This window comes from Indicator indicator, chromosome 34 (genome assembly GCF_027791375.1).
Source record: "Indicator indicator isolate 239-I01 chromosome 34, UM_Iind_1.1, whole genome shotgun sequence".
Classification (NCBI taxonomy): Eukaryota; Metazoa; Chordata; class Aves; order Piciformes; family Indicatoridae; genus Indicator; species Indicator indicator.
Window position 1 is genome coordinate 8011560 of NC_072043.1, and position 137979 is coordinate 8149538.

General features: G+C 56.5%; 7 protein-coding genes across 8 annotated transcripts in view; 3 read left to right on the forward strand and 4 right to left on the reverse strand.

Annotated features, from left to right (window-relative positions):
- The first annotated feature begins 5082 nt into the window (after positions 1-5082).
- On the forward strand, positions 5083-14356 carry NRGN (neurogranin). Its single transcript, XM_054395701.1, has 3 exons — positions 5083-5097; positions 9939-10145; positions 14319-14356. Exons 1-2 carry the CDS (start codon positions 5083-5085, stop codon positions 10143-10145), a joined length of 222 nt encoding a protein of 73 aa, XP_054251676.1. The 3' UTR covers positions 14319-14356.
- Positions 14357-15445: 1089 nt separating this feature from the next.
- LOC128977952 (endothelial cell-selective adhesion molecule-like) lies at positions 15446-28899 on the reverse strand. The gene is made up of 7 exons (XM_054395669.1): positions 28854-28899; positions 19550-19707; positions 18006-18219; positions 17771-17926; positions 16764-16886; positions 16507-16645; positions 15446-15911 (listed from the first exon to the last, which is right to left on the reverse strand). Exons 1-7 carry the CDS (start codon positions 28897-28899, stop codon positions 15563-15565), a joined length of 1185 nt encoding a protein of 394 aa, XP_054251644.1. The 3' UTR covers positions 15446-15562.
- Positions 28900-32718: 3819 nt separating this feature from the next.
- On the reverse strand, positions 32719-71704 carry MSANTD2 (Myb/SANT DNA binding domain containing 2). 2 transcript variants are annotated; one of them, XM_054395703.1, is made up of 4 exons: positions 71198-71704; positions 53789-53891; positions 42654-42714; positions 32719-33571 (listed from the first exon to the last, which is right to left on the reverse strand). In XM_054395703.1, the coding sequence occupies exons 1-4, from the start codon at positions 71702-71704 to the stop codon at positions 32719-32721; spliced, it is 1524 nt and encodes a 507-aa protein (XP_054251678.1). The 2 variants fall into 2 exon arrangements, with proteins under 2 accessions (XP_054251678.1, XP_054251677.1); XM_054395702.1 differs by having other exon boundaries at positions 53789-54047.
- A 7848-nt stretch (positions 71705-79552) lies between these two features.
- ROBO3 (roundabout guidance receptor 3) lies at positions 79553-95647 on the forward strand. Its single transcript, XM_054395718.1, is given in 26 exon segments — positions 79553-79691; positions 83323-83649; positions 84685-84842; positions 84927-85047; positions 85125-85263; positions 86545-86672; positions 86756-86880; positions 87451-87622; positions 87701-87912; positions 88254-88335; positions 88421-88589; positions 88671-88837; positions 89286-89410; positions 89494-89713; positions 90527-90639; positions 91089-91337; positions 91340-91565; positions 91652-91778; positions 91860-91999; positions 92075-92284; positions 93016-93166; positions 93238-93405; positions 94907-95013; positions 95096-95170; positions 95248-95352; positions 95433-95647. Coding segments are annotated over 26 exon segments (4170 nt in total).
- A 1495-nt stretch (positions 95648-97142) lies between these two features.
- ROBO4 (roundabout guidance receptor 4) lies at positions 97143-104881 on the reverse strand. The gene is given in 20 exon segments (XM_054395667.1): positions 97143-97341; positions 97438-97566; positions 97682-98001; positions 98082-98351; positions 98412-98474; positions 98705-98884; positions 98945-99499; positions 99579-99876; positions 99960-100118; positions 100466-100650; positions 100740-100890; positions 100966-101137; positions 101822-101943; positions 102032-102251; positions 102376-102491; positions 103307-103434; positions 103510-103648; positions 103724-104002; positions 104638-104682; positions 104815-104881. Coding segments are annotated over 20 exon segments (3741 nt in total). The 5' UTR covers positions 104879-104881; the 3' UTR covers positions 97143-97195.
- Positions 104882-107078: 2197 nt separating this feature from the next.
- HEPACAM (hepatic and glial cell adhesion molecule) lies at positions 107079-112480 on the reverse strand. The gene is made up of 7 exons (XM_054395691.1): positions 112396-112480; positions 109089-109430; positions 108589-108870; positions 108387-108480; positions 107640-107713; positions 107472-107542; positions 107079-107366 (listed from the first exon to the last, which is right to left on the reverse strand). Exons 1-7 carry the CDS (start codon positions 112478-112480, stop codon positions 107079-107081), a joined length of 1236 nt encoding a protein of 411 aa, XP_054251666.1.
- Positions 112481-136065: 23585 nt separating this feature from the next.
- The window catches only part of SLC37A2 (solute carrier family 37 member 2), a 9984-nt gene continuing 8070 nt past the window's right edge, over positions 136066-137979 (forward strand). Inside the window, exon 1 of the mRNA XM_054395629.1 lies at positions 136066-136124. Within this exon, the coding sequence (XP_054251604.1) occupies positions 136066-136124 (59 nt within the window). The remainder of the gene's footprint in view (positions 136125-137979) is intronic.

The following is a 137979-nucleotide window of genomic DNA, read 5'->3' on the forward strand; positions in this document are numbered from 1 at the left end:
CTATATATTCTCTTTGTATCTCTCTCTATATATTCTCTCTGTATCTCTATATATTAATATATAAATATGCATTAATTATATTAATATAGAAATATTACACATAAATACACATTCATAAATAGATTAACACATAAAAAACTATATATATGCTGTATTTCTAGGCAAATACCCTTTAATTATCTATATTTCCTCCTGTACATTCTCTTTATCGTTGATCAGGTCCTCTTTATTTCCCCCTATAAACAGATATATTCTATATGTTAATATACATTCACACAGAAAAATAGTCTAATAATGTATATTAATAGCTAAAAATGGATATATTCTATATTTCCAGGAAAATACCCTTTAAATATATCCATTTTACCCTATAAATTCTCTTTATTATTGATTGTACCCTATAAATTTATATGTATTACCCTGTAAAAAGTCTTTATTATTGATTATTCCCTATAAATATGTACATATTACCCTGTAAATGATCTTTATTATTAATTATACCCTATCAATATGTATTTATTACCTTATAAATGATTTTTATTGTTGATTATTCCCAATATTAGTCCCTGTTTTACCCTATCCAATGTTTTCTCTCCCTCTATGGAAGTAAAAGGGACACCCCCCAAGGGGCCTGACCCCACATCCCCCATTCCCAACCATCCCAACGCGAAACGAGCTGCCACGCCTCAAACACCCCCCCAAAACCTCATTTCCGCCCCCCCAGGGGGCACATTTGTTAATGAGAGTCATTACTAACGAGGCCTCGCTATTATTAGCACCAATCCCTGGGGATTTTTCCCTCCAGAAGCAGACTTCAGGGGCTAGGCTATGCAGACTCCAGCGTGCCGGGGCGGGATGGCAGAGCGTTGAGAACATCCCCACGATGTGACATGGCCCTCTCCTACCCCCCCCCCCCCGACTCCAGGTGCATTTTAAGCCCCCTGGCCCCATCCCATTCCAATCCTAATTGGGATTTTCCCATCGGAGCGGCTTTGGAATCCCAACTGTTGCTAAACCCCAAGGGTTCCGGGACCTGCACCCCAGCCGCTGCTCTTCATTCATGGGGGATGGACCCCCTCACCCATCCTCACCCCAATTCTCACCTCGCCCCAATTCCTGTTTTTTCCTGGCCATATGCTCAGCTCGCCCACGGGACACGGACCACGGCGGCGTCTCTCCCGGGAAAAAAAAAAAAAAAAAAAACAAAACAGGAAGGATGGAATTGGGGGAACAAAACCAAGCTGGCGGGGACCCCGCGACGGGGCTGATGCCAAGTGACCCCCCCCAGCCCGGGCAGCGCCTCGCCGCCTGCCGCCTCCTGCTTTGCTGCCAACACCACCCAGGGCACTTTTCCAGCATCCAAACTCCCTGTTTTTTCAAGGCTTTAAGGATTTTTTGCCACCACCTCAAACCATAGCAGGACGATGCCAACAGGTCCCAGCACTCCTTGTACCTGTTGCCACCTTCCCAAATCCAGGTTGTTTGATGAGGATTTGGGGGTTGGAGTCACTTGGAAAAGCCTCACCCCGATATCGCTGTGCCCGGATTGGGTTGTTTTCCTGGGAATAACGTGGAGCCTGGAACGGGCTCAAACCCTGCCGTTAATGATCAGAAATGTTCTGGCATTTCACATCCCTCCTCCGCAGCCGCAGCCGCAGCCGGAGGGAGCCGCCGGAGCTCGCTGGCTCCGCCAGTACCGGGGAGACGCGGCCGGAGCGGGAGTTAGGGATAGAGGGGACTGAGTGACACTGGGAAAAATGGGGTGTCGTCCACCCCTGCAATCCCAAACTCCCTGTTTTTGTGCATTTCAGGGATTCACGGCAGCAGGATTATCCTCCCAGTACATTTTCCCCAGATCCTTAGTGCAGGAGTCAGCCCTAAAAGCTTTTCTGCTCCTCTCCCCTCAACACGTCCTCTCTTCTCTCTCTAGAGCAGGAAGAGATGGATTCAGAGGAGCCAAAAAATGAGGGAAAGGGATCCTTTTCCCGCCTAAAAAATCCCAGCCCAGCAGCCAGGGCTTCTGCTAGAAGCTGGAGACAGGTTTGCTGGAGCAGAGTTTTCTTCCACCTCCCCTCACGCCGCACTGGTGGGAAGAGCTGGTGGTGGAAAAGCAGCTCTGGTGGGATGAGCTGGGTGCCAACAGGGAGCAAAGGCTGCTCGGGGAGCACTCATCTTGCTGGGTGCTGCTGCCAGGGTGGTTGGCCCCCATCAGATGGTGAATTGTGGGTGAAGTGGTTGAGGTGGGTGCCTAGGATGGGATGGGGTGGAGTGGGATAAGGAGCAGGGTGCCCTGGGGAGCTGGGGGTGCAACTGCCTGCACCCCAATTGGAGTGGCCTCAGGGGGATGGAGATGGGAACACAGAGAGTGACACGGATGAGTGTGATGATGAGGATGGTGAAAGGGACAGGAATGGGAACAGAGATGGTGGGGCTGAAGGTGAGCACGAGGATAAGGATGGGAATGGGAACAAGGATAAGAATGGGAATGAGGATAGTGACCATGAGGAGGATGGGGATAGGGACAGGGAAGGGGATAATGGTGGGCATGGGGACAAGAATGATGATGGGGACAGGGGTGGCAGTGGACATGATGGGGGTGAGAACAAGGACCAGGGAAAGGAATGATGATGAAGATGGGGACAGGGGTGGGGACAAAGATGAGGATGAGGTTGAGGTTGGGGATAGCAGGGGCATGGGAACAGGGATGAGGACAGAGATGATGGGGTTGAAGATTGGGTTGGGGATGTGATGGGGAAAATGATGGAAACCAGGATAGGGACAGGAATGGGTATGAGAATTATGATGGGAATGGGGGCAGGAACAATGATGGAGATGGTGGTGAAGGTGATGGGAATGAGGGCAGGGATGGGGCCAGGGCAATAGTGGAGATAAGGACAGTGATGGTGGTGGTGGTGACAGGGATGAGAACAGGGATGGGGATGGGGTAAGGGACAGTGGTGGAGGTGGAGATGGGAATGGTGGTGGAGGTTACAGAGATGAAGCCAGGGATGATGGTGGAGGTGGCAGCAGGAATGGTGCTGGAGGTGGTGGGGCTGGGACCGGAAGACGGTGCCAGGAGCAGGGACAGTGATGCCAATGGGACGGGGTTGCTCATGGTGACAATGATGATGCCACTGCTGGCAAAGGCAGAGGTTAGTGCCATCAGGCCCCCAGACCTGGGTGAGGAGACACAGCAAGGCCTGGCTGTGCTGGTGAGCCAGGGGGTGCCGGTGGCCCATCCTAGGGGGGCCATGACACGTTTTGGGGGCCAGCCAGAGCCAGCATCAGCAAGCGGAGCCCACGGGCGACTTCTGCAGTTGCTTAGCAACCCCCAAACCAGGATTAGAGGCGAGCAAGGCAGGCGAGGCGGGGGGCTGGGGGCTGCATCCCCCCCATTGCTGGGGGGGGTCCCCGCCTCTTTCCTGGGGGTCCCCCCAACTCACCACAGTGTGGGCTGAGGGCAGGTGAAAGCAGGGTCAGTGGGCACTGCCAAGGGCTGGCTCTGCAGGTCTGGCTGGTAACCCCCCAAATTTGGGGAGGTCAGGAAGGGAAGGGATCCCCAGACCCCTCAAGTGGAGCCCCCTCCTCTGCGTGGAGCCCACATCACTCCTGGGTTTCAGCAGGCACTTGGTGGGACTCAGTGTCCTGCCTGCTACCTTTCTTCCCCATCCTCATCCTTGTCCTCATCCTCACTATCCTCATCTTCACCATCCTCATCCTCATCATCTTCGTCCTTAACCATCCTCATCCCTGACATCTTCACCCTCACCATCCTCATTCTCGCCACCCTCATCTTCACCACCCTCATCTTTGCCATCCTTACGCTCCTCACTTCACTGTCCTTACCATCTTCATCCTCACTCTCCTTACTTCATCACTCTTACCATCTTCAGCCTCAGCCTCACCATCCTCATACTTACTGTCCTCATCCTCACCAGTTTCTCCCTCACCCTTGTCCTTGCTGTTCTCATCCTCACCACTCATCCCCACCATCCTCACCACTCTCACCCTGTCATCCTTGCCCTCCTTACCTTCCTCATCTTCACCCTCACCACCCTCATCCTCGTCCTTACCATGCCCACCTTGTTCATCCTCATCCTGACTGCTCTCATCCTCACCCTCCTCATCCTTTACCATGCCCACCTTCTTCATCCTCATCCTGACCACTCTCATCCTCACCCTCTTCATCCTTACCATTGCCATTCTCACCCTCACCACCCTCATTCTCACCACTCGCCCCTTCCTCACTTCACCACCTTCATGCCCCATCTTCATCCTCACCACCCTCATGATTGCCACCCCCATCCTCATTACTCTCACCCTGCCATCCTCATCCTCACCCTCCTCACTCTTGCCACTCTCCCTCTGCTCACCCTCCTTCAGGACCAACCCCTAAGTAGGTCACAAAGCTTTTCCTTCCCCATGCCAACAAACCCAAGGAGGGGCAACCCCCCCTTCTCTGCATGCCAACCACCCCCCTACCCCCAATGAATACCCTTTGCTCTCCAAAACACCTCTTTGCCCCCCAGACTACCTCTTTGGCCCCCAGATCACTCTGTTGCTCCACAGATTACCCCTTTGCCACCCAAAATGCCTCTTTGCCACCCAAAGTGCTCCTCTGCCACACCAAATACCCCTTTTGCCCCTCAAAATAGACCCTTTCGCTCCCCCAAGAAGAGAAGGCATCAGCCTTGGTCCCCACAAAGCCCATCTGGTGTCCCTCAGCTCTCCCAAACTCCGGTGCCAGCTACCAGCTCCTATTGAGCTCGGGAAAAGCAGTGGAAAGAAAATAGGGAGGAGGGGGAAAGAAAGGAAAGAAATAAGATTGCCGCCCCCCCAATTAAAAAAGAGGAGGAAGGGGAAAAAATTAAAAAAAAAAAATCAGCAACACCCCCCCAGAGCCCACCCCCCCCGGCAGGCTGGCAGCGGCGGCTGCGGGCCGCGATAGGCTGCCCGGCGGAGCAGCCCTTACGTAGGCAAACGGCTCCGCTCAACTTGCCACCCGCGCCGGAGAGCTGCCGGGGAGAGCCGAGCCCACTGCAGCCCCTCGCCCATCGCTGCCCACACGCCCACCCACCCACCATGGACTGCTGCAACGTAGGTGCCCCTCACCCTTCTTTTGCCCTACACCCCCTTCCCACTCCCCCCCTCCCCCCTTTAAATGTCGCTTTGTTGCCTTTTCAGTTTCTCCTTTCCCCGCTGCTGTGCTTGGGTACGGGGGCGGCGGAGGGGATTCGGGGTGGGGATGGAGGGGGTGGGGGTGCTGCACCCAAAAGGCTCAACCCGCCCCCACCCTAGCGCTGCTGTGGACATCCCCCCCCCGCCGCCGGCAGACCCACATCCCACCTCCCACCCCCCCAAAGCCCCTTTCCCTCCCTCACACCAGTTCGCAGCCAGCATCCCACCAGCAAAGTGCCCGCTCAGCCCCAAGCCCAGCGGCCAGATGCGGGGCTCTGCTTCTCTCACCCACCCCCTGTCTCCCAAATTACTTTCCAGATGGGACTGGGGGATCCTTATGGATAAAGGGATGAACTGGGGGGCACTGGGGCTGCATCCATCCCTCCCCTCCCCGGGGCAAGTCTCCCTCGCTGCCCGGCCGCCAGTGGACTCTGGGTGCTGATCCAACACCAAACCGCAACCTTTCCCCCCTTCCCCCGTTTTCCCTCCCTTTTTTTTTCCTCCTTGCACCCCCTTTCCTTTCCCTCCCTTTTTTCCTCTATTCCCCCTTTTTCTCCTCCGTTTTCCCCCCTTTTTTCCTCTTTTTCCCCTCCTGCTCAGCTGGCAGCACGGGGAGAAGCACCTATCTGCCCTCCTAGGCACCTCCAGAGAGGCAAAACCCACCCTGGATATAGAATTTTTCCCACTCGGATATAGGATTCCCCCCCCACTCCCTTTTAGGATTTCTCCCTCTGGGCATAGGATTTGTCCCTCCGGATGTAGCTTTCTTCTCCTGGCTATAGGATTTTCTCCCTGGATACAGCTTTTCGCTCCCTGCTTATAGGATTTCTCCCCCTGGATGTAGGATTTCTCTCCTAGATGTAAGTTTTCATCCCTTGGGTGAAGGGTTTCTCCCTCTGGATATAGGATTTCTCCCCTGGATATAGGGTTTTGCTCCCCTGGATATAGGATTTCTCTCCTGGTTACAGGTTTTTATGCTCTGCTTATAGGATTTCTTCCCCTGGATGGAGGATTTCTGCCCTTGGATTTAGATTTCTCCCACATTGATGTAGGTTGCCCCCCTGAATATAGGATTTCTGCCCTGGATGAAAGTTTCCCCCCACTCTGGATATAGGATTTCTCCCCTGAATATAGGATATGCCCCTCTGGATATAGGTTTCCCCCACCTGGATGCATGATTTCTCCCCTGGATATAGGTCTCACCCATATATGTATAGGATTTCTCCCCCTGAATACAGGATTTCTCCCTTGGATATAGGATTTTCCCCCTGGATATAGGATCTGTCCCCTTGGATACATATTTCCTCCACCTGGTTGTAAGTTTTTACCCCCTGGATATAGGATTTCTCCCCTGAATATTTGATTTCTCTCCTAGATATAGGATTTCATCCCCTTGGATATAGGATTTCTCCCCTGGATATAGGTTCAATATCTCTTTATGTGAGATTTCTCCCTGGAATATAGGATTTCTTTCCTTGATATAGGATTTTTCCCCTGGATATAGGATATACCTCCCCAGTATACAGGATACACCTCCCCAATATATAGGTTTTCTCCCTTGTATATAGGTTTCCCTCACCCATATATAGGATTTCTAGCCCTGGATATAGGTTTTCACCTTCAGGATATAGAATTTCTCTCTTGGATATAGGATTTCTCCTCTGGATATAGGATTTCTCCTCTGGATATAAGATTTCTCCTCTGGATATAAGATATGCCTCCTTCTCTATAGGTTTTTCCCCCTGAATATAGGATTTCCTTCCCCTGGATATAGGATTTCTCTCCTGGATATAGGATTTCTGCTTTGCATATAGGGCTATCTGCCCCCTCTGGAGGATTTCCAGCCCTGGATGTAGGATTTCTCCCCTGGATGTAGGATTTCTTCCCCAGCTAAAGGATTTACAGCCTTGGCTATAGGATATCTTTCCTGGCTATAGGCTTTCCAGCCCTGGCTGTAGAGTTTCCAGCCCTGGCTGTAACATCTCCATGACGGATGTATCATTTCCACCTCGGAGCTGTCACTCCACTGTCCCTGCAGCCGCTGCTGCTGCTGCTCCTTCTCTCCCTTCACCTTTCCCGCCAGGAAAACAACCCAAGCAACTTTCCGGAGCCACAGCATGCTCCCATGGGAAAAGCATCACATCCACCCCTCCCCCCCCAGACCTGCACCTCCCAAATACGCCCCCCCCCCCAAACCCACCCCTCCTCCTGCACCACTGCTGACAGCAGAGCATCCAACACCAGCTCATTCCCATATCCCCATGGAGTTTTCCCCCCTTGACCTCAGCATCACCTCAGGTCCACCTGCTCCGGTGGGATGCTGCAGGAGGGCAGTGGGCTGCAGTGATTGAACCTTTTATTTGGTGGGGTTGGGGTGGGGAAATCCTTTTCCTCCCCTCTGGCATTTCCCTCTTCCCAAATTTCCTGCTGTTTCTGTCTGAAGCCCCAACGAAGGGATTCAAGAGGATGCAGCAGGATGCCAGGGAAGGGGAAACTGAGGCACAGCCAGCTTAGCATGACCCACCCCCCCCAAACCCTGCTCCCAAAATCCCACCTCCTGCTGCTAGGGGTGCTCCTCTCCCTCTATCCCAACCTTCAAGAGAGTAGGATTTGTGTTCCTGGGATCTGGATTCTTGCAGCCAAGGGGTCAGGGTAGGGGATTTAGGGATGAGCAGGGGGCGAAGCATCTTCCACAATGCACTTTCAGCTGCAAAGGCCCCAAGAGACCCCCAAAGGATTTCTAGCAAACCCCCTTTGGTTTTAGCCAAGAACCTTGATTCTGGGGGAAGAACTCTCATTTTTAACAAAAGAAGAACCCTAATTTGTAGCAAGGGACCCTAATTTTGATCAAAGGACCCCAGTCTTTAGCAAAGAACTCTCACTTTTAGCAAAGAAAGAACACTCATTTGGAACTAGGGACCGTCATTTTCAGCAAAGAACTCAGTTTTTGCACTGCACCCCAGGTTTTAAGCCAAGAACTATGATTTTTAGTAAAGAACCTTCATTTTTTTTTTGCAAGGAACCCTCATTTTTGGCAGAGAAAGACCTCTCATATTTACCAACTAACCCAAACTTTTAGCAAAAGTACTCTGATATTTAGCAATAAATCCTCATTTTTAGCAAATAATCCTCGTTTTTAGGAAAGAATCCTCACTTTTTAGGAAACAATCCTCACTTTTTAGGAAAGAATCCTCACTTTTTAGGAAAGAACCTTTTCTTTTTAGCAAAGGACCCTCATTTGGGCAAATAACCCTCATTTTTAGCTAAAAGCAAAAAGACTCTGAGTATGTATCAAATATCCTTCATTTTTAACAAAGAACCTTGAGTTTTGGTAAAGAATCTTCATTTTTATCAAAGAATCCTCATTTTTAGCACAGAACCCTCAGTTTTGGTGAAGAAAGCCCCCAGATATTTAGCAACTCACCTTAATTTTTGGCAAAGAGCTCTCTTTTTTTTTTTTTTTTTTTTCCCAAAGAATCCTCATTTTTAGCAACTAAAAACCCCTGGTATTTATCAGCTAACCCCAGTTTTGGGTGAAGACCTCTCAATATTCCTAAATTAACCCCAATTTTTGGTGAAGACTCCTCACATCCATCAATGAACCCCAGTTTGGGGCAAAGACCTCTCGTATTTATCAATGAATCCAAATTTTAGGTGAAGACCTCTCAAATTCATCAGTCAACCCCAATTTTAGGGGGAAGACCTCTCATATTCATTATAAATTAACCCCAAATTTTGGTTGGAGACATCTCATATTCATTAATCAGCCTGAATTTTGGGCAAAGACCTCTCACATTCATCAATCAACCTCAATTTTGGGCAAAGAACTCTCATATTCATCAATTAACCCCAATTTTGGGTGCAGATGTCTCACATCATTGACCAACCAACCCCAAATTTTGGGCAAAGATCTCTCATATTCATTAATGAATCCAAATTTTGCTGGAAGCCCTCTCAGATTCATCACCCAACCCCAACTTTGGGTGAAGACTGCTCATATTCATCAATTAGGACTCCTCATATTCATCAAGCAACCCCAGATTTTGGGGAAAGACCTCTCATATTCATAAATTAACTCCAAATTTTGGGTGAAGACCTCTCATATTCATCAATGTACCCCAAATTCAGGCAAAGACCTCTCATATTCATCAATCAACCCATTTTTGGGGCAAAAACCTCTGATATTCATCAGTTAAGACTCTTCATATTCATCAATCAACCCCAAAATTGGGTGAAGACTTCTCATATTCATCAATTCACCCCAAGTTTGGTCAAAGACCTCTCATATTCATCAATGAACCCAAATTTTGGGTGAAGACCACTCATATTCATCAATTTACCCCAAATTTGGGCAAAGACCTCTCATACTCATCAATGAACCCCAAATTTGGTCAAGGATCTCTCATGCTCATCAATGAACCCCAAATTTGGGCAAAGACCTTTCATAATCATCAATCAACCTCAATTTTGGGTGAAGACCTCTCATATTCATCAATCAACCCAATTTTGGGGGTAAAGACCTCTCATATTCATCAATTAAGACTCCTCATATTCATCAATCAACCCAATTTTGGGGCGAAGACCTCTCATACTCATCATCCAACCCCAATTTGGGGTGAAGCCCTCTTTAGCAAGGGGAGAGCTAATCGAATGCCCTCATTGAATGCTTTAACCGGGGTCGGGGGACAGCCTTTTGAGCTGCCACCATCACCACCACTAACCCCGGCATGGGGCGGGGGTTTGTTGTCCTTTTCCAGCAGGAGGGCGCCTGCACGAAACTGGACGAGGACATCCTGGACATCCCTTTGGACGACCCCGACGCCAACGCGGCGGCGGCCAAGATCCAGGCGAGTTTCCGCGGCCACATGACTCGCAAGAAGATCAAAGGGGGAGAGATCGATCGGAAAACCAAGGACGCCGAGTGCGCCAACAGCACCCGCGGCGGTGACCTCCGCAACGGCGATTAGGTAGGTCCCCAAATCTCCCATCCCCCGGCACGGGGTCGTTCCTCACGCCGGGCACCCTCCCCGCGCCGGAGAAAGGGGTTTGGATCCCCAAGAGGTCGAAGCCCGCGGGCTGCCTGCCCTAATTTTGGGAGCGCTCCGTAGTAGTGAGCGGGGGGGGGAAGGAGGCGAAGTCCTAGATTTGGATTTGGTTTCTCCCTTAGCAACACCACCCCGAGCGCCTCGCCTCAGCGCAGGCTATTTTTAAAAGCCTGTGTCACAGTCTCCTGGCAGGAAAAGGTAAATTTAAAGGAGCGCCCACGGGGCCCGAGGCCGCCCGGCAGCGTTGGCACCGCGGGGGGTGGGGAGGGGTTGTGCCCTGTGGTCCTCCTGGTGCTGGCCGGGGTGAAAGGGGAATGGCCCCGGGGACTGGGATGGGGGTGGGGAGGGTTGTGGTCGGTGTGGCTGCTGGGAGTGGTGGGGATGGGATGGGACTAGGGTGCTGTGGGAAGGAAAGGAGGGGACAGGGGGATGCAGTGGGGATGAGCTGAGGTTGCAGGGGGGAAGCAGCAAGGGTGCAGTGGGGATGCAACAAGGATGGATTGAGGAAGGAAGGGGGATGCAGTGGGGATGCAGTGAGGATGCAGTGGGGATGAGCTGAGGATGCAGTGGGGATGCAACAAGGATGAATTGAGGAAGGAAGGGGGATGCAGTGGGGATGCAGTGGGGATGCAGTGAGGATGCAGTGGGGATGCAACAACAGATGCAACAAGGATGAATTGAGGAAGGAAGGGGGATGCAGTGGGGAAGGAGTGAGGGTGCAGTGGGGAAGCAGCGAGGGTGCAGTGGAAAGGAACTAAGGATGCAGCGAGGATGAATTGAGGAAGGAAGGGGGATGCAGTGGGGATGCAGCGAGGATGCAGCAAGGATGAATTGAGGAAGGAAGGGGGAGGCAGTGGGGAAAGAGTGAGGATGCAGTGGGGATGAGCTGAGGGTGCAGTGGGGAAGCAGCAAGGGTGCAGTGGGGATGAGGATGCAGTGGAGATGCAACAAGGATGAATTGAGGAAGTAGTGGGGAACGAGTAAGGGTGCACTGGAAAAGGAGTGAGGGTGCAGTGGGGAAGGAGTGAGGGTGCAGTGGAAAGGAACTAAAGATGCAGTGAGGATGTGACAAGGATGAATTGAGGAAGGAACTGAGGATGCAGTGGAGATGAAGTTGGGATGCAACATGGAAGAACTGAATACAATGGGGATTCAGTGGGAAGGAACTGAGGATTCAGGGAGGATTCAGTGGGGCTGCAGTGGGGATCTAGTAAAGATACAGTGGGGATGCAGTGTGGATTCAATGGGGATGAAGTGGGAAAGTACTGAGAATGCAGTGGGGATGCACTTGGGCTGCAGTGGGGCTGCAGTGGGGCTGCAGTGGGGCAGCAGCTGCAAAGTGCAGGGCCTGTGCCACTCATTAGGGCCACCAGGTTCGTTAGAACTGCCTCATTAGATTGCTGAGCTGGTTGGAACCCTGAGGGGGGCTGTCCCCCCCCAGGTGCAGGCAGGGTACAGGCAGCAGTGGGAGGCAAGACTAGGGTGCAGGAGCAGGGCAGGGAGAGGGTGCAGGCAGGGTGTGGGTGGGCTGCAAGTAGGGCAGGAGCAGGGTGCAGGCAGGGTGTGGGCAGGGGGAGGGCACAGAGAGGGTGCAAGCTGCAGGAGCAGGTGTGGGTAGGGTGCAAAGAGGGCAAGGGCAGAGTGCAGGCAGAGTGCAGAAAGAGGGTGCAGGAGCAGGGTGCAGGAAGAGCATAGGATGTTGGTGCAGGATGCAGGCAGGGTGCAGATAGGAGCACCAGGATGTGGGCAGGGCACAGTGTGCAGGCCGGGTGCAGGAGCAGGGTGCAGGAGCAGGGTGCAGGAGCAGGGTGCGGAAGCAGGGTGCAGGAGCAGGGTGCAGGAGCAGGTTGCAGGAGCAGGGTGCGGAAGCAGGGTGCAGGAGCAGGGTGCGGAAGCAGGGTGCAGGAGCAGGGTGCGGAAGCAGGGTGCAGGAGCAGGGTGCAGGAGCAGGGTGCAGGAGCAGGGTGCGGAAGCAGGGTGCAGGAGCAGGGTGCGGAAGCAGGGTGCAGGAGCAGGGTGCGGAAGCAGGGTGCAGGAGCAGGGTGCAGGAGCAGGTTGCAGGAGCAGGGTGCGGAAGCAGGGTGCAGGAGCAGGGTGCAGGAGCAGGTTGCAGGAGCAGAGTGCGGAAGCAGGGTGCAGGAGCAGGGTGCGGAAGCAGGGTGCAGGAGCAGGGTGCAGGAGCAGGTTGCAGGAGCAGGGTGCAGGAGCAGGGTGCAGGAGCAGGATGCGGAAGCAGGGTGCAGGAGCGGGGTGCAGGAGCAGGGTGTGGGAGCAGGATGCGGAAGCAGGGTGCAGGAGCAGGGTGCAGGCAAGATGCAGGAGCAGGGTGCAGGATGCAAGAACCATGTGCAGGAACAAGATGCAGGCAGAACACAGGATGCTGGAGCAGGGTACAGGTGAGTCACAGGCAAGATGCAGGAGCAGGTTGCAGGCAGGGTTCAGTCAGGGTGCAGGACACAGATGAGGTTCAGGCAGGGCACAGGAAGGCTGCAGACAGTGTGCAGGATGCAGGCAGGGTGCAGCTGGGTCAAAGGGTGCAGACAGCAAGAGTGGGGTGCAGGCAGGGTGCAGGAGTAGGGTGCAGGCAGGGGGTAGTGTGCAAGCAGGATGCAGGGTGAAGTCAGGTCATAGAATCAGAATTGTTGGGTTTGGAAAAGATCCCTAAGAGCATCCAGTCCAACATCAACCCAACCCCACCATGGCCACCAAACCACAGCCCCCAGTTGCCATGGCCACAGGTTTCTGGAACCCCTCCAGGGACTGGGACTCCACCACCTCCCTGGGCAGCCTGTGGGCTCCTGACCACTCTGGCAGCAAAGAAATTGTTTCTAATCTCCAGCCCAACCATCCCCTGCAGCAACTTCCTGCAGCCCAGAGCTGGGTGCTGGAGCTGCTCCTCTTGCAGCTCTCAGGAGAGGCACAGGAGTGCCAGGATCTGCAGGGTGGCTTTGCAGAAAGATTCCTCTCTGCCTCAGGAGAGCTCCTGAGCTGCAGGCATGGCCAGGGAGCTCCCAGCACCAAGAGGCTCAGCAGAGCCAGGAGCTGCCAGCAGAGCCAGGAGCTGCCAGCAGAGCCAGCCTGGGCTTCAGCTCCTGTGGGAAAAGGGCAGCAGGGCGGTGGAAACATCAAGGAGCCATTTGGTTGGCAGAGACCTTCAAGCTCATCCAGTCCAACCCTTCTCTGACTCTGCCAAGGCTGGGGCTAAGCCATGGCTCTCAGCACCACAGCTCTGTGGCTTTGAAACACCTCCAGGGATGGAGACTTCACCACCTCCCTGGGCAGCCTGGGCCAGTGCCTGAGAACCATTTCAGTCAAAAAGTTTCTTCTCATGTCCAACCTCAACCTCCCCTGGGGCAGCCTGGGGATATTTCCTCTTGTCCTGTTCCTTGGGAGCAGAGCCCAACCCCCACCTGGCTCCAGCCTCCTTGCAGGGAGCTGCAGAGAGCAATGAGGTCTCCCTCAGCCTCCTCTTCTCCAGGCTCAACACCCTCAGCTCCCTCAGCTGCTTCTCCCCAGCCCTCTTCTCCAGACTCTTCCCCAGCTTCCTTGCCCTTCTCTGCTCCTGCTCCAGCCTCTCAATGTCCTTCTGGCAGTCAGGAGCCCCAAACTGAAGCCAGCACTCAAGGGGTGGCCTCAGCAGTGCCCAGTCCAGGGGCACAATCCCTGCCCTGCTCCTGCTGCCCACACCATTGCTGCTCCAGCCCAGGCTGCTGGTGCCCTTCTTGCCCACCTGAGGCCACCCCCTGCCTCATCTCCAGCTGCTGTCCCCCAGCACCCCCAGGGCCTTTCCTGCTGGGCACTTTCCAGCTCCTCTGCCCCAGCCTGGAGCCTTCCTGGGGTTGTTGTGCCCCAAGGGCAGGACCCAGCCCTTGGCCTTGTTGAACCTCCTCCTATTGGCCTTGGCTCATCCCTGCAGCCTGGCCAGGTGCCTCTGCAGAGCCTCCAACCCTCCAGCAGATCAACACAGCCACCCAGCTTAGTGCCAGCTGCAGACTGACTAAGATCACTGGGTATAGGCAAGGCATGGGCAGGGCACAGGCAGGGTGCAGGTTGCAGGCAGGGTCCACGGTGCTGACTCTCTCTCCTTGCTTGCAGGGCTGCCCAGGTGCTCCCCGGACCCCCGCCAGTGCCTGCCAAGGCCCAGGACCCCCTGCTTCTCCCCACTGCTGCCCCTCGCATGCTGCCCCCGGGGCCCCTCCCCGGCCGGGGTCTCCCAACCCCCAACCCCAGCCCCTGCCCACCCCAATAAAGGTCCCTGCCAGAGGCCCTGCTGTCCTTGGCACCTTTCAATGGCACCCCCAGGGGTGGTGAGGTGGTGGTGGTGCAGAGCTGGGGGGGTGCTGGCCAGCAGGGATGTCACAGAGAGAGCTCACCCGTGGGCAGGCAGCAGCAGGGACATCCTGCAGGGCTGTGACAGCAGAGAGGAGTGTGTGACAGCAGAGTGTATGACATTGTCCAGGGGCTGTGACAGCAGCACAGGAGCCACAGCTGGCAGGACATCACAGCTGGGGGGGTGGCTTGGGGGGGTGGCACTCAGGCTGGGAGATGGCACACATGGGGCTCTGGGGGGGTGATGTCACTGCTAGATGTGTGACATCATGCAAGGGGTGTGACATCACTGCTGCTCATGCTCAGGGGTGTGACATCACTCTGGTCTACATGACATCATCAGTGGCCATGTGGCAGACACACGCTTGTCATGACGTCACACTGAGACAGGCTGTGACAGCCAGGGCCCGAGGTGTGACACATGCACACCATGGCACCATTCCAAGGACCTGGCTGGCATAGTGTGACATCACCCAGCTGTGATGACATCACCCTGGCATGGTGACATCACAGAGCTGTGGTGACATCCCCCAGAGTCCTACCAAGTCCCTTGGTCCCCCCAAACAGAGCCGAAGCACTGGTGCCAGGCACTGTGGCCACCTTTTAATCAGAAAAAAAACAACTAAAAAAGCCTCCCCCCACACTTTGTGCATCCCCCCCTGTCCTTCGTGTGTCCCCCAGACCCCTGTTCCCCCACTTTTGTGTCCCCCCCACCGCTTTTAATGCTCTGTTACCAAAACTTCTGACTCAAACATCCACATAAAAACACCAAATGAGATCCCCCCCAGCTCTGGGTGGGGCTGGGGCTATTCTGGGGGGGGTTCTGTTCTGGGAGATGTGGCCCCCCCTAGCCCCTTCCCCCATTAAACACCCCCCGCTGAGTCCAGCTGCTCCAGGTGTCTTTGAGAAAGAAACGAAAAAACCCCACAGGGACCAAATCCCCCCCAAATCACCCCAAAAGTGCCCCCCCAAAATGGGGGGAGTGGGTTGCGCCCCTTGTTTGGAGGGGGTCACACCAAGGAGCCAGCTCGGCTCTGTGCTGGCACCATGACAGGGACGGCTCCGGACCGTGCCAAGCTGGAGGGGGGCAGCGAGGCCGGGCCGGGGGGTGGGTCCCGGCGGGGGGCGGTCCCGTTAGAGGCCGGAGGGGAGAGGTTTGGGGCTCGGCCCCCGGGCCGGGGCGGGGGTCCCCGGTAGCTGGTGGCGGCGGTGAGGACGGAGGCGGTGTCGGAGGGGGGGCTGGGGCCGTAGGGCCGCTCGCGGGCGCCGCCGAGGGAGGACAAGGTGCTGGTTTTGGAGATGGTGTCTGAGGCTGCTCTCCGCGCCCACGACGGCGTTTTGGGGGCCACAGCGTCTTCCCTGCCGAGAGGGGGGGAGGTGTCGGAGAGGTGGCACCGGTGAACCCCCCTTGCTCCCCTCCCTGGCGCCTCCCCACCAAAGGAAAGGGATCCCTCAGCTTGCACAGAGCTGCTGGGCCCCAAAACTCGGGGAGACAGAGGGGAAAGTGCCATTGTTAACTCTGAAACCTAGCGACGGCTGGGCAGGGAGGAGACCTCCTCCCCATCTCCTTAACTCTGAAACCTAACGATGATTGCCCAGAGTGCAAGCCTTCCCCCTGTTCACTCTGAAACCTAACGATGGCTGGGCAGAGATTAAAGCTTCCTCTCTGATCCTGTTAACTCTGAAACCCAGCAATGACCGGACAGAGATGGAAACGCCCTCCCTCTTCTTGTTAACCCTGAAACCTAAGGATGGCTGGGCACAGTGGAAACCTCCTCCTGCTCTGCTCACCTGAAACCCAACGATGCCCAGGCAGAGATGGAAACCTCCCCCCGGCTCCTTCTTAACTCTGAAACCTGGCAATGGCTGCCCAGAGATGGAAACCTCTTGCCCTGTTAACCCTGAAACCTAGTGATGACGATTTGAACCTCCTGCAGGGGAGGGTTGGCCTCACTTGATCTCGTTGGCTGCCTCCTCCTGGCCGTCGCGTTTCCTCCTGCGGTAGCCGATGAGCCGCTGGGTGAAGAAGGCAACGATGGCAAGAGCCCCCAGGGAGCCCATCACGGCGCCGGCGATCACCGCCTTGGTGCTAGCTGTTGGGGAGAGACCGAGAGGTGGCGGTGGGGGTGGGTCACTTCCCCCCATTCCCACAGGGACCCCACGGGGAGCTCGCAGGGCCCGTGTCCCCCTGGCACTGAGGACAGTACGCACTTGAGTGCACCTCCAGGGCGATGCTGCAGTTGGCCGAACCTGCTCGGTTCTCAGCCACGCACAGGTAGACTCCTGACATCTCCAGGGACAGGTTGGTCAGCTTGAGGGTGCCCCTGGCATGGTCTGCAGGTCAGAAATTCAGGTGTTTCCTCATGACCACCCCCCATGTGCCCTCCCCACAGTGGGCAGAGTTAATCCCAGACTGCTTTGGGCGGGAAGGGACTCCCCCCCCCAAAACCTCATCCAGTGCAGCCCCCAGGGACATCCCCAACCACAGCAGGTTGCTCACATCCCCAACCAACCTGAGCTGCACTGCTGCCAGCCATGAGGCAGCTCCCACCTCTCTGGGCAGCCTGGGCCAGGCTCTCCCCACCCTCAGCCTCAAACATTTCTCCCTTCTCTCCACTCTCAATCTCCCTCTTTGCCTTCCAAACCATCCCCCCCTTGGCCTGGCCCAACAGGTCCTGCTCCAAACTCTATCTCCAGCTTTCTTCAAGGCATGCAATGCCACCAGAAGGTGTCCCTGGAGCCTTCTCCTCTCCAGCCTGGACAAGCTCAACTCTCTCAGCCTGGCTCCCAGCAGAGGGCTTCCAGCCCTGCCAGCATTGCACTGATGAAGATATTAGCCAGCACTGATCCCAGTCCACCCCCTGGATGAGTGCACTCATCACCACGTCTCCAGCTGGATGTTGAGATGCTGCCCACTCCCCTGTGCACATCAGCAGCCAGCCAAATCCATGCCCACCCATCCCCTCCACCTTTCTCCATTTCAGAGAGAAGAAGGTTTTGGAGGGACCATGACAAAAGCCTGTGGAGCACCATGTCAAAGGCCTTACAGAAGCCCAGGTAGATGACATCAGGAGCTCTTCCTAGGGCCACCAATTTCCCTTGTCTGCAGGATCCAGGAGCCATTGGGCAGGGAATGGGTAGAGTTACGGAATGAAGCCAAATCATCCCCCAGCCGAAGCTCCCCAGGATTTCCCAGTACCCCCCACGTCCCACCTTACCCTGTGCCGGTGGGAAGTAGAATTGCAGGTTGGGAGCTGTGCGCTGCCACTGGTAGGTGGGGGAGGGCTTCCCCTTCCTGGAGGTGCAGCTCAGGGTGACGTTGGCCCCCATGGCAGGGTCACCGTGCAGCTGGCAGCGGGGGGCGGCCGGTGGCACTGCGGGCACCAATGTTAGGCCCCAGAGCCGTGGCGGGAGGGGGCTGAGGGGGGCCGTGGGGCGTGGCGGAGGCCTTACCCAGCACGGTGAGGTTGATGACGCCCACGTTCCGTCGCGCGCTGGCCACCTCGTCCACCACGTTGACGGTGACCATGTACTGGCCGGAGTCCCGCTCCCGGGTGGTGTTGATGAAGACCGAGATGTTGTGGGTGACGATTGGGTACAGGAACCCCACGCGGGGCTTCAGCTCCGTCTCCTCCACCTTCACCACCCCATCCAGGAAGGTCAGGATCTGCATGGGGTTCAAGCCCCTCTTGGTCACCTCTGGGTGAGGTTGTGGGAGAGGAACCCTCCTTAGATCCCAGATTTTGTGAAGGAGCAATCGTTGTGTGAGTCTCCTCCACTCTCACCTGCCCACAGCATCCACAGCACAGGAACCATGGGCACCTCCCCATCATAGGCACCATGAATATCCTCTGCCTCATGGGCATCTCTCCATGGTGGGCATCTCCCCGTGGTGGGCACCATGAGCTTCACCTCATCATTGCACCTCCCCATTGTGGGCAGTATTAGCATCTCCCACTGTGGGTACCACAAACACCTCCTCATTGCAAGGTACTGCAGACATGTTCCCATCATGGGCATCTCCTCACCATGGGCACCACAAGTACCCTCCTGTCATGGACACTTTGAGCACTGCCTTATCATGAGCCTCTCCCCACTGTGGACAGGAAGTATCCCCACTGTGAGCACTGCCTCATCAGGGGCACCATGAGCATCTCACCATCATGGACACCTCCCCATCATGGGCACCACAAGCAGCTCTCCATCACAAGCATCTGCCCATCATGGGCACTTCCCATTCCCATTGTGGGCACCACGAAGCTCTCCCCCTCATGGGTAACTCCCCACCATGGCCACCACAAGCACCTCCTCATTGCAGGCACTGCAGGCCTGTCTCCATCACGGACACCTCCCCGTGGTGGACATCAACCCATCATAGGGCTTCCCTTTTGTGGGCACCATGAAGCTCTCCCTATCATGGGCACCACCCCACAATATGGTAGATGCCAAGAACTTTACCGCACCATGGGCACTGCTTCCTCATAGGCACCATGAGCATCCCACCATCATGGGCACACCCCACCATGGGCAACAAAAGCATCTCCCCACTGAAGGTACCATAGTCGTGCCCCCATTATGGGCACCACCTCATGGTGAACATCTCCCCATGGACACATGAGCATCTCCATCAGGAGCATCTCTCCATCAGGAGCCCTTCCCACTGTGGGCACCACTAAGTTCTCCCCATCATGAGCTGTGATGGTCACATCCTTGTGGTGAGCACCACGAGCTTCACCCCATCATGGGCACCACAAGCACCCCCCACACACAGTGGCACCACAAGCACCTCCCCTTTGTGGCCAACATGAATTTCTCCCCATCATGAGCACCACCCCATGGTAGTCACCTCCCCACCAGGAGCATCACTCCCTCGTGGGCACCACCTCATCATGGCCACCATAGACTTCCCCCCTCATTATGGTGGACACCGGGAGCACCCTCTCAGCTCTGGCCACCTGCTGGCCTGTCCCACTTGGTCCTTGCCCACCCTCTGTCACCTGGAAGGGGTCAGCATCGTCCTTGTCCAGCAGCCAGGTGATGTAGGGCTTCTTCTGGGAGCTGCTGGTGTACCAGGCTGGCAGCACCACCTGCTGCCCTTCCACTGAGAACACCGAGCCCGTGCCCACATGGACCTCCAGCACCGCCGAGGAGACCCCTGCAGAGGGCAGGGAACAGGATGGGACCCAGCCTCAGCTGCCCTTTCCCCATGGCAGATGAGGAACCTCCCCGTTCCCAAGGGAACCCCCAACAATCCCAGGAAGCTGGGCCAGGAGGACTTTCTGCTCCTTCTCCACCACAGGAAGGGCTTCCTGGCTGCTCCGCAGGATGCAGGACAATGACCCTCCCCCCAGCCCTGTTCCCCCTGGAATTTCAGCCCCTTCCCGGGCTTCCAGCCTGTGGGATTTATTGTGGTGGGAGGGAGCACCCCAAAGCCCTCCCCAGCATCTCAGCACTGCCCTCATGATGGTACCAGTGGGTGGCTTCTCCTCTCTCTCCTGTCTCTTTCCATCCTCATTCCATCCCTTCCCAACTCCATCCCATCCAATCTCAGCCCATCCCATCCAAAACACCCTCCTCCCACATCACCATCATCCCACCATCCCCACCACAATGCTGCCAGCAGGAAACTGGGATTATTCCTTGGTGGCTTCTCCTGACCATCCCACCCATCCCATCCCAAATATCCCATCCTTTCCCACGTCACCCCATCCTGACACCCCATTCCCAAGTCCCCAGCATCTCCATTTTTTCCTGCCAGTGCCAAACTGGGATTACTCATGGGTGACTTCTCCTGACCTTCCATCCCATCCCAAACATCTCAGTCCATCCCAACCATCTCAGCCCATCCCAACCTACCCACCCCATTTCATTCCAAATACTCCACCCCATCCAAACCCTCCCATCCAGACCCTCCTACCCAAACCCTGCCACCCAGACCCTGCCGCCCAGACCCTGCCACCCAGACCCTCCCACCCAGACCCTGCCGCCCAGACCCTGCCACCCAGACCCTCCCACCCAGACCCTGCCACCCAGACCCTCCCATCCAGACCCTCCCACCCAAACCCTTCCACTCAGACCCTCCCACCCAAACCCTACCATCCAAACCATCCCATCACTGTGTCCTTTACTTCCCAGTATCCCTCCAATGATGCTGCCAGCATTAAACTGGGATTATTCATGGCTGGTTTCTCCTCATCTCCCATCCTAAATATTCCATCATATCCCAAGTAGCTCCTCCCACCTCATCCTATTCCACCCCATCCCATCCACCCCATTCCCATGTCCACTGCATCCCAGCATCCCTCCTTCTTGCTACTTGTGCTAAACTGGGATTATTCATGAGTGGCCTCTCCAGACTCCCCATCCCTAATCCTTTGCATCCCAGCATCCCTCCTTTTTGCTACCAGTGCTATACTGGGAGTATTCATGGGTGGTTTCTCCTGACCTCCTATCCCAAAGTCCCAGCCCATCTCATCCCACATCACCCCAAATACTCCATCCCAACACCCCATCTCTCTCTCCCCTGCATCCCAACATTCCCTCTTTTGGCTGCTGCCACAAAACTGGGATAACTCACGGATGGTTTCTGCTGACCCCATGTCCCATCCCAAACACCTAATCCTCCTTTTCCCTGCATCTTGAGCCCCGCTGGGAGGAGCCAGTGGGATAGGAGTGTGTTCTGTGGCCCGAAGGATGCAGGGAAGATTATTCCCTGGTTTTGCCCATCAGGCTCAGGCAGGAAATGAATCGGCTCAGGCGAGGCAGGGCTGAGCCTGGAGGGTTTTCCCCAAGGGAATGCCACCGAGGAGCCGCATCCCAGCAGCTCCATCCCTGCATCCCAGTGGCTCCGTCCCTACATCCCAGAGTCTCTATCCCCATGTCTCTATCCATGTCCCAGCAGCTCCATCCCTGCATCCCAGCGGCTCCATTCCTGCATCCCACCCATCGATCCGTGTCCCCAGCTGGCCCCGCTCCTGCCAGCGCCCCAGGGATGCTCTGGTTGTGGGGATTGAGTGGTGTTACCAAATCACCCTGGACCCCTGCTGCCAGCTGGGATTTATCCCAGGATTGAGAGGTTTTAGGGAGCGCTATGACAGCCTCAGCCTTTTCCCTATGGATTAGGAGGCCCGAAGCAGATTTTCCAGGGCGGGAAGAAGGAAGCAAGGCGCTGGAGGAGGTATATTTAGCCTCCTCCTCGCATCCGTTCCTGATCCTGGTGCGGCTTCCGGACGGAGCCTTCCAGCTCCCAGCAGGAAACTCTGCTCGGGGCTGATAAAGTCTTCCCAGGGTCGGAACAATTAATTAATTAATTAATTAAATTCCCCTTCCTTAGGCATAACACACAAAAAAAACCCCAAACCCAACGTAGAAACCAGCCCTGCTCCGAGGAGGATGCGCAAAAAATAGCTCAGCCAGGCTAAGAACTTTAAACCCTAAATCCCGGCCTGGGGAGGGAAAAGGGCTGGAGGCAGCAGCAGGAACCCCCCAGGGGAGGTGGGATCGGGGGGATAATAAATGTCATTAGTGGTATTAATTGGTGTTATTGGAGTTGTTAGTTGATATTATCAGTGTTATTAATTGGAGTTATTAGTGCTATTGATGAGCTGGATGTGAGAGTGTGGAGAAGGGATGGGGATTACAGTGGGATTGTGCTGGAATTCTGCAGAGAACTGGCTGGAATTTAGGGAATAGTGAAGGAATGTAAGTGTCGGATAATTAAATGGTGATTGAGATAAAATAGCTAATAGCTAATAACTGTGATGTCATAGGGATGGATTCAGGGGGGATTAATAAGAAGAGTGATAGCAGTGGGGATGTGATTGGGATTTTAGAGCCCATGATCGGGATAATCAGGATAATAATGATTATGATGATTAATAGTAATGATATTAATAATGCTATCGATAATAATGATGATAATGATGACAATCATCATCATTATCATAATAGTGACCTTAATGAGGGTCATAATAATGCTACTACGACTACTACTAATAATAATTAGTATTATAGTGACCTTAATAATAATAATAATAATAATAATAATAATAATAATAATAATAATGCTACTAACAATAATAATCAGCATAATAATGAGATTTTTAATATTAATGAGGACAGTGATGACAATAATGCTAATTAATGACAATGCTAAAAGTGATAGCAGTAATAATAATGGTAATAATTGTGATAATGCTGATATTTAGGCTATTGCTAATAATAGTGATAATCACAGTGATATTAAGGCTACTGCTAATAATCATGGTAGAAGTACTTAGAATAATTCTAATAATCAGGATAATTGCTCATGGTGATAATGGTGATAGCAGTGATGATAACAATGGCAATAATCATCACTAATAATTATATTAATGATGACAGTGATGATATTAGTTATTATTAGAATGATAAGAATGATGACAATGAATCAAGGTAATAATGACAATGATGATAATGGCAATAATAATGATAATTAATAATGAAAGCAATAATAATAATGGGCATAATTATTATAATTATTAGTGCTAATGATAAGGTTTCTAATAATGCTAATAATAATAATATAGTTCATTAATGATACAAAATACCTCATTCAATGACCCCCACAGCTCCTAATCCTCCCAATATCCTCAAAATCCTGGGAAATCCCAGATGGGTCAGCCTGGCTCCTCCATCACTACAAATCTAACTCCATTCCTTTGGGATAATCTGGATGGCAGTTAGGGAACAGCACACAAGTGGTGTGGTTTCTGCAGGAAAAGGTCCAACAAGGCAGAGAGGTCACCTAATAATTATTAGGAGGATGACAATTTCTCTCAGAATAGTGCTAACAGTGCTAATGATAATGATAACAGTGAGGGTAATGCTACATATGGTGCTAATAATAACATCAATAACTGTAGTAGTGACACTAATAATACTAATAATAACACTAATAACCCTAGTAATGCTAATAATAATGCTAGTAACTCTAAAAATAACATTGATAATGCTAATAATAACACTAATAACTCTTAGAATGCTAATAATAATGTTAATAACTTGAATAGTAACACTAATAATGCTAATAATAATGCTAATAACTTGAATAGTAACACAAATAACGCTAATAATAATGTTAATAGCTCGAATAGTAACACTAATAATGCTAATAATAACACTAATAACTAATAGTAACACTAATAATGCTAATAATAACATTAATAACTCAAATAATGCTAATACCTCCAATAATATCACTACTAATGCTAATAGTAACACTAACAACCCAAATAATGGCATGAATAATGCTAATGACAATGCTGATAATGCTGCTAATAGTACTAACACAGCTCAGCAATGGTGCAGATGGCATCCTCGATGCCCCCTCAGCTCCCAAGCCTCCTGGCATCCCCAGATCCCAGCAGATCCCATTTGACATCAGCCCCAGTGTGGGGACACACAGAGGGGCTGTGCCAGGATGGGGGAATGCTGCTCCAGCACCGGCTGGAGGCTTCCTGCTGCGTCCCAAGGCCTGCGAAGAGCCCCAGAGGTGCCAGCGCCTGCCACAGGCCCCCTGGATGTGTTAACTCTGAAACCTAACGACGGCAGAGTCCCCAGCGCGCTGCGGCTGCAGCTTGGCTCTGTCAGCCCTGCCCCATGGCGAGAGGACGTCGTGACCGCCCCCTCCGGGAGAGGCAGATGGGTCTGGATTCGGATCCAGGTGATGCTCACTTCCTAAAATCCAAACCCTTTCCTCTCTGGGTTTCATCCCCATATTCCTCATCTGGGATGGATTGGGCCCTGGGGCAGGGCTGGGAGAGCTGCTGGTGGAGCAACAGTCCTGGGATGGGACCTGTTGGCATCAGCCCTGGCTTCACCACCTCGTCGCTCCAAATCCCCTAATGCCTTAACCAGATCGGAAAAATTAAGCCGCTCCCAGCGCTCCTACGCGGATCGAGGCGGGGGGGACACAGCACACACGGGACCTGGGCACCTCCCTGCTGCTCTTTGGGCTGAAAAACCTTGGATTTGGAGCCAGCTGCCTCCAGCTGAGCACCTGCCCTGGGGTTTTCCCTCCGCTCCAGCCCATCTGCCAGGGGGGTTTCCCTAGGGAAAAATCTACCTTTAAAGTCAAAAGGCCTTTTTTAATGCTCCTAAAGTTTTCCCTATGGGAAAAGAAAAAGCATCTGTAAAAATACCTTTAGATTTATTCCCTATGGAAAAAAAATCCCTTTAAATTATTTACCTTTCAAAATCCCTTTATTATTTTTCCATGGGGAAACAAACAAACAAAAAAAGAACTTTCCAAATATCCTTAAATTTCTCCCCTATGGGAAAAATAAACACCAAACCAAAACAACTTTTTACACCCTCAAATTTATTCTCTATGGAAGAAAAAAATCCCTTTAAAGATAGCTTAAAATTTTCCACGTGGAAATAAAAATCCCTTAAAATTTAGTTTAAAATTTTCCCTGTTGAAATAAAATCCCTTAAATTTCAGCTTAAAATTTTCCATATGGAAATAAAATCCTTTTGAATTTATCTTAAAAGTTTCCATGTGGAAATAAAATCCCTTTAAATTTACCTGAAAATTTTCCCTATGGAAAGAAACACCTTTAAAAATACTCCTAATTTTTTTCCCTATGGAAAAAAAATTCCATTTCATTTACCTTTTAAAATCTCCTTTTCCCCCCTTCTGGGAATAAATAACTTCACATTTGCCTTTCAAGATATCCTTAATTTTTTTTATGGGGAAAAAAAGGAACCTTTACAAATACCCTTTAGTTTTCTTCCCTAAGGAATATTTTTTCCCTAATATTTTCTTTATTTTTCTTTTCCCTAAAGGCAAAAATCCCTTAAATTTACCTTATAAAATACCTGGAAATTTGCTCCCTATGGAAAACAAAATCACTTTAAAATTCCTGTTAAAAATATCCTTCAATTAATTTCCTATGGGGGAAAAATATCCTTAAAATCTGCTATTTAAATTATCCTTAAATTTTTTCCCTGTGGGGAAAAATCCTTTTAAATTTATTTTCAAAGTTAAATCTTTTTCCTTTAAATATATCCTTGAATTTTTCCCCATAGGAAAAAAAAATTAAAAGCTTTTTAAAAGATCCTTAACTTTATTCCCTATAGGAAGGAAAAAATCCTTTTAAATTTACCTTTCAATATAATCCTTAATTTTTATCCTCATGGAACAAAACCTTTTAAAAATATCTTAGCATTATTCCCTATGGAAAATATAATTCCTTTAAATTTACCTTTTAGTATATCCTCAATTTTTTTTCCCTATGGGAAAAAAGAAAATAATTTTAATTCTACTCTTCCAACTAACCTTCAATTCTTTCCCATGGAAAAACCCCAACCTTTTAAAATATCCTTAACTTTGTTCCCTAAGGAAAATTCTCCTTTCCATTTAACTTTCAAAAGCCCTCTATTATTTTTTTTCCATTATGGGAAAATAATTTCCCTTTAAATTTCCCTGAAATTATTTTCCCTACAGAAAAACAAAACTCACCTTTAAATCTATCTTCCTATTTTTTCCCTATGGAAAAAAATCTCTTTAAATCCCCCCCCAGCTACACCAACCTCCTGATTAATCCCTGTGCCTGCACTAAACCCCTTGCTCCCACCTCAAATCCAATCATTTCATCCCCCCCAAAGCCAATTCCCTGCTCACGGCGCAGCTGGAATACCCCAAATCCGTCATTTTTCCCCCCAAAATCCATCCCCCCACCCCCTCCAGATCCGACTCTATTAACCAGGAGGGAATTAAGGGGGGGGAGGTTTGATGACCCAGCTTGATGGGATTAAGGCGCCAGAGCCATGTGAAACCCAGCCCCAAATTAAATCCCAACGGATCCAACTTGAATCCTGCCGGTAAAATGATCCCTGCAGAGCACTGGGGACAGGGCGAGGGAGCATCCCGGACTTTCTTTGCCATTTTTCAGGGATTTTTGTTTGTTCCTTCCCTTAGCTCTGACTATTTATATCAGGGCAGATAGGAGATTCCAGGCTGCAGAGCAGTATCCCTTGGGAAAATCCACGGAGCCTTTTCTCATGACCCCGGGGTGGCAGCAGCAGGGGGGGGGGGGTCAGAAGGAGCTGAATCCTCCGGAGAGGCCAAATTTGGGAAAAAAGCAATAAAATAAAATAATAATAAGGAGGAGACGTGACCCAGCTCCGGGAAAAGCGCTTCGACCGCCGGGATGGGAGGAGGAGGAGATGGGGTGGGAATAAGGATGGGATTGGGGGTTGGATGGGGGTGAGATGGGACTGGGGACTGCATGGGACGAGGGTGAGGATGAAGATGGGAATGGGTTGGGGAAGGGGATGGGATTGGAGGTGGGGATTGGATGGGATGGAGATGAAGATGGGCTTGGGAATGGAGATGGGAATGAAAATAAGGATAGGAAAGGGATGGGATTGGATTGTGAATGGAATGGAGATGGGAATCGGGTGGGGATGGGAATGGATTGGGGATGAGGATGAGGAGGGGAATGGGATGAGAATGGGGATGGGATTGGGGATTGGATGGGAAGGGAGCGGAATGGTAATGAGGACTGAGATGGGAATGAGGATGGGATTGAGATGAGAATGGGGATGGGATGGAATTGAATTCAGTATGGGATGAGGATGGGGATGGGATTGGACATGATGGTAAATCTGTGATGGGATTGGATTGGATACAGGATTGGGACGAGGATGAGATGGGGATGGGGACAGGGATGCAGAGCATCATCCTTCCTTTTCCCTATCACAATCCCGAATCGACCCTGCAGGCTGGGAAGCAGCTATTTGGGAGGATCCCCATCCATTGGGGGCCCAAAAGCAGAAGAGCATCCTGGTGGGAGTTGAGGCCGGAGCAACCCCCACGCCTCATCCCAACATCCTTGAATGACTTCTGTCCTGGAAAATAAACCTTCAAGGAGCAAAACACCGCGGCTGCAGGACCCCCACCCAGCGTCCCGCCGGAGCGGAAACGGTGCTGCCATTGTTTCTGGGGCCATTTCCTTTCCCCAAAGGCCTCTCCTTCTGGCTGGGAATGCCAAGGGATATTTCCCTTTGGAGCAGCCATGCTTTTTCCAAACAAAATCCAAATCAGGCTAGCATTTAGAAGGGGGAAAAAAAGCCACAAGCAGAAAAGGATGAGACCTGGAACCCCAAAATCAGATGGAGTGGACTTAAAATTGGGAAACAAGGGAGATGGAAGGATTTTGTCCAGGAAAAAAGGGAAAAAAATTGATTTTTTTCTTCCTGGCACCATATAGGGAGGTGAGTTCTCAGCTCTGGCACATCAGGATCCCCAGGCTGACCCCCGCTGCAGGCTGGCTTTTAGTTTAGGGCTGCTGGAGGGTGCTGCCCTCCAGCTGCAAGGAACCAAGAGGCTTTCCCCGGAGGATCCAGAGGCTCCTCTCTCAGAGCACACCAAAGAGGGATGGGTGGGGATTGAGCCCCTCCTCAGCACCCACCTGCCTGCTGGAGGGCATAGAGAGGGGTACCCTGGGTCCTACCCAGCGCCCCCCCCCCCGCCCCCCGCGAAAGCTCCTCCACCCTGCCTGGTGTGCCCCAGTTCTGCTTCTTGACGAGTGCCCTCCCCAGTTCCCCGGGTCCTGCCCAGTTTCCCCCGGCTGGTACTGCTGGATCCTGCTTGGTGTCCCCAGTGCTGCCCAACATCCTGACCTGTGGCCCCCCCCTCACCCCCATCCATACCCTGTTGTCTGTACCTGACACCTGCCCAGTGCTCCCCAGCCCAGTCCTGCCTAGGGCACCGTGTCTCCTGCTGCCATCAGATCTGCTCCATGCCCCTCCCGCGGTACCCCAATGCCTTGCCCCTTGTCTCCCCGGTACCCCCGGTACCCTCCCGGTTCCCACGCATCCTGGTCGGTATCCCCTCCCGGTAGCCCTGTACCTCTGGATCCTGTACCCGTTAGCCCTGTATCCCCTCTCGGAGGGCCCTGACCTCTGGATTCTGTCCGGTGCACCCCCGTGTCCTGCCCAGCGTCCCCCAGTGTCCCCCGGTTCCTGCCCGGTGTCCCCCAAGTCCCTCCGCATCCGCCCCTGTGCCCCCCGAGTTTTGCTCGGTGCCCCCACCCCGGTAGCCGAGTGCCCTCCCTGTACCTCTGGATCCTGCCCGGTGGCCCCCGCGGTCCTACCTGTGCGCCCCCGGTAACGCCGTGTCCTGCCTGGTGCTCCCCCGGTACCCCAGTGCCCCTGCAGCACCCCGCACCCTACCCAATACCTGCCCCCCGGCACCCCGCACTCTCCCGATGCCACCCCGCGGTGCCGTGCTCCCGGTGCCCAGGCGGTGCTCACCCAGCAGCGCAGCGAGCGCCAGCGCCGCCCGGCTCAGCGCGCCCATGGCCGCAGCAGGTGCCGGTAGCAGGGGGGGGACGGACGGGGAACGGCCCCCCCCATCCCCTCCGACCCCCCCGCAGGTGGAGGCGTGGACTCCTTGGGTGGGCGTGGTTTAGGGCGTGGTATCTCGTGGGCGTGGTTTCGCCCCACCTCGGGGGGGTGTCCCAGCCCCAAGGCAGCCCCCCCCTCCCAAACACCAGCCAAGTTTGCGGTGATAATTAATTAATAGGGCTCTTATTAATTAACTGATATTAGGGATAAGGGGGGAATGCGGCACCTCAATGTCACCTCACCCTACAGCAGGGTAGCAAAGGGACCACCTGAGCCCCTTTCCCCCCTCCCCCGCCCCTCGCCTTCCTCCCACATGAAATCCTTACAAATAATTGGCAAAAATCCCCCCAAAAGGCCATTTGGGGCTCTCCGGGTCTCGGGGGGATCCTCCCCGGCTCGGCCGAGGTTATGCCGGTTCCTGCGGCCAGGGTCAGCCCCCGGAGCGCCAGCGGGAAGGGATTAGGCGAAGGAGGAGGAGGAGGAGGAAGGCGGGGGGGATTAATCCCTGCTCGCCCTCGGCTCCCCCTCGCAAATCCAGCGCGGCCGCCGGGACCGCGGGATCCGCCCTCGGAGGATTTAGGGGGATAGACCCCGATGGATCCCACCTTTTCCCGGCCGGCAATCCCTCCCACCTCCCGGGAGAGCCTCATTCGCACTATCTTGTGGGTAAATTCACCCAATCTGGAGATAAATTCGCTCTGTTGCAGCTATTTACCCTGTTTCGGGCGAAATTAACCCTGTTGCAGGGTGATTAACCCTGTCTCGGGCCAAATGCTCTCGATTTGGGGCCAATCTCACTCGATTTTGGGGTAAATTAATCCAATTTTGGAGCAAATTCACCCTATTTCAAGCCAAACTCACCCTCTTTTCAGGGTGAATCACCCTATTTCGGGCCAAATTCACTTGATTTGAGAGTAAATTCAGCCCATTTTGGAGCAAATTTACCCTAGTTCAGGCCAAATTCACCTCCTTTTTCAGGCAAATTTATTCTATTTCAGGGCAATTGACCACATTTGGAGGCAACTCACCCTATTTTGGGGTTAATTCACCCTATTTGGGGGTGAAATCACCCTATTTTAGGGCCAAGTCTCTTAATTTCAGGGTGATTCACCCTATTTTGGGTTGATTCGCCCTATTTTGGGGCAAATTCACCTTCTTTCAGGGCGATTCACCCTATTTTGGAGTGATTCACTGTCTTTTGGGGTAAATTCATCTTATTTGGGGCCAAAATTTCTCCCTTCTGAGGCAAATTCACCCTGCTTCAGGCTAAGTTTCCCATTTTGGGGACCAAATTCACCCTGTTTGGGGATGATTCACTTTATTTTGGGACAATTCATCCTATTTTGAAGTGATTCACCCTGTATTGTGAAGACTTCACCCTGTAAGTGAAGTCACCCTGTTTTGGGGTGAGTCCTTTTATTTCAGGGCAATGCACTCTACTTTGGGGTTAATTTACCCTATTTGGGAGCAAATATTCATTATTTTACGGCAAACACCCTACTCCATGCCAAATTCACACCAAATCCACCCTATTTGGGGCCAAAATCACCCTATTTTGGGGTGATTCCCTAATTTGGGGCAATTCACTCTATTTTGAAACGATTCACCCTATCTTGGGCCAAATTTTCCCTATTTTGAGGCAAGCAGCCTATTTCATGCCAGATTCACCCTGTTTGGAGCCAAATTTACCCTTTTGGGGGCAATTCACTCTATTTTGAAGTGACTCACCCTATTTTGGGGTAAATGTACCCTATTCTAAGCAAATTCTTCCCTATTTTGAGGCAAGCAGCCTATTTCATGCCAAATTCACCCTATTTGGGGCCCAATTCACCCTATTTGGGGCCAGATTCATCCCGTTTGAGGCAAATTCATCCTCTTTCAGTCCAACCTCCTATGGGGCAACGCCAGCCTCCTGCTTTTCCCCTGCGTTGGTCATCTCCATGAGGACAAACCCAGGTCCAGCAGCGCTCAGCCCCCCTACCATAAACCGATTAATGACACCTGGTACCAACGGAGCCTCAGGTGGAAATCTCCCCAGGACAGCAGCTCCCTGCCCCCTCCAAATTTCCCTGTGGGGAGGAGGAGAAAGAGATTTGGCAAAGCTGCTCTGCACTTGCTTGATTTTATTAGGACCGACACATTCATCGTATGCCACAACGCCACCGATCGATGAGCTCCAGGGATAAAAAACCCATGGGGAAGGGCTGGCTCCAGCCAGCAGGGAAATGGGGCTGATACAGAACATGTCTGAAAAAGGCAGTAAATGCGTCCTCCCCCCGCCCCCCACCCCCACCCCTCCCCTTTCCCCCCATTCTCACAGCTTTGATTGTATTCCGTAAGCATGGTGCAAACCAAACCGAGAGCTCCTGGCTGCCAGGAAGGGAGAGACCAACCAGAAACAGAACAAACCAAGTGAAAAACAAACAAACACAGAAAAAACAAAACAAACAAACAAAATAAATAACCCCCCCCCAAAACCGAAAACCACCCCAAGAAGACCCAACCAATCAACCAAAACCAACAACCACAGAAACAAACAAAACCAAAATCAAACTGAAAATAAAACCTAAAAGAAAAACTGAAAAAAAAAACCCCAACCCAAAGTGAAATAAAAAACAAGACCCTACAAAAAAAAGGGAAAAAAAATTAAATAAGGAAAATAAATACAACAAAAAATTTAAAATAAACAAATTAAAAAAACAACTAAAAACCAACCAAAAAACCCTAAAGAAATGAAATAAAAACAAACAAAAAATTTTAAAAACTGAAAACAAAGAAATGAAAATAAAAAGAAAAGAAAAAACAAACAAAACCTTAAAATAAACAATTTTTTAAAACAAAAAAATTAAAAAACAAAACCCAAAAAACTTGCAAATAAAGACCATGAAAAAAAAACCAAAGTAAAACAAATATTTAAAAAACTAAACTAAACAAAAACAAAATTAAAGACCCAAACCAAAGGGAAAAAAAGTCAAACTAAAAGAAACAAACCCCCAAAACCCTAAATATCCCAAACAAACAAAAAATTAAAAAAAAAAAAAGGGGGGAAGAAAACCCAAACTAAAACCCAACCAACCAACCAAACAAAAACCAAAAAAGAAACAAACTGGGGGGTGGAGGGAAACGGAAATAAAAGAAAAGGGAAAGGAAAAAAGGGTCAGGAATTCTTTTAATGGTAAATAAAAAACCCAAACAAAAAAACCCCAACAAAATCCAAGTGGATATGGCAACGCTGTCAGGAACAGGTGGGATAGAGCCTGGAAAGTCGAAGTCTTTTTGCAGGCAACACTGTTTGGAGCGAGGAGCAGCCTCGGCTGGGTGCAGGCAGAGCCAAGCTCAGTCTGTACAGGAAGTGTTTGTGTGAGGATGGCTCTGGAGGAGTCCCCACGGGCTGAGCCCAGGCCTGGCTCGCCGCCGGCTATTGCTTAGTGCTGCAGAGCCGCAGTAACACTGACCCAAGGGATGCATCCCACAGACATGGTGGAAGAAAGGAAAACCAAAAACCCCCAAACCCCAACTTTTTGTCTGAAAAACGTCCCCCCCCCTACACTCTTGTCCCATGTGGAATGTACCTAAAGTGAGGGCTTCTCCTCGCTGGGGCGCGGGGAGCAGGATGCGCGGCGCTGGCCGGGCGCTGGGGATGAGCTGGTGGGAAGGACCCTCTGCGGGGAGGCTTTCATCCCAGAAAAATTCCCATTCCCAGGCGGGAAGGGCCCGGCCGCGACGGAAACAAAGGGAGCAGGAAGCCCTTGATCCTTATGAAGGAGGAGCCTCAGTTGTTGAACTTTAAAGGGTATCCGATGGCTTTTTCCAGGCACTCTACCAGCGAGCCGGCCGACAGAAAATCCCTCTCCACTTCCACAAATTTGATGTAGATGGATTTGGGGGAGACGCCAGGCTCCACCACGCAGTTCTGGGATAAGAAGGCGTTGATGCCCAGCCAATCCTTGCTGAAGGTTTTGGTGTTGGCCTGGAAGTGTAGGAACAGGCACTGCTGCAGAGTCCGCACCTCGGCGATGCCGAGGTAGCAGTAGATGATGCGGGCGGCCTCCATCTCCACCCGCAGGGAGGCCTGGGGCGAGGGCACCTCCAGCTCGCTCTGAGTCTCAGTGAGGGGCTCCACCCCCCTGTGCTCAGCCAGGGGCGAGGGCGGCTTCTCGTGGCACTCCTCGTAGCCGATGGCGTACAGGCCGGGGCTCTTGGGGATGCCCCCTGGCAGCAGGTACTGCACCACGTTGCCGCCGGTGGGCTTGGAGTGGGCGATGGGGATCCAGTCGATCTCCATGTGCAGCTCCAGGCAGCGCGCCTCACTGATGGTGATCTCCAGGAATTTGTAGTAAACGTTCTTCCAGTTCATTTTCTGCACCCGGGTCATGATCACCCTGCCCTCCGGCTTCTCCGAGTTGAAGTACTCGCGCAGGCGCTTGCCCAGCGGCACCTGGGAGCTGATCTCGGCGTAGTGGTAGCGAATGTCCTCCTTCCAGCGCGTGTTGTAGCCGATGCCGAAGATCGCCAGCTTGTTGGACAGGTGCAGCCGCGAGAAGTCCGTCCAGCTCTGGAACAGCTCCCACTTCAGCTGCACCGACTCCAGGATCTGCATGATGTTCTGCATCACGTCGCGCTTCCTGCGGAGGGGACACCAGCCAGACAGGGATGAAGGCAGCAGGATGGCTGCAGACCACCCCCTGCCCAGCCTGCTCCCCGGCCCCTCGGCAGCACAGCTCTCACTGCAGCTCGGCTACTTCAAGCTGCACCAGGCAATGTTTCTGCCCTGGAAGGGTTCCCAAAGCTTGGAATGGGCTGCCCAGGGCAGTGCTGGAGTCACCCTCCCTGGGGGTGTTGCAGCCCTGTGTGGAGCTGGTGCTTAGGGACATGGTTTGGTGCTGAGCCTTCAGTGCTGGCTCGAGGCTTGGGCTGGGGGCGCTTGCAGGGCTCTGCCCACTGCATGGATTCTGGGATTCTAGGTGGGCTTATGGCTTATATAGAATCATAGAACAGTAGGGGTTGGAAAGGACCTCCAAAGATCACAGAATCATAGAACAGGGGTTGGAAGGGACCCCTGGAGATCATCCAGTCCAAGGCCCTGCCAGAGCAGGGTCACCCAGGCCAGAGCACACAGGAACACATCCAGGTGGGGTTGGAAGCTCTCCACACAAGGACACTCCACAACCTCTCTGGGCAGCCTGCTCCAGCCCTCCAGCACCCTCACAACAAACAACTTTCTCCTCAGCTTCACCTGGAACCTCCTGGGGTCCAGCTGGTACCTGTTATCCCTTGTCCTCTGGTGGACAAGGGATGCACAAGGTGCACAAGGTGGTCTTGTGCACCACCACAAAGAGCCTGGCAGCCACCCCTCAGATATTTACAGACACTGGTAAGATCTCCTCTCCTCTCAAGACTAATCAGCCTCAGATCATCAAAGTCCAACCCCCATGCAGGATCACCTAGGGTAGGTCACACAGGAATCACTGTGGCTGGATGAGGCCCTGAAGATCATGGAGTCATTTTGGTTGGAAGAGGCCTTTTAAGATCATTGAGTCCAACCCTTAACTCAGCACTGTCAGGTCACCACCAAACCAGGGCCCTCAGCACCACATCTCCATGGCTTTGAAACCCCTCCAGGGATGAGGCCTCCACCACTGCCTGGGATCAGACAGAGCTGGCTCTGGCCTGGCAGCACTTGGTGCCTGCTCATATTCAGCTTTTCCCTCCCCAGCATCCCCAAGTCCTTCTCCACAGGGCTGCTCCCCAGCCCTGCATTCCCAGTCTGGATTGATAGAGGAGGCTGCCCTGACCCAGGTGCAGGACCTTGCCTGTAGCCTTCTTGGCCCTCAGGAGGTTCACCCAGGAGCACACAGGGCTGCTGTTAGAGAGAGCACAAAGCAAGGACCCAGCTGCTCCAAGTCCCAGCACTGGATCAGGTCCATGGCTCATGGGACTGAGCCCACGGAGCAGATGTGCCATGGCCAGACACAAGCCACTGTGAGATGGGCAGCAGAAATCCCTCTGGATATCCAGGAACCAGACCCCTGCATGAGCAGAGAGTGCCTGAGGCAAACTGGAGCAGCTTCCTCCAGGCTGAATGGATGAGACACTGGGGGTGTAATTAGCTCATGAGGAGAACCACTAATTGCAGGAGTTATTGTCCTCTAATCATTGTGGTGGGAAGATAATTTGACTCGTTTGGCAACGGAGAAACCTCTGGAGGTCCAACAAAGGGGAACTCAAAGCTCTCTCCACCCAGCTCCCCTCCCTTTTATCTGCTGAAGAGCGATCAGGGAGGTCAGCACAGCCCCAGACAGGTTGTTCCCCCTCCCATGTCCCACCAGAACCTGCTGCATCTGCACTGCCCACTCCAGGTGGCAGCAGACTTCTCTGGGGCACAGAATTTCCTCCTCTTGAGGGCTCCTTTGCTGCCTTCCTAACAATGGCTTCAGCTCCCTAAAATCAGCTCCCTCCAACAGCCACCCATGGAGGGAAGCCTGACACTGGTGCGGGACATGATGGTCTTCAAGCAAGAGCAGACACAAACCACCCGAGGCTGAGCCCCTGGCAGCTGCAGTTCTGTCCTGTTTGGACCAGGGAGTCCCCATCAAAGGTTCAAAGGAAAAGGTGTGGGAGCTGCAGTCCTTCCCACAGTGCTGGAGGGCTCTAGCCTGGCAGCCTCTCCTCTCAGCCCTGCTCCTGCAGGTGTCAACACCAGGCACTGGTTGTGGGAAGACTTTCAGGTACCTGGTGCCTCCCAGAGGTACCAAGCTGCAGACCAGAGCTCTGCACTGAGCAGCTGGACACACAGCAGTTCAGAGCCATGGAACAGTTTGGGTTGGAAGAGACCTCAAAGATCCCGGAGTCCAACCCTTCCCCAGCACTGCCAGGGCACCACCAATCCATGGCCCTCAGCACCGCATCTCCACAGCTCTGAAAAGCCTCCGGGTATGGAGACTCCACCACTGCCCTGGGCAGCCTCTGACAACCCTTTTGGGGAAGAAATTGTTCCTCACCTCCAACCTAAACCTCCCCTGGCACAATTTCAGGCCTCTTGTCCTATCCCTTGTTCCTTGGGAGAAGAGCCCAAACCCCCACGAGGCTCCAACTGTTCAGGAAGCTGTGGAGAGCCAGAAGGTCTCCCTCAGCCTCCTCTTCTCCAGGCTCAACACCCCCAGCTCCCTCAGCTGCTCCTCCCCAGCCCTCTTCTCCAGACCCTTCCCCAGCTTCCTTGCCCTTCTCTGCTCCTGCTCCAGCCTCTCAATGTCCTTCTGGCAGTCAGAAGCCCCAAACTGAAGCCAGCACTCAAGGGGTGGCCTCAGCAGTGCCCAGTCCAGGGGCACAATCCCTGCCCTGCTCCTGCTGCCCACACCATTGCTGCTCCAGCCCAGGCTGCTGGTGCCCTTCTTGCCCACCTGGCCACCCCCTGCCTCATCTCCAGCTGCTGTCCCCCAGCACCCCCAGGGCCTTTCCTGCTGGGCACTTTCCAGCCCCTCTGCCCCAGCCTGGAGCCTTCCTGGGGTTGTTGTGCCCCAAGGGCAGGACTCAGCTCTGGGCCAAACAACCCAAATGGCTTGAGCAGCACATCAGGAAGATTCTTGGAGTGCTCTTACAAAGCATTTTTCAAGCCCATCTCCACAATTATTGGAATTGCAAAGTGGAAACCTTCTGGGGAGCAGGCAGGGGAGGGCAGCTAGCAGGGGAGGGCAGCAGGCAGGGGAGGGCAGCTGGCAGGGGAGGGCAGCTGGCAGGGGAGGGCAGCTAGCAGGGAGGGCAGCAGGCAGGGGAGGGCAGCAGGCAGGGGAGGGCAGCTGGCAGGGGAGGGCAGCTGGCAGGGGAGGGCAGCTAGCAGGGAGGGCAGCAGGCAGGGGAGGGCAGCTGGCAGGGGAGAGCAGCTGGCAGGGGAGAGCAGCTGGCAGGGAGGGCAGCAGGCAGGGGAGGGCAGCAGGCAGGGGAGGGCAGCAGGCAGGGAGGGCAGCTGGCAGGGAGGGCAGCAGGCAGGGGAGGGCAGCAGGCAGGGAGGGCAGCTGGCAGGGAGGGCAGCAGGCAGGGAGGGCAGCAGGCAAGCTGTGGCTCGCTGTGGGGCTGCCTGGCAGCACAGGGCTGGGGTTTCACTCTGCTGCCTGCAGACAGCAGCTGAGCTGCACTTCAGGCACATGAGGCCCCTTCAGAGGCAGAGGCTGGAGGCAGCAGTGTGGGCAGGTTTCATTCAGCAGAGGAGGAGCAGAGCTAAGCACCAAAGAGCAAAGCAGAGCCCACACCTTCATGAAGTGCTCCATAAATACTGTGCCAGGTTCAGCTTGGCACAAAACAGAGCTGAAGAGCTGCTGGAAAGAAATTTGTCACTCACCACATGGAGTTCCAGCAGGGCAAGGGCAGGGTCCTGCCCCTGGGGAGCAACAACCTCCTGCAGCAGCACAGGGCAGGGGGGAGCTGCTGGGAAGCAGCTGCAAGGAGAAGGAGCTGGGAGTGCTGGGGGATAGGAAGGTGCCCAGGAGCAGCAATGTGGCCTGGGGGCCAAGAAGGCCAAGGGTGCCCTGGGGGCATGGAGAAGAGCAGCCCCAGAGGGCATCTGAGCAATGCTCAGCAAGAGCTAAAGGGCCCCTGGGGGGGCAAGAGGCTGTGGCCAGACTCTGCTCAGTGGTGCCCAGGGACAGGCCAAGGGGCACTGGGCACAAAGTGGAGCCCAGGAGGTTCCAGCTAAGGAGGAGGAGAAGTTGTTTGTTGTGAGGGTGCTGGAGGGCTGGAGCAGGCTGCCCAGAGAGGTTGTGGAGTGTCCTTGTGTGGAGAGCTTCCAACCCCCCCTGGGCATTGTGCCCCTGGGCAAGTTGGTTGGACTGGATGAGCTCCAGAGGTCTCTTCCCACCCACACCTTGCTGGGATCCTCTCTAAGGGAGGGAAGGGCTTTTTCCAGAGGGAATCCATCACTTCCAGCAGGGAATCCATCACTTCCCAGGAAGCAACTGGGAAAAAGCCATTTCCAGAAGCTCTGTTGTTTGGTTTCCACATCTCCTCTTCCTCCAGCACACAGCAGCCATGCTGCTGAGCTCCACTTTCCCAGGCTCTGTCCAGCACCTCCATGGCTTGGCCAAGCAGCCATGGTCACACTGTCACTGCTGTTTAGTCTTCCTCAGGAAGGGCCCAGCCAGCAGAGTGTTTCCTGTCTCAGCACCCTGTGCCCCCAGGCAATCTCCTTTTCCATCTGCAGAAGGTGCCCAGAGCTGCACTTCAGCCATCACCCAGCTGCAGCCTGGCCCAACTGCACCTCCTCCTCCAGGGAAGCTTTTGAGTCCAGATCAGGAGAGAGGATTGGGTAGAAATTTGTTCTGTTTCCAAACAGAAGCTGACTTCAAAGAGGCCTAAGCAGCTGGTCTGAGTGGAGGACCTGGCTGCTCCTGCTTCTGGTACATCTTCACAAAGCCCACAGCCTACAAAAGTGCTCCTCAGACAGATTACCCAGCAGGAAGAAGTCTGAAGAGGCATTTTGCTCTCTGGGGGCAGAGAGTGCCAAGGGGATGCAGCAGCAGAGCCAGCACTCTGCTGGGGGAGTCCAGCTGATGGAGCCCAGGACCTGGACACAGCTCACTTCTTGCTCTTCACTTCCTTCCCTGCCTAGAACAAGGCAGTGCAGGAAGCACAGGAAGGTCTGAGGTGTGGAAGGTCAGGTCCTGACCCCTGCTGCTCAGAGAGGCAGTGCTGGCCATGCTGAGGAGACATGGGGATGAGGGACAGGGATCTGCAGGACAGAGTCCAAGGGAGGGCTCCAAGGATGCTGAAGGGACTGCAGCACTGCCAGGGGAGGAGAGGCTGAGAGCCCTGGGGGTGTTCAGTGTGGAGAGGAGAAGGCTGAGAGGGATCTGATCAATGTCTATCAATAGCTGAGGGCTGGGGGTCAGGAGGGAAGGGACAGGGACAGGCTCTGCTCACCCTGGGATAGGCCAAGGGGCAGTGGATGGAAACTGCAGCCCAGGAGGTTCCACCTCAATAGGAGGAGGAACTTCTGCACTGGGAGGGTGCCAGAGCCCTGGAGCAGGCTGCCCAGAGAGGTTGTGGAGTCTCCTGCTCTGGAGCCTTTGCAGCCCCATCTGGATGTGTTCCTGTGTGACCTGTGCTGGATTCCATGGTCCTGCTCTGGCAGCAGGGGTGCACTCAAAGATCTCCAGAGGTCCCTTCCAACCCCTCACATCCTCTGATCCTCTCAGCCTGAGATGGGACACATTAGGTTTGGGGGTGCACAATGAGGTCCCAGTGCTGGCAGGAGCAGCTGAACCCCTCACAGGCAGCAGCAGGGAAGTGGAGTCCCAGGTCCTGCAGTCTGTTACCAGCTGACAGCAGCAGCAGCCCCAACCTTGTGTGCTGCAGCAGGAGGAGGATCCATCCCAGCACCCAGAGCTCAGCTTCCCACAGCATGGACCTTGGCAGTACTCTCCAGCCCTAAGAAGATAGCATCAGGGTGCAGGTCTGCTCCCCACATTTATTGCAAGCTCCAAAACCCCTTCCAAAATCCCAGGGGAAGGACAGGAGGAAGCAAAGCCACAACATTTCCACTGCAGGAGTTTACAGCCAAGGGGCGGAAAGTGCTGCTGAAGCTCTTCTGATCCTATTGAGCTGATTTCTGCTGGACACCTGCACAGGCCCTGAGGAGCTGAAGCCTCAACCTGCTGTGAAATGAGCTACAGGTGTGTGAAGCAAGGCCAGCAGGGCAAGGGAGGTTCTCCTCCTCCTCCGCTCTGCCCTGCTGAGGCCACAGCTGCAGTCCTGGGGGCAGTTCTGTGCTCCCCAGTTGCAGAGGGACAGAGAAGTGCTGGAGAGAGTCCAGGGGAGGCTGGGAAGCTGCTGAGGGGCCTGGAGCAGCTGTGTGAGGAGCAAAGGCTGAGAGCCCTGGGGCTGAGAGCCTGCAGAAGAGCAGCCCCAGAGGGCATCTGAGCACTGCTCAGCAAGAGCTAAAGGGCCCCTGGGGGGCAAGAGGCTGTGGCCAGACTCTGCTGAGTGGTGCCCAGGGCCAGGCCAAGGGGCACTGGGCACAGACTGGACCCCAGGAGGCTCCAGCTGAATAGGAGGAGAAAGTTGTTTGTTGTGAGGGTGCTGGAGGGCTGGAGCAGGCTGGCCAGAGAGGTTGTGGAGTGTCCTTGTGTGGAGAGCTTCCAACCCCCCCTGGGCATTGTGCCCCTGGGCAAGCTGCTGTGGGTGCCCTGCTGGAGCAGGGCTTGGACTGGATGAGCTCCAGAGCTCCCTTCCCATCTCACCATGCTGAGGTTCTGTATCTTAATACCAACTTCCCTCTTTCTTCTGACTGCTTCTGATCTACTAAGTCAGAATTTTCAAGTTCTGTGCTCTCCTACTGGGGGAAACAAAGGAATTTTCAGCAGTTGGAAGATGTTTTGTGCTTCCACTGAGCACATACCAGGGGCTGATCACCTGCAGGCTTCAGAAAAAGCCTGAGACCCTGAGACTTCAGAGGGTTCTGTGCATTGTGGGGGGAAAAAACACAACCAGAGAATTCTGAAAGGTCTGAATCTAGCAGGCCTGCCCCATCCATCCCTCTGCTCAGCAAGGCCTGGAAGATCCAGGCAGTCCAAGTTTCTGTCTCAGAAAAATCAGGATTGTTTTCAATGCAGCTCCCCAAAACACACCTTGAAAGGTAAAATGGTCTGCAGCAAAAGAGAGGAGAGCAGCAGGATGAAGAGAGGAAATGTCCTCCTCTGCTCTGCTCAGACCCCACCTGCAGCACTGTCTCCAGCTCTGGTGCCCCAGCACAAGGACCTGGAGCTGATGGAGAGGGTCCAGAGGCCACCAAGATGATCAGAGGGCTGAGAACCTCCCCTGTGGGGCCAGGCTGGGAGAGTTGGGGCTGTTCAGCCTGGAGAAGAGAAGGCTCCAGGCAGACCTCAGAGCAGCCTTCCAGGACCTGAAGGGGCTCCAGGAGAGCTGGGGAGGGACTTGGGACAAGGGCTGGGAGTGCCAGGATGAGGGACAATGGCTTTGAGCTGGGAGAGGGGAGGTTGAGAGTGGAGACGAGGAAGAAATTGTTTGGAGTGAGGCTGGGGAGAGACTGGCACAGGTTGCCCAGGGAGGCTGTGGCTGTCCCCTGCCTGGAGGTGTTCCATGCCAGGCTGGATGAGGCCCTGAGCACCCTGGGCTGGTGGGAGGTGTCCCTGCCCAGGGCAGGGGGTTGGAGCTGGATGAGCTTTGAGCTCCCTTCCAACCCAACCCATTCTGTGAGTCTATGAAATTATGCCAGAAAGAGCTGCTCCAAGAGGCAACAGCAACACTGATACTGGAAAAGAAAAAAAGAAGAGAAGATATATTAATCCAGGGCTTTGAGAAGCTAAAGGGAATTAACTCCTCACTGTCACCTTTGGGCAATGTGAAGATGCACCTGGAGTCAGGAGGGTGATGAAGCTCAGCCTCAAAAGCTTCTTTTGTTAGCTTTAGGTTTTTGTGGTTTTAGAGGAGTTTTTTGTCACGTGGTTAGAGTGAACCCCTCCTTTGTGTCACCACCCAGGGACATGGTGGTGAGGACTTCACACCCTACAGAAGGTCATTTGCCACCAGGGAAACATCCTACAGACACAGCAGCCTAGGTGGAACTGACCCCAGATGGTCTGCAACTCACTTTGTGATGCCTCACTGCAACCCTGGACAGACCACAGCCACCCTGGGCAGAGTCCCTGAGTCTCAACTCCCTTCAGCCATTGGAATCTTGCCTCCAGCTCTGGTGTCCCCAGCAGGAGAAGGACACAGAGCTGCTGGAGAGAGGCTAGAGGAGGCCACAAAGATGCTCCAAGGGCTGGAGCAGCTCTGCTGTGAGCACAGGCTGAGGGAGCTGGGGGGGTTCAGTCTGGAGAGGAGAAGGCTCCAGGGGGACCTCAGAGCTGCCTGCCAGGACCTGAAGGGATCCTGCAGGAAGGCTGCAGAGAGATTTTTGCTGAGAGTGTCTGAGACAGGCCAAAGGGGAATGGTTTGGAGCTGAGGCAGAGCAGGGTTAGAGTGGAGCTGAGGAAGAAGTTCTTCAGCAGGAGGGAGGTGAGACTCTGGCACAGGCTGCCCAGGGAGGCTGTGGCTGCCTCCTGCCTGGGGGTGTTCAGTGCCAGGCTGGATGAGACCTTGAGCAGCTGAGTCCAGCTGAGAGGTGTCCCTGGGCATGGCAGGAGGCTGCAGTGGATGATCCCTGAGGTCCCTTCCACCCTGAGCCATTCTAGGATTGATTCCTCTGACTGCCTGGTGTTGGTGTCAGTGAGGGAAGGAGGTTTGTGTGCTCAAAGCATTCTAAATGGTATTTGCCACTGCTTTAACTGGTCCCCAAGGCTACAAGTCAGCTCTGCAAAGCCATCAAAATGACAAAAATCCCAACTTTTGTAGCCTGGTTTCTCAACCAGGAGGAGAAACGCACAACATTCCCTCATGTTTCCTCACCTCCAAACTTCAGACAAATGGAAAAATACAGCCCAAGAGGTCCAGGAGCTGAGCCTTGCAGCCTCCCCACACACATCCCAGGTGTGCTCTGTCCCTGTTTGATTCCTGGAGTGAGCCTTGGTGGGTTCACCAAAGCCCTGAAGAAGCAGAGCTGTGGAGCTCTGCAGCTGTTGTGAGGTACCTGAAGCAGACCCAGCTGCAGGAATCTTGCTCTAACCACACTTAGGAGTTCCAACCATCCTCCCCCTCCGGCACAGCACTCCTTGGGAGAGACAGGGCAGGGTCAAACATCCAGAAATGACTTACTGGGTGTCTTCTGAAGACTCCTGTTTGATCTTTAGTGTTCTTTTCGGGGTAGGCATCTCATCTGCAAGGGAAAAAAAGGCAGCAGACCATCAGAGAGGAACCAACCTTCCCAGGCCTTCAAGGATGGAAATAGAAACTAAAATAAACCCAAAGCTGCTTCCTCAGCCTAGAGGTCCAGAGAGTTCCTAAATCTTCCATAACTGAGTGGGATTTTCCACAGAGGAGATGTGCTCAGGTCAGCTCTGAACCAACTCTGCAAGGACAAAACCCTTCAGGCCATGAGGACAAGAGGTGGATGCTGGCTGTGAAGTCACAAATCAATTTAACTGCAAACTGCACTGTGAGAAACAAGGAGGAAAGGAGGAGAAAAGGCTTTGAAGGGGACATTTGGAGAGCAAGCAGCAGAACAAGGCCACCTGTGCTGCAGGAGCTGCTGCAGGCAGGGAGCTGCTCTCACCCACATGAAGGGCAGCAGCAGCCCAGGGCTCCCAATGGACTGAAGGGAACCAATCCTAGAATGGCTCAGGGTGGAAGGGACCTCAGGGATCATCCACTGCAGCCTCCTGCCATGCCCAGGGACACCTCTCAGCTGGACTCAGCTGCTCAAGGTCTCATCCAGCCTGGCCTTCAACACCCCAGGCAGGAGGCAGCCACAGCCTCCCTGGGCAGCCTGTGCCAGAGTCTCACCTCCCTCCTGCTGAACAACTTCTTCCTCAGCTCCACTCTAACCCTGCTCTGCCTCAGCTCCAAACCATTCCCCCTTGGCCTGTCTCAGACACCCTCAGCAAAAATCTCTCTGCAGCCTTCCTGCAGGATCCTTTCAGGCAGCTCTGAGGTCCCCCTGGAGCCTTCTCCTCTCCAGGCTGCACCCCCCCAGCTCCCTCAGCCTGTGCTCACAGCAGAGCTGCTCCAGCCCTTGGAGCATCTTTGTGGCCTCCTCTGGCCTCTCTCCACAGCTCTGTGTCCTTCTCCTGCTGGGGACAGCAGAGCTGGAGGCAGGACTGGAGGTGAGGTCTCAGCAGAGCAGAGCCCAGGAGCAGAATCCCCTCTGCCCACACTGCTCTGGCTGCAGCCCAGCACACAGCTGCCTGAGGGCTGCAGGAGGTCACTGCTGGCTCCTGGGGAGCTGCTCAGCACTCAGCACCCCCAAGGCTCTTTCTTCAGGGCTGCTCTCAACCCACTCTGCACCCAGCCTGGATTTGTGCCTGGGGCTGGCCCGTGCCAGCTACAGGACCTTGCACTGTGACTTGGTGAACCTCTTGCAGCTGGCACTGGGACACTTCTCCAGCCTGGCAAGACCCTTCTGGATGCCATCCCTGCCCTCCAGGGAGTCCAGCACCACCCAGCCTGGTGCCATCAGCAGCCTTGCTGAGAGTACACTCAGTGCCCAAAGATGTTAAAGAGCACTGGGCCCAGGACAGAGCCCTGAGGAGCTGCAGTGGGCACTGCTCTGCAGCTGGGCATGGAGCTGTTGGTCACAACTCTTGCAGCCATGCAGCCACAAAGGTGGTGACAAAGCAGGACAGCAGGGTTTGACTCACCAGAAGGAGTCAAGCTGGGCAGAATCAGCTCCATTCAGCTGATTGCTAACATCAGATCAGCTCCTCCTGGTCCTCACCCTCCTGTTCCTGACTTCTAAAGCCTCAGGGGAAGGACTGGGATGTGGCTACCACCCAAAGCACAAAGGTTAAACTGGGATCCAAGCTTCTCACCCTGGCTCACCACAGAGATGTGCACAGGTTGGGGACTGTATCTCCTTTTCCTTCTTCACTCCATAAACCAGGAGAGCAAAAACTCCTCCTTGCAGCAGGAGCCACTGCCCAGTTCACCACTTGGCTCTGAACTGGAGTTTCCACTGGGAAAACAACTCCCATGCAGGGAGCAAAGAGCAGCTGTGAGGTTGGTCCTCAGGAGCCAGAACTGTGCTCACTGGGGGAGGGACAGGCTCTGGATGTGTCCAGCTGGACCTCAGTAAAGCTTTGGACTTGTGTGCCTCAGCATCCTCCTGGAGAAGCTGCTGCTGAGGGCTGGGGCAGTTGGGTGCTTCCCTGGGGAACAACTGGGCCCAGGAGTGCTGGGGATGGAGCTAAAGCCAGCTGGGGGCTGCTCACAGGAGGTGTCCCCAGGGCTCAGTGCTGGGCCCAGCTCTCTTTAATGTCTTCATCAATGACCTGGGTGAGGGCATGGAGGCTCCCTCAGGCAGTCTGCAGCTGGCACCAAGCTGGGTGGCTGTGTTGATCTGCTGGAGGGTTGGAGGCTCTGCAGAGGCACCTGGCCAGGCTGCAGGGATGAGCCAAGACCAATGGGAGGAGGTTCAACAAGGCCAAGGGCTGGGTCCTGCCCTTGGGGCACAACAACCCCAGGAAGGCTCCAGGCTGGGGCAGAGGGGCTGGAAAGTGCCCATCAGGAAAGGCCCTGGGGGTGCTGGGGGACAGCAGCTGGAGATGAGGCAGGGGGTGGCCAGGTGGGCAAGAAGGGCACCAGCAGCCTGGGCTGGAGCAGCAATGGTGTGGGCAGCAGGAGCAGGGCATGGATTGTGCCCCTGGACTGGGCACTGCTGAGGCCACCCCTTGAGTGCTGGCTTCAGTTTGGGGCTCCTGACTGCCAGAAGGACATTGAGAGGCTGGAGCAGGAGCAGAGAAGGGCAAGGAAGCTGGGGAAGGGTCTGGAGAAGAGGGTTGGGGAGGAGCAGCTGAGGGAGCTGGGGGTGTTGAGCCTGGAGAAGAGGAGGCTGAGGGGAGACCTCATTGCTCTCTGCAGCTCCCTGCAAGGAGGCTGGAGCCAGGTGGTCAGTGGTCTCCCAAAAAAAAAAGGGATAGAACAAGAGGAGATGGCCTCAAGCTGCTCCAGGGGAGGTTTAGGTTGGACATGAGGAACAATTTCCTCCCTTGAGGGTTGTCAAGGCCTGGCCCAGGCTGCCCAGGGAGGTGGTGAAGTCCCCATCCCTGGAGGGGTGCTGAGGGCCATGGTTTGGTGGTGCCCTGGCAGTGCTGGGCTCATGTTTGGACTCTGTGATCCTGAAGCTCTCTTCCAACCAAACCAATTCTATGGTTGTAAGCTCAAGGAACCCTCCTGCTTCAGCAGCCTGCTCAGCTCATGAGTGTTCTCCACCCAGCATGTGGAGCTTTGCTGCCTCCCTCCCAGCTCAACGAGCCAGAAGCAGTGAGCAAAGCTCCAGCTGAGTTCATTCATCGATTCTGCTGCAGGCTTCACTCCCTCAGGCAGGCAGCAGGAGGAGCTCACTCCAGCCCTCAGCCTCCACCCTCCTCTTGCTCCTTTTGTCACTGGGAGCAGGCCACACACCTGGCCTGGGCACATTTCCAGAGGTCCAGCAGGGTCTGGGGGATGCAGGCAGGAGGAGTGTGATGGTTTGAAACTGTCTTTTTAATTTTTCCTTGCAAAGTTCAAAACAGAGAAAGTGAAAGAATGTAAATAAGTCACTATTGGGTGTAAGAAAGCAAAATAACGATTGTTCTAAACACTTCCATTGGATAGATAGAAATGTTTAAGAACTATTACCCAAAACAAAGTAGGCACTCTGCACATTCTGCGTTCGGCAGTGGGGGCAGTTGCTGGGCTGTCTGGCTGCTGTTTCTTCTTCTCTTCTGGCTGAAGATAACACACTGACCTTGGCAGCTAAGTTAACAACTTTCTGCTTAACTAACTCTGCTTCTCTGTCCAGGGGGGTCTGGGGGGGAAGCTCCTGGGAGAGGGAGGCCCCTTTGGGAGGGTCCCCTTGGGGGGAAGCAAAGGGAGATCGATTGTGCTTTTTCTGTTGATTGTATATATTTGTGAATGTTGTGAATTTTGTATATTTGTACATATTCATTGCATTTCATTGTAGATTTTAGACTCTGCTTGTAAATACAGCTTTTCATTTGCTTCCAGACTGGGCTAGCCTGGTTATTGTTGGTGGGGGGGGAATTTCAGCTCACACCAACACACTTTTTATTTTTGGCGCTCCAACTCGGGGCTCGATTGCTTGTTTGATTTATTTCTGCTCAGATTAGGAAGCAAAATGAAGCTGTTTTGGATTTTGAGTAATTTTATTTCCTCTGTTATCAGTGTGATTGTCTACAGATGGGCTGTTTCCTGCATGATAGATAAGATTGTGAGATATGTGGCATATAAGTCATTTCTTTGGGTTAAGAACAAGTTACTGAATGTTGGTGAATTCTGTTATGGTCTTATTGGGCTAAGAAGCTATGGTAACTCAACTATGGATCTGCTAGCAGACACATATGAGTTTGTTACTCCTCTTACAACTACAGAGGGTCTTTGTAACCAGTGGTACCCTAGATATCTTGTACTAGCCTTAATCTTAATTTTGTTGCTTCTTGGAATAATCATATGGCTACTGATAGCACTGTATCAAAAAAGACATAAGGCTACTTGCTCTTCCAACTCTGCTGTGAATGTGAAAACCAAGCCAGTAAATTTGGTGGCCACTGTAACCAGAAAGCGTAAAGGAGCTGCAGGAGGAGATGCAGATGCTGCAGGAGATGGTGCAGATGGAGATGAGGGTCCTTCTACTCAGGGTCCCTCTGTTAAGAAAGATCCTTCTGATGAGGAAGAGAGGGTTAGCCTTAAAACTCTGGTAGACCTCTTGAGACCCCACATGGATGATGGAAATGTAGGTCAGGATGTAGACCCTGGTAGATTAGCAACTGCTGGTAGTGCCTCTGAACTCAAAGAAATTCAACGGAGGATTAAAATAGGATTATGGGGACAGCGACCTCAGGATGATGATGATGATGATGATGATGAGGATGACATACAGTCAGCTAATGCACCCAGACAGGAAATTAGACATGTGAGGAAGGATTACATCACAGGAGATAATGAGCCAGTCCTGTCTTGGCTAGCCAGGTGTTTTGATATGGGAGCCCCAGCATTGGTGGTAGGTGACAAGTCCGCCTCTCAGTTGGGGATGCTCTCAAAGGATACAGGCATAGACAGGCACCTAGGCAAGTGCATTGGTAAAGTTTCTCTGTGGGCACGCCTCCTACTGGCAGTCTCCCTGAGGTACCCCAGCAGAGATGATTTACCATGGAACCCTAAGCCTTGGACCACAATAGCTGAGGGAATCAAGCGTCTGAGAGAGTTTGCTGTGAGAGAAGTAATGTATGGAGATCATAAGACTCTGAATCCTGATGAAATTCCTGTTGGAACAGGCCTTGCCAAAAAGCTCATTAAGCTTGCTCCTCCTAATTATGCTACTATTCTGGCAAGCAGGATTGTGGCAAGAAATTATGGTGGAGCACCTCCTACTGTTGGCCATTTCACTGACCAAATGAGGCAGTTGGAGGATAGTCTTGCACGTACTTCTTTGGTTTCAGCCATTGAAACTCTGTCTGGAAAGATGGAGAATTGCATGAAAGAGCTGAAGGAGGAACTTAAAACCTCCATATCCAACTTGATGAAGGGGGATGATTCTAATTCCTCTTCCTCCAGATGGATACAAGTTTCAGCTGTTAGGAACAGACGTGCTCCAAGAAGGCCATTCCAGAATAGGTCAAACCAAAACAGACAGCAGAGGCAATCACGTGGCAGTATCTGGATAACTCTGCGTGATCAGTTTGGTGAGAACATGAACAGATGGGATGGTCAACCAACTTCTGATCTTTTCAAGAGGTTACGGGAGCTGCAGAGAGGCAGATCCCGAGGTAGCAATACCAGGAGGGTAGCTGTCGCTTCCTCAGTTTCCCAGAACAACTCTGATAGCTCCAACAGTGATCCTAATTCTGGTGCTGGACATTGTGCCGGCTGTACATGTGGAGGTAATCCCCACAATTAGGAGTGCCCTGCCTTCCGCCAGGGGGAGGTAAGGGATAATGGAGATAACAGAATCTATTGGGATGTGTACATCCAGTGGCCTGGCACTTCAGAATTTCAGAAGTACAGGGCCTTGGTTGACACAGGAGCTCAGTGCACCATAATACCATCAAATTATCAAGGGGGAGAATCTATAACTATTCAGGGAGTCACTGGTGGATCTCAAGAGTTGTTTAAGATAGAGGTTGATATAAGTTTAACTGGGAAGCAGTGGAAGAAACACACTATTGTAACAGGTCCTAATGCACCTTGTATTTTGGGAATTGACTTTCTGAGAGAAGGGCGTTTTAAAGACCCTAAGGGTTACAAATGGGCTTTTGGAATAGCAACTGTAGAAATTGATGGAGGAAAATTGAAGTTGTCCATTAGACCTGAGCTTTCAGATGAATCTGCAGTTGTTGGACAACATGAGATAGAGGATGTAAAGCTGCCGGTTGCTTCTCAAACTGTACATCACAGACAATACAGAACCAACCGTGACTCTTTGGTGCCCATTCAAAACTTGATTCGTCAGTTGGAGAGTCAGAAGGTCATCAGCAAAACTCATTCACCTTTCAACAGTCCAATCTGGCCTGTGAGAAAGCAGAATGGAGAGTGGCGTCTGACAGTTGATTTCCGTGCCTTGAATGAAGTAACTCCACCCATGAGTGCAGCTGTACCAGACATGATGGAACTCCAATATGAGCTGGAATCCAAGCAGGCCAAATGGTATGCTACCATAGACATTGCTAATGCTTTCTTCTCTATTCCCATAGCAGAGGAATGCAGGACTCAGTTTGCTTTCACCTGGAGAGGCATTCAGTACACATTCAATCGTTTGCCCCAGGGGTGGATTCACAGTTCAACCATCTGCCATGCAGTGATCCATGATGCTCTGGAGAAAGGTGGAGCTCCAGAACACATTCAGTTCATCGATGACATCATCGTCTGGGGTGAGACTGCTGAAGAAGTCTTCGAGAAAGGTAACAAAATCCTTGACATTCTCTTGCAAGCTGGTTTCGCTATCAAGCGAGACAAGGTGAAAGGACCTGCCAGAGAAATCCAGTTTCTGGGAGTGCGGTGGCAAGATGGTCGCCGTCACATCCCAATGGATGTGATAAACAGAGTCTCCACCATGGCAAATCCCATCAACAAGAAAGAAACTCTGCGTTTCTTAGGCATAGTGGGATTTTGGAGACTGCACATTCCTGGATACAGTCAGATTGTGAAACCTCTCTATGATGTGACTCGAAAGAGAAACAGTTTCCAATGGGGTCCTGAGCAACAAGCAGCCTTTGACCAGATCAAGCGAGAGGTAGTCCAAGCGATGGGTCTGGGACCTGTCCGAACTGGTCCAGACATTAAGAACATTCTGTACACGGCCGCGAGTGACAATGGTCCAACCTGGTGCTTATGGCAAAGAGCTCCAGGGGAGACACGAGGACGTCCTCTTGGTTTCTGGGGTCGTGGCTACAGAGGCTCAGAGGCAAACTACACTCCAACAGAGAAAGAGATTTTAGCTGCTTATGAAGGAGTGAAAGCTGCTTCTGAAGTGATCGGAACTGAGTCACAACTTCTTCTAGCTCCTAGATTGCCAGTTCTGAATTGGATGTTCAAAGGCAAAGGTTCTTCACCACATCATGCAACAGATGCTACCTGGTCTAAGTGGATGGCTCTGATAACACAGAGAGCTCGAATGGGAAATCTCGAAAGGCCTGGTTTGGTGGAGGTGATCACAAACTGGCCAGAAGGCACAAGCTGTGCAAAACCTCCAGAGGAGAGAGTAACTCGTGCTGAGGAAGCTCCTCCTTACAGTGATCTGTCTGATGATGAAAAGAGATATGCTTTGTTCACAGACGGTTCCTGTCGTCTTGTTGGGAACAAGCGGAGATGGAAATCTGCAGTGTGGAGCCCAACGCGCAGAGTTGCAGAAGCGAGAGATGGAGAAGGAGAATCCAGTCAATGTGCAGAGGTAAAAGCTGTCCAGCTAGCTCTTAACGTAGCTGAACGTGAGAGATGGCCAAAGCTTTATCTCTACACTGACTCGTGGATGGTAGCCAATGCCTTGTGGGGTTGGCTGAAAGACTGGAAGAAGAATGGCTGGCAGAGGAAAGGAAAGCCAATCTGGGCTGCAGATCTGTGGCAAGACATTGCTGCTCACATTGAGAGAATCCCAGTGAAAGTGAGACACATCGATGCTCACATTCCTAAGAGCAAAGCTACTGAGGAACAACAACACAACCATCAGGCAGATCTAGCTGCAAGAGTTTCCCAGGTGGACACAAACTCTGATCCTGATCCTGATCTTGACTGGAAACACCGAGGTGAGCTGTTCTTAGCTCGGTGGGCCCATGACTCGTCAGGACATCAAGGCAGAGATGCAACCTACCGATGGGCTCGTGACAGATCCATTGACATTTCCATGGATGCTATCACACAAGTCATCCATGACTGTGACATTTGTGCTGCTATTAAGCAGGCAAAGCGGATCAAGCCCTTGTGGAACGGTGACCGATGGTCCAAGTACAAGTATGGTGAAGCCTGGCAGATTGACTACATCACTCTACCTCGTTCTCGATCTGGTAAGCAGTATGTGCTGACTATGGTAGAGGCAAGCACTGGATGGCTGGAAACTTATCCAGTTCCTCATGCAACTGCACGTAACACCATTCTTGGCCTGGAGAGACAAATCCTGTGGAGACACGGAACTCCAGAGAGGATTGAGTCAGACAACGGAACTCATTTCAAGAACAATCTTGTAAAAAACTGGGCCAAAGAGCACGGCATCGAGTGGATATTCCACATTCCCTACTATGCACCAGCTGCAGGGAAGATCGAACGCTACAATGGTTTGCTGAAAACCACTCTCAAAGCCATGGGGGGTGGATCTTTGAAAAACTGGGAGAAACATTTAGCACAAGCAACCTGGTTGGTGAATAGTAGAGGTTCAGTGAATCGAGCTGGACCTGCCCAATCAGATTTGTTGCGAAAGGAAGAAGGTGATAGAGTTCCTGTTATCAGAGAAAAGAATCTGTTAGGCAAAACTGTTTGGGTATTTTCTCCTTCAGGAGAGGCCAAACCTGTCCGAGGGGTGGTTTCTGCTGAAGGTCCTGGTCACACCTATTGGGTGATGCAAGAAAATGGTGAAATTCAGCGTATTCCACAAAGAAATCTAACTTTGGCTGAGAGAGGTTAAATTCAGAGTGTTGCGCAGATACAGCATCGCGGCCAAGAGGAGAGTTCATGAGATCTACAGTGCACGAACCCTGAGAGCCCTGAGTCACCTGAGAGTTCCTGTTCCTTTCTTCGCTCCATCTGCGAGGAAACAAGCTGTTTGCTGTTTTTCCTGTGATTTGACTCTTTTGAATCATCTACATCTGAAATAGCCGGAATGGACTATGGTCTTTATTCAGATGTTGTTGTAGATATTATTTTAGATTAGATAAATGATAGTAGCAGCCAATGGAATTGTTTAGAAGGGGTGGACTGTGATGGTTTGAAACTGTCTTTTTAATTTTTCCTTGCAAAGTTCAAAACAGAGAAAGTGAAAGAATGTAAATAAGTCACTATTGGGTGTAAGAAAGCAAAATAACGATTGTTCTAAACACTTCCATTGGATAGATAGAAATGTTTAAGAACTATTACCCAAAACAAAGTGGGCATTCGGCACATTCTGCGTTCGGCAGTGGGGGCAGTTGCTGGGCTGTCTGGCTGCTGTTTCTTCTTCTCTTCTGGCTGAAGATAACACACTGACCTTGGCAGCTAAGTTAACAATTTTCTGCTTAACTAACTCTGCTTCTCTGTCCAGGGGGGTCTGGGGGGGAAGCTCCTGGGAGAGGGAGGCCCCTTTGGGAGGGTCCCCTTGGGGGGAAGCAAAGGGAGATCGATTGTGCTTTTTCTGTTGATTGTATATATTTATGAATGTTGTGAATTTTGTATATTTGTACATATTCATTGCATTTCATTGTAGATTTTAGACTCTGCTTGTAAATACAGCTTTTCATTTGCTTCCAGACTGGGCTAGCCTGGTTATTGTTGGTGGGGGGGGAATTTCAGCTCACACCAACACAAGGAGCAACACTTCCCACAGTGCTTGGGGCTGGCAGCAGCAGTGTGAAGCTCTGCTCAGAAGTTCAGGGGATGGTGACACTGAGGCTCAGCTGGTGCCCAAGGACCCCCAAAGGAGGAGAAGGGGAAAATGTCAACCTAGTGCTGCAAGGGGCAGTGACACTGAGCAGGAGGAGCACAGACAGGGAATGTGTCACCTCCTCCTCAACCACTCCTGGCCAGGCAGCTCTCCATCCCTCCCCTCCTCCTGCCAGGCCCTCAGCTCAAGTCCTGCTCCTAAATCACTTTGGGAACTACATTTTGCTTTTACTGATGAACTGAGGAACTGCTTCCTCTTCTCTCCTAGAACATCAAGAGGCTGTGTAGAACCTTGAGAACAGGAAAGGTGGTACCCAGATAGAGTCAGTGTGGTGAGATGGGAAGGCACCTCTGGAGATCATCTGGTCAGATCCTCACCCACAGCAGCTTGCCCAGGGGCACAATGCCCAGGGGGGGTTGGAAGCTCTCCACACAAGGACACTCCACAACCTCTCTGGCCAGCCTGCTCCAGCCCTCCAGCACCCTCACAACAAACAACTTTCTCCTCCTATTCAGCTGGAGCCTCCTGGGGTCCAGTCTGTTCCCATTGCCCCTTGGCCTGGCCCTGGGCACCACTCAGCAGAGTCTGGCCACAGCCTCTTGCCCCCCAGGGGCCCTTTAGCTCTTGCTGAGCAGTGCTCAGATGCCCTCTGGGGCTGCTCTTCTGCAGGCTCTCAGCCCCAGGGCTCTCAGCCTTTGCTCCTCACACAGCTGCTCCAGGCCCCTCAGCAGCTTCCCAGCCTCCCCTGGACTCTCTCCAGCACTTCTCTGTCCCTCTGCAACTGGGGAGCACAGAACTGCCCCCAGGACTGCAGCTGTGGCCTCAGCAGGGCAGGGCAGGGCAGAGGTGGAGGAGAACCTCCCTTGCCCTGCTGCCCACACTCTTCTCCATGCCCCCAGGACACCCTTGGCCTTCTTGGCCCCCAGGCCACATTGCTGCTCCTGGGCACCTTCTTGGCCCCCAGCACTCCCAGCTCCTTCTCCTTGCAGCTGCTTCCCAGCAGCTCCCCCCTGCCCTGTGCTGCTGCAGGAGATTGTTGCTCCCCAGGGGCAGGACCCTGCCCTCACCCTGCCTGACCTTCAGGAGGTTCCTGTGCCCAGCTCTCCAGTCTGGCCAGCTGTGCTGCCTGGCAGGCTGTTTTTAGCTCAGGATGCTGCAATCAAAGCTTTCTTACCCAGCTCCTGCTCTCCAGTCTGGTAGCAGTGGAGCTCCTGGCTGTGGTTTCCCCAATCCTCCTGGGAGTACTCCTCCATGGTGCTGCCATCCGACTCCAGCTCCTGGTAGAGGCCACTGCTGTTGATGAGGACAGGCTGGCAGGGCTGTGAGTCCCATCCCCCCTGCCCAAACACCTGCTCCAGCTGCTCAAAGGTGTAGCTGCTTTTCCTCTTGCCCACGCCGTGCTCCTTCACTCGGCTGTAGCACCTGCGGAGGGTCTGAGACAGAGAGCAGCAGCAGGTTACTGCCTGGCAGCAGGGCACAGAGCCACCTGCAGACACTCTCTTGGCTGATGGGATGAGTTTAGGGGCTTGGTGTGACTTCTGCTGAGCTAACACTCAAGAGCTAAATCCTCCTGAATTAAGCTCTCCCTGCCAGGAAGCACTGCCTGTCCCCAGCCCTCCAGCATGAAGCAGACACCACAGCACAAAGGTGTGCAGCAGCCTCAGGTCCACCAGACAGCCTCACAACAATCCCCAGATCAATGGAAGGTGTGTGTGTGTGAGGGGGGTAAAAACCAACAAAAGAGAACACAAATCCCAAGAGCCAGCCAGTGAGAGCCCCCAACCAGGCAAGAAAATGCACACCTACGAGGGGGAGGAAGAAGCAGAGCTGGTGTGGTGCCCACAGCATGGAAGAGGAGAAAGAAAGAGGGGTGAGAAAGGAGAAGAGAAAGAAGAGTTCCCCCAAAGCACAGATGGTCCAACCTTCCTTCTCTGCTCAGGAGACAGGAGGCACAGTGTGTGTGCCTGAGCTGGGGAGGGTGTTACTTACACAGTCTGCATTCCTAACTCTGCCTCTTGAGAAGCTGCTGAAATTTAAAAGAGGTCAAATCAATAACACTGCAAAGGCCCTGGGGCTGCACAGCACAGAGTGACAGCACTGACAGAGTATCATAGAATGCTTTGGGTTGGAAGGGACCTCAAGGCTCAGCCAGTCCCAACCCCCCTGCCATGGGCAGGGACACCTCACACCACAGCAGGTTGCTCACAGCCACATCCAGCCTGGCTGCAAAACCCTCCAGGGATGAGGCTTCCACCACCTCCCTGGGCAACCTCTGCCAGGCTCTCACCACCCTCATGGGGAACAACTTCTTCCTAACATCCAATCTCAATCTCCCCACTTCTACTTTTGCTCCATCCCCCCCAGTCCTATCACTCCCTGACACCCTCAAAAGTCCCTCCCCAGCTTTCTTGGAGCCCCCTTCAGATCCTGGAAGGCCACAAGAAGGTCTCCTTGGAGCCTTCTCCTCTCCAGCCTGCACAACCCCAACTCTCTCAGGCTGTCTCCAGAGCAGAGCAGCTCCAGCCCTCTGGAGCAGCACTGCACAGGGTTGCAGCACTGCACAGGGTGGCAGCACTGCCATGGCTCTACATGTTCATACCAGCCTTGGGGGACAACCTCTCACATGGAAAGGTCCAACAGCCTGGCCTGCTTGTGGTCCCTTTGCTGAGTGTGGCAGCAAGGTGAAGCCATGAGCCCAGGATTTCCATCCAGGCTTCCCCCTTAAGTCCCAGGAGAAGCAATCTTCATGGGCATCCCTCAGCCCCAACATGCTGTGCCCCAAGTTTGCTGCATCTTGATGGGGTTTGGGTTGGTAGAGGGCTAGAAAACAGCTCCCTCTCTCTTTTTTTTTTCCCCAATCTTGTATTGATCAGATTGCTCAGGCTGTGGCTTGAATGGTGAAAGCTCCAAAGAGGCCTCACATTGGGAGGAGCCAATCATGGAATTGCTTGGGTTGGAGGAGACCTTTAAGATCATCCAACCACTAACCCAGCACTGCCAGGTCACCACTGAACCACACCTGCAGGTCTTTTAAACACCTCCAGGGATGGGGACTCCACCCCTGCCCTCACCAGCTCCCAAGCTTCACAACCCTTTGGTGAAGACATTTTTCCTAATTTCCAATCCCATCGCTTCGCTCTCTGCAGGAGGATTCTTGGACTTGGAAGCACACAATGCCAGACCTGCTTGGCTTTGGGGTCTTTTTTCCCCCCAAAAGAAGAACCTTGCCACCTGCAGATGGCTGTGACCTACCTAAGCTGCTCACACCTGGTTTAACAGCGGCGGCGGCAGAGGAGTTACCTCCTAACCAGTCTCCTCGGGGCACTCAGAGCCCTGCTGGGGGGCAAGAAGCAAAACTGCCAAGCAGCAGCAGCTCAGTTTTTACCCTGCTGTGTCAAGAAAACACACACAAAAAGAACAGAAAAATGAGAAAACCCAGAAAAAAACCTCAGGCAGCACCCAGCTCCGGAGCTATTCCGAGGCTTAAGGTGAAACCCTTCCTGATTTCACCTCTTGGGGTAGAGAGAGATCCTTTTTGGATGGGCACCAACCAGATGACCTCTGGAGGTCCCTTCCAACCCAGGCCATTCTGTGCTTCTATGAAATGTGAAAAGTGGTAGAAACCAACCAGCTGCCTCAAGCTGGAACCAAAGATCTGGCCAAGAAACCTCCCAGCACTCCCTGGATGCAACCTGGGGGCACAGATACATTTGGGGGCTCAAACTCAGCTTTTCACTCCAATTTCTCTCCTTTCAGCTCAAATCAAAGTGGGTAAACTCGTTTCATCCCCAGACCCTCTACAAAGCAGGTCCCAGATCCCACCTGTGACACCTGCCCTGCTTTAGCCACGGATTGAGAGCCTCCAGCTCCACCTCCCAGCAGCTCTGCAGCTGAACAAACCAAACCCTGGAATCCTCCTGGCCAAGCCCTCTTGGGAATGCTCAATGCCTGCAGCCATTGGCTCTGTGCTTCACCTTCTCTCCCTACTCATGGAGTATTGAGTGTTTCACACCAGGTTGTAGCCTGGGAGTAACCAACAACTTCACTCAGGCTGCAGACCACCTCATTTTCCCATGCCAACAGCTCAGCATCAAGCCAGAGGAGGACAGGAGAAGGATTAGAGGGGGTAAAAATCAGTGAGCTCCTTGCTCGTTACTCTTGCCAGCCAGGAGCACTTTGGAGCTTACTGCCTAGATGGACCTGGTGGCTTCAGCCACCTCTTCCCTCTGCTTCTGGTGGTGGGAAACCTCATGTTTCAGTGAGAGCACCTCCAGTTTGGGGGAGAGCACTTCAAACTCCAGCAGGAGAGCCTCTAAATTTGGGGGAGAGCACCTCAAACTTCAGCAGGAGAGCCTCAGTCTTGGGTGAGAGCACCTCAAACTTCAGGAGAGCCTCAAATTTGAGTGACAGCACCTCAAACTTCAGCTTCAGCACCTCAAATTTGAGTGACAGCACCTCAAACTTCAGCTTCAGAACCTCAAATTTGAGTACCAGCACCTCAAACTTCAGCTTCAGCACCTCTAATTTGGGTGAGAGCACCTCAAACTCCAGGAGCACCTCAAATCTGGTGCTTCCCAAAGCAGCAGCAGGCCATAGCCACACAGCTGGTGGCTCTTTGGTCTCACCTCCTGGAGACTCAAGATCCCTGCCAGCTCCTCCTTCTTGGAGGCACTGCCAGAGGCTTGGGCAAGACCTAAACAAGTGGAGGTGGACTTGGACTTCACAAAAGCTCCCCTGGACATTTTGTAGATACCTTCAGATACCTTTCTCCCACAGGTTACTCTGATGGCCCAGCCTGAAGATCTAAGTTTGATCTTCTGCACCTCCTCTACTCCTGCCGGGGTCCAGCTCCCCTCTTGCTCCATGGCTCCTGAGGTGCACAGCTTGGTAGACAAGAAACCATCAATTTAGGACAAGTACCTGGAAAGAGACCTGGTAGTGGCCCAGGCTGGAAGAGACTGAGGCCTTCTGCTCATTGCTCTGCCTGCAAGCCCAGGGTAGACCATCTCCACTCCATCCAAAGGCTCAGCATGGACCTCCTCAGCCTCTCTACCTCCCAAGTCCTCATCTTCTCTCGGAGTTCCCCACAGGAGAACCACTCCCTCTGCAGGAACTGCAGCTCCAGGAGGTGACTGTGCTGCATGCACAGCCAAAGATCAGATGAGGAGAAGCATAGCATGGCCATGCCCGAGCCCAGGTGCCCACCACAAGCACCTCCAGGCCTTACTCAGTGAGATGCTAGGGGCTCCACACAGCAGCTGGTGGCAGCAACATCTCCACAGCCATCTCTTTAAGTTTATTAAATGAGAGCTGCTGGCCTAGGAGAGGTCCCTGTGGCCCAGAGCAGCACTTAGCACAACATTCAGCTCTGAGGGTACTCTTGAACTTCTCAGGAGAGAGCAGCTCTTGGCTTCACCTCCTGGATCAGCAGCAGCAGCCAACAGCTCCCACCCTCAGCCTGCCAAGATGCTCACAGCCAAAGTGAGATGAAACTACCCTGGGAGAAGAGAAACTGCTGCTGGAGCCTGGAGTGGTTGTAGGGCACGCAGGGATGGCCCAGTGAGAGTTCCTGAGATCCTCACTGCTAGGCTGGATGGAGATGGAGGGAGGGGATTCTGCCCCTCTGCTGTGCTCTGCTCAGACCCCCCCTGCAGTGCTGGGGCAGCTCTGGAGCCCTCAGCACAGCACAGACAGGGAGCTGGGGGAGCAGGGCCAGAGGAGGCCACAGCAATGCTGGCAGGGCTGGAAGCCTCTGCTGGGAGCCAGGCTGAGAGAGTTGGGCTTGGGCAGCCTGCAGAGGAGAAGGCTCCAGGGACACCTTCTGGTGGCCTTGCAGGGCTTGGAGAAAGCTGGGGACAGAGTTTGGAGCAGGGCCTGTTGGGCCAGGCCAAGGGGGGATGGTTTGGAAGGCAAAGAGGGAGCTTGAGAGTGGAGAGAAGGGAGAAATGTTTGAGGCTGAGGGTGGGGAGAGCCTGTCCCAGGCTGCCCAGAGAGGTGGGAGCTGCCCCATGGCTGGCAGCAGTGCAGCTCAGGTTGGTTGGGGCTGTGAGCAACCTGCTCTGGTTGGGGATGTCCCTGGGGGCTGCAGGGGGCTCACTGGATGAGGTCTAAGGTCCCTTCCCACCCACAGCAGTCTGGGATTCTGTGGTGGGAGTCACAAGGCAACAGAAGTGAAGCAGCTCCACCACAGGACCACGGTGAATGATTCTCATGACCAGAGCTGCTCTGGACTGCTTCAGAAAAGCCCAGCAAGGCAGGGTGGTGGAGCTGCTCCTCACCTATGACAGCAACTGGGATGGGTGGAGCTCTGCCCAGGGGGATTGAAGAAGGAGCTGAAGAGTGAAGGGGAAGGCTGCTGGGGTGCTGCTGCTCTGGGCATGTGCCACAAACTGCAAGGCCAGGAAGAAGTCAATGAGGCCTCCTGCAGACAGCTAGAAACAGCCTCAAGATCCTGTGTCCTGGTGCTCATGGGTGACACCAACCAGAAAGGCCACACCACGAGGCACTGATGGCCCAGAAGGTTCCTCCAGTGAGAACTTTCTGGTGCAGGTGGTTGAGCAGCCAGGGAGCAGAGGTGAGCTGCTGCCGTTCCTACTAACCCAGAACAGTGAGGGGCTGCTTAGGGAGGTAAAGGCTGGGGGCAGCCTTGGCTCTGGTGACCATGAGATGGTGGAGCTCAGGATCACAGGAGGAAGAAGCTGGGCAGTAAGTGGGATTGCAGCCCTGGACTTCAGGAGGGATGGCTTTGTCCTACCCAAGGAGCCCCTTGGAGGAATCCCATGGGCCTGGAGCATCTCTGAGAGGAGCAAAGGCTGAGAGCCCTGGGGCTGAGAGCCTGGAGAGGAGCAGCCCCAGAGGGCATCTGAGCAATGCATGGAAGCCAGGAGGATGTGGCACTTGTCAGTGGTGCCCAGTGCCAGGACAAGGGGCACTGGGCACAAAGTGGAACCCAGGAGGTTTCACTTGAACTGAAGGAGAAATTTCTTTACTTTCAGGGTGCTGGAGGCCTGGAGCAGGCTGCCCAGAGAGGTTGTGGAGTCTCCTCCTCTGAAGAGATTCAAATCCCACCTGGATGTGTTCCTGGGCAAGCTGATCTAGGAGAACCTGCACTAGCAGGGGGCTGGACTGGATGAGAGGTCCCCTGCTGCATGATGCTGTGCAACAGCTCTGCACAACTCAGCAGCTGATGACTCTGAGGTTCCAAGAGGTGTGCAAGGCAGAAGAAAATCAACTTAGAAGGTCAATCACCACAAGAAGCTCTGTTCCTGTGGTCAGCCCAGAACAAAAGGAGGAGACATTACCCCCATGGTGGAGCTGGGCTGATGGTTGGACTCAAGGATCTCAGAGAGCTTTGCCAAGCAAAGCAGCTCTGTGATTCTGTTCTCTGAAAGAGGTCCTCAAAGCCTCCACAGAGCTTCAAACCACCACAGAGAGCTCCTTGATGACTCCACATATCCCCAACATGAGCCACCAAGTCCCAACCCTCCTCTGCACAGCACCACCAGCCCCCCACAACCCCACCCCCAAAACCTTGCAGGTTCCAAGCACAGGAGCTGCTGTGCACCTGTCTCCAGGTTCCTTTGGCTCCAGCCCCACAGATCTTGGGTATGGAACAAGGGAAGAGATGGGAATGTCCCAAGGGAAAAGGGTGGTGAGGAAGCAGAGAGGCCAGGTCAGCTAATGTGGTGCAGCACCAGGTGTGGGAGAGCTACAGAATGGTTGGAACCCAGCTCCTTAAAGGTCTTCTCCAACCAGAATGATGCCATGAGAGCAACAGGAACCAGAGAGCTCTTCAGACAATGACCTGAAGAAGCAAAGTCACCCTAGGAGGCCCAGGAGGGATCTCAGTGCAGGCTAACCACAGGTCTCTCACTGGTTAGGTGTCAGTGCTAGAACCCAGCAAAGAAGGGTGGTGGAGGATGCCAGCCCCACACCACCCAACACCTCCTGCTGGCAGCTCCTTCCTGACCTCAGAGCAGTGCTGGTGGGATGCCCAGAATGTCCACGTGGCCATGGGTGCTGGCTGAGAGCCAGGAGGAGGGTTTCAGCACCTTCCCATGGTCAAAGAGCAGGACAGGGAAAACCTCTCTGCTCCCAAGCTGAGCTGTGGTCTCCACCAGCCTCCCAGGCTGAGCTCTGCTTTCAATGAGCTGAGTTTGTCCTTCTGCAGTGAGCTCCTGGCCATCTCCTGTGCCTGTCCCCACATGATAACCTCCCAGCTCCCTCTGGGAATCGTTTGACACCCATGGATGACCTAGAGGTGCCCAGCTGAACAGAGCAGAGTCTTCTAGACACAGGAGGTGGCTGCAGAAGGCACTGGGCAGAGCAGACCCTGTGCAGAAAGAGCCAGATGCCTCCAGGCACAACACCTGCAGCTGAGGAGAGCAGGTGGAAGGCTTTGCTCCCCAGGAGATGTTCCTCTGCTGCAGCCCCACAGGACAACTCAAGGAAGAAAGCAAACAAAGCTGCTCCCTGGCACTGGGACTCTGCTCTTCCCATCCTTTAAATGCCAACAGAAAGCTGCTGTCATCTACAGGGGACCCTGAGATCCTCCAGCTTCTGGTTCGAAGCAAAAGAAATGATCCAGCCTGGAACCCCAGAACCCCAACATGGTGAGGGTGGGAACTCTGGGGATCATCCAGTCCAAGCCCTGCTCCAGCAGGGCATCCACAGCAGCTTGCCCAGGGGCACAATGCCCAGGGAGGGTTGGAAGCTCTCCACACAAGGACACTCCACAACCTCTCTGGGCAGCCTGCTCCAGCCCTCCAGCACCCTCACAACAAACAACTTTCTCCTTCTCCTCATCTGGAACCTCCTGGGCTCCACTCTGTGCCCAGTGCCCCTTGGCCTGGCCCTGGGCACCACTCAGCAGAGTCTGGCCACAGCCTCTTGCCCCCCAGGGGCCCTTTAGCTCTTGCTGAGCAGTGCTCAGATGCCCTCTGGGGCTGCTCTTCTGCAGGCTCTCAGCCCCAGGGCTCTCAGCCTTTGCTCCTCACACAGCTGCTCCAGGCCCCTCAGCAGCTTCCCAGCCTCCCCTGGACTCTCTCCAGCACTTCTCTGTCCCTCTGCAACTGGGGAGCACAGAACTGCCCCCAGGACTGCAGCTGTGGCCTCAGCAGGGCAGAGCAGAGCAGAGGGGCAGCAGAACCTCCCTTGCCCTGCTGCCCACACTCTTCTCCATGCCCCCAGGCCACCCTTGGCCTTCTTGGCCCCCAGCCCACATTGCTGCTCCTGGGCACCTTCTTGGCCCCCAGCACTCCCAGCTCCTTCTCCTTGCAGCTGCTTCCCAGCAGCTCCCCCCTGCCCTGTGCTGCTGCAGGAGGTTGTTCCTCCCCAGGGGCAGGACCCTGCCCTTGCCCTGCTGGAACTCCATGAGGTTCCTCTCCATATCTAAAGCTATGGAAGCCAAAGGAAGATCAGGAGGTAACCTGACCACCACCTGGACACACCAGAGCTGGAGAAGCTCCTGGGATGAGGAGCTGGGCCTGAGATAACAAAGTAAAGATCAAAGCAGAGAGGAAAGAGGAGGCAGAGCTGTGTGGCAGGTGGGCAGTGGGTGGCTGCTCCAAGCTGTGCCCACACTGCCACCTGAGGGCTTCACACCAACAGCCAACTGCTCTGCCCATCCTGCTTGGACCCAGCAGGGTCACTGCAGGTCCAGTCCACCCTCCTGGCTCCCACAGGAGGTCCAACCAGATTATGGCCAGGAGGCTTCCAAGGGAGTGCCCAGCACAGCCCCTCCAGCCCTGCAACCCCCTTGGGAACACAGCCCAGCCCCTGCCCCCCACACTGCCTGCAGAGGGGCCAGCAGCCGCTGAGCTCTGAGCCCATCTCCCATTCCTTCCCTGTTTGATGTGGGTTTGCTTCTCCCCTTGGGGGACACCTTCTCCAGAAGTGTTTAACAAGTGGCTTCAAGCTCAGTCTCCCTCTGAAGCCTCAACCAGGTGGCCAAGCAGAGCCTGCAGGCCCCTCCAGCCCCCCCTGAGCCAGGGGCAGGAAATGCAACACAGGATACCCTCTGGGAATTACTGCAACCAGAGCTGGGTGCTGGAGCTGCTCCTCCTGGAGCTCCCTGAAGAGGCACAGGAGTGCCAGGATCTGCAGGGTGGCTTTGCAGAAAGATTCCTCTCTGCCTCAGGAGAGCTCCTGAGCTGCAGACATGGCCAGGGAGCTCCCAGCACCAAGAGGCTCAGCAGAGCCAGGAGCTGCCAGCAGAGCCAGGAGCTGCCAGCAGAGCAGGATTCAGCTCCTGTGGGGAAAGGGCAGCAGGGCGGTGGAAACATCAAGGAGCCATTTGGTTGGCAGAGACCTTCAAGCTCATCCAGTCCAACCCTTCTCTGACTCTGCCAAGGCTGGGGCTAAGCCATGGCTCTCAGCACCACAGCTCTGTGGCTTTGAAACACCTCCAGGGATGGAGACTTCACCACCTCCCTGGGCAGCCTGGGCCAGTGCCTGAGAACCATTTCAGTCAAAAAGTTTCTTCTCATGTCCAACCTCAACCTCCCCTGGGGCAGCCTGGGGACATTTCCTCTTGTCCTGTTCCTTGGGAGCAGAGCCCAACCCCCACCTGGCTCCAGCCTCCTTGCAGGGAGCTGCAGAGAGCAATGAGGTCTGTCTCAGCCTCCTCTTCTCCAGGCTCAACACCCCCAGCTCCCTCAGCTGCTCCTCCCCAGCCCTCTTCTCCAGACCCTTCCCCAGCTTCCTTGCCCCTCTCTGCTCCTGCTCCAGCCTCTCAATGTCCTTCTGGCAGTCAGGAGCCCAGAACTGAAGCCAGCACTCAAGGGGTGGCCTCAGCAGTGCCCAGTCCAGGGGCACAATCCCTGCCCTGCTCCTGCTGCCCACACCATTGCTGCTCCAGCCCAGGCTGCTGGTGCCCTTCTTGCCCACCTGGCCACCCCCTGCCTCATCTCCAGCTGCTGGCACACAGCACCCCCAGGGCCTTTCCTGCTGGGCACTTTCCAGCCCCTCTGCCCCAGCCTGGAGCCTTCCTGAGGTTGTTGTGCCCCAAGGGCAGGACCCAGCCCTTGGCCTTGTTGAACCTCCTCCCATTGGCCTTGGCTCATCCCTGCAGCCTGGCCAGGTGCCTCTGCAGAGCCTCCAACCCTCCAGCAGATCAACACAGCCACCCAGCTTGGTGCCAGCTGCAGACTGCCTGAGGGAGCCTCCATGCCCTCACCCAGGTCATTGATGAAGACATTAAAGAGAGCTGGGCCCAGCACTGAGCCCTGGGGACACCTCCTGTGAGCAGCCCCCAGCTGGCTTTAGCTTCATCCCCAGCACTCCTGGGCCCAGTTGTTCCCCAGGGAAGCACCCAACTGCCCCAGCCCTCAGCAGCAGCTTCTCCAGGAGGATGCTGAGGCACACAAGTCCAAAGCTTTACTGAGGTCCAGCTGGACACATCCAGAGCCTGTCCCTCCCCCAGTGAGCACAGTTCTGGCTCCTGAGGACCAACCTCACAGCTGCTCCACTGTGTGACTGGCCACCAGCTGGAGCTATCTCCAGTCCCTACCACTCTCTGGGACAGTTCCTCACCCATGCTGCAACTTCACACCATGAAGCTGTGGTTCATTTTCCTTGGCCAAGCAGCTTGACCTCCTGCTCTGTCTGAAATGTCACCAGGGGAAGGGCACAAAGCCACCAGGTCTGGAAAGGGCTGTGCCAAATGTTCCATCACCTGCCTTAAAAACCCTGAAAGGCACTGCTGTGGGGATGGGATGAGTTTGGGATACAGAAACCTGGCAGTCAGATGAGGTCCCTAGGGACTGGAAGGAAGGAAACATCACAGCCAGTGTTAAAAAGGGTAGAAAGGAGACCCTGGGTACTCCCACCCTGCCAGCCTCAGCTCTGTGCCTGGGCAGATGATGGAGCAGATCCTCCTGGATGCCAAGCTGAGGACAGGGAGGTGATTCAGGACAGCCAGCAGGGCTTTGCTAGGGGCAGGTCCTGCCAAAGTGACTGTGGCAGTGGCCAAGGGACAGCCTCTGGATGGGATCTATCAGGGCTGCGGCAAGGCCTCTGACACAGTGCCCACAGCATCCTGCTGCCCAGCTGCAGAGCTGGGGATTTGCTGGGTGGATGTTCAGGGGTAAGGAATTGTCTGGGTGGTCACATCCAGAGGGTGGTGCTCAGTGGCTTGAAGTCCAGATGGAGAGCAGTGACAGTGGTGTCCCTCAGGGGTCTGTGCTGGGACCTGTGCTGGTTAATGTTTTTATTAATGCTATAGGCAGCGGGATCCAGGCACCAGCAGCAATGGCACCAAGCTGAGTGGTGCTGTCCATGTGCCAGAGGGGCAGGATGGCATCCAGAGGGACCTGGACAGGCTGGAGGGGTGGTGCCCAGGTGAAGCTCCTAAGGTTCAACAAGAGCAAGGGCCTGGAACAATCCTCACTGTCAGCATAGACTGGGGGAGGAGGGGATAGAAAGGAGGAGCAGGACTTGGGGGTGCTGGTGGTGAGAAGCTGGCCAGGAGCAGGCAGGGTGAGCTTGAAGCACAGAAGGCCAAGGGCAGCCTGGGCTGCAGCCAAAGCAGCACTGCCAGCAGAGCCAGAGAGGAGATTCTGCTTTGCTCTGCTCTGCTGAGACCTCCCCTGGAGTGCTGTGAGCAGGTCTGGAGCCCTCAACACAAGAGGGACATGGACCTGCTGGAGAGGGTCCAGAGGAGGCCACAAAGATGATCAGAGGCTGGAGAAGCTCTGCTGTGGGGACAGGCTGAGGGAGCTGGGGGTGTTCAGCCTGGAGAAGAGAAGGCTCCAGGCAGACCTCAGAGCAACCTTCCAGTACCTGAAGGGAGCTCCAAGAAGGCTGCAGAGGGACTGATCCCAAAGGCCTGCAGGGACAGGACCAGGGACAATGGTTTGGAATGAGAGCAGAGCAGATTGAGATTGGATGTGAGGAAGAAGTTTTGCAGTAGGAGGCTGCTGGAACACTGCAGCAGGTTGCCCAGTGGAGGCTCCACCCCTGGAGATATTCCAGGGGAGGCTGGACAGGGCTCTGGGCAACCTGCTCCAGGGGAGGATGTCCCTGCTGCCTGCAGGGGTTGGACTGGGTGAGCTCTGGAGGTCCCTTCTGGCCTGAACCATTCTAAACCAGGCTCAGTTCTCCTCCATGGAGACACTGAGGCAATAAGGGTTGGGTGAAAGGCACTTGGGCTTTAGTGGACAAAGAGAGCTCCACACCTAGGACACCCCCAAAGACATCACTGAACCAGCCTGGAGTAGGGACACAACAGGATGAGGGAAATATGGAGCACCAGAAAGCTTCTCCTGGAGCCTACCAGGCAGAAATCACAGCAGGACAGAATGTGAGGGGTTGGAAGAAACCTGTGGAGCTCACCCAGCCCAGCCCCCTGCCAGAGCAGGGCACCCAGAGCAGGGTCACCCAGAACACATCCAGGGGTCTGGAAAGGCTCCAGAGCAGGAGACTCCACAACCTCTCTGGGCAGCCTGCTCCAGCCTCTGGCACCCTCACAGGGACAAAGTTTCCCCTCCTGTTCCCAGGGCACCTCCTCTGCTCCAGCTTGCCCCCAGTGCCCCTTCTGCTGTCCTTGGCCATCCCTGAGCAGAGCCTGGCTCCAGCCCTGCACATCTTTATCCCTAGCCATGAGGGCAGCCCCCAGGCTCCTCTGCTCCCAGCTCCAAGCCCCAGCTCCCTCAGCTGTCCTCACAGGAGATGTTCCATTGCCTGCAGCAGCTCTGTGCCTCTGGCCTGGACTCTCTCAAGCACTTCCCTGAGGTCCTACCTGACCTGAGGGGCCCAGAACTGGACACAAGATTCCAGATGTGGCCTCAGCAGGGCAGAGCAGAGGGGCAGGAGAACCTCTCTGACCTACTCCCCCCAGCCCTTCTGATCCACCCCAGGCTGCCCTTGGCCTTCTTGTGCACATCACTGGCTCAGGAGCATCCTTCTGGCCACCAGGACCCCCAAGTCCCTTTCCCTTGCACTGCTCTCCAGCAACTCAGTCCCCAGCCTCTCCTGCTCCATGTGGTTGTCCTTCCCCAGCTGCCAGACTCTCCCCTGCCCTTGTTGGATTCCATTCCCTTTCTCCCCACCCAGCTCTGCAGCCTGTCCAGGTCTGGCTGGATGGCAGCACAGCCTGAGGGCTGTCACCACTGCTCCCAGTTTGGTGCCACCAGCAAACTGCCTGGCAGTGCCCTCTGTGCTCTCAGCCAGGTCGCTGATGAAGATACTGAACAGGACTGGTCCCAGTACTGACCCCTCAGGACCTCCACTGGATCCAAGCCTCCAACCAGGCTCAGTCCCACTGACCACAGCTCTCTGACTTCTTCCCCTCACCCAGTTTCCATCCACCTCACTCCCTGCCCCCCTGCCCACACTGCCTCACCTCAGCTGCCAGGATGCTGTGGCAGACATCTGAGGTGTTCCAATCTTCCTGCAGCCCCAAATCACCAAACTCCCAACCTCAGAGGCTCTCAGGGGACCCAAGGCCTCGTTCCAAGGCAGGAAGCAGGACACTGCCAGGATGGCTCCGGCTGAATCCCTCAATCCGAAGCAGCCCTCCCCAGCACTGTGGCGCTGCCGGCTGGCACCAAGGCACAGCAGCTGTGGGCAGGCAGGAACCCGACCAGGAGCTGTGGGCAGGCAGGAACCTGACCAGGAGCTGTGGGCAGGCAGGAACCCGACCAGGAGCTGTGGGCAGGCAGGAACCTGACCAGGAGCTGTGGGCAGGCAGGAACCTGACCAGGAGCTGTGGGCAGGCAGGAACCTGACCAGGAGCTGTGGGTATCCTCTTTGAATTAGGGGAGAATGCACCAAAGCAACACAGATGGAAAACTCCCTCCCATGAGCTGGACTGTGCCCCCCCAGCTCACCTCCAACTCTTCAGGGCTGTAGAACCTCTGCCATGAGGAGCTGGGAGGGTGCAGCCTGGAGAGGAGAAGGCTCCAGGGGCACCCCAGAGCTGCCTGCCAGGACCTGAAGGGATCCTGCAGGAAGGCTGCAGAGGGACTTTGCTGAGGGTGTCTGAGACAGGCCAAGGGGCAATGGATTGGAGCTGAGGCAGAGCAGGGTTAGAGTGGAGTTGAGGAAGAAGTTCTTCAGCAGGAGGGAGGTGAGACTCTGGCACAGGCTGCCCAGGGAGGCTGTGGCTGCCTCCTGCCTGGGGGTGTTCAGTGCCAGGCTGGATGAGACCTTGAGCAGCTGAGTCCAGCTGAGAGGTGTCCCTGGGCATGGCAGGAGGCTGCAGGGGATGATCCCTGAGGTCCCTTCCAACCTGAGACATCCCAGGATTCTATGATCTAGCCAAGCCCAGGGCAGGTGTCCTGAGGAAAGCAAGCACCCAGTGCTTATCTCAGGTGCAGCCAGGAGATAAGTTGGATCTGATGTGTCTGAAGCACAGTTTACAACACAGCAGCAAATCCTCCCTTGGTGGACTTCAAGTGAAAGCATCCCAGAAAATGAGGGAGGCACAGAACACTGGAAACAATACAGGGAATGGTGCAGCTCCTGCACCACCACCAAACCAGGTCTGCTCTTGGGACTGCAAAGTGCCTGCAGCCTCCACTTAGTTCCAGCAGTGCCTTCAGGTCACAGATCCCTGACCCCCAGCATGGTGTGGGCTCCAGCAGGGCACCCACAGCAGCTTGCCCAGGGGCACAATGCCCAGGGGGGTTGGAAGCTCTCCACACAAGGACACTCCACAACCTCTCTGGGCAGCCTGCTCCAGCCCTCCAGCACCCTCACAACAAACAACTTTCTCCTCCTATTCAGCTGGAGCCTCCTGGGGTCCAGTCTGTGCCCAGTGCCCCTTGGCCTGGCCCTGGGCACCACTCAGCAGAGTCTGGCCACAGCCTCTTGCCCCCCAGGGGCCCTTTAGCTCTTGCTGAGCATTGCTCAGATGCCCTCTGGGGCTGCTCTTCTGCAGGCTCTCAGCCCCAGGGCTCTCAGCCTTTGCTCCTCACACAGCTGCTCCAGGCCCCTCAGCAGCTTCCCAGCCTCCCCTGGACTCTCTCCAGCACTTCTCTGTCCCTCTGCAACTGGGGAGCACAGAACTGCCCCCAGGACTGCAGCTGTGGCCTCAGCAGGGCAGAGCAGAGCAGAGGGGCAGCAGAACCTCCCTTGCCCTGCTGCCCACACTCTCCATGTTCATGTCCCCTACAAGTCCCCTGCTCTGTCTTAAAGATGACCTGAGGCACTGACCCCTCCACCTGCAGAGCACAAGAGTCAAGCAGTCAACCCCACCTGGATCCCTGCAGCTGTTGGGTCAGCAGCTGCTACCACAACAACCTCAATAATCCCTCTGCCAAGAACAGCTCCTGGCTCCTGTGACAAACTCCAGCTCCCCAGCAGTGCCACAGAGGCTCTGGTGCAAAGCATCAGGGCTTTGGGAACAACCTCATTTCTGTGCCTCCCAGTGATGGAGACCCTCATGGTGGGGATCCAGGACAAGGAACAGCCATTAGGGGTAGGACAACACAACCATCCCTGCTCTGCAGGTGTTGGAGACACACCAAAAAGCCACCACAAGGGTCCTCAAGTGCTGGGCAGGGTGATGCTGCCTATACCTGATCTCTTTCAAGCTTCAGCAATCTGGGAGCAAAGATGGTTCAAGCTTCACATCTTGAGGAAAAGGAGAAAATTTTTCTGCAAGAAGCACACAAAGCTTCCAGCAGGATGGGACCTGCCAGCAGCCACAACCAGCTCCATCTCACAGCAGCAGCTCAACCCAAACTGGTGGCTCGGGGCTGCTCTGGCAGCCAGAGTTCTCCTCACCACTTGCTCAGCATCTCCACAGCAGTCATGGAGCAGCCCAAGTCAGGGTCCCCACAGCCCAGGGCAGAGCCTGTGGGCAAAGCCAAACCACCTTGAGTAGCTTCCCCAGCAGGCATCAGGCCAAAGTTTGGTGGAAGCAGAGATTTCAGCAGGAGAAAACAAAGGTCTCAAAATGGTTTTGTGGCACAGCAACATTCCTGTCCCCTCAACACTGGGAAACAAATCTCTGAGCAGCAAACCCTGGAGATGCACACCAGAAAAACTCATCCAGGGCCTCATTCACCCTCCTGAGCTTCATGCAGTTCACAAACTGAAACTCCACAGCAATTCCCACCCAATCCAGTTCCTTCCAAGTATCTCCACTACGGGATGCATGGAGCAGCTGCTCCCAAGCTGGACACCCAGCCCAGCCTTTCCCTTTGCCCACGGAATGATGCAGGAAAAATCCTTCAATTATTAAAGAGGTTTCTGAGCCTGCAGCATGCTCTGGGGTGAGGCAGGAGAAGCCACTGTACCCCCAAAGCAACCCCAAAGTGAGAAAGAGTCACAAGAGCAAGAAGGTAACCACAGCCCCAGCTGCTCCTCCTTACTGGAGCCACTGGGAGCCTCCTTTTCCCAGGAGGGCTTCAGAAAGCAGCCAGTGCCACCCCCTCAGGGACAGAAGGCAAGGGGACAGAGGAAGTCACACAGGGCCATGATGCCACCACACTCAGGGCCAAAAGAGGAAGGTCGTGCCCCAAAAACCAGCAGGGAAGATGCTGCTGGGGGTGGCCACCTGATGAGGGGACATGAATGGCTGGGACAGTGGCCCCCCAACACTCAGGGCCCCCCACACCAGGGTAATTGTCTGGCTGAACCTGAAGGGGACAGCATCCAGGTCCAGAAAGCTGCTGCTGGACATGTGGCTCAGCCTGCTTCAGGCCAGGAGATGCCAGGTGGGTGCTGTGGGGAGCCAGGGGACAGCCACAGCCAGGGCCAAAGCCTGCTCTGGAAAAGTGGTTGTGTGAGGACATCCTTCCAGAGTAACCCCAGAGGATGCAAGGCCTCCCCAGCCAGGACCAAAGGATGCTCTGGAAAGCTGCCAGCATAGAGAGAAAATAAAAGGCTGAGCCCAGGGGACACGGTGCCCCCCCCAAATCCAGTGCCAAAGGCTGGGCTGAGCCCAGGTGATGGCACAGAGAGAGTCAAAGGATGTTCTGGAAAACTGCCTGTGTGGGGAGACCCTGAGAGAGTGACCCCAGAGGATGCAGTGCTTCCACATCCAGGACCAGAGGATGTTTGGGGAAACTGCCAGCATGGAGAGACTCCAAAAGGCTGAGCCCAGAGGACATGGTGCTCCCAAATCCAGGGCCAAAGGCTGGGCTGAGCCCTGGAGATAACTCCAGCCAGGGCCAAAGCAAGCCTCAGGGGAAACCCTGAAGGGATTGAGTTGAGAGGATGTGTTGCCTCCACACACTGGGGACACAGCAACTCAGTGTCCAGGGCCAAATGATGCTCTGGAAAACTGTCAGAATGGGGTGACCACAGCACACTAAAAGCAAGAGCCTGGGTGGCCACAAGCCGTGAGTCAGAGGCTGTGCTGAGCCGTGGGGACACGAGGACCCTGTAGCCAGGGCCAAAGGATGCTCAGGAAAGCAGCATGGGCAGCCTCTGAACGCCAGATCCCGGGGGATGCAGCACCTCTGCGTCCAGGACCAAAGGATGCTCTGCAGACTCTGAGAGGTGACCCCACAGCCGAGCTGCCTCCCGCCCCGGGCCAAGAGCAGCTGCGGGTGATGACCCATGCTAAGGCAGGCTACCGGAGCCGTCCCCCTCCCGTTCCCGGGGCCGAGCCGCCCGCTCCCCGCCGGGGTACCTTGATGCGCTCCCGACACTGGGAGGGGGTGCGCTCGTAGCCCAGCTCTGCCAGGGCGCGGGAGACTCGCTCGTACATGGCGGGTCCGGGGGCTTTGCTGCCGAAAACGGTCCCGGCGCCCTCCAGCTGCTGGTACCGCGCCTCCACCAGCCGCTCGTTGCCCCAGACGGCGATGAGCGCGTTGGTCTCCGCCGGCGTCCAGGACATCCCTCGGCAAGCGGCGGCAGCGGCGGCAGCGGCGGCACCGCCCGGCGAGAAGGACACGGAAGGCGAAGCCCCGCCGCGGCCCCCAGCCCCGCCGCCGCCGCCCCCCAGCCCGGCCCCGCCGGCCGCCGGCCCCGGCCCCGAGCCTAGAGGGGAGGCGCCGCTGGGGGTGGAGGGGTCGGAGAGGCTAGGGTTGCCGTCGCTCAGCGCTCCCGGCGAGCCCGGCGACAGCACCTCCATCTTGGGGATCTTCAGCGGCGGCTCGGCGGCCGGGAGCTGCGAGGAGCCGCAGGACGCCGCCATATTGGAGCTGCCGGACCGAGCGGGCGGAAGTGACGCGCGGCTGCCCCAGCGGGAGGGACTTCCGGCAGTCGCCAGGCGGCGCTGTGTTCCCGCCGCATGGGGGGGCGTGTGCGTGTGGGCGTGGTTGGGCGCGGAGGGGGCGGGTCATCGATGCTGGGCCCAATGGAGGCGGGGCCTCGTGTTGGTGGGCGGGTTCAATGAGGGGGCGTGGTACGGGGGCGTGGTCATGGCGAGGGGCTCTGACTGGGTGGGGAACCGCAGGCCGGGCTGGGGGCTTGGGGGCCTCCAGGCCCCTCCCAGGCAGCGTCCCCGCATGATCAGACCCCCACAGACCACGCGGGGCAAACATCCCATGGACACCCCTGGGACACGCACCCTATAGGCACGAAGCGCTACAGAGCAGAGACTCCCCCCGTCCTTCACAAGCACCGGAGCTCTCTGTGCCGCGGGGCTTAGCACCCCTGCCCCCGTGGCTGGACACCCCCCATTTTTGGAGCTGAGCATCCCCAAACACCGAGGCACTCCCAAATATTGGGCTGAGCACCCCCAAAATATGGCGCTGAGCATCCCCCATGTACAAAGGCTGAGCACTCCCATTTATTTGGCCTGAGTACCTCAAATATCAGCTCTGAGCATGCCTCAAATGTGGGGGCCAAGGGTCCTCTAAATGTAGGGTTGAGTACCCCCAAATGTGAGGCTGAGGACGTCCTGCCCTGGGGCTGAGCATCCCCCCATATCGGGAATTGAGCACCTCCAAATGCCAAAGGTGAGCACCCCCCAACCCTAGAGCAGAGCAATCCCAATTTTTGAGGCTGAGCACCCCAAACACTGGGGCTGAATACCCCCAGGTGCGAGACTTAGAACGCCCAACCCAGGTCTGATCATCTTCGTGTACTGAGTGTCAGCACCCCCAAACATCGGAGCTGAGCACCCCAAACATTAGGGACGAGTGTCCTTTATATACTGGGCTCAAGCACCCTCGAAGAGTGGGACCGAGCACCCCCATCTCAGGGCTCCCCCCTTTTGGGGATCCAGAGACCCTTCTCTGTCCCCGGGCCCGACCCCGGTGTGTTCCCGCTCTGACTGATGAGCCGGGGGTTGGCGAACAGGGGGGGAGACGCACACAGACGGACCCGCGCCCCAGCTGCACCCCGAGCTCTGCCTGCCCGTCTCTGTCCTCTCCTATTTGTCCCCACCCCTCCCCTGCCTGTCTCTGCCTAGCCCCTGCGCGTTCCTGCCCTCCCCTGCCTGCTCCTGCCTGCCCCAGCACATGTGGCAGAGCCGCCCGAGAGCAGTCAGGGTCCGTCAATTATCCCCCGCTAATTGCAGGGATCTGGGTCTGGCAGCGGCGCGGGGCTGGGGGACATGAGGACATTAACTCCTCCTTCCCGGGACGGGGGGCGGCAGGGTCTTTGTCACTGGCTGCCTGTCCCCAAGGTGTGTCCCCAGTGCCAGCCCTGTGAGTGTCCCCAAAGGGGTGTCTCCGCTGTCACCGTGTTCCCAGAGGGATGTCCCTACTGCCACCTCTGTGTCACGGACGCAAAGGTTTGTCCCCGCTGCTGGCCCATCCCCGTGGTGCTGTCTCCAGCCCCAGCTGCCTACAGGGACATACCCACTGCCACCCCTGTCGACTGACCCCATGTCCCCAAGCCCCGCCCTCGCTGTGTTGTTCCTGCTGCCACCCCTGTGTCATTTACCCGTGAGGATGTCTTCATTGCCACCGTGTCTCCAAACTGGACTCACTCCTGATGTGTTTCCAAAAGGATGTCCACTCTGCCAGCCTTGCAGCGTGTCCCCAGAGGAATGTACCCACTGCCACCATGGCTCCAAAGAGATGACCCCACTGCCACCTCTATATCGTGTTCCCAGAGCACTCCATCCACCACCAGCCTCACCATGTGTCCTCAAAGCACGGTCCCCACAGGGATGTCCCCTCTTGTCCCCTAAACGATGTCTCTGCTGCCAGCCCTGCATTGTCCTTAAAGAGGTGCACCCAGAGCCACCACGTCCCCAGAAAGATGTCCCTGCTGGCACCTCTGTGCCACGTCCCTAAAGGTTTGTCCCTGCTGCTGGCCCATCCCCGTGGCACTGTTCCCAGACCCAGCTGCCTACAGGGACGTACCCACTGCCACCCCTACTGACTGTCCCCATGTCCCCAAGCCCCACCCTCACCGTGCCCTTACCCACCATGTGCCGCTGCTCCCCCTTCCCCTGATTCCCCACTGCCCTCGATCTAATCAGGCCCAAATTAGAGGGGGCTGGTGGAGGGATGCAAATGAGGTTAATTAGGGCTTGAGCAGCTGATTGCAATGCAGCCCCACTCCCTGCAGGGCCCTTCGACCCCTTGCTAATGTCCCGGCCGAGAAGGGAGCATGCTGGGGGGCCCCAACCCACTAAGTGCTGCCCAAGTCATTCCTGAGCAGAGCTGGGTGCCTGTAGTGGGGCTCATCTGTGCCATGAGCTGGGGCTGTGCTCACTGAGCTTCACCCAGGCAATGAGTTGTGCCTGTTCTCAGCCAAGACTCACACAAGCGCTGCACTGGGGCTGTTATCAGCCAGGACTCATCTTTGTGATGAGCTCTGCCTGTGCTCAGTGGGAGCTCACTCTGCAGTAGATTTGCAGTCGGGGCTGACCTGTGCTATGAGATGAGGCTTTTCTCCTCCGGGATCACTCTGTACAGTGAGTTGTAGCTGTTCTCAGCCAGGGCCCACACATGCACTGAGTTGTAGCTGTTCTCAGTGGGACTCACTTGTGTGATGAGCTGTGCCTGTTCTCAGCCAGGATTAGCCTGTGCCACGTATTCTGCCTGTTCTTATCCAGGGTTCACCCATGCACTCGAATTGTGGCTGTCCCCAGCTCCCTGTGAACGGGTGGACAGCAGGACAAGCCTCTCCAGGCATCATCAGGCAGCTCTCCTCCCTTTTGAGCCACCCTCCCCACCCACTAACAACAGCGAACCGTTAGCCCAAAAGCCACTCGGACCAGCCAGGCCCCGTGTTCACTGCAATTTACTGACCCAAAACACACAGTCAAAAATAGATACAAACTTATTAACAGCTGCAGCAGCTAATTAAAACCAAATTTCATAATTACTCCGAGCCAGGGCCACAGGCAGGAAGCCGTGGTGCCCGCTGCAGGGTGAGAAGAACCTCATCTAGGAGGATGCAGGATGCTGAGCCGCCGCCACGCCCTGGTACCCACGGATCATCCTCGGAGCCTGCATCCTGCTTCCAGGCGCACAAAGGGGACCCAGGCGGACTAATTCGGCGCGGGGAGGCGCGTCCCGCCTCCGCCTTTGTCTCTCTTTCAAAGCCAATATCCCGGCCCCAGATGGGTTAATACATAATGCAGACAAGCAAGTAATTGCCTGCCTTTGTAGGGCCGTCAGCGCTGGGTCCCCGGCCCTCTGATCCCCCATTAAGGGCCAGGCAAACAAGCCTTCCACCCAATTAAGCCCAGCTTTGATAGAGCCTTTCCCAATGATGTGACGGTCCCAGACTGGCGATTCGCACATGAGCCACTACCTGTTAGACCCGCGGCTGCCTTCCTTCGGGGACGAGCGGCCGCCGCCTCTCGCCGTGACCCAGCTGCCGAGCCCTGCCCGGCGTGTCCCCCCCCGTCTCGGCTGATAAATGAGCTCCACAAACTCGATATTAAAGAGGTGGAAATGGGATGTTAATACACCCCGGAGTCGCTCGCCTCCAGAACACATGGGCTCCGGCTTCCCGGGGCCGGTGGTAATGAGGCGGGCTGGGACACCCCGCGAGCAGACTTTGAGCCGCCGGCCTCCTGCGTCTGCCAGGCATGGAGGATGGACAGGCTGACACCCCTCCTTTGGGGCAGCCCAACACACCGCCCCGCGGAGCTGCCCCAGGCTGCCCCGACAGCATCGCAATCTGCTCACCTAAAGCATTTGCATTTCACATCAGCCTCCGAAGCATATCCTGTCAGCCCCTAAAACATACCAATGTGCTCCCCTAAAACATCTCGGCGTTATCCCTTGCTGTATCCCAGCATCATTCATTAAAGCTTCCCCAAAGCATCCCAGTGCGCTCCCGTGAAACCCAGCACTATCCCTTGCTATATCCCAGCATCATTCCTTAAAGCTTTCCCAAAGAATCCCAGTGCGCTCCCGTGAAACCCAGCACTATCCCTTGCTATATCCCAGCATCATTCCTTAAAGCTTCCCCAAAGCATCCCAGTGCGCTCCCGTGAAACCCAGCACTATCCCTTAACACACCCCGGAACCATCCCATAACGATCTTGCTCTCACCCCCTACGTTATCCCAGCATGATCTTCCCAGGATTATCCTCTAATACACCCCAGTGTCATTCTCTACAGCATTCCAGTATCATCCCCTAATGCATCCCAATATTATCCCTTAAAGAATCTCAGTACCATCCCCTACACATCTCAGTGTCACCCCCAAACCATCCCAGTGTCATATCCTACAGCATCCCAGTGTCATCCCCACAGCATCCCAGTGTCGTCCCCACAGCATCCCAGTGCCATATCCTACAGCATCTCAGTGTCATATCCTACAGCATTCCAGTGTTGTCCCCACAGCAACTCAGTACGATATCCTACAGCATTCCTGTGTTGTCCCTACACCATCCCAGTACAATATGCTACATTATCCCAATGTCACCCCTACTGCATCCCAGTGCCACATCCTACAGCATCCCAGTGTCATCCCTACAACATCCCAGTATCACCCCCCACAGTATCCCAGTTCCATATCCTACAGCATTCCAGTGCAGTCCCCACAGCATCTCAGTGCCATATCCTACAGCACCCCAGTGTCATCACCACAGCATCCCAGTGTTGTCCCCACAGCATCCTAGTGTTGTCTCCACAGCATCCCAGTGCCATATCCTACAGCACCCCAGTGTCATCACCATAACACCCCAGTGTCATCCCCACAGCATCCCAGTGCCATATCCTACAGCATCCCAATATCATCCCCACAGCACCCCAGTGTCGTCCCCACATCATCACAGTGCCACATCCTACAGCATTCCTGTGTCGTCCCTACAGCATCCCAGTGCCACATCCTACAGCATCCCAGTGCAATCCCCACAGCATCCCAGTGCAGTCCCCACAGCATCCCAGTGCCATATCCCACAGCATCCCAGTGCAGTCCGTACACCATCCCAGTATCACCCCCCACGGCATCCCGGTGTCACCGTTTACAGCACCCCCAGCCCCATGTGCGCTGCCACAACCTCTATCAATATTCAAGAGCTCATTTTCGGGCCCCTCGGAGTTGGGGGTCCCAGGGGGGATGTTAATAATCCCCCCCCGTCAGCGCCGCTCATTTGCCTGTACAAATACCCCGTCGCTCCGCGCCCCTCCTGCCTCAGTTTCCCCATCCCGATGGGGAAAACGAGGAATTAATGAGAACAAGGAGGAATAACCAGGAGAATGGAGCGGGGTTTTTGGGAGGGGAGGCTCACTCCACCGCTAAACTTTCGGGGGGGCGGGAGGGAGCGATTTGAGGCGGCGGCGAAGCAAGATTTGGGCAAATCCTGCTCAAACAGCTGCTAATCGCCGAATCAAACCGCAATTAACGGCGTCGGCAGCGGGAATAAAGCCGCTAACGAGGAGGCGATGCCCCCGCGCTCCCTGTTTGCCCAGCTGATTAACTGGGATGAAGCTTGGAAGGGGGGGGTGGGGGGGGGGGAAGATGGATTATCCATCGGGATGCGGATCCTTTGTCTCCTTTCCCCATCCCGAGCCCAACGCCGCGGCCTCAGGCCTGACAGTGGGATTATCAGAGACCCTGAAACCTTGGTGCTCCCAAAACAACTCCCAAAACAAGTCCCAAAAGAACCCAGGGATCAACATCCCATATTCCCCGGATAGACATGCCTCATGCCGCTGGTTTGGCATTCCAAAGACACACAAAAAGGGGGAAATCCTGCAGCATTTAATATTCCAACATCATCCTAAATTCCCATCCTGGGGAATGATTTGGATAAGAGTTGGATCAGTCTCTTATTGTACGGATAATTCATTTCTCCTTGGGTTTGTGTGGATCCTACCGGGAATTCCGCCGGGCTGGTGCATTCCCGGGAAAGCTTTTGTGGGACGATGAGATGAATATTCATTTCCAGGCTGCGGGCGCTGGGAGGGGGGGATGAATAATGCATCGTCCCCGAGACCCCCCCGCACTGGGAGCCGGCACCTCTGACGGGATTCGGGGAGCCCGGGGGGTGCTGGAGAGGCTGAGAGGGACCAGATGTGTGCTGCGGGGCCAGATGTGCACCCGGTGTGACCTCAGGGCAGCTCTGAATGGGGGAGCATGCTCTTTTAAGCTTTCCAGATGTGCAGTCATCTATCTCCTGCATCCAGATGTGTGCCTGCCTCCTACCTCCAGATGTGCACCCAGGTGTACTACTCATCCACCTCCTGCCGGCAGATGTGTGCTCAGCTATTTCCAGATGTGCACAACGCCTCCAACTCCTGCCTCCAGATGATCTCACCTAGCTTGTACCTTCAGGCATGTGCCCAGATGTGCGCCTGCCTACCCCCAGATGTGCACTCAATCACTTTCTCTCTCCAGATGTGGAAGCAGTCACCTGCCTACAGATGTGCACCCAGCTGTGTCAGTGGGCACTAACCCAAGCCTTCCAGATGTTTACCCCAAGTCACTCTCCAGGCCAGCCAACCTCTCTCAGATGTGAGGATCTTGGCATCCCAGATGTGCATGAACACCCCCTCACCCTGCTCTGCCCAGCTGTGCCCCAAAGGCCCTACAGATGTGAAATTTCCCCCACCTTGGGATGCATTCCAGATGCGCACAGCCCCCTTCTCCTGCTCACTCGATCCAGCTGTTCACCAGCTGTTCCCCCCCCACACAAATCCTGCCCCATTGCCCTCCTCCATCCACCCCCCGCCAGGCCCTCCCCCCACCCCTTGAACCCCCCCTTTGGCGCCCACCTCATCCTTTGCCCTGTTCCTTAGCTACACCGCAATGAACTTCCTTCAATGACCCCCCCAACGAACCCCTCCATAATGACCCCAGATAACGCCCCCCACACTCCCTCCCCCACACTGGACGCCTGTCTGGGGGGCCGCACATTACTTCACACACTCATTAATTAAGCGCCTAATTGCTAATTAGCAATTCAAAGGCACCAGCCGCCAACGTTTGCCAACCCCCCAAGTACCAGGCCACCCTCCCCCCCCGAAGGTCACCTCAGTTCCCCTCTGCCTTCCCCCATGGAGCTCCCCTTCATATGGGTCCCTTCTGTCCCCCCTCCCCAAAAGAGGGGGGCACAGGGACACTCTCATCACCGCCCCACCAGCCCCCAGCGCGCTGGCCGCGCCCCTCCTCCCCCGCCGGACGCGGAGGCGGTGCCGGGGCTGGGCCGAGCCGGGTCGTGCAGAGCCGAGCTGTGCCTTGCGGAGCCGAGCCGAGCTCAGCCGAGCAGGGTGGGACCGTGCCGAGCAGGGTTGTGCTAAGCCGACCTAAACCGAGATGAGCCTAACCGAGCTCGGCTGAGCCGAGGCTAAGTTACTCAGCCTAACCGAGTTCGGCCGACCCGAGCCGGACCGAGCCGAGGCTAAACGAGCTCAGCCGACCCGAGCTGGACAGAGCCAAGCCGAGCCGAGTGGAGCTCAGACGAGCTGAATCAAGCCAAGCCATTTCGAGCCGTGCTGAGCTCAACCGAGCCGAGCTAAGTCAAGCTGAGCTGAGCATTGCTGGGTCGAGTTCATCCGAGTTTAGCCCAGTTCAGTCGGGCTGGGTCGGACTGAGCCGAGCCGGATCGTTCAGAGCCGAGCTCAGCTGAGCTGTGCCGAGTCGGAGCGGGCTGAGCCGAGCCGAGGCGAGCCGAGCCGGGATGCTGCGGTACCTGCTGAAGACGTTGCTGCAGATGAATCTTTTCGCCGACTCGCTGGGGACTGAGAGCTCCAACTCCTCCCAGCTCCTGCTCGGCATCAACAGCTCCATCGCCGCGCTCGGGCTGCCCCCCGGCAACGGTACGTGACCTGTCCCCGCAGCCCCGTGTCCTGCTGTCCCCGGGTCTCGTTGTCCCGCTGCCCCCGTGTCCTCGTCTCCCTCTCTTCCCGTATCCCTCTGTCCCGCTATCCCTGTGCCTCCGTATCCCTCTCCTCTGCTATCCCCGTGTCCCCATGTCCCCGTGTCCCCCTGTCCCCAGGTCCCAGGGTCCCCGGTCCCACTGGTGATGCTGGAACTAGCCTGTAGCACCCCCAGCCCCGGCCGGCACTACACTAGAACCGGTCCCTGGCCCCATTCTGGGACCTGCTCCGTGTCCCAAATCGGGATTGACTCGGTGTCCCCAAGTCTGCCTCCTGTCCCCACACAGGCACCTGTCCCCTGTTCTCAGTCTGTCAGTGACCCAGTGTCCCCACACCGGCCCCGTGTTCCCACACCAGGACCAGCTCTACGTCCCCAAACTGAGGCTGACCCAGTGTCCCCAAATCAGCCCCGTGTCACTGGCTTCGTGTCCCTGGGCTGAGAACCGGGAGTGATCCCGCGTCCCCGGGCAGTTCCTGCGACTCCAAAGCAGGACCAGCCCCGTGTCCCCAAATCGGGGCAACTCTATGTCCCCAAATCGACCCCTAGACCCCAAACCGGAACAGAACAAATGTCCCCAAAACAGCCTCGTGTCCCTAAATCCCAAAGCAGGAGCAGCTCTCTTCCCTCATCGGCCGCATGTCCTTACACAGACTCCCAGACTGTGAACTGGGACTGACCTCAAGTCCGTGGATCTGCTCACAGACCCCAAACTAAGACCAGCCCCACGCACCCAAATTGTTCTCATGTCCTCACACTGATGCCCTGACTTGGAGCTGGAAGAAACTCCATTTCACCCGACCGTCCCCATGTCCCTACACCACTTCTGTGTCCCTAAACTGGTTCCCAGACCCTGAACTGGAACCAACACTCAGTGGCCAAACCAGTCCCTGGACACCGAGACAGGAGTAACTCAGTGTCGCCAAAACAGCTCCATGTGCCACAATGACCCTCAGCCCCTGAGCTGGGGATCATCCTCCTCTCCCCAAACCAGCCCTGTATCCCTGAGCCAGGAAGGATCCAGATGTCATTAAATTGTTGCACTCTCTACGAAGCAACTGCCAGCCTCTGAGCCAGGAGAGACCCCAGGTTTCCAAACCAGCCACGTGTCCCCAGACTGTCCCTATGTCCCTAGCCCGTCCCTATGTCTCCAGCCCAGTCCCGTGACTCCAAACGATCCCCTCCAGCATCCCCAGACTGCCCTTCTGTCACCAAACCAGCCCCCAGACCCTGAGCTGGGACCAACCCCATGTCTCCAAACCAGCCTCATGGCCCTGGGGCAGGAACTTCAGTGTACCCAAAGTGTCCCTGTGTCCCAAACCAAGTCTCAGCCGCTGAGCTGATAGAGACATTGTGCCTCCAAACCATCTCTATGTCCCCAAATCAACCCCGTGTCCCCGTGCCAGATGTGGGTACAGGGACGGGGGGTGGGTGATGGAGGGGGTGTCCACCTAAATTTTAAGCCCTTTTGGAGCTTCCCCCCCTGTTTTTGAGCCCATGTCCCCCTCCATGTCCCGCCCACCAGCTGGCTCTGGGTGGCTGATGGCAGTGGGAGAGGTGTCCCCAAACCCCTGCGGGACCCCCACTGGCAGCACGCAGGAGGGGACTTGGTCTCACCCCCCTCCTCGGCCCAATTAGCCACCGGGCCAGCTGCGGCCCCCTCGGCCCCCGCTGTGCCCCCCCCCACCCTGCTGTCACGCCACGGGGTGGCAGGTCCCTCGCAGCATCCTGCCCGGTCCCCATGGCAGCCGCATCCCATCCCCATGGCAACGCAGCCCCCACCCGAGCAAAAGGGGGGCAAGGGGTGGGACACGTGTGTGTGTGGAGCTGTGGGCAGGTGTGGAAACCTGGGAGAGGGGGGACACGTGTGTCTGTGTGGAGCTGTGTGCATGCAGCTGTCTGCATGCAGCTGTGTGCACAGAGCTGTGTGCATGTGTGTGTATCAGCAAACTTGCATGTGCATGCCTGCAGCTGTGTGCATGCATGTGCATGTCTGGAGCTGTTTGTGCACATGTGGAGCTGTGTGCATGCGTGTGTGTGCATGTGTGTGCATGGAGCTGTGTGTGCATGTGTGTGCACAGAGCTGTGTGCATATGTGTGTGCATGTGTGTGGAGCTATGTTTGCATGCATGTGTGTTCTTGGAGCACTGTGCATGTGTGTGGCTGCTCAGGGATGTGGTTAGGCACTGCCTGGTGCACCCCGCTAGGATGTGTGTGTGTGCAGATATGTACAGCTGTGTGTGCAGATGCATGTCCGGGTGTGTGCACACATCCCTGTGTGTGCCAGTGTGCTGCTGTGTGCACACCAGTGCCTGTGCACACCCATACCTGTGCACCCCCATGCCTCTGCACCCCAGTGCCTGTGCACCCCCATGCCTCTGCATGTGTGCCTGTGCACCCCCGTGCCTGTGCACACCAGTGCCTGTGCACCCCCGTGCCTGTGAACCCCCATGCCTCTGCATGTGTGCCTGTGCACCCCTGTGCCTGTGCACACCCATGCCTCTGCATGCGTGCCTGTGCACCCCATGCCTGTGGACCCCAGTGCCTGTGCACACCCATGCCTGTGCACACCAGTGCCTGTGCACCCCCATGATTCTGCATGTGTGCCTGTGCACCCCGTGCCTGTGCACCCCGTGCCTGTGCACCCCAGTGCCTGTGCACCCCCATGCCTCAGCATGTGTGCCTGTGCACCCCTGTGCCGGTGCACACATGTGCTGTGTGCCAGCACTGATGTGCAGACAGCACAGCCTGAACTGCAGGGCCAGCCGCAGTGGCACTGGGGACACAGCTGGGCCCATCCTGCCAGACCCCAGCAGTAACGAGCACTAATTAATTACCCCAGCATTAATTAATGAGCATTTGTTAATTCCCATTTGTGTTCCACAGCCTCACAGCCACAGTCTGGGGCAGTTTAACCCCAAATTAAGAGTTTTCTGCAACCTGGTGTCACCAGCTACAGAAAATCACCACTTGCAGCTGAGGGAAAAAAAAAAACCTTTTTTGAGGGAATTTAGCCTCAACACCCTTTAGCCACAACCCCTTTTTAGCCTCACCTTTTCCCCAAGGCTACCCAAATGGAAACTTGGAGGAAAAGGGATGTCACTGTGAGGGGAGCTGCTCTGTCCCCCTGTCCTTGTTCTGGTATGTCTCAGGTCTAACAGGCTCCTGGTCCTGCTCCCACCACACACACCGTAGTGGGAAAAACACTGGGCCGAGACCTGGCTGCACTTCTCACCCAGTGGTCATCTCACCTCCTGGAGGAGAATAAAGTGGGCTGAGACCTGACCACACATCATCTCACCTCCTGGAAAGAGATCCACGGTGCTGAGAGGTTCCAGGAGGTGAGATGGAGTGTGGCCAAGTCTCAGCCCAATGGTGCTCACCTTTTGGTCACCTGTGTGGTGGGGATACACTGAGCTGTGACCTGGCCTCCCTTCACCTCACCTCCTCCTCACCAAGCAGAGCAGATTCTGGTTCCAGGAGAGAGCTGTAGGAGCTGGTGCTCAGACCGCCCCCTGCCAAGCACATCCCTGGGAGGGTTTTCAGGACCACCTCCCCCTCCCTTCTCGGCAGAGTCCTACCCGCTGCTGGAGGATACAGCACCCCGCATCGTGGAGCACCCCTCGGATCTCCTGGTCTCCAAGGGGGAACCGGCCACCCTGAGCTGCAAGGCTGAAGGTCGCCCCTCACCCGCCGTGGAGTGGTACAAGGACGGGGAGCGGGTGGAGACGGACCGGGAGGACCCTCGCTCCCACCGCACCCTCCTGCCGGGGGGGTCCCTCTTCTTCCTCCGCATCCTCCACGGGCGGCGAGGCAAACCCGACGAGGGGGTCTACGTCTGCGTGGCCAGGAACTACCTGGGGGAGGCCATCAGCAGGAACGCGTCGCTGGAGGTGGCCGGTGAGGGGCTGGGACTGGGGGCGGTGCAGGCTTTGGGGGCGGTGCAGGAGCTGAGAGCGGCTCTGTGGGGTCGGGGTGAGGGGCGGCGAGAGCCGCGGGGTGAAAATGGGTAATGAATAGAAACAAAGAAAAGGAAAGTGAAAGAAAGTGAAAATATATTTAAAGTAGTCAATATAAATGAAAATAAATGAAAATAAGTGAAACTGCTGGACAATAAGGAAAAGAAAATTAAAAGAAGTGAAAAGTGGCAAGAAAAGTGAAAATAACTGAAAATAAAAGCAAATTATGAAAAGACATGAAAATAAGGGGAAAGATATAAAAATAAGTGAAAACAAATGGAAATAAATGAAACAAAAAGAAATTAAAAGAAGTAAAAAAAAAAAGAAACAGAAGGGAAAAGAAGTGAAAAGAAATGGGAATAAGTGGAAATTAAGATATTTGAACGTAAATAATGCGAAAATAATTGAAAATTAATGGGAAGAAGTAAAAATAAGTGAAAATAGATTTTAAAAGGAGAGAATCCTTGAAAATAATGGAAAGGAAAATGAGTCAACATAATTGGAAAGAATTGAAAAGAAATAAAGTGAAAAGAAATAGAAATGAGTTAAAAGAAATGGAAAACAAATGGAAATAAGTGAAAGTAAAAGAGAATAAATAAAGTGAAATTAAAATAAATGAAAAGAATGAAAACAAACGAAAATCAGGGAGAACAAACGGAAATGACCAAAAAGCAAGTAAAATAGTGAGAAAGGGATGGAAATCAACGAAAATCAGTTGAAAACACAGGAAAATAAGTGAACATCTTTGATAATCAGTTAAAATTATCTTAAACCAAGTCACATTCCCTGAAATTTGTGTGCCAGGTGCCTCCCCTGGTGCCACCTGTTGGGTGTTTTCAGAGGGAGTGTAGGAGGGGGTGGGGCTGGATTTTGGGGGGGCCCTGTGCCATCTCCATGCTGGAAGCTGGGGGAACCCTCGCACCAGGGATGGGGAACCTGCAGCGGGGCTGATGACGTCACACCCCTCCCCCCTCAGTGCTCCGGGACGACTTCCGACAGCCCCCCGGGGACGTGGTGGTGGTGGCAGGGGAGCCGGCGGTCCTGGAGTGCGTCCCCCCGCGGGGCCACCCCGAGCCCAGCGTCTCCTGGAAAAAGGATGGTGCCCGCCTCAGCGATAGGGATGAACGCCTGACGGTGAGGGGGACGGCGGTGTCCCCAAAGGTGGGGGTTGGGGAGGGTCTCTCCCTCCTGTCCTGGCTGAACTGGGCTGCTCGGTAGATCCGTGGTGGGAAGCTGATGCTGGCCAGCACCCGCAAGAGCGACGCTGGGGTCTACGTCTGCGTGGCCACCAACGTGGTGGGTGAGAGGGACAGCGAACCGGCCGAGCTGGTGGTCTTCGGTGAGTGGGGGATGTCACTTCCGGGGTGTCACAGGGAGGTGAGTGCTACCCCAGTGGGACTGATGGACCCCCCACAGAACGGCCGGCATTTGGCAAGAGGCCACTCAACCAGGCGGTGCTGGTGGAGGGGATGGCAGAGTTTCCCTGTGAGGTGCTGGGGGACCCCCGGCCAGCAGCTCGCTGGCGCAAGGAGGAGGGCGAGATGCCACCAGGAAGGTGAGTGGTGGGCACTGGCGTTGGTGTGCTGGGTGCCAGAGCCAGGCTGGGGTGCTCAGAGTGTCTCGCAGCCCCATTGTATCCCCATGCCATCAGGTATCTGCACTGCATCCCATATCCCTGTGGGATTCTCCATCCTCATCACATGCCACATCATCGTTACATCCCATGTCTCCATCATGTCCCATGTCCCATCTTCATCCCACATCTCCATCATATCTTGTGCCGTCCTCACATCCCACATCCCCATCACACCTACACCCCCATCACATCCCCATCACACCTACACCCCCATCACATCCCCATCACACCCGCACCCCCATCACATCCCCATCACACCTGCACCCCATCACATCCCCATCACACCTACACCCCCATCACATCCCCATCACACCCACACCCCCATCACATCCCCATCACACCCACATCCCCATCACATCCCCATCACATCCCCATCACATCCCCATCACATCCCCATCACATCCCCATCACACCCACATCCCCATCACACCCACATCCCCATCACATCCCCATCACACCCACATCCCCATCACATCCCCATCACACCTACACCCCCATCACATCCCCATCACACCTACACCCCCATCACATCCCCATCACACCCACATCCCCATCACATCCCCATCACACCCACATCCCCATCACATCCCCATCACACCCGCACCCCCATCACATCCCCATCACACCCGCACCCCCATCACATCCCCATCACACCTACACCCCCATCACATCCCCATCACACCCACATCCCCATCACATCCCCATCACACCTACACCCCCATCACCAGCCCACACCCCCATTACATCCCCATCACATCCCCATCACACCTACACCCCCATCACCAGCCCACACCCCCATTACATCCCCATCACATCCCCATCACACCTACACCCCCATCACCACCCCACACCCCCATCACGTCTCCATCACATCCAACACCCCCATCCCACCCCATCCCCATCACACCCACCCCCCCATATTCCCACCCTGACCACATCCCACATCCCCATCCCATCCCACATTTTCACTCCATTCCACATTCCCATCACATCCTAATCTTCCATCACAGCTCACAACCCCACCCCATCCTTATCACAACCCAATATCCCCACCATATCCCCATCCTCCAGCACATCACAAGCCCCCATCCCATATCCCCGTCACATCCCGATTCCCCATCCCACTCCACAGGCCAATCCCATCCCGCATCCCCGCCACACCCCTCTCCCATATCCGCCCCTGCCCCCCCGGCGTTGCAGGTGGGAGGTGCTGCCGGACAACACTCTGCGGCTGCGCCGCCTGCGCCCGGAGGATGAGGGCACCTACACCTGCGTGGCTGACAACAGCGTGGGCAGGTCCGAGGCGTCGGGCACCCTCACCGTGCACGGTAAGGGGGTGATCCCTGTGGGGAGCACCCATGGGTGCTGGTGAGACAGCCAGGTGAGCCTTCTCTCCCCCACGCTGCCCCAGTGCCCCCCCAGCTCATCAATGGGCCCCGCGACCAGACAGTCAGCCCCGGCCAGAGCGTCACCTTCCAGTGCCAGAGCAAGGGCAACCCACCACCCGCCGTCTTCTGGCATAAGGAGGGCAGCCAGGTCTGTCCCTGACACTGTCCCCATCCTGTCTGCATCCTCATCCTCATTCTCATCCTCACCCTCATCCTCATCCTCATCCTCACCCTCATCCTCATCCTCATCATTTCTGTCACTTTCTCTGTCCACATCCTTATCTCCAACCCTATTCTTGTCCCCATCCCCACCCTGTCTGTCTCCATGCCTTTCTCATCTTCATCCCATCCGCATTTCCAATCTCCATCCCTGTCTCCATCCCATCCTCATCCCAATCCCATCTCTGTCCCAGCCCCATCCCTGCCCCCAGCCTTGTTCCTGTCCTTGTCTCCAGCCCTGTTCCCATCTCCATCCCCATCCCTGTCCGTATCTTCATTCCTATCCCTGTCCGATCCCACTCTCATCCCATTCTTGTCCTCATCCCTGTCCCCATTCCGGTCTCTATCCCCATCCTTGTGTCTTCATCCCTTGTTCCGGTCCCCATGTATGTCCACATCCCTGTCCTTGTCCCTGTTCACATCTCCATCCCCGTCCGTATCCTCATTCCAGTGCCCGTCCTCATCCCGACCTTCCTCACTCATCCCGGTCTCTCCCCAGACGCTGCTGTTCCCGGGCCAGCCCTCGCCGGCCCCGGGCCGGATTTCGGTCAGCCAGAGGGGTGCCATCACCATCACCGAGGTCCAGCTCTCCGACGCCGGCTTTTACCAGTGCCAGGCCATCAGCGTGGCCGGCAGCGTCCTGGCCAAGGCTCGGCTGCGGGTGGCAGCGGGTGAGTACCGGTGGCGGCAGCGAACTGGCACCGCTCGGCACCGAGCGCCGCGTCCCACCCAGCTTCTCTTCACTGCAGCTTCGACCGAGCTCCTCCCGCCGCCGGACCACCGCGATCTCGCCAACCGCACGGTGCTGCCCATGGGGGCTACGGCGTGGCTGCCGTGCCGGGTGGGTGACGGGGCCCCCCCCGGCAGCGTGGAGTGGCTGAAGGATGGCAGCGTCCTGGTGGGTGCTGAACCCCGCATTAACCTGCTGGAGAATGGCACCCTGGAGATCAGCGAGCTCCGGGTGAGCCGGCCTGGAGCAGGGGCTCAGGGCACCCACTCACCCCGGGCACCTGGGGGGCAGGGGTGGGGGGGCTCAGGGATGTGGGTGCAAAGTGGAGTGGGTGCTCAAGGTGGTGGGTACAAGGGGTGGTGGGTGTTCAGGGTGATGAGTGGAAGGGGTGGTGGCTGCAAAGGAAGTTGCGGACTAAGGGTGGGGGTACTCAGGGTGGTGTATGCTTGTGGTGTGTGCTCAAACGGGGGGTGCAAGAGGTGGTGGAGCCAAAGCGTGGTGGGTGCTCAGGGTGATGGGTGCCAAGGTGACAGGTGCTCAGGGTGATGGGGCAGGAGCTGTTCCCCTTGCAGGTGACAGACTCCGGGCACTATGAGTGTGTGGCCTCCAGCTCTGTGGGTGAGACACGCTGGGGCAGCACCCTGGAGGTGCAAGGTGGGTGACAGGGATTGTCACAGCACCAGAGACACTATGGTGCTGGGGACAAAGCCACCCCAGGTCTCCATGTATCACCCCACAGGTGACAGGCCCAAGCTCTCCCCACCTTCCCCTAAGCCCAGTGTCCTCCCGGGGCCACCCTCAACCCCTGTGGTCACCAACATCACCCAAAGCAGTGTCACCCTGAGCTGGAAAGGGAATGAGGACAGCAGTGCCAATGATGTCACCTCCTATATGGTGGAGGCTTTCAGGTATCACACAAGCCTGGCTCCAGACGTGTGACATGGTGGCCTGGCACCACGCCACCACAGGTCACCTCTGTGCTCTAACAGCCAGGCGGTGGGTGGCCCATGGCAGACGGTGGCAGCTGATGTGAAGGGTGAGACCTACACTGTGAGTGGCCTGGCCCCTGGCACTGTCTACCTCTTCATGGTGAGGGCAGCCAATGCCTATGGGCTCAGCAACCCCAGCGGCGCCTCCAAGCCTGTGCGTACCCAAGGCGAGACCCAAGGTGACACTGGTGAGTGCCCATGGACCCACAACCCCTGAGTGAACCCCTGCTTGGTGACATCACTGGAGGTGCCATGAACCTACCACGCTTGGGTGCAGCCCTGACTGGTGATGCTGATGGAGGTGCCCATGCACTCACCACCCTCGCATCCATCTCCCTTGCTGACACCAAGGCAGAGATGCTTTTGTATCCATCACTTTGGGTGCATCCTCAGTTGGTGACATCAGTGGTCCATGTACCAACTGTCTTTGGGTCTGTCTCCTACTGATGCTGATGGAGGTGCCAGTGCACCCACCACCCTGGAGGGCATCCCCACCCAATGATGCCAATGCACATGTCCATGGACCCACCACAGGAATATGGTGTCCCTGTGGCATCCCCACTTGGTGACACCAGTGGAGGTGCCCATGGACCCACCACCCTCTCATATTTTGAGCAGAAGCAAGCCCCACACATCAAGACCTGGACCTCGACCAGGTCCAACAGGAGCTGGCACAAGTGACTGTGCACCTCCAGGAACCGGTGGTGCTGCCACAGGGCACCGTCCGCCTCTCTTGGACCGTGAGTGCCCCACCTCCCCACCAGCACAGGTCCCCCAGTGCCCATCTGCTCCCAGCCATCCCACCTTCCTCTCGGGTCTTCAGGTGGAGCACCCAGCACCCTTCCTCCAGGGCTTCCGGGTGCTGTGCCGGCGGCGCGGCGGGCGCTGGGAGGAGGCGCGGGCGGGGAGGGAGCCGGCAGAACGCGGGGCCCTGCTCACTGAGCTGCGCCGCGGCCAGGACTACGAGGTGAAGGTCAGAGCCTACTTCAGGCACCTCCAGGGCCCCGACAGTGCCGTGCGTGCACTGCGCACCTCTGAGGCGGGTGAGTGGGGGGGGAAGGGGGTGGTGGAGGTCCATGGGTGTGCATGTGTGTGCATGATTGTGTGTGCACAGAGCTGTGTGTACATGTGTGCATGGAAGGGGTGTGCACAGAGCTATGTGTGTGTACATGTGCGTGTGTTGTATGTGTGCATGGGTGTTGCATGGGTGTGTGCACATATGGAGCTCTGTGTGTGTTGTGTGTGTGCATGGGTGTGCACACATGTGTGCGTGTGTGTATGTGCACAGAGCTCTGTGTGTGTTGTATGTGTACATGGGTGTGCATGTGTGTGTGCATATGTGTGCACACATGGAGCTCTGTGTGTTGTGTGTGTGCATGGGTGTGCATGGGTGTGTGCATGGGTGTGTGCACACATGGAGCTCTCTGTGTGTGTTGTGTGTGTGAATGGGTGTGCACACGTGTGTGTATGTGCACAGAGCTCTGTGTATGTTGTATGTGTGCATTGGTGTACATGTGTGTGTGCATGTGTGCGTGCACACATGGAGCTCTGTGTGTTGTGTGTGTGCCTGGGTGTGCACGTGTGTGTGCGCATGTGTGCGTGCACACATGGAGCTCTGTGTGTTGTGTGTGTGCCTGGGTGTGCACGTGTGTGTGCATGGGCGTGTGCACACATGGAGCTCTGTGTGTGTTGTATGTGTGCATGTGTGTGTGTGTGTGTGCACATGGAGCTCTGTGTGTTGTGTGTGTGCATGGAGCTGTGTGCACGGCCCTCACAGCGGGTGGGTGGGGGTGAGGGGTGGTGGAGGTCCATGGGGACACCACGGAGAGGACAACCCATGCATGTCCCTCGGGCAGCTCCCAGCGCCCCGCCAAGGGCTGTCAGTGTGGCTGGGAACGGCACCAGTGTCCGCATCTCGTGGCAGCCACCACCGCTGGCCGAGCAGAACGGCGTCATCCGGGACTACCGGGTAAGGGCAGTGGCGGTGGGCACCTGTTGGGGTTCCTCTGCCCTCCATCAAAATGTGCCATGGTACTGCCACACATGGCATTGTCCTCCCCATGACACCAGGTCATGGTGTCCTCGCATGGTAACGTCTTGTGGGTGCCGTTCTATGACCCCTGTGATGGTGTCCTCATGGATGATCCCTCCATCACGCCATGTTATGGTGTTTCTGTGGCTCCCACCTCCCACGATGTGTTCCCTGTGCCAGCCTGGTGTTCACAGCCAGGCTGGGTGAGGCCTTGAGCAGCTGAGTTCACCTGAGAGATGCCCCTGCCCGTGGTAGGGAGGTTGGAGGAGATGAGCTCTGAGGTCCCTTCCAACCCGAGCCATTTACGATGCCATATCCCCATGAGTGCTCCTGTGACACCATGCCATAGTGCCCCCATGGGTGTCCCCCATCGCTCCTCCTCCCAGATTTGGTGCCTGGGCAACGAGAGTCGCTTCCACATCAACCAGAGCGTGGAGGGGACGGTGCTGACGACGGTACTGCGGGGCCTGGTCCCCGGCGTCCCTTACCGTGCCGAAGTCGCTGCCGCCACCGGCGCCGGCGTGGGCATCCGCAGCGCTCCTGTCCCCATCCGCATCGGTGAGTCCCTCAGCACAACCACCGCCATGGGCTGGGGGCTGACAGGGGCCGCCCCAGTGCTGGGGGTGGGCTCCTGGGCACCCCCACCGGCGTGTGCCCGTCCGCACTGTCGCCTGCAGCGCCGCCGTCGGAGCAGGATGGGGGGCCGGGGCGCGGCCGCAGGCTGGCGGAGCGCTGGGCGGAGCTGGCCACACGCCCAGCCTTCATCGCCGGCGTCGGCGGCGCCTGCTGGCTGCTCCTCGCCGCCTTCGCCGCCTGGCTCTATGGCCGACGCCGGAGGAAGAAGGAGCTCAGCCACTTCACCGGTACTGGGGGGTGCTACCCGTGGGGCCTCCCCCATCCCCCTGGCACCCATCACCCTTCCTTCTGCCCACTGCCTCTCTCTTTGCAGCCTCCTTCGCCTATACGCCCACCGGTAAGCCCTTAGGTGCCGCGGGGACGCGGCGTGGCCCTTCCTCACCCTCATCCTCACCTCTTTCCACAGTTGCCTTTCCAGCGCCGGCACGCGGCAGCCCCAGGTACCCCCTCCCAGTATCCCCCAACCTCCCCAAGACCCGCAGCGCCGACCACCATCACCCCTTCACCCTGTCTCCTTGCAGGACAGCTGCCAGCGCTGTTTACCCATGGCTGGCAGACACCTGGCGTGGTGGTGGCGGTGGTGGCAGTGGTGGCAGCGGTGGTGGTGGCAGCAGTGTTGCAGCCACCGCTTGCTTGGGGACCACCGAAAGATACTACAATGGTGAGAGGTCATCATGGGGATGGGTGGCTTGGGGGGGATGTGGTCAGCCATGATGATTGTGGTTGCTCTCTGCAGATGCTGGCATCAGCAGATACATTGCCCAGACCGAGCAGTTTGGGGCAGGCACTGGCGAGGGGCCGGTTTACAGCACCATTGAGGTGGGTGCTGAGGAGCTCCACACCTTCCCCCGGCCTTTCTCACACCACGGGACACCCTACCCCGGGGAAGCTCCCCAGCCAATGGATGTCCCAACCCCCCAGGCACCCCGAGGCTGGACTGAGCAAGGTAGGACAGGTGGGAGGGACACACAGGTGCTGGTGACACTGTCTCTTCCATGCAGCCCCCTGCCCTGGCATTCACTGAAACAGGATGTGCCCAGGTGGGCAAGAAGGGCACCAGCAGCCTGGCCTGGAGCGGCAATGGTGTGGGCAGCAGGAGCAGGGCAGGGATTGTGCCCCTGGACTGGGCACTGCTGAGGCCACCCCTTGAGTGCTGGCTTCAGTGTTGGGCTCCTGACTGCCAGAAGGACATTGAGAGGCTGGAGCAGGAGCAGAGAAGGGCAAGGAAGCTGGGGAAGGGTCTGGAGAAGAGGGCTGGGGAGGAGCAGCTGAGGGAGCTGGGGGTGTTGAGCCTGGAGAAGAGGAGGCTGAGGGGAGACCTCATTGCTCTCTGCAGCTCCCTGCAAGGAGGCTGGAGCCAGGTGGTCAGTGGTCTCCCAAAGAAAAAAGGGATAGGACAAGAGGAGATGGCCTCAAGCTGCTCCAGGGGAGGTTTAGGTTGGACATGAGGAACAATTTCCTCCCTTGAGGGTTATCAAGGCCCAGGCTGCCCAGGGAGGTGGTGGAGTCCCCATCCCTGGAAGTGTTTTAAAGCCACAGAGATGTGATGCTGAGGGCCATGGTTTGGTGGTGCCCTGGCAGTGGGCAGGGGCAGTTAAGGATTGGACTCCGTGATCTGAAAGCTCTTTTCCAACCCAGACAATTCCATGATCCTTTGATTCCATAATCATTCTTCAGGGGCCAAAGGGAAGAAGTTGGGGCAGGCAGTCAAACCACCAGTGGTGAGCTGGACAGAGCTGCTGCCCCCCCCACCCTCGGCCAGTGAGCTCAGCCAGTGCACCCAGGAGGAGGAGGAAGAGGAGGAGGAAGAGGAAGAGGCAGCCCAAGGGTAAGTGTGGCAGCCGGAGGTGCCCCAGACATGCTGGCCCCAGCATCCACCCTGTCACTCCCACCTCACAGGTTGGGCACAGGGCAGTGGTACCCTGGTGAGGAAGTTCCCTGTGCCACTGCCGCATCGTCTCCCACCGCCTCCTCTGGCTGCCGGTCCACGGCCACGCTGACGCCATCCCCTCGTGCCCACGAGGATGCCCCCCACCCCTGCAGCCCTGAGAGCCACTGCCTGATCTGGTAGGAGATGTGCCCTGCTGAGTCTGGCCATGTTGTGGGGGTCTGATGTCCCATCAGAGTCTGGATGTGCTATTGGCATCCAGATGTCCCACCGTGATCCATCCATGCTGTCACCACCAAGCCCTGCCATACCAGGGCTGTGCCATCAGGGCCCAGATGCCCCATTAGTGTCCAAATGACCACCTGGGGTCTGGATGTCCATCATGATCCAGTCATGTCACAATTGGGCCCTACAGGACCATCATGGTCCAGCTGTGCCACTGGAGTCCAGATGTGCCACTGGAGTCCAGATGTGCCACTGGAGTCCAGATGTCATAGTGGGGTCCTGATGTCCCATTGCAATCCAGTCATGATGTCACCATCCATCCCTGCTGTGTCACTGATGTCCAGATGTCCCAGTGGGGTCCAGATGTCTCACCACAACCTGGGTGTCCTGTTGTGATCCACCCATGTTGTCAGCACCCAGTCTTGCCCTGCCACCATGATCTGGCTGTGTCACTGGAGTCCAGATGTCCCACCAGGGTTTAACTGTCGCACTGGGGTCTGCATGTCCCATCACTATCCAGCCACGTTGTCATGATCCAGCCCTGCTGTGCTGTCCTGGCCCAGCTGTGCCATCAAGGTGCCATTGGGGTCTGGATGGTGCCACTGGGGTCTGGATAGTGCCTTTGGGGTCTGGATGTGCCACCTCTGTCCAGATGGCACTTTGTGATCTGTCTTCACTGTCACCATCCAGCCCTGCCGGTCAGCTGTGCTCCAGCCATACTGTCATGGTCCTGGTGAGACAATCCAGCTGTGCCACCACGATGCAGATGCATTGTCACAAGCTGGCTGGGACACTGTCATCCAGCTGTGCTGTCACCACCTGGCTCTGCTGTGATCCAGCTGTGCCATCACAATGCTGGCATGCCACTGAGATCCAGCTGTGTGGTTACAACCATGATGTGCTGTGAGCCAGTTGTGCAACTGCAATCCAGCTGTGTGGTTGGGATGCAGCTGTGTGCCTGTGGTTCTGCTCTGTTGCAATGGATCTGTGCAGCTGCAATCCAGCTGTGCTGCTGCAGTCATGCTGTGCTGTGATCCAGATGTGTGTTTGCAATCCAGCTGCGCAGTTGCAGTCCAACTCTGCTGGGACTCAGATGTGCAATCCAGCTGTGTGACTGGAGTCCAGCTGTGCTGTTATGTGGTTGCAATCCAGCTGTGCTGCTGCAATCCAGCTGGCCTCCAGCTGTGCAATCAAGATGCAGCTGTGCCATCACAACCCTGCTCCATGCAGATGTGATCCAGTTGTGGCCTTGCCACCCAGATGTGCCACTGCCCTCACCCAGCTGCCCATCACAAGCCCTGCCATGCAGCTGCCATCCACCTGTGACTCTCCAGCCCATCTGTACCATTCCCCTCCAGCTGTGCCACCCTGGCTTTCCCCAGCACCGGTTTGGTGCCCACCAAACTCCGCTCCTGGCTTCCCTCCCCAGCTTCACCCTCTGCCCCTCTTTGCCAGGAGACACCCCCCGGGCACCGCCACCCCCCCAGGATCACCCAGCCCCCCGTCGAGTCCTGATGCCAGCGAGGGTCACCCACCCCGAGTCCGCCGCGCCCCTGGCACAGGTGAGCCCCAGTGGGGTCAGGTTTTCTTTCGGGGGGGAGACACCGGCCCCGGGGAGGTCCTGACGCCGCCGCCACCCCCCAGGGAAAAGCCGTCGGGAGCCGCCGCGGAGCCGCCCGAAGCCCCGAAGCCGCTACCGCCGGGAAAAGCCGCAAGGAGGTGAGGGGGAGTCACATGGGCGTCCAGGAGGTGGCCCATGGTGGGGCTCAACCTTCTCCTCCCGCCTCCAACCGCAGATCTGCCGCCGCCACCGCTGCCACCGCCGGGCCAGACCCTGGTGCCGGAGCCGGAGCCGAGCGGGGCCGAGCGCAAGGCGCCCCCGCAGCAGCCCCCCCGCGGCGGTAAGGCCGAAGCTACTGACCGCCGGGCACCCTTCTGGGCTGGCACCTCCAGACCCCATCCTTGTCCCCTTCCCTCGCAGATGACGTCATCCCCTACGTCAAACCCTCCTGCCTGCCCCGAGGGCAGGTGTCCGGCAGCTGCTCCACCACGGGCAGCGTCTCCTCCCGCGGCTCCAGCGGCTCCCGCGGGCACGGCTCGGGGCGCAGCCGGACGCCGGCGGATCGCGGCCAAGGGACCGGACATCGCCGTCGCCCGGGGCCCTCATGTCCCTGCCCGGCGCAGGAGAAACGATGAAGAGGGGGAGGAAGGCGTGGTGTCAGGGTCGGGGATTCGGGAATGGGGACACAGAGGGGACGAGTGGGATGGTCTTTAATTTATGAGTGGCACCACAGACACAGGGCTGCACAGAGCCAGCGGCTAGTGGGCGGCAGCACGAGGAAGAGACATGCTCAGGCTGGGACAAGGAGAGCTGGGAGGGGCAAGGATGCTCAGGGAGGGATGGGGATGCTCAGGGAGGGATGAGGACTCTGGGGACAAAGACAGCTGGGAGGGGCAAAGATGCTGGGGAGGGACAAGGATGCTCAGGAGGGGTGACCCTGGGGACAAGGGCAGTTGAGAGGGATGAGGACAGTGGGACAGACAGGTATGCTTGAGAAGGATGATGATTCTGGGACAAGGAAAGTTGAGAGGGAAGAGAATGTTGGGGAGGGGTGCGGATGCTCAGGAAGGATGAGGACGCTGGGGACAAGGACAATTAGGATGGACAAGGTTGACTGAGAATGCTTGGGAAGGCCAAGGACAGTCACTAGGGATGAGGACAATGAGGAGGGTTCAGGAAGCTCAGAAAGGATGAAGACCCTGGGACAAGGACACTGGAGAGAGGCAAAGACACTGGGGAGGGACAAGGATGCTTGGGTGGGATGAGGACCTTGGGGACAAACAAAGTTGGGAGGGATGAGGATGCTCGAGGGATGAGGACACTGGAGACAGGGACAATTAGGAGGGACAAGGATGGTTGAGGATGCCTGGGGAGGCCAAGGACAGTCACTAGTGATAAGGACCAGGGAGGGATGAGGACGTTCAGGAGGGCCAAAGACCCTGAGGGCATTTGAAGATGCCCGAGGAGGCCAAGAGCTGTCATGAGGGATGAGGACCCTGGGGAGTGACAAAGACGCTGGGCAGGGATGAGGGCTCTTGGAGGGGCATTTAGGACATTCATGAAGGACAAGGTGACTTGGGAGAGGTGAGCACAGGTGAGAGGGCCAAGGATGATCAAGATGGGACAAGGATGCTGAGGAAGAATGAGGACAGTGAGGAAGCACAAGGACAGAATAGTTAGTGGAGATGAGGATGGTCGGAGGACAATGACCCTGGGGATGGAAAAGGACACGTGGGACAGACAACAGCTCTTTGTTTGGATGAGGATAGTTGGGGGGATGAGGATACTGGGGAAGGTGGAAGACACTGGAAGACAAGGATGGGGACAGCTGGGATGGGCAATGGTACCTGACCTGGATGAGGATGGTTGGGGATAAGAATGCTGGAGGAGGACACCTGGGGAGAATGAGGATGACGGGGAGGGGTAAGGCCCATGGGGAGGGATGGTGACACTTCGGGAGCACAAGGATGGGGACACTGGGGAAGGATGGCGACACTTGGGCTGGGTAATGGCACTTGGGCTGGATGAGGGTGACTTGGGGGATGAGGATACTTGGGAAGGAGGACATGGGAAGGATGAGGACACCTGGGAGGACAGGGACACTGGGAGAACAGCCACCCACGTTGGTGCCACCTACCCTTTGTGGGTGGCTTTTGCTAGCAGAGCCCCTTTTGGGGGACCACTTAATAAAGCTGGAATTTAGCTGAGCCAGGGGGATCTCGGCCTCGCCGTGTCTGACACCCTGGGGACCGCCATGCTCCTGTCCCTTCTGACCCCAGCTCACCACCTGCCTGGGACCAGGGGCTGCCACTCCCTGTCCCCTGACCTCCTGGAAAGCAAAGGGGACATCTTCCAGCACCCTGCAACAGATGACACCCCCCCCAGCCTCTGGTGCCCATCACCCTGCTGTCAGGGCACTGCTCACCATGCTGTGGGTTGCCCATGGCTGCCTCTGTCCCACCTCTTTGTGGGACCCCCAGTGCTGCCCTCCAGTCCCAGGTGGGGACCCCAGGCGAGAAGATCCTCTCCAGGGGTGATGGTGGCAGTGAGAGGCCTGTCAGGGACAAGGCAGGAGATGGTGTCACCACCAGGGTGTCATGATAGGGCCACCTCCCCCAGGGAGATAATAATGCCTGGGTGCAGAGGGGGTGCACGGTCGCCTTGCTCACCCCCATAGCCACCATCGGTGTCCTCGAGGCCAAGGCAGAGGCCATCGACAGCCACGGCCAGCGCCCGGGCGAAGCTGGCGTCCAGCAGGAAGGAACCGTCGCAGGAGCTCACCAAGCTGCAGCGGGCACTGGCCAAGTTGTCCTCTGAGACAGACCCCCACCCGTTCAGCAGCGACCCCTCTGGAGAGCCTCTTGTTGCTGGCTGCTCTTCCTCCTCCTCTTCCTCCTCCTCCTCACCCAGCTCAGAGGCTGGGGGTCCGTAGATGTAGCCATAGGTATGCAGCGGTGAGAAAGAGCGTGGGGTGGGGGGTGCTGGAGGGCTGTGAGGGACACAGTGGGGACACAGCTGGCACCAGGAGATGCTGCCACCATGGTGGTGGCCCAGAGGGACAAGGTATACCTGGGGTAGGTGGTGTCATGCTCTATCTCTAGGTCCTCGGCCACCTGCTGTGGTGTGAGGACTCCGTCGCTGAAGGCCGGTGAGATGCGCCCAGTGACCAGGGACCTGTCCCTCGGGTGTCTGCTGGCCAGGGACATGTCCTTGGGGTACCTGGTGGCCAGGAACATATCCCTTGGGTGCCTGCTTACCAGTGATGGATTCCTGGGGTGCCTGGTGGCCAGGAATACGTCCTTGGGGTCCCTGGTGCCCAGGGAACTATCCTTGGGGTACCTGGTGCCCAAGAACATGTTCCTCCAGTGACCAGCAACTGGAGATGTCTCTTCAGGGTGCCTGCTGACTGGGGATGTGCCCCTGGGGTGCCTCATGACTGGTGACATATTCTCAGGGTACCTGCTGGACAGGAAGGTGTCCCTTGGGTGCCTGGTCATGGGCTCCTGGGGTACCTGCCAGCTAAGGACAAATCCTTGGGGTACCTGCTGCCCAAGGATGTGTCCTCGTGGTGAGCAGGGCCCAGAGACATCTCCTTAGGGTGCCTGGTCCCTGGTGGTGTCTCTGTTTGGTGACTGGTGGCTGGGGATGGGTTCCTGTGGTGGCTGGTGGCTGGGGACATGTCTTTGAGGTACTTCATGCCCAGGAACTTGTCCTTGTGGTGTCCAGGGACTGGGGACATCTCCTCAGGGTTCTTGGTGGCTGAGGACATGTCCCTTGGGTGTCCCATGGTTGGAGATGTGTCCTTGGCATGCCCGGTGGCTGGTGACACATCCTCAGGGTACCTGCTGGATAGGAAGGTGTCCCGTGGGTGCCTGGCCACTGGTGATGGGTCCCTGACATGCCTGATGGTCAGAGACTTGTTCTTGCAGTACCTGGTGGCCAAGAACTTGTCCCTGCAGTGGCCAGTGTCTGGGGACTTCTCCTTGGGGAGCCTGGTGACTGGGGATGTGTTCCTTAGGTGGTCACTGGCTGGGGACTTGTTTTCAGGGTGCCTGCTGGCTGGTGATATGTCCCTCTGGTGTCTGGTCACTGGTGATGTGTCCTTGGGGTGCCTGGTCACCAGGGATGTGTCCTCAGGCTGCCTGGTGGCTAAGGTTGTGTCCCTGTGGTGGCTGGTGGCTGGTGACATGTCCCTGGGGTGCCTAGTTACTGGTGACACATCCTTGGGGTGCCTGCTGGCCAAGGACACCTCCCTGGGGGGCTGAGTGACCAGGGATGTGTCCCTACGGTTCTGGGCGGCTGGGGACATGTCCCTGGGGATTCCAGGGACTGGGGATGTGTCCCTGGGGCACCTGGTGACCAGGGATGTGTCCTTGGTGTGCTGGGTGGCTGGAGACCTGTCCCTGGGGATCCTGGTGACTGGGGACACGTCCTTGGGGCACCTGATGATGGGGGATGTGTCCCTGGGGCAAGCAGTGGCCGGGGACCTGCAGGTACAAGGGACAGGGTGGCTTTTGCAGCATGGGGTACCCCTCTGCACCCCCGGGGGGGGACACCCAGACTTACCGTGTCACCGGTGGGTGCCACGCATGGGGTGGTCTCGGGGGCGTCAGTGGTGACGTGGTGACACTGGTGGCCAAGGACACGCTGCCTCGCTGCGGCTTGGGGGAGCTGAAGACCGGCAACCGCCGCCGGTCCTCTCCAGCCACCACGGCGGTGCCGCTGTCACCATCGGGTCCCCTTCTCGGGGGCCACCCAGCTGCCAGCCCCAGATCCGGCCCCCACTCACCTGCTCCGCTCCCGGTGCCGGGTCCACAGCCGGGGCCACTCGTGGGTAGGGGGGTGCTGTGCACCTGCTGCAGCTCTGCGGGGTGGGGAACACGGAGCCGTAATCCACCTCCCCGCTGTCCCTTGTCCCCTGTCCCCTCACACCCGCCCCATACCCACCTCGCTTGCGGAGGCGCTCCCAGGGTGCCGGGCCGGGGGTGCTGGGTGAGGCACGCACCGCGGGGTGCCCTGTGTCCCCGAGGGGTGCGGAGTGCCCCCCGCGGAGGCTGCTGCGGGTGGGGGGAGTTGGAGGACCCAGACTTGGCTCCAAGGACAGGGCTGGAGGGACAAGACAGGTCAGGGTACCCATGGGTGCTGTCCCTTGTCCCTTTTGTCCTTGGCTCTGTCTGTCCCCAGGTCCCTGTGAGCTGCAGAGATGCAACACCCATGGGGGGGTCCCATGGTGGGTGGGGGGGTGCCAGGCATAGGGTGAGGGCTACTGGGCACCCTGCATTGGTCTCATAGCACCCTGTGAGGGGCCTAGGTGGTGGCTGGGAGTCCTGAGGGGTGTCACTGGGATGAGTGGGGGTCCCAGCCTCCATAAGGCTCACTGAAGGGTTGAGGGTCCCATGGCAGTGGGAGGGGTCCCATGGCACTGGGAAGAGGGTCTGAGCCTTGGAGTTTACTGGGGGGATGGGAGTCCTATGGCACTGGGAGGGGGTCCAAGCCCCGGAGCTCACTGGAGGGGTGGGGGTCCCGGCCATCGCTGCCCAGCAGCCGGCTGCTGAGGCTGCTGCTGTTGCTGAGGTTCCCGGGGGCACAACCAGGTTTCCAGGGGCCACCAAGCCACGGTGAGTCACCCGCCATCAGCCTGCAGGCACAGAGGTGCAGTCAGGTTGTCCCATCCCCACCACGCCAGGAAACCCCCTGCCGTGTTCCCTCCGACCCCTAACTGCTCACCTGTGACGAGCTGCGGCGTCCTGGCTGGCTCGGCGCTGGCAGAGGAGGAGGAGGAGGGCGAGCAGGGCCAACCAGAGCAGCGAGCCGGCGGCCGCGATGACTGCAGGCTGCCGCAGCACCCCCTCCACGCTGCTGCTCCCAGACGGCAGTCCTGGTAGGGTTCCACCAGAGTCACACAGTGCCACCACCTTGCCCCCCTCCACCTTGCTCCCTCCCTGTCCCTTACCCAGGACGCTGCAGGTGGCATTGCTGGGCACCCCCAGCCCCGCGCTGTTGAAGGCTGCCACCTGGACGCAGAACTCGGCGCCAGGGCTGGGGAGCAGAGTCTCCAGCCGGTGAGTGTCTCTGTCCACTGTCCTGTTGGTGGGGTGCTGCCAGCCCTCGCCCACTGACCACACCTGGCAGGCACCGAGAGGATGAGTGCCCTCAGATGGATCCCCTTAGCAGATTCCCACTGATGGATCCCAGCAGGGTTCAGCCCTTTGGTGCTCTTTAGATGAATCCTCCTAATGGGCCCCCACTGATGGATTCCCCTTGGATAGACCCCCTTGGATGGAACCCCTCAGATTAATCCCCTTGATCGGCTCCCATTGATGGATCCCAACAGGACTGACACCTTTGCATGACCCTCTTGAAGTCCCTGAGGTGGACCCCCTAGGATGAATGTCTCTAGGATGGACACCCTTGGATGGGCTCCCTTAGATGGAGCTCCATCAATAGATCCCACTTGCACAGATGCCTTGGATGACCTCTTTAGATGGATTCTCTTGGCTGAACCAACTTAAATGGACCTCCTTGGGTTAGATTCACTCGGATGAAACCCTTCTTTACATTGACCTCTTAGATGGATCTCCTGGGATGGACCTTCACCTTGGTTAGCCCCTTTGGGTGAACATTTTTGTTGAGATCCCTCTTGGATGGATCCCCCTTGGACAGTCATTCCCTGGATAGCCACCCCTGGATAGATCCCCACCTTTGATTGGCTCCCTCCTTTCATGGATCCCCCTTCGACAGACCCCTTGGATGAACCTTCCTGGGCTAAAGGTCCCACAGCCCCACCTCCCCACCACGTCACCCCAAACCTTGTAGCCGTGGATGATGCCATTGTGGGCCTCAGGAGGAGGTGGCTCCCAGCTGACGACCACGGTGCCGTTCCCTGCCTCAGCCCGGCCCACGGTGACACGTTGGGGCGCAGCACTCGGCACTGCCGGGACAGAGGTGCTGAAACCTCTGGGACCTCCCAGATGAACCCCCATCCTCCACCTGGGCAGCCCTGAGGCCCCCCAACCCACCTTCCTCAGGTATCCAGAGGTGCCTACTGTTGCTGTCCAAGCCTTGGGTCCCACCGGCGTAGGGTCGGACCTTGAACTCGTACTGGTGGCCCCTGCGGAGCTGGGGGATGGTGGTGCTGAGCAGCTTGCCAGCATCATGTTGGACCCAGGAGGTGCTGGTGGGGAGCAGGCAGCGGTAGAGCACCATGAAGCTCACCAGTGCTGGCACTGGTGGCAACATCTGGAGAAGATGGGAGGGGTTACGAGGCATGGTGGGACCAGGTGGGACATGGGGATGGACCCCCAGCCTCATCCCTGTGTCCCATTCTACCACTCTGGTGGGGCCATGCCAGCATCACACCGACCTGCCAGCGCAGCTGGACAGCAGCAGTGGGCAGCATGGTGATGTTGTCCAGGTGAGGCCTCATGGCCAGAAGGTCCCTTGGTGCTGCCTCCCGCCGTCCTGTGGGGTAGAGGGAGGCTACCAGCAGCACCAGACAGGAGCAAGGTCCTGCAGCACCTGCCCACGCACACACTCCTGATAGTCCTTAATGTGTCCCCATGCAAGCGGACCCTGATGCCTCCCCAGCTGGACCTACTCAAATGGACCCTTTGGATGGTCTCCTCTTGGATGGACCCCTGTGGACAGAAACCCTTGATGGACCCCTTTTGGATGGGCCTCCTTTGATGGACGCCGTGATAGACTTCCACTGATGCACCCCTCTTAGACGGACCCTTTGGACAGATGCCTCTTGTTGGATTCCCCTTTAATGGATCCCTCACCTGGGACAGATGCCCTAAATGCATCCTCTTGGAGGAACCCACTTGGATGGATCCCCTTTAGAAGGACTGTCCTGAATGGATCCTGTTGGATGTACCCCCCAACTGAATGGACCCCCTTAGATGGATCCTCTTCCATGTTTGGATGGACCCCTTAGATGGATTTTGGTGGATGGATGCTTTCAGATGGACCTCCTGAGATGAACCCCAACCCCCCTTCAGAAGTGCTCTCTTCAATGGACCTTTCTTGAATGGATCCCCTTAGAAGACTCAGCTGGGTGGACTCCTTGATGGACCCCTTTGGGTGGATGTTCCTGGATCAACTCCCTTTAGACCTCCTTGGATGGTCCCCTCTGGTATTCCCCTTGGATGACCTTCTTGGCTGGACCTCTCTATGGATAGACTATGCTTGGATGACTCCATTGGATGAACCCCATGAGATGGACCCTGTTAGATAACTCCCAGAAGGCCCAGGGTGCCTGTGGCAGTGAAGGCCACGGAGGTGCCAGGACTGACCCTCCACGCGGAGGCGAGCGGTGGCAGCAGCGGTGCCCAGCTGGCTCTGGGCTGTGCACACATAGGTGCCGGCGTCGGTGGGTGCCACGGCGTGCAAGCGCAGTGTGTTCTCCTGGTCCACCTCGTGCCTGTGGGTCATCAGCTCTCCATCAGCACCATCTTCACCCCTGGGGATGGAGCACCTCCATCCTACCACCACCTACCTGCCCCAGGGGAGGTCCCCACGCTCCTTGTGCCACTGTACCCGTGGCATCGGGTCACCTTGGGCACCACACCCCAGCTCCACAGTGCTGCCAGCTGCCACCACGGTGTCACTTGGGCGCCGTACAATGGTCGGCTTCTCTGTGGGGTGACATCAAGAACGTGGCACCATGGTCAGGCCTGATGTCCACCATGCATGGAGGACCCTTGGCTTACCCAGGACGGAGACATGGGCACCACGGCTCTGCCTCTCGCCTGCCGCGTTGGCTGCCACGCAGACGTAGAGCCCGGAGTCGCTGCGTCGTGCCGGGGCCACCTTCAGCTTCCCCTTGGTGACCACGTAGCGGCCACCCGCCAGGTCCAAGGTCACCCCATCCTTCTTCCAGGTGACACGGGGCTCGGGGTGACCCGAGGGGGGCACACAGTCCAGCTCCAGCACTTGGCCGGCCATGGCCACCAAATCACCCGGCTGCAGGCGGAAGTTGTCCCGCAGCACTGGCACAGGGAGAGGACACTGTGACTGGGGACATCAGGGGTGGGGGGAGGACACCATGGGTTGGGAGACACTATGGATTGTAGGAGACACAAACAGAACGGGTGGTGACACACTGCGTGAGGAGGGGACACAATGGGCAAGGGGACACCATACGTGGTAAGAGGAAGGTAATGGGTGCGGGGGAGGACACCACGGTTAGGAAGGGGACACCATGAAGAGGCAGGGACAGCAGGGGTGGGGTGGGGAAACCATGGGTAGGGAGGGGACACCATGGTGGGAGATACAGATCGCAGGTGGTGAGGGGACATAACTGGTGAGAATACACCATGGATGGGATGGGGACAGCATAAGTGGGGAGAGGATGCCATGGGTGGGAGGGCACCATGGGTAGGGAGACACCATGGATGTGGAGGGGAACATTGTGGCGGGGGGGATGGCCATGGGTGGAGGGGGGGACACCATGAGTGGAGAGGGGACACCATGAGTGGAGAGGGGACACCACAGTAAAGGATCATGGGGTATGGGTGAGGAAGGGACACCATGGGGTCACGCATACACCACAGGTTGGGAGAGGACATGGGGCAGGGACAACACAGGATTTTAAGGGTCCCTCCACCCCCTGAGGTGTCCTTACCAGCTGTGCTCTGGGGGGCCGTGGCCACGCCAGGGGGGTGGCAGCCTGTGGGGTGGTGACATGGCAATGGTGGGTGCACCGAGCAGGCACAGCCTCAACCCTGCTGGGGTTTTGGGGTGGGTGGGGGCAGTTTTGGGGTTGGGGGTTTCCCCTCTCAACTTCGGGGGCCGTACTCACCTCCCCAGTGCGTTGCAGTGAGGCAGAGCCCCAAGGCCAGCGCTGTGGCCCAGCCGCCTGCCATGCTGGCCCTGGGAGCCTTCCGGCTGCTGCCCTGCACCAGCACCGGAGCCGGATCCAGCTCCGGATAGGGGGGGACAATAGCCGGACATGGAGGTGGGGAAGTGATGGGGGGGGGTGGACCGGGATGGACACACAAAGAGCTGGGGCCAGGCACAGCAGTGAGTAGCACCAGCAGCACCCAGAGGAGGTGGGGTTGGGGACACCAGTGGTTAATGACTTTAATCCAAAGAAATAAATTCCCTTCCAACAGTAGGGACCAGAGTGAACAAGCTCTGGGCTGGGGATGTCATCAGTGGGGACCAGAGTGAAGGAGCTCTGGGGCTCAGCTTGTGTGGGCAGCGCTCTCTGGTTCACCAGGGCTTCAGGCCTGTGTGTAGCTGGGGCAGGGCTGCGGGGAGGAGGGAGCCCCCCCTGAGCATGCTGCTTGTGCACTGGGGTGAGCTGGCAGGCAGAGTGCTCCGCCAGCACCGGGTGCCATGCTGGGGGGCTCAGTGCCCTGGCACACTGGTGTGAGGTGCTCAGTGTGCTCTGTGTGTGCTTTGCACACCTCTGTGTGCTCTGTGTGCTCCTTGCACACCTCTGCATGCTCTGTGCAGTCTCAGCTGCATGCTCGCTGCGTGCTTTTTCTGCATACTGTGTGCTTCCCTTCTGTGTGCTGCATGCAAGCTCTGTGCCCACACTTTGCCCTCACGCTCCCTGCATGTTCACTGTGTGCTACATGCATGCTCACTGCACCACCCACGCATGCCCTATGCCAATGCTGCATGCTCTGTGCGTGTCCTGCTGCAAGCCTCCCCTGTGCTCTGCTCTCATGCTCCCCCCTGCATGCTCTGTGCACACTCTGCATTCTCTGCACGCTTTCATTCCTGCAGTCTCCATGCATGCTCTGCATGCTCTGTGCATGCTTTCTCCACAATCTCCATGTCCGGTCTTCACACAATCCATGCAGCCTCAGCTGCACGCTGTCTGCATGCCTGCCCTGCATGCTCCATGCACGCTCTTTCCATGTTCTCCACATGCACTCTGCATGCTCCAGGATTGTTCTCCTTGCACTGTGCCTGCTTTCTCTGCATGCTCTTTCTGCGTGCTCTGTGCATGCTCTTGCTACATGTTCCACACGTGCTCTCCTGCATGCTCAGACTGATCCCTGTGCACTATGCCTGCTCTCTCTTCCTGCATTCTGCACACTTCATACATGTCCCTTTGCATGCTCTGTGTGTGCTTTCTCTGCACATTCCATGCATGTCCTTCCACATACTCCGTGATTGCTCTCTCAGTGTGTGTATGATCTCTCTTGCATGCTTCATGCAGACTTTCTGCATGCTCTACACATCCTTCTGTATGCTCTGTGTATGCTCTCTGCCTGCTGTGTGGATACTTTCTCCACACGCCCTTTTGCATACTCTATGCACTCTCTCTGCACACCTTCTTGCATGCTTCATGCATGCTCCTTCTGCACACTCCACATGCTCCCTCTTGCATGCTCTGTTGCTTTCTGCTCAGTGCCTGTTTGCTCTCTACTCACTCTGTGCATTCCCTCCTGCACACTCCATGCACACTCTCTGTGTGGTGCATACATGCTTGCTGCAGCTGGGATTGCTCTCTCTGCTCAGAGCGTGCATGTTCTCTCTGCATGCTCTCTGCATGCTTCCTCTACATGCTTTCTCTCTGCATGCTCTGTGTATGCTGTCTTGCACTCTCCATGCGTGCTTTCTCCTCACGCTGCATGCATGCTCTTACTGCACTCTCCATGCCTGCTTGCATGTGCTTGCTCTCTGCACACTGCAGGCATGCTCTGCACACTCTCTGATCCTTCCTTCATGCTGCACATATGCCCTTTCTGCACACTCCATGCACACTCTGCATGCTCTGTGCTCTCTCCGCATGCTTTGTGCAGACTCTGCACACTCTGTGCCCTTTCTGCAAGCTCCATGCAGGCTCTGCATGCCCTGAGCAGGCCCTCCCTGTGCATGGCCCAGACGTTCGCTCCAGCCCACACGCACTTTCTGCACGCCCGTCCCGGCGAGCAAACCATGGAAGTGGCCCCCTGGGAAGACAGGGACGGAAGAGGGGAGCTCCAGGTGGGATCAATAGCAAATTAGTGACTTTACGCCGAGCCGCGCGATGCCCGGGGGCGGGAGCAGGCCCGCGCCGGTGTCCCTCCCGCCCGCTCGCCGCCGCAGCGCACACGTCCGCCCTGCTCAGGCGCTGATCTCCACGGCGTTGGCCTCCTCCTGCTCCCGGATGATGTGGACGCCGGCAGTCCGCAGCAGCCGCGGGGCCCCACGCGCCCGCGCCGGGGAGCCTGGCGGGGACCTGTGCGGCCGCGCCGAGGCCGGGGAGCGAGCGGGGGAGCGATGGTAGCGCCGAGTCGAGCGCCCAACCGGCCCCGGCGAGCGGCCGGCCGCCGGTAGCGGCGTGCTGCTGTAAGCCGGTTCCACGGGGCCACGGGGCTCGGGCGGGGAGTCCTCCTCTGCCTCCGGCGAGTCCTGCAAGAGAGCAGAGCGTGGGAGGCGTGCGGGGCCCGGCGCTGCCTGCTGCTACCTGCTGCCTACTGGCCTGCTGCTGGCTGCCGCCTGCTGCTGGCCTCTCACCTTGTCCTTCAGGATGTACAAGGCCACTGGGTTCTTGCGCTCGTGCTCACCGCTCCGCGGGATGCCCTCGGCTGTGGGGAGGAGGCAAGGGCATGGTCACCGTGTTGGTGTCCTTGGCATTGGCCAACCTGCCACCGTCATGGGGCCAGGGCCTGGGCTGGAACTCACTCTCGTGCTTCAGGCGCTCCTCGTCCTGCTCCGTGTACTCCGAGGCTGGCTGGGTCTCCGCTTGCCTCTTGTCCCTGGGGAAGGGAGGGGACATGGGGAGGGAATCAGTGGGGAGACAGGGGGACTGCTCAGGGCTCAGCTAAGGGTACAGGGATGGGATGGGATGGGATGCAATAGGATAGGATGGGATGGGATGCAATGGGATAGGTTGGGATGGGATAGGATGGGATGCGATGGGATGCAATGGGATAGATTGGGATGGGATGGGATGGGATAGGTTGGGATGGGATGGGATAGGATGGGATGTGATGGGATAGGATGGGAAACAATGGGATGGGTCAAGGCAGAATGGGATGGGATAGATCATCGTGGGTCAAGATGAGATGAATGGAATGAGATGGGATAGAATGGATTAAGTCAGGATGAGATAGGATGGAAATAAGTGAGATGAAACAAGAAAGGACAAGATGTGATGGAATGGAATCAGAATCACAGAGTCATATAGGTTGAAAAAGACCTTTAAGGTCATCAAGTCCAACCATAAACCTGACACTGCCAAGTCCAAGAATTATTAAGGTTGGATGGATGAGGTTTGGTGTGATGTCATGTGTGATGTGATGTGATGTGGTGTGGTGTGGTGTGATGTGACAGGACAAGATAGAATGGGAAGAGATGAGCTGGGACAGGATGGGACAAGATGGGACATAAGGAACTCTGTCTAGCTCCAGCATCCCCCCCCAGACGTACTTCTTGGAGGGTTTCCAACAGGCACAAACAGTCACCAGGGTGACAAGGAGGAAGATGCCACCAGTGGAGAGGATGATGTAGAGGGAGCTCCGACCTGGAGGAGAAGAATAAGGAGGGACAACCCCTCCCCAAATTTTATCTGGGAGCATCCGCAAGGGATGACCAAGCCCTAGAGGTGCAGAGGGGGCAGTGGGTGGCTTACGGTAGACGGTGAGCTTCACGGGAACGCTGCGGCCGTGGCTGATGGGATTCTCCACCAGGCAACTGTAGACATCGTCATCAGCCATGAGGACACGGGTGATGGTGAGGATCTTCTGGTCGGGGGAGAGCAGCAGGCGGGAGTCGTTGCTGAGCGGCCGCCCGTCCTTCAGCCAGGTGTAGGTGGGCTTGGTGCCGTTCTCGTGCGAGCAGTTGAGCGTGAAGAACTCACTCAGCTCCAGCACCGTTGAGGAGGCCACCAGCACTTGTGGCTTTGAGATGGGGACTGTGGGCAAGCAGGAGAGTCGTGGTGATGTTTTGTGTCAGGGGATAGGTGAGGCCAGCAGGGGCAAGAAGGGACATGCCACCAGGGATGTAACTTGGCCATGTGGGGTGGTGGAACCCCAAAACCATGTCCCATCTACAGAAACCCCTCCTGAAGAGTGGTGAGGGAAGGCATCCCATGGAGGAGCCAGTCCCCACCAGGCAACCTCTGGCTCTTACTGTCCACGGTGAGGTTGATGGTCTTCTCGCCGGTGAAGGTGTCGTCGGTGATGGACACCTCCACCTCATAGGCTCCCTCGTCGGCCAGCTGCAGGGGGCTGATCAGCAGGGAGCCGTTCTCCAGAACGCGGATGCGGTCGCGGTAGTCGGGCCGCAGGTTGCCGATGATCTCGGTGCCGATGGACTGCACAACGGTCACAGGCTTGTCCCTCTTCAGCTGCCACTTCACCACGGGCTTGTCGGCGCTGGCGCTGGCGTAGCGCACCGAGAGCAGCGCCGCCTTGCCCGCTGTGCCCCGCACCAGCGGCGTGGGGCTGGTTATGTTCACCCCTGCCAGCAGACCTGGGGGTGGGTGGAGGAGAGAGAGTAGGGCATGGGGGCCGGCTGGGCTGCCCCTCCCATGGGCCCAGAGGAAAAGCACCAATGGGAAGTGCTGAGCACCCCCAAAATGCATCCTGGCAGTAGGGTGCTGACTGTTGTACAAGCTCCTTGTGAGGATGTCTACATCACCCCAGAAAGGGCACTGGGCATGGAGGGGATCAATGCAACTCTTTGTGGCCTTCCAGGACCTGAAGGGGGCTGCAGGAGAGCTGGGGTGGGGCTGTTTAGAAGGGCCTGTGGTGACAGGACGAGGGGCAATGGTTTGAAACTGGAGCAGGGGAGATTGTGACTGGAGATGAAGAAATTCTTTCCAGTGAGGGTGGGGAGACACTGGCACAGGCTGCCCAGGAAGGTTGTGGATGCTTCCTGCCTGGAGGTGTTCAAGGCCAGGCTGGATGAGCCCTTGAGCAACCTGGGATGGTGGGAGGTGTCCCTGGCCATGGCAGGGGGGCTGGAATCTGATGCTCTTTTAAGGTTCTTCCCACCCCAAGCCATTCTCTGACTCACTCTGTGCATCACCTCCACAACTGCACTGGGCTGTGGAAACCCTCCTGCAGCAGCCAGCTCAAGGCAACCCTTTGCAAAGAAGCAGGAATCAGCCCCAAAACTGCATCAGGGAGTGGGAGTGCTCCTGTGTCCAGGCTGATTCAACCAACTCTCATGCATGAAGTGCCCCCAGATTGCACAGAGGTGGAAGTGCTGCTGGCCCTGGGTTGACACAACCCTTTGCAAAGATGTTTGCATCACCCCCAGAAGGTGCATGGGGGTGGGAGTCTTCCTGCAGCCAGGTTGATGTGACCCTCAGCAAAGATGCAGGAATCATCTCCAAAACTGCATCGGGGGGGCTGTGTCCAGGCTGATGCAACCTACCCTTTTGCATCAGCCCCCAAAATTGCAGAGGGGCCCAGGAAGTGTCCTGCAGCTGAGCTGATGTGACCCTCTGCCCTGCTGCAGGTGGGTTGGTGCAATGCTCTGCAAAAATGCATGCATCATGCCCCAAATGTGCATGGGAGACCCCCTCTTGCTGGCTTGATGCAACCACCCCTCTGCAGAGGTGCCTGCATCACCCCAAAAAGTGCATCACGCCGGGGAGGAGAGGTGTCGGAGCAGCCCTTTCCATCACCCCCAAATGCTGCATGGAATTTGGGAGACCTCCTGGTGCTGGGTTGATGCATCCAGCCCTGTGCAAAGACACCTACATCACCCCAAAAACCTGCATGGGGGTTGGGTAGGGAGCTCCTGCAGTCAGGTTGGTGCAGCCCTCTGCAGCAATGCCTGCATCACTCCCAGTGATGATCTTTAAGGTCCCTTCCAACCCAAACTGTTTCATGACTCATTCTGTGCATCACCCCGAAAGCTGCACTGGGGCTTGGGAGCCCTCCTGCAGCCAGCTCAATGCAATCTTTTGCAAAGATGCATGAAACACCCCAAAAATTGCAGGGGGGAATTCTTGTGCCCTTCTCCAACCCCACCGGATGCCCTGATGCAGCCAAACACCCCCTGCCCCGATGCAAAACTGCCATCTGGAGGGTGGCACACAATCATCGCTGCTTTTAAGCCCCAAAAAGGACTTTAAAAATATTTTTTTTTTGGGGGGGGGGAGGAAGGTACAGCCCAAACTACCAAAACGTCATCATCTCACCCCCCCTGCTTGCTAGCCTGGGGGTCCCACTCATGCCCCCCCCACTGGGTGCCGTCATCGGGTGGTGAACAAACCACATATTGAAGAGGGGAGGAGAGTGGGAAAAGCAGCTGGGGAGGGCACAAGAAAGGCTCCAAACAAGCCCAGCAGAGTCATGAGACCTATTGGTATGCAGCGGCCGTGCAGCTGTCCGGCCGCCTGTCCTCCCAGCTCAGCCCCCCAAAACATGTCCCAGCCCCAAAACTGAGGTGATCCCCATGGGGGAGGTAGCCCTGGTGCAGCTTTAAGGGCCACCTATGTACCCCCAAATTGCTGCTTGTCAGCCATTTCTTTGCCTTTTTTAACCAAACTGTGCTTTGTTTTCTCCACTCCACAATAAATCTGAGGGTCAGTTAAATGGACTGGGAGGTGATCCAATTTGTTACAGCATTCCAGGTGTAGGGGTGGAGATCTCCCACCCTTCCTGCTTAGTTTTGGTTAAAAAAACCAAATAAAACCAAACCAAAATCCTCATTTTTCATCTATCTTGTAGGGAAAGAAAGAATAAATCCTAGTTTCTTTAGGAAAAAGCAGAGCAGAGTTTTTGGGGTGCCCCAGGTGCTGTTTTGGGGCATTGTGCAAATCCCATCGGCTTCGTTTTGCATCCTCAGCTGATCCTAAGGCAATCAGGGCCTCTGTGGGGCTGGTTCTGGGGTGCAAACATGGAGAAAATGGTGCCAAAATGCTGCAGGTGGTTTTCCACTGTTGCTGGATCTGGGATCAGGCATTTTGGAGCCTGTTGAACCCCCAAAGTGTGGGTGTTTGGGAGAGAAATGCTGAGGGGGTGCACCAGGATGGGACAAACAGAAGCGAACCAAGAAATGAGATGAAAAACAGGATTTTTTTGGGAAAGCTGAAGGATGAGTAAGGAGTTTTGGGGGAGCTGACAAATGAAAAAGGGGGTTTGGGGAAAGACAGAAAGCTGGAGAGGGCAGTGGTGGATCCACTCTCAAGCAGCACCCACTTGGCTCCAGGAAACAACTGTTTTTACCCGGATTTATTCCCAATTTCCCCCTTTTTTTTCTTCTCTACCAAGCAGAGGGGGATGCTCGACAGTGCAGCAACCCCCCTCCCAAACCTTCCCATCACCGAGTCCCACCACCCTGCTCAGCCCCCTCCCACCATCCTCCATCCGGATCCCCCCCGCCTTGAAACCCCACGAGAAAAAGGGAAATCCCCACAGGAAAATGGGAAAACCCATGGGAAAAAGGGAAAGTCGATGGAAAGCTGGGAACATCGCCCTACCTGCGTGCAGCGCCAGGAGCCAGGTCACCGGCAGCAAGCAGGGGGGAACGGGGTGGCCCCGCGGGGCGTCCAGCGCTCCCCACATTTCGGGCAGGCTCGCCCCCCGAATCCCTCCACTTCCCTACTCCGGGCACGTCCCTCGGCGCTCCCAGCTTGGCGTTCCGCCCGGCCCATTGAGTTTATTCCCTCTTTTTTTTGTCCTCTCTCAATAGAACTCTGTGTCCCGGCGGCTTTCGCCTTCCCAGCGGCCTCGAGCTGACATTTATTTGGGGCAAAAACACTCAAATTTGCTATTTCCCTCCCCTCTTTGCAGCCACCTTTTCCATGTTTTCCCCATCCTAGGGTGATGCTAGAGGTCGGGGGCATCACCCCATCAAGCCTGGGTGAGGTTTTCCACCCTCTCTGTGCACGGTCCCATGGGATTCAGGGCTTTGAGCATCACATGAGGGTATCTTGTGGAGGGGATATCTGGGAAGCTGGACACCCCCTCCCACCCCCCCCAAATGGAGCTTTCCCCCTTTTTTTGTTTGCTTCCCAGGCTTTAAAGCAAAGCAGTGATCACATCCAGGCTTCATTCCAGCTCTGGTGCCAATTAGCGCCGGTTCCCAGGGCACCGCTGAATAGGGCAGCGGGGTGCAGGGCAGGATGCCTGGAGCGGCTTCCAACCCTGCTCTGAGCCCCTCCAAACTCATCACCCCAGTGAGCCACCCCCAACAGGGAGGCTCCAAAGCTTCAAAAAGGGGGTTGAGGACTCCAAATATCAGACCCCAGCAGGGTGGAGATGGTTTGGGGGTGGCTTTTGGGGTGGGGTGTTATGGGGGATATTACTGGGAAGTGTTTTGGGAGGACGTTGTAGGAAGATGATATGGGGGGGGGAGTTGAGTGTGCTATAGGGAAGGGTTTGGGGGGTGCTATAGGGTGATGCTATAAGGGAGGTGTTATGGGGGGGACATTGTGGGGAGATGTTAAAGAAAATACTTTAGAGGGGTCAGTGATGTTTTGGAGGACATTATTGAGGTATTTGGGGGGCTGTCAGGGGATGATTCAGGGGATCTCAGAGGGTGTTGGGGGATACTCAGGAGTATGTCCTAGGGCTTCTCAGGGGGGTGATTCAGGGGTGGTCAGGGGGGTGACTCAGGGGTGCTCATGGGGCTGTATTTGGGATGTTTTGGTGGGAACATCGGGCAGTCACACACACACACCCCCGAGTTCGCACCCCCGTTCCCCTTACCTGCCTACCTTGGGACTCGAACCGGTGGCCTCAGAGCCTTGTGGAGGTGGGCGCTAGGGCGCGGGGCGGGGCCTGCGCCGGAAGTGGCGCCGGAAGTGGCTGTGGGATTCAAAGCGGCGGCTGCGGGTGGCAGTGGCGGTTGGTGGGGTCTGGGGAACAGGGTAGGGGGGTGCTCAGGGGTGAGGGGAAAGGGTGATGAAGGTGCAGGAGGTCCTTTGGGATGCACAAAGGGGTGAGGAGTTTGAGGGGGTGGGGTGAGGTAAGAGAGAGGTCCTGGGGCCCCGGTGGGTGAGGGAGTGTAAGGGTGACCGGGGGGGTCTGAAGAGGGGAGGAAGCGGGGGGCTGCTGATAGGAAAGACGAGATGGGGGTGCAGAGGAGGTTTGGGGGGTAGTCCGCCATGGATATGGGGATCCCATCAGTGTGGAGGGAGAGCTGTGGGGATTGTGGGTGCTGGTCAGGGTGCTTGGGGAGGGAGGGTGACGCTCACCTCTGCCCTCTCCCTAGGGCTGGCCCCGCCACGGTGCAGAGGATGCCGCCCCCTGCAAAGGAGTGTCCCCAGGGGCCTGGGGAGCACCCTGGGGGCCATAGGGTGAGACCCCCACGGCAGAGCTGCCAGGTGCTGGCCGAGAGGAACGTGAGCGTGGTCCCAGTGGGTGTCTGGGTGGAGAGTGGCCCAAGGACGCTGGAGGAGAGCCTGGCCTTTGTGAGTGCTGCCGTGGGGGTCCTGGGTACCTGCTGAGCTTGTGGGTCACACCAGGGATGGCCTCAGCCCCCCAGCTGTGCCAGTAAACTCCACAGGAGCTGGGAATGAGCTTCTTGGCCAAAGGCAGCCAGGAGCACTGCTCCTAAAAAGAATAATTTATCTGTACTGGTTTCACATTCCCAGCCCAAACCAGTACAGACAGAGCTGATTTTGCACGTTTCAGCTGCTGCTGAATGTCAGGAGGGGAACTGGTGGATTTGTACACTGCACCTTCCAGCACTGCAGTGAGGTTAAGGTGGTGAGGGTGGCAGCTTTGGTAGAACTTGTGGGGCCATGCACCTAAAAATTCTGCCAGCCCGTTCCTGGGCTGACCCCCAGCAGCATGAGCAGCAGGGGCAGGGAGGGGATTCTGCCCCTCTGCTGAAACCCCTCCTGCAGTGCTGGGGCAGCTCTGGAGCCCTCAGCACAGCACAGACAAGGAGCTGGGGGAGCAGGGCCAGAGGAGGCCACAGCAATGCTGGCAGGGCTGGAAGCCTCTGCTGGGAGCCAGGCTGAGAGAGTTGGGTTTGGGCAGCCTGCAGAGGAGAAGGATCTAGGGAGACCTTAGTCATAAAATCACAGAATCATTTTGGTTGGAAAAGACCTTCAAGCTCATCCAGTCCAGCCATGCTCCAACTCTACCAAGGCTGGGGCTAAACTGTATCCCTCAGCACCACATTTCTGACTCTTTTAATCACCTCTGGCTGGGGATTCATCTATCTCCATGGGCAGCCTGCACCAATATTTGAGAACTCTTTCAGGAAAGAAATTTCTTCTCATATCCAGCCTGGTGCAACTTGAAGCTGTTTCTTCTTGTCCTGTCCCTTGTTCCTTGGGAGCAGAGCCCAACCCCCACCTGGCTCCAGCCTCCTTGCAGGGAGCTGCAGAGAGCAATGAGGTCTCCCTCAGCCTCCTCTTCTCCAGGCTCAACACCCCCAGCTCCCTCAGCTGCTCCTCCCCAGCCCTCTTCTCCAGACCCTTCCCCAGCTTCCTTGCCCTTCTCTGCTCCTGCTCCAGCCTCTCAATGTCCTGCTGGGAGTCAGGACCCCACTATTGTCACCTGTCAGTACTTGAAGGGACTGAACAAGAAGCTGGGGACAGAGTTTGGAGCAGGACCTGTTGGGCCAGGCCAAGGGGGGATGGTTTGGAAGGCAAAGAGGGAGATTGAGAATGGAGAGAAGGGAGAAATGTTTGAGGCTGAGGGTGGGGAGAGCCTGGCCCAGGCTGCCCAGAGAGGTGGGAGCTGCCCCATGGCTGGCAGCAGTGCAGCTCAGGTTGGGTGGGGCTGTCCCTGAGGGCTGCAGGGGGCTGCACTGGGTGAGTTTGAGAGGTCCCTTCTCACCCTCAGGCTCTTACTGATTTTGATGATTTTTAGTATGGTCAGAAGCCCCCATGGTGGCCTCATAAGCTGATGTCTCATTGACACAAGCCCTGAGTTGTTTCCTCTCAAGTGTGTGGTTTTTTTGTTTTTTAGGAGAAACCCAGCAGTCAGGTCAGGTTAGCAGCTTTGTATCCCCACCTGAGGTTTTTTTCCTGTTCCAGGTCTCTCCTTGTTTTTATCAACAGCAGGTTTGGAGCTCCAGGACTGGTCCAGTGCCTGTCTCTGCTGCACCTTGTTAGGAACCCTGAAGCAGATCTTTTCTGCTGCTTTATCTCAGGGATCTCTGCTTTGAGGGCTGTGCTGAGAGCACCAAAAGCACATCAGATACTGGGTGATGAGTTCAGGCCCCAGTGAACTCCTCCTGCCCCTCCTGAGCTGCTTCATTTCCGTGTTGACAATTTAAACCCTGGGATAATCCATGGAGATGAAGCATCTCCATGTTCCACACATCTGGGAGCTGGAGAAGGAGCTGGGAGTGCTGGTGGATAACAAGTTCTGCGTGGGACAGCAATGTGCCCTGGGGATCAAGAAGGCCAGGGGGGTTCTGGGGGGCATTCAGAGTGTGTCCAGCAGAGCCAGGGAGGTTCTCCTCCTCCTCTACTCTGCCCTGCTGAGACCTCACCTGGAATATTGCATCCAGCTCTGGGCTCCCCAGGTCAGCAGGGACAGGGATCTGCTGGAGAGAGGCCAAGGGAGGGCTCCAAGGATGCTGAAGGGACTGCAGCACTGCCTGGGGAGGAGAGGCTGAGAGCCCTGGGGCTGTTCAGTGTGGAGAGGAGAAGGCTGAGAGGGATCTGATCAATGTCTATCAAGAGCTGAGGGCTGGGGGTCAGGAGGGAGGGGACAGGGACAGGCTCTGCTCACTTGCACCCTGGGATAGGCCAAGGGGCAGTGGATGGAAACTGCAGCCCAGGAGGTTCCACCTCAATAGGAGGAGGAACTTCTGCACTGGGAGGGTGCCAGAGCCCTGGAGCAGGCTGCCCAGAGAGGTTGTGGAGTCTCCTGCTCTGGAGCCTTTCCAGCCCTGTCTGGATTCTCTGATCCTGCTCTGGCAGCAGGGGTGGACTCAAAGATCTCCAGAGGTCCCTTCCAACCCCTCACATCCTGTCAGCCTGTGGGTGCTGAGCTCTTTGGGGGCAGTCTGGATGCTCTCGGTCCTCTCTTGCTGGCAGAGGACCTCTCAGGTGTGGCTGGAGGGGTGTGGAGTCAGCAGAGCTTCTTTAATCTGCTTTGCCATGCCAGTGGCTGTCACTAAATCAACATCTGAGTGTCTCCTGCATCAGAATTGCTGATGAGGAGCTCAAGGGGAGTGTGCCAAGCTCTGACTGCTGCTGTTCCATATGGCTCTGCCTCCGTTTCGTCCTCCCCATGCAGGTTTCTCCACATCTTTGTGCTCTGCTTGCTTGTGCTGGGCTTGAGAACCAAACACCCTCCAGTTATTTTTAGGTCACTGCTTTGAATCTTTTACCTCAGATGGTAAAAACATGCCCAGAGCTGGAGCCCTGCTCTGCAGGCTGCTCCCCTGACAGGCAGCCAGCCTGGAGTCATGGAATTGTTTGGTTGGAAAAGACCTGGAGGATCACTGAGTCCAATCATCCTCTACCTCTGCCAATCATCATCTGACTCTGGCTGGTGCTGAACCAGGTCCCTCAGCACCACATCTCCACAGCTTTGAAATCCCTCCAGGCATGAGGCCTCCACCACTGCCCTGGGCAGCCTGGGCCAGACCTGGACAACCCTCAAGGGGAAATTTTTCCTCATGGCCAACCTAAACTTCCCTGGGGCAACCTGAGGCCATTTCCTCTTGTCCTGTCCCTTGTTCCTTGGGAGCAGAGCCCAACCCCCACCTGGCTCCAGCCTCCTTGCAGGGAGCTGCAGAGAGCAATGAGGTCTCCCTCAGCCTCCTCTTCTCCAGGCTCAACACCCTCAGCTCCCTCAGCTGCTCCTCCCCAGCCCTCTTCTCCAGACCCTTCCCCAGCTTCCTTGTCCTTCTCTGCTCCTGCTCCAGCCTCTCAATGTCCTTCTGGCAGTCAGGAGCACCCTCAAGGGGTGGCCTCAGCAGTGCCCAGTCCAGGGGCACAATCCTTGCCCTGCTCCTGCTGCCCACACCATTGCTGCTCCAGCCCAGGCTGCTGGTGCCCTTCTTGCCCACCTGGCCACCCCCTGCCTCGTCTTCAGCTGCTGTCCCCCAGCACCCCCAGGGCCTTTCCTGCTGGGCACTTTCCAGCCCCTCTGCCCCAGCCTGGAGCCCTCCTGGGGTTGTTGTGCCCCCAGGGCAGGACCCAGCCCTTGGCCTTGTTGAGCCTCATCCCATTGGCCTTGGCTCATCCCTGCAGCCTGGCCAGGTGCCTCTGCAAATCAATACTCCCTCCCAACTTAACTGCTGTGGGTGCTGTTTGCCTGGCTCTTAGGTACAGCTGTGGGAAGGGAAGGTGAAACAAAACCCAACCCCCTGTGAAATCTGCTTCCATCCCTGCAGGCCTCAGCCTCCCGTGTGGAGGAGGAGCTGAAGGAGCAGCAGCGGCAGAAGGCAGCCAGGCTGAGACGCTTCCAGAGAGAGGTGAAGCAGAGGGTGAAGCAGCAGCTCCAGATGAGAAGGAAGCAGCAGCTGCGGGAGTCCTGTGAAGCAGTAAGTCCCTGCTGCATCAGGAGCTCTGCAGGAGGAGCTCCTCCAAACCCAGCTGAGCTCAGCTGAAGGTGTGAGAAGGGGAAAGGAGGAAGCTCATGGTCACAGCAGACCTCTGGCCACAACTGTGTCCCCTCAGTGTTACCCTGGCTCACTGTGGTGCTGAAGGTGCTTCCAGCCCTTTGCCTACTTGTGGAAAGGTACTGGGCAGCAGCAGAGCAGAGTCCTGGTGGCCTCTGGAGAGCTGCCTGGAGTTAACAAGCAGCTGAGAATGCTGTTGGTGTCTCCAGGGGGAAGCAAAGCTGCTCATGTCTGCTGTCCTCTTTCCAGGACAGTCCCAAGCCAGGTTGTCTCCACATTCACCTTACCCTGTGGTCTCCTTTCCCTTTATCCTGTGAAGATACTGAATGGATCAAACAGCAGCTGGGGAGGCTTGGCAGGAAGTGTGGAGCAAAAAGGGAATGTGCTGAAGCATCAACAGTTTTGGGGTGTTTGGGCTGGTTCCAGGGCTTGGAAGAGTGGGAATAGGGGATGTCCTCATGGAACCCTGACAGCATGGATGCCCTCACCTCTTCTTTGTGCCCCTCTCAGCCTGAGGAATTGCCACTGAGCTGAGCCAGAGCACCACTGGGTGATAGTTAGGGAACAGCTCCAAGGAGAAGGAGCTGGGAGTGCTGGGGGCCAAGAAGGTGCCCAGGAGCAGCAATGTGGCCTGGGGGCCAAGAAGGCCAAGGGTGTCCTGGGGGCATGGAGAAGAGTGTGGGCAGCAGGGCAAGGGAGGTTCTGCTGCCCCTCTGCTCTGCTCTGCCCTGCTGAGGCCACAGCTGCAGTCCTGGGGGCAGTTCTGTGCTCCCCAGTTGCAGAGGGACAGAGAAGTGCTGGAGAGAGTCCAGGGGAGGCTGGGAAGCTGCTGAGGGGCCTGGAGCAGCTGTGTGAGGAGCAAAGGCTGAGAGCCCTGGGGCTGAGAGCCTGCAGAAGAGCAGCCCCAGAGGGCATCTGAGCAATGCTCAGCAAGAGCTAAAGGGCCCCTGGGGGGCAAGAGGCTGTGGCCAGACTCTGCTGAGGGCCAGGCCAAGGGGCACTGGGCACAGAGTGGAGCCCAGGAGGTTGCAGGTGAAGAGGAGGAGAAAGTTGTTTGTTGTGAGGGTGCTGGAGGGCTGGAGCAGGCTGCCCAGAGAGGTTGTGGAGTGTCCTTGTGTGGAGAGCTTCCAACCCCCCCTGGGCATTGTGCCCCTGGGCAAGCTGCTGTGGGTGCCTTGCTGGAGCAGGGCTTGGACTGGATGAGCTCCAGAGCTCCCTTCCCATCTCACCATGCTGGGGGTCAGGGGTTCATGGCTTTTTAACCCTGTGTCTGCAGGCAGAGAGGGAGAGCACTGTGGCCATGCAGTACTCAGGCTCCGCACTGTGCCTGACTCCCAGGCAGGGCACCTCCCTGTGCCAGAGCCATCCTCCACCCCTTATCTGTGGTCCTGGTGCCTGCACTGCCCTGGCACAGCATCAGGGGACGATGCAGAGTGAGCCATTCCAGCAGCAAGCTGCTGAGGTGAGAAGTTTCCATTCCTGCTTCATCACAGTCATGGTTTGCAGTGGGGGCAGCCAATGTTTGTCTTCTACCAGACATCCCTTGTTGTTTCTTTAATGCTGAATGAAACACAACCCAAAAGGTGTCCCTCAGGAGCCCATACTGGGACCGGTGCTGGTTAATACCTTCATTAACATGGCCACTGGGATTGAGTGACCCTCAGTAAGTGTGCAGATGAGACCAAGTTCTGTAGCATGGTTGACATACCTGAGGAACAGGATTCATCCATCCCCCTGGAGAAGTGGAGCTGTGTGAACCTCCTGAGGTTCAACAAGGCCAAGGGTTAGTCCAGGCTGGGGCTGAAGGGCTGCAGAGCAGCCCTGGGAAGGCCTTGGGGGTGCTGGGGGTGCAGATCTGGACAGGAGCCAGCACCGAGCTGTGCCAGCCCAGCCCCAGCCTGTCCTGGGCTGATCCCCAGCAGTGTGGGCAGCAGGGGCAGGGAGGGGATTCTGCCCCTCTGCTGTGCTCTGCTCAGACCCCCCCTGCAGTGCTGGGGCAGCTCTGGAGCCCTCAGCACAGCACAGACAGGGAGCTGGGGGAGCAGGGCCAGAGGAGGCCACAGCAATGCTGGCAGGGCTGGAAGCCTCTGCTGGGAGCCAGGCTGAGAGAGTTGGGCTTGGGCAGCCTGCAGAGGAGAAGGCTCCAGGGACACCTTCTGGTGGCCTTGCAGGGCTTGAAGAAAGCTGAGGACAGAGTTTGGAGCAGGGCCTGTTGGGCCAGGCCAAGGGGGGATGGTTTGGAAGGCAAAGAGGGAGATTGAGAATGGAGAGAAGGGAGAAATGTTTGAGGCTGAGGGTGGGGAGAGCCTGGCCCAGGCTGCCCAGAGAGGTGGGAGCTGCCCCATGGCTGGCAGCAGTGCAGCTCAGGTTGTCTGGGGCTGTGAGCAACCTGCTGTGGTTGGGGCTGTCCCTGGGGGCTGCAGGGGGCTCACTGGAGGAGCTGTAAGGTCTCTTCCCACCCAAACCAGTCAGGAACTCATTCCCCACATTCTCACTCCCTAGCTCTCATCAGACCCTCTCAAGGAACAGGAAATATCTTCTTGGAGGCTCTGGTGTGAGATGTCCCTGCCCATGGCAGGGGATTGGAACTGGATGATCTTTGAGGTCCGTCCCAGCCCTCTGTGATCCCGGGGCTGTCCTTGCCCCATGGTTGGGGTCACAGGCAGGGAGCGGCGGTGCCCTCGAGCGGCCGCTGGGTGGCGCCAGCGCCTCGCAGCTCCTGTCCTACAGAGCAGGAGCGCTGGAACGCCCCCAGCGTTAGGGACTGCCTGAAGCTGCTCTCCACGGTGGTGCTCCCCCTGCATTTGGCCTTCTCTGGAGCACGAATGTCCACCTGGGAGCTGGAGTTATCCCAGCTGAAGTCTCCCTTGGGTTGGAGAATCCTTTCTGGCTGGAGAGTGGGGAGGACAGTCAGGATGTGGGACTTGTGGCATATCAGCAAAGTGGTTTGGGAGCAGATGAGCTGCAGCCAAGCCCTTCACTGTGCCTGGGGTGGGATTTGAGTGCCTCAGGGCAGTTTGGAAAGACACCTTGGGTGCAGGTGGCTTTATAGTTCTTGGGGTTGAGTCACACTCCTTGGAGCAGGCTGTGGTAGGAGATGGCATCTGTGCAGCTCACCCTCTTTGCATAGCCCTCAGGAGAGTAGCCAGTGATCTCCTGCCTTGGCTTTGTTCTCCTCTTCATGGCAGCTCAGCAGAAGCATGAAGCAGGCCCGGCTCAGGCTGGCCTCCTGCAGAGCCACCCCCCCAGGACTGGGTCCCCCCAAGCTGCCCGGCGGTGTCCAGAGGCGAGAGGTGAGCTGGGGATGCCTGGGGGAGGGTAACAGAAATCACCTTGGACACTCTTGAAGCTTTGGCTCCAGTTAGCAAACCCAAAGAGAAACAAACTTGGGCTGTCATGACCTGAAATGGTTGCACAGTGATAGGACAAGAGATGGCCTCAAGCTGCCCCAGGAGAGGCTTAGGGTGGACTTGAGGAACAATTTCTTCCCCAAAGGGCTGCAGCCAAGCCCTTCACTGTGCCTGGGGTGGGATTTGAGTGCCTCAGGGCAGTTTGGAAAGACACCTTGGGTGCAGGTGGCTTTATAGTTCTTGGGGTTGAGTCACACTCCTTGGAGCAGGCTGTGGTAGGAGATGGCATCTGTGCAGCTCACCCTCTTTGCATAGCCCTCAGGAGAGTAGCCAGTGATCTCCTGCCTTGGCTTTGTTCTCCTCTTCATGGCAGCTCAGCAGAAGCATGAAGCAGGCCCGGCTCAGGCTGGCCTCCTGCAGAGCCACCCCCCCAGGACTGGGTCCCCCCAAGCTGCCCGGCGGTGTCCAGAGGCGAGAGGTGAGCTGGGGATGCCTGGGGGAGGGTAACAGAAATCACCTTGGACACTCTTGAAGCTTTGGCTCCAGTTAGCAAACCCAAAGAGAAACAAACTTGGGCTGTCATGACCTGAAATGGTTGCACAGTGATAGGACAAGAGATGGCCTCAAGCTGCCCCAGGAGAGGCTTAGGGTGGACTTGAGGAACAATTTCTTCCCCAAAGGGCTGTCAAGGCCTGGCCCAGGCTGCCCAGGACAGTGGTGGAGTCCCAAACCCTAGAGGGGTTTCAAAGCCCTGGAAATGTGGTGCTGGGGGACCTGGTTCAGCACCAGACTTGGCAGAGGTAGACAAAGGTCGTTGAGTCCAACCATCCAAACAAATGATTCCATGGCTCTAAGGGGGAGGCTGGCAGTGTGTCAGGGAAGCTGAGGGCCATGGTTTAGTGGTGACCTGGCAGTGCTGGATTCATGGTTGGACTCAACAATCTGCAAGGTCTTTCCACATCAAAATGATTTTAGTGGCCCAAGGGCTCTGCCCCTCTGTTGTTGCTGCCTTTTGGAGAAGGCAGCAGGATGAAGTGGGTGCAGACAGCTCTGTGTTCAGACCTGGACCATGAGACAAGGACTGACAGAAGCCTTCAAGTCTGAGATTGCCATCTGGGTCCTGGGGAGGAACACAGTGAGCAGCCCTCCCCTTAGATGCCTTCAGCAGCTCCTTCCCTTCCAGCAGCCCTTGGTTTGGGTGGGTGGCAAAGATCTGGAGAGTTTCCCTCACCCAAGGCTGGCTTCTGGTGCAGAATTGTTGGCACTCCCCTGTTTTCCTTGAAGGAGCCTCCTCAGGAGGTCAGCCCCAGTGCCTCCTTTTGCGCTGTTGCGTTTCGTGGTGGTTTTGTCACCCTGGTTTTCAGGACCATCCTTGTGTGGCAGCTTCATGCTGCTTTCTTTGCTTTCACCTTTCTTCAGCTGAGGTGCTTGGGCCATGCTGGAGAGCACCAGCAGCAGCCCAGCCTGGTGGTTTGTTTGATTTTCCTCTCCCAGAGCTAGGTTCCTGCCTGTCTTGCAATTCTTCATTCCCATCTCTCTCTTGGGTTCATCAAAGGTGAAGCAGATCTTGGCTGGCTGGTGTCTGGAACATACCTTTCACAGAGGGGCTGGTCCTGCACTTCCTCCTCTGTCTGCTCCTTGATTTATGCTCAAGGAAGTCAGCTCAGCCAGCAGGACTTGCAGAGAGGCTGCAGTTACAGCCTCAGCCCCCTCCTTGTCTCTCTCCTGTGCTCCAGTACCTTCGTGGGAGTCCTCCAGTGCTCAGAGCAAGGTGGAGTGGTTCACCCCATGGCTCCTAGCAGCACAAAGGCCTGGGCATGATTGATGCAGCCACTGCCCCTGCGAGCTAGGGGGTCACAGGATACAGCCAGTGCTGTGTGGGAGCAGTGAGAAACAAGGCTGGCAGGCAGCTGGGAAGGATCAGGGCCATGCTCCCACCTGAGCTTTGCAGCAGCTCTGGGGATGAAGGATTTCACAGCTTCCCTGGCACTTTGATCCAGGAGGAACATCTTGCTGGGTTGCTCTGCTCTCTGTTGCCTCAAGCCTGTTCTCCAATGCTTCCCCAGCCTGCTGGGTGGGGAGAGGTAATCAAGACCCTTCCTTCTTCCATCACCCAGGTGGTAGTGGAGCTAGCAAGCAGAGCCCATCTAGTTCTCACTCTGCCTTTGTGTGGTGAGCTCCTCAGCCTGGGTTGGTTTTTAACCTCTTCCCATGTCACAGCTGTCCTCTAGCAGCTGTTTGCTTACCCAAGTCTGAATGAGGCCCTGTGGAACCAAGGTGTCTGCTGCTGCACTTGGCCTGAGGCCCCTTTCTTCTGTTGCAGGAGGCATTCAGCCCAGCCAAACAGGACTTGCTCTTGACAGATTGATGCTGGTTGCTGCTTATCTCCTTTTTTGGCAGCTGAAGGGCAGTTTGCAAGCTGATTTCCTCTTGCTGTGTCCCAAGTCAGGCAGTTAACCAACTCCTGAGGCTGAACTCTTCAGGATCTCATTTTCCCCTCTTTTGGGCCCTTTCCTGACAGTCTGAACCCCCATAGGTTCCTGGAGGTGGCTGTTAGCAGCTCCAGCTCCTGGCAGGAGCCCAAGGCAGGTCCTGCCTGCTGAAAGCCCTCAGCTCCTGGCAGTAATCCCACTTCTTCCCGAGATTCTGCTTCTGTTGGCTCAGAGCATCCTGAGCCTTGATGCCCAGGAGCATAGAGCCCTTCTTAGTGCCCTCTGCCCCGGGTGCTGAAGCCTGACCTTGATCTCTCCTGTGTTCCTTGGAGCTTTCACCCTTCTGGCACTTGGGTGCTGGCTTTTTTCTGTCCCTTGTGATCCTCTTGTCTCCTGCAGGGTTCCTTTGGCAATCTGAGCCTGCTCCATCTTCCCCCAAGCTCCCAGAGCTGTGGGCACAGGGAGAGCCTGGGGCCTAGCTAAGGCTGCCTCACTCCAGGCTGCTTCTGTTCCTGCTCTGGCAGTCTGCATTCACTCAAAGGAGCTGCTGCTTCCTCAGGCCTCTTCTGCATTTTCCTTCTTATTTTTTCCCCCCTTCTCCTCTCTAAAGCTGCATTCCCTGTGAGCAGTGATCCATGTTCTGTGCTCTTCCTCTTTCCCAGACATTTTTTTTTTCAGGTCAAAAGCATCCAAAGAGTTTCTCTCCTGCTTTCCCAGGCAGATACTGAGATGGTATCACATGGGAATGAAAGTTGATAGCTGGAGATGAGGCAGGGGGTGGCCAGGTGGGCAAGAAGGACACCAGCAGCCTGGCCTGGAGCAGCAATGGTGTGGGCAGCAGGAGCAGGGCAGGGATTGTGCCCCTGGACTGGGCACTGCTGAGGCCACACCTTGAGTGCTGGCTTCAGTTCTGGGCTCCTGACTGCCAGAAGGACATTGAGAGGCTGGAGCAGGAGCAGAGAAGGGCAAGGAAGCTGGGGAAGGGTCTGGAGAAGAGGGCTGGGGAGGAGCAGCTGAGGGAGCTGGGGGTGTTGAGCCTGGAGAAGAGGAGGCTGAGGGAGACCTCATTGCTCTCTGCAGCTCCCTGCAAGGAGGCTGGAGCCAGGTGGGGGTTGGGCTCTGCTCCCAAGGAGCAAGGGACAGGACAAGAGGAAATGGCCTCACGCTGCCCCAGGGGAGGTTTAGGTTGGCCATGAGGAACAATTTCTTCCCTGAAAGAGTTGTCAAGGCCTGTCCCAGGCTGCCCAGGGCAGTGGTGGAGTCCCCATCCCTGGAGAGATTTAAAAGCTGTGGTGCTGAGGGCCATTTCTTGGTGGTGCCCTGGCAGTGCTGGACTCATGGTTGGACTCCATGAACTCCAAGGTCTTTTCCAAGCAATCAGTGCTGTGCCTCCATCACCTGCCTGCTGTGCCAGCTGACCTCCCTCACCCAGTCCTCAGCTGCTTCTGGCAGACAGCCTCATGGCCTGAGAAGGGCAGCACCCAAATTCTTTTCCCCAGAGCTGCTGGGTTTTATTCTGCATCTTCTTTTCCTTCTCCCTCCTGGGCTTCAGAGCATCCCTGGAGAGTAGCAGCAGCTCCCCCCAGCATCCCCTGGGGCACCACAGCAGCTCTCCTGTGCTGGGTTGCTTCCACAGCAGGGCAGATGGAATCATTCCAGTGCCTGTCAAACAAGTCCCTGGTCAGACCAGCTCAGCTACCCTCCATCCCTCCACCCCCTCGAGGGATCCCTGGACCCCTCTGGCCTCCTGCTGATCCGTCCTCTGCCAGCAGTGCTCCTTTTGCCTTCCCAAACTGCTCAGGGGACAACAAGGCAGGGGAGGGGAAAAAAAAGTCCTGGCTCTGGGCTTGCTTCTGGCACTTGGAGCTTCCAGTTTGTACGAAACAATCTGCTGCCTCTCACAGCATTGCTCATTGCCTCTGGGGAGCCTGCCAGGAATCCCCACCCCCAGCTCCCCCTCCCTGCAAAACAGCTCCTGGAGAGTTCTTCTCTTCCCTCCACCCCCTCCACCACCTCTGTCCCACTGCCAGGGTGTGCTCAGGAGTGACCTGAATTTGGGTGTTCTGATTCCTGTGCCACATGCAGCAGGGCAGGGCAGGAGGGAGCTGCTGGGAAGCAGCTGCAAGGAGAAGGTGCTGGGAGTGCTGGGGGCCAAGAAGGTGCCCAGGAGCAGCAATGTGCCTGGGGGCCAAGAAGGCCAAGGGTGTCCTGGGGCATGGAGAAGAGTGTGGGCAGCAGGGCAAGGGAGGTTCTGCTGCCCCTCTGCTCTGCTCTGCCCTGCTGAGGCCACAGCTGCAGTCCTGGGGGCAGTTCTGTGCTCCCCAGTTGCAGAGGGACAGAGAAGTGCTGGAGAGAGTCCAGGGGAGGCTGGGAAGCTGCTGAGGGGCCTGGAGCAGCTGTGTGAGGAGCAAAGGCTGAGAGCCCTGGGGCTGAGAGCCTGCAGAAGAGCAGCCCCAGAGGGCATCTGAGCAATGTTGATCAATACTTCAAGAGTGGGTGTCAGGAGGATGGGGCCAGGCTTTGTTCAGTGGTGCCCAGTGCCAGGCCAAGGGGCAGTGGGCACAGACTGGATCCCAGGAGGTGCCACCCTTCTCCTGCAGACACCAGAGCGTTGTGAGACCCCTGCAGAAGATGAGGATGAGGAGCTGCTTCTGGCAGGCCACCAGGATCCCCCAGCTGAGCTGCAGGAGCAGGGCCCAGCCCTTCCTGGGGCCAAGCCAGACAATGACTTCTACATCAAAATGGAGTTTCTAAAGGTGAGCTTGTCACAGGGCTGGGCCAGCTGCTCCCCAGGGCTGCAGGAGGTTGGGCTCTGGGGTTCTTGTATCACCAGTGAGGCTGCTGGTGGTGCAGGGCAGCTGCCCCCAGCCTTGCTCACTGCTGTGGTCAAGAGAGGCTGGAGAGCAGCATCCCAGAGAAGGGATTGGCAGCTTCCCCTCTGCTGCTCTCCCCTCACAGCTGGGGCTGCAGAAGAGGATTTATTTGTGCCTGCCTCGTGACTCCAGCTGGCTGGAAACCTGAAACCCAACCTGGGCAGCTCCACAGCCTGTGCCCACTGCCCTGCTTGGAGCCAGGGGGAAGAGCTGTGGGTAGAGCTTCCAGGGAGGTGATTGACCACTGGACTGGGCACTGCTGAGGCCATCCCTTGGGTGCTGGCTTCAGTTTAGGGCTCCTGACTGCCAGAAGGACATTGAGAGGCTGGAGCAGGAGCAGAGAAGGGCAAGGAAGCTGGGGAAGGGTCTGGAGAAGAGGGCTGGGGAGGAGCAGCTGAGGGAGCTGGGGGTGTTGAGCCTGGAGAAGAGGAGGCTGAGGGAGACCTCATTGCTCTCTGCAGCTCCCTGCAAGGAGGCTGGAGCCAGGTGGGGGTTGGGCTCTGCTCCCAAGGAGCAAGGGACAGGACAAAAGGAAATGGCCTCAGGTTGCCCCAGGGGAGTTTAGGTTGGCCATGAGGAACAATTTCTTCACTGAAGGAGTTGTCAAGGCCTGTCCCAGGCTGCCCAGGGGGGTGGTGGAGTCCCCATCCCTGGAGGGGTTTCAAAGCCCTGGAGATGTGATGCTGAGGGGCAGACTTGGCAGAGTTAGAGAAGGGTTGGACTGGATGATCTGAAGGGGCTTCCACCCCAAACAGTTGTTTGATTCTGTGATCAAATCAGCTGCAGACCTTCTAGAAAAGAGAGAAAACAAAGCTCTGCCTCCATTGGCTGTGACACTTCCCATGGCTCAGGCTGGTGGAACACCTCCCTTGGATCCTTCTGCTTGGCAGCACCCAGCTTATGGTCCATGGGTCCCAGTGCCTGGCAGCACCCAGCTGATGAGTTTATCGATCCCTCTTGGTTGTCAGGCAGCCTCAGGGGGTGGGACTGTCCCTGATTGCCTGCAGTTAGCAAATACTTGGCTGCTGCAGCAGCCTCTGCCCAGCCTTAGCTGAGCCCAGCAGGAGCAGCAAACCTGCCTGACAGCCCCGGAGTAGGGGAAGGGAGGTGGAGAGTTCTGCTCTGAGGTTTTGGCTGGGAGCTTCCCTGATGCTCTTGGTGTTTGCATTGCTATTTGCATCACTGCTTGGTCTTCTCCTGCCTCAGGACCTTCCTGGTGGGAGCTTTCGGGAGGGGAGGTAGGAATCCATGCTTAGGGCAGCCCCACACCTCCTCCAAGGGTGTCTTTAGAAGTGGTTTGGCAATGCTTTGGTGCCCAGGCTCATGAGTGGAGATGTCACTTGTGTCTGTGCTGTATACAGCAAACTTCTGCCCCCCAAAATGTGGAGGACCACAGGGATCATGTGCAGAGGACTCTCCTCCAGCAAGGAGTCTTTTGCTGAGGCAAGTTTAGAACCCTGCCCATGACAGTGCTGATGTCTCCCTCTAACATTCTCTTCCGGTCCTGTGATGGCTCAGTGAAGACCTCCAGCTCACCTGACCCCCCCCAGAGGCCCCACACCCATTATCACACTCCTCTTGTGCTCTGGGCTGGTGTAGACCAAGAGAAAACCAAGCAGGAGGTTTGTCCACTGGAGCCAAGACCCCCCTGTATCAGCTCCTGCAGGAAGGGATGCTGCTGATAAGGAGCCTCACTAGCAGCTTTCATGCACAAAGCAGCTGTGAAGTGAGGTGTTGGGTGGTGTCTCAGGTTCTTTGGAAGGTCCATCATGACTGTAAGTGCAACCATTCTGGGCCCCTTCCTCCAAACCTGGGTGTGAGGAAGGGCTGGAGGAGAAGCAGGCTCCCCTTTGCCTACCAGAGCAGAGGCCCTGACTGCTGCAGTGCAGGGAGAGGCTGCCAAAAATGCTTCCAGACAGAGGAACAAAACCTACTGCCTGTGAGGCTGGGAATGTAATGATGCTGAGTGCCTGATTCCCCAGGCTCAGGCTGATCCAGGAGGATGTTCCTTTCGGATGCCTAAAGAAAGTGACTTTCATTCTCCTGCTCACTCCTGCCCTGCAGGTGGACACCTCCCCTGCTGTCCTGCAACTCTCAGTGTTGAGCCTCAGGGTTCTGAGGGAATTGCTGCTTTGCTGTTGTACATTTTTCCCTAAGGCTGATCCAGAGCAGTTCCTGGTCAGTGTGACAGGCAGCTGGGGCTCATCAGGCTGCTCCTTCCCTTGGCACTTTCCTGTGTCCTTGGCTCTGATCCACCCCAGATAACACTTTACAGTTCCCTTCCTCATGGTTTTTTTCCATCCTGCTTTCGGCTTGGATGATCTCTCCTGCTCCTTTATCTGCTCTGGCCAAGATGACCAAACTCAGCCCCAAAGCCCTTGGTGTTGATGAGGACATAGCCACACCTGCAGCCCTCTGGCTGGCTGTGTGCAGAATGGTTCCACGCTGATGGCAGCTTTTGGGGGGAGCTTGGGTCAGGAGACTTCCTCACTCTTGCTGCAGTAGTGGAGTTAGGCCCAAGCCCAGACACTCAACCTGTTCAGGTGTGGGACTTGTTCCCTGCAGGGCTCTGGGATTTGCCCCAGCCATGGTTTTGCCACCTCTGTGGTTCTGCTGCACGTGGTGGGGCCAGCTTGGTCTTGTAGCTCCATTTGTTTGGGGAGATCCAGGGTCCAGTGAAGCACCAGTCCCTGGCTGGGAACTTTGTAGGGCACTGTGGGTTGAGGTGGGAAGCAGCTTTTTTACCACCAGAAAAGCAGGGTTCAGGAGTTTGCCAGGTGGCAGAGCTTCCATCCATGGAGAAGAGTGTTCCCAAAGGCCTGCAGGGACAGGACCAGGGGCAATGGCCTCAAACTAGAGCAGAGCAGATTGAGATTGGATGTGAGGAGCAAATTCTGTACCAGGAGGCTTCTGGAACACTGCAGCAGGTTGCCCAGGGAGGTGGTTGAGGCTCCATCCCTGGAGATATTCCAGGGGAGGCTGGACAGGGCTCTGGGAAACCTGCTCCAGGGGAGGATGTCCCTGCTGCCTGCAGGGGTTGGACTGGGTGAGCTCTGGAGGTCCCTTCCAGTCCAGACTGTTCTGTGACTCAGTCCATCTGAGTGCTGCTGTTTAGCTTTGAGGTATCCTGGTCCTTCTCTCCTGGCAAACCATCACCAGCTTCCCAGCCCTGGGGCTGAGTAGGAGATGTTTGAGGATCTTGTGGGGAAGGGGGGATGTCTGTAGAGATCAGCCAGGTGCCAGTCCCAGATGCCCTCTCAGGGCTGCCTCCTCTTGCCCTCAGCGCCGCCATGAACAACTGCGGCACCGCAGCCTCCTGAGGAGCATCGAGTGCCAGCAGGTGAGGGAGCAGCAGGGGCAGCAGCAGAAGCAGAGGAGAATCACCCAGTGAGTACCTGTGGGGCTCTGTGCCCAATCTGCTCACCCTGGGGTGGGATTCATTCAACCAACCCCTCAGGAGAAACCCTTGGGACACATCAGGGCCTTCAGAGGTGCTCCTCTGCCCTACTTTCTGAGTCCTTGTGCAACCTGGGTAGGAGCTAGGAGCTGGAGCCCTGGGAGCCAAGTGGCTCTTGGAAGCCATCCAAGCTCCTGTGCTACTTGTTTGGAAACTCGGGGGAGAGGTCACATTGCCATTGTCATTAAACTGATCTTATCTCTGGGCTTTTTGATATCAAACCCTTCACCCTGGAAGCTATAAATGTGTGCAGTGTAATAAAAAGAGTTCTTGGTGTTCTCACCTCCTGCCTGTCAGGGGGTTTCTGAAGGAGGAGCTCTGCAGGTCCTCACCAATCTGGGGAAGAGGCTTTGGATTATTTTCTTCTCTGCCCTGCTTGGAGATAAAATGATGGAGCTTTGACCTTCTCAGGCTCCAGCACCAGCTCAGTGGGAACAGCTCAGGCAGGATTTTCATGGTTGCTTTTGGGAGAGAAGTTGCCCAGTCTACAGGAAAGCTCCAAGCCACATTCCTGACATTTAACTCGGCACTCAGGAGCCTTGGAGACCTTTTCCTGCCCTGCAAGCTCTAGCGAGGCCCCAGGCACTGCTGAGCTGCTGCAACATCTCTTTATTACATGTTTGTGTTCTCCCCAGGTGCCAGACTGCTGCTGGAGCTGCTGGTGGCTGAGAGCAGAGGCAGGAGAAGGGCTGGCTTGGTGATTACTTGGTGTAAAGGCCTTGCCCTGGTTTCTATAGCCCAGGGTTTATGGTGGGGCTATTAAAGGCTCCTTTGCCACTCCACTGAAAATAACTCTAGCGGTCAGAACCTGAGGGGAGCAGCTTGGCTCCCTCTGGGGTTTGATCCCCTTCTCAAAGGAGCCACATCCAAAATGTCCTGTTTGAGGATGCTTTCTCCTCCTGGTTTCCACTCAGCCTTGGTATGATGTTGTGGTTTCCAAGTGCCTCTTGGCAGCCATCAGTCCACAGCGAGTTCAGCAGCTCCCAGCTGAGGGGACATGAGGAGCCTGGAATGTGACACAGCCCAAATACCACTGGAAGGGACACCTGGGAACATGGAGGAAAGGTGGCACCGAGCTGGGTAGTTGTGTTGATCTGCTGGAGGATCTACAGAGGGACCAGGCCAGGCTGGATCAATGGCTGAGGCCAATAAGATGAGATCCAACAAGGCCAAGGGCTGGGTCCTGCCCTGGGGGCACAACAACCCCAGGAAGGCTCCAGGCTGGGGCAAAGGGGCTGGAAAGTGCCCAGCAGGAAAGGCCCTGGGGGTGCTGGGGGACAGCAGCTGAAGATGAGGCAGGGGGTGGCCAGGTGGGCAAGAAGGGCACCAGCAGCCTGGGCTGGAGCAGCAATGGTGTGGGCAGCAGGAGCAGGGCAGGGATTGTGCCCCTGGACTGGGCACTGCTGAGGCCACCCCTTGAGTGCTGGCTTCAGTTTGGGGCTCCTGACTGCCAGAAGGACATTGAGAGGCTGGAGCAGGAGCAGAGAAGGGCAAGGAAGCTGGGGAAGGGTCTGGAGAAGAGGGCTGGGGAGGAGCAGCTGAGGGAGCTGGGGGTGTTGAGCCTGGAGAAGAGGAGGCTGAGGGAGACCTCATTGCTCTCTGCAGCAAGGAGGCTGGAGCCAGGTGGGGGTTGGGCTCTGCTCCCAAGGAACAAGGGACAGGACAAGAGGAAATGGCCTCAAGTTTCCCCAGGGAAGTTTAGGTTGGACATGAGAAGAAACTTCTTCCCTGTAAGTGTTGTCAAGGCCTGGCCCAGGTTGCCCAGGGCAGTGTTGATTGCCCATCCCTGGAGGTTTTTCCAAGAGGCAGAAATGTTGTGGTGCTGAGGGCCATGGTTTAGCCCCAGCCTTGGCAGAGTCAGAGACTGGTTGGACTCAGTGATCTTAGAATCAGTTGGAGAAGACCTTTATGATTCTGTAAAATGGAGGGAGGTTTGGTTCCAGATGCCTCTCAAAGCTTATTTTGGAGTAGCTGTGGGATCCTTGGAGCTTTTCGCTGTGCTACAGCCAGGTTCCACTCCCCAGCCTGCAGCTGCCCGTATCAGAAGTCAGGAGTGGGAAAGCTAAGCTGCTGAGCCTTGCTGTTGGATGTAAAAGAGCTCAGGCACCACTCTCCTCTTGGAAGGGCAGAAGAGCAGCTCCTGTGGGTGGCACTTCCCAAGGCCAGGAGTGTGTCTGAGTTTGATGAGTGGGGGAACTGGATAGAGAGGGCCACAATAGTGAGGAAAGTGGAGGCTGAGGGCGGGAGAACCTTCACAGGCTGGTGGCTGCATACAGGGGAAAGAAGGAAGGCTTGGGAAGCGTTTTTGTCCATTTCATGTTTCATTCTGCAGTTGATGCTGTGGTGACCAACTGCTGGCAATGTTTGGGCGAGGCAACAGCAGCAGCTGGATCCCCTTGGCCTCAGCCTACAGCTTGGCATGGAGGTTGGGATGGGGAAGCTCCTCCAAGCATCTCTGTACCCACAGGGTTAAGAGCAAGATGGAAAAGCAGCGCTGGGTGGAGGAGCAGAGAGACCCTTCCCCAGGTGAGGGAGCCTCTGAAACCTTGGCCCAGCTTGAACTGGAGGAGAGGAGAGTGGAGAAGGCCGAGGAGAAAGAGCAGCGACACAAGGAGCACGTGAGGTACAACCATGTCCCCTCCTCCTGTGCCAGGCCAGGCTTGGGTGGCAGAGCTGAACATCTTCTCCCTCCCAGGTACCTCGAAGCTCTGAGAGCCCAGCTGAGGGAGAAGATCAAACTGTGTCACATTGACCTGCCTCCCCTGTGCTCCTGTGGGTCCAGCTTCTGGGACTCCCACCCAGACACCTGCGCCAACAACTGCATATTCTACAAGAACCACAAAGGTAGGAGCTCCTGCAGGGGAGGCACCTGGGCCTGTGTCCCTGCTTGGACAGGAAGAAAGCAAACCTGAGGAGATGTTCTCATGGCCCTGGACCACTGTGTTGAGATGTTCCAACGAGTCAGGTGCTCCTTTGCTCGTTTCTAACCAAGCCTCTCCCTCTGGCCCCTCTGGTGGCTTAGTGGCAAAGCACCAGCCTAGAGAATGTCTTAATGCAGTGGTGGAGGAGAGCCCTGAGGAGATGGTTGCCTTGATGGATCTTAAAGGTCTTTCTCAGCCTAAATTATCCCAGAATTCTCTGAGAACAGGCTCCTTTGGGGCACAGAAACATTGAATCTTCTCTGAGGTTTGGACTCAGTGATCTTAAAGGTCTTTTCCAGCCTAAGTGATTCCATCATGCTGTTGGGAGGCCACATGAAGGGGGTGGGAATGGTCCTTGTTGGGTGGTGGAGTGCTCTGGTCTTGAGCACAGCTTGGCTGAACACCTGGGAGTCATCTTCAAGGGGAAAACAACAGCTCAGGGTGGGCTTTGTGACAGACCCTTGGACAAGCACATGGGACTCCACCACCACCTCTCTGTCCCCTGAAGCCTCCCTCCCCTCTCCCTGCTTTACACTAAAACATTGAACCCAGGCCCAGTTTGGGGCCCTCAGTGACACTTGTACCCCTTAATTCCCCCTCCATGTCCCCTCCTGCCCAGCCTACAGCCGTGCTCTGCACTCCCTCCTCTCTTCCTGTGAGCCCCAGGGCAGGAGCTCCTGTGCCCAGCTGCTGCTGCGGGACCTGGCTGCTGCCTGCAGGAAACGTCCATGACAGGGCCTCCACCTGCCCTGATTCCCTGCTCTACCTCAGCTGTTGATGTAAGTGGGGAGCAGGCCTGGGCTGTGTCCTGTCTGCTCCTACCTAGCTTCCCTCCATCCTGCAGGATCATCACTTTGATGCTCAGCTCTGAGCTGCACCTCTCCCGTTCCTGTTCTGTGGCTGTGCTCAGGGTGCTGCTTGGGGTTGGAGGGGCCCTTTGCTCTGTGGGGCTCTTTGTGAGTAGGCAGCTGGGCTCTGGGTGCTGAGCTGATGAATAAACTTTTCCAGGGCTGTTTGTCTCATCTGGAGTGTGAGGTGAGGAGTAATAGCTCAGGGTCAATGGTGTTTGAGGTTTCAAACCTCTTCCTTTCCCCTCCCTTCTCTCAGGTCACGACCCAGAGCCAGGTATTTATTGCTCCTTCACTTTTTTCCGGGTGAGGACCTCTCCTCCACTAACATCTAACCAGCTCTGTCCCCGACCCCTGCTCCCACAGCCTCCATCTGCTCTGGGAGGGAGCTTTTTTATTAGGAAAACCCTGGATGTAATCTCGGGGTGAGTTCCCTCCACCCTTTCCCAGGGCTGCCTGGCCGACGAGCTCCAGCAGCTCTGTTCTGTATCCTGATCTTGCCCAGATCCTTGTTCCTGGGCAGTGGCTGCCCCAAGCTCACCTCTCCTCCTGCCGCCTCTCCAGTATTAACCGCGGCAGGAAGGGTGGGCGGCCGAGCGTGCCGATGATCCCTGCTCCCTCCATGCCCATCCGGCTGGGCACTGAGCAAAGCCACGACCCCGGGGCCGGGGGATGCTCCCCGACTGCCGCTGGGCAATCATTCACCGGCACCGGCGCACTGCCGCCGCTGGTCGCTAACTGCTGCCGGCCGCTGTTCATTAACCACCGTTTGCGTCAGGGGCAGGAGCCCCGCACCCAGGAGGGTTGCGGGGGTGGGTCTGCAAAGGGCAGGATCCGACCCGGGAGCTTTTACAGGGAAACAAAGAGGCAAAGGTGTTTCCTAACTAGTTTCAGGGCTGGGGCAGCTGGGGACAAGTGATTCCTTGACAGGTCTCCAAGGCCGTGCTCAGGCCCCGGGCACCCCATTTCCAGCTCTTCAAACGGCAGCTCCCGGGAGCTGTTTGGGGAATCATGATCAAGGAATGTTTAAGGAAAGAGCATTCCGAAGGAATGATGATGGTTGAATGGAGCCATGGCTGCTCCTTCACCTCCTCGCTCCCCAGATCCCTACAATAACCCGAGATCCCTACAGATAAACCCAAATTCCTACAAATAACTCTAAATGCCTGCAAACAACCCCAAATCCCTATAAATAACCCCAAATCCTTGTGAGTAATTCCAAATCCCTACAAAGAGCCCCAAATCCTGACATATAACCACAAATCCCTGCAAATTGCCCCCCGGGAGCATGGCTGGGTCACATTAGCCAAAATCAGGGGCCCTAAGCTGCTTTTTTTTGTTGTTTTTTGGGTGGGGGGTGGCTGATAATGGTGAAGTGAGTGGAAAAGTTACCGGCAGCATTTTCCACTGGGAAAAAGAAAACAGCATCTGGGGAAAATCCCGGGGCCGCGGAGCAATTCCCGGAGCCCGCAGAGGGGGACAGGGGCTGTAGGCGGCGCCCCCCCTGGGGCTTCTCCCCTTTTCTCCCCCTGCTCGACGTTTTCCCTCTTTGGCGATGAGTTGCGGTGGATTTTCGCTGCGAGCGGAGCCGGGAGCGGGGCGCGGGGCTCGGTGGGGCGCCGCGGCCGGGGCGGGGCCGGGCCCGGCCGGGGCGGGGAGCGGCGGCCCCGCGGGGCGGTGATAAGGAGCCGCGGGGGGGGGGCCCAGCAGCTCCGCCGCCGCCCGCCATGAGGGCAGCTCTCGCCCCCGGTATCCGACTGCTTCGTGCCCTGCCCCGGGACAGCCGGTGAGCGCGGAACGGGGCACCGTGGAGAGAGGGGCTGGGGGGATCGCCAGAGGGGAGAGGGACCGGCCCCGGACTAGAGGTCACTTGGCCAGGGACCGGCAGCGGGATAGGAACAGGTCCTGGATCGGGGGACAGGCACCGGGGTAGGAATCGGTCCTGGGATTTAGGACAGGCTCGGGATCAGGCGTCACCCGCACAGGGACCGACAACGACGGAATGGGCCTGGGCCGGGGGGTCGCTTGCTCGGGGACCGACACTGAGCTGGGGACTGGCGGTCACTGATCAGAGGACCAGCACCAGGACAGGGACTGGCATCAGGACAGGCATTAGCCCCATATGGGGGTCACTTGCCGAGGAACCAGCCCTGGACCTGTGGTCACTTGCCCGGGAACTAGCACCCCACCAAGGGTCACTTGACTGGGGACCAGCATCACTCTTGGGGCACTGGGTCCACACTGAGCATGGCCCCAGCACAGTACTGGTCCCGGACCCAGCGGCCTGAACACGACCCATCCGGGGGCCCGAGGGCACCAAGCTCCTTTTGGCACCGCAGGGCTGGTCAGGGGTGTTGCAGGGAGATCTCGAGATGTGCAGCAGCACCTAGCAAGGCCCTCACCCGCGAAATTTGATGGGATGTGGCCAACCTCACCCTCAGAAAGTGGTGGGATGTGGCCAGCACAGGGATGCTGTCGGTTGTCCTCCCTGCTGGCAGGGTGCTGAGCTTGCCACCGGCTCCAACTGATCGAATACATTTATTTTTTCGGCAGCCTGTTGCCAAACCAACCCTCGTGCTGTCATTTTTTCCCTGCCAGATCCTGTTGGGTAACAACAAAAACCAAATAACTGCAGGGGAAGTTTCTCTTCCCCTTCCCTGCCGCAGTCTCTCCTCTCCCCTCAGCTCAGTGATTTTTTGGGAGGGGGTTGTTATGTTTTGGGGGTAAGAACCAGGAATTTCTCAGCTGCTGTGTGTCTCAGAGCCTGCACCCTGCAGCCGGGAACTGCCCTGGCTTTGCAGGGTGTCTTTAATTGCTGCTGTTCTGTGAGGAAGTGAAACTGGGAAGAGGACTGAGACTGCCAAAAAATGCTTTGCTTTGGGGTTTGCTGCGCTGTGACACCCCCCCCTTGCCGCGGCTGCTCCTCACTGCTCACAGCTTCTGCTGCTGCCCTAAAACTGTCCCTGAACGCAGGATGGGGCCCCTTGGTGGTGCTCACCCTGCTCCACAGGGTGCTGGACCCTAGCTGGGATTCTCCAGGCTTCATCCACCAGCTGTGCTGGGAGCAGCATCCCTATCCCAGAGCCCAAACTGCTTTTCCCCCCCCTCATTTTATTCAAATAAAAGGGATGAAACCAGGATTTGGTGGTGGACTCAGGGCAGATCCAGCTCAGGGCAATCCCCCGCCCGCCCCCCCCCTTTTTTTTTCCAGCTTGTCCTAAATTAACACCAGGAATGGTGACTCAGCCACTGCCTCCTGCCTCCTTTCCACCCGTGATGCCGGGAGGGCTCTTGCTCACCCTGCAGTTTGCTGGGATGGTACCTCAAGGAGGGGAAAAACTGATTTGTCTGCCCCCCTCACCTCAGCTGCCCTTTCTGAGCCACAGCAGTGCCTGTCTGTGGGGGGCTGAGCTGCTTCAACTCAGCCCTGTGGCAGAATAGTCCTGTTTGGTGGGAGCAGTGAGCCCGGGTTTGACCCTTTCCCCTCTAAGACCCTGCAGGTCAAACAGCACTAGAGCTGCCTGTGTGCATCCCAATTTTGCATCCCAAGTGGATTCAGCCTGGTTGGGTGCTGGCTTTTATCCTCCCTTTCTGGATATTTTCCTCCAAGAAAGCAGGAATTTTGGGGGCTGGGGGTTGGG

Excerpts from the sequence above, each read along its gene's own strand:
- LOC128977952 (XM_054395669.1), bottom strand. The coding sequence starts at position 28,899 with ATGGGCGCGCTGAGCCGGGCGGCGCTGGCGCTCGCTGCGCTGCTGG. Across the intron at positions 17,927-18,005 it reads CATCAACCTCACCGTGCTGG|TGCCACCGGCCGCCCCCCGC; the intron begins GTAAGGCCTCCG and ends TGGTGCCCGCAG. Across the intron at positions 16,887-17,770 it reads CTACTTCCCACCGGCACAGG|ACCATGCCAGGGGCACCCTC; the intron begins GTAAGGTGGGAC and ends TCTGACCTGCAG.
- MSANTD2 (XM_054395702.1), bottom strand. The coding sequence starts at position 71,704 with ATGGCGGCGTCCTGCGGCTCCTCGCAGCTCCCGGCCGCCGAGCCGCCG. Across the intron at positions 54,048-71,197 it reads AGTGTCGGGAGCGCATCAAG|ACCCTCCGCAGGTGCTACAG; the intron begins GTACCCCGGCGG and ends TCTCTGTCTCAG. Across the intron at positions 33,572-42,653 it reads GAGTCTTCAGAAGACACCCA|GAAGCGCGACGTGATGCAGA; the intron begins GTAAGTCATTTC and ends TCCCCTCCGCAG.
- HEPACAM (XM_054395691.1), bottom strand. The coding sequence starts at position 112,480 with ATGTGGGGAGCGCTGGACGCCCCGCGGGGCCACCCCGTTCCCCCCTGC. Across the intron at positions 108,871-109,088 it reads CATCAACCTCACCGTGGACA|TCCCCATCTCAAAGCCACAA; the intron begins GTAAGAGCCAGA and ends GCTTGCCCACAG. Across the intron at positions 108,481-108,588 it reads CGTGAAGCTCACCGTCTACC|GTCGGAGCTCCCTCTACATC; the intron begins GTAAGCCACCCA and ends CTTCTCCTCCAG.